This window comes from Gymnoscopelus braueri (genome assembly GCF_963280865.1).
Source record: "Gymnoscopelus braueri genome assembly, chromosome: 23".
Taxonomy (NCBI): Eukaryota; Metazoa; Chordata; class Actinopteri; order Myctophiformes; family Myctophidae; genus Gymnoscopelus; species Gymnoscopelus braueri.
Genome location: NC_137625.1, coordinates 23,031,994 through 23,146,993, shown reverse-complemented (window position 1 = coordinate 23,146,993; position 115,000 = coordinate 23,031,994). Strand labels below are relative to the sequence as shown.

The 115,000-nt window shown below is 41.8% G+C and overlaps 8 protein-coding genes across 9 annotated transcripts in view; 4 read left to right on the top strand and 4 right to left on the bottom strand.

The window, feature by feature from the left end:
• Window positions 1-4,000, bottom strand: part of ntn4 (netrin 4) — a 24,727-nt gene extending 20,727 nt beyond the window's left edge. The window contains exons 1-2 of the mRNA XM_080420931.1: window positions 3,237-4,000; window positions 565-1,121 (exon numbers count right to left, since the gene is read on the bottom strand). Coding sequence (XP_080277057.1) covers window positions 565-1,121; window positions 3,237-3,297 — 618 coding nt within the window. The 5' untranslated portion in view covers window positions 3,298-4,000. The remainder of the gene's footprint in view (window positions 1-564; window positions 1,122-3,236) is intronic.
• Window positions 4,001-7,880: 3,880 nt separating this feature from the next.
• snrpf (small nuclear ribonucleoprotein polypeptide F) lies at window positions 7,881-10,074 on the top strand. The gene is made up of 4 exons (XM_080420978.1): window positions 7,881-8,006; window positions 8,673-8,798; window positions 9,116-9,180; window positions 9,810-10,074. Exons 1-4 carry the CDS (start codon window positions 8,004-8,006, stop codon window positions 9,874-9,876), a joined length of 261 nt encoding a protein of 86 aa, XP_080277104.1. The 5' UTR covers window positions 7,881-8,003; the 3' UTR covers window positions 9,877-10,074.
• A 1,186-nt stretch (window positions 10,075-11,260) lies between these two features.
• amdhd1 (amidohydrolase domain containing 1) lies at window positions 11,261-15,619 on the top strand (the record flags this gene model as incomplete). The annotated part of the gene is made up of 9 exons (XM_080420957.1): window positions 11,261-11,397; window positions 11,551-11,657; window positions 11,795-11,859; window positions 11,965-12,242; window positions 12,781-13,006; window positions 13,465-13,589; window positions 13,734-13,827; window positions 14,321-14,481; window positions 15,514-15,619. 9 exons carry the CDS (start codon window positions 11,261-11,263, stop codon window positions 15,617-15,619), a joined length of 1,299 nt encoding a protein of 432 aa, XP_080277083.1.
• A 693-nt stretch (window positions 15,620-16,312) lies between these two features.
• LOC308079456 (tetraspanin-9) lies at window positions 16,313-21,918 on the bottom strand. The gene is made up of 9 exons (XM_080420960.1): window positions 21,692-21,918; window positions 21,306-21,354; window positions 20,824-20,903; window positions 20,080-20,271; window positions 19,759-19,833; window positions 19,575-19,676; window positions 18,539-18,670; window positions 17,037-17,120; window positions 16,313-16,948 (listed from the first exon to the last, which is right to left on the bottom strand). Exons 3-9 carry the CDS (start codon window positions 20,884-20,886, stop codon window positions 16,877-16,879), a joined length of 720 nt encoding a protein of 239 aa, XP_080277086.1. The 5' UTR covers window positions 20,887-20,903; window positions 21,306-21,354; window positions 21,692-21,918; the 3' UTR covers window positions 16,313-16,876.
• A 2,120-nt stretch (window positions 21,919-24,038) lies between these two features.
• On the bottom strand, window positions 24,039-45,723 carry elapor2b (endosome-lysosome associated apoptosis and autophagy regulator family member 2b; the record flags this gene model as incomplete). The annotated part of the gene is made up of 22 exons (XM_080421146.1): window positions 24,039-24,461; window positions 25,325-25,487; window positions 29,424-29,602; window positions 29,757-29,883; window positions 30,993-31,094; window positions 31,290-31,386; window positions 31,624-31,816; window positions 32,564-32,737; window positions 32,839-33,114; window positions 33,499-33,636; window positions 34,326-34,428; window positions 35,233-35,323; window positions 35,552-35,680; window positions 36,916-37,096; window positions 37,704-37,792; window positions 38,384-38,533; window positions 39,378-39,483; window positions 40,080-40,169; window positions 41,146-41,293; window positions 41,629-41,818; window positions 42,076-42,196; window positions 45,613-45,723. The coding sequence occupies 22 exons, from the start codon at window positions 45,721-45,723 to the stop codon at window positions 24,390-24,392; spliced, it is 3,030 nt and encodes a 1,009-aa protein (XP_080277272.1). The 3' UTR covers window positions 24,039-24,389.
• Window positions 45,724-48,011: 2,288 nt separating this feature from the next.
• On the top strand, window positions 48,012-52,302 carry klhl42 (kelch-like family, member 42). Of its 2 annotated transcripts, XM_080420952.1 has the most exons (4): window positions 48,012-48,378; window positions 48,426-49,436; window positions 49,567-49,760; window positions 50,300-52,302. In XM_080420952.1, the coding sequence occupies exons 2-4, from the start codon at window positions 48,673-48,675 to the stop codon at window positions 50,746-50,748; spliced, it is 1,407 nt and encodes a 468-aa protein (XP_080277078.1). In that variant the 5' UTR covers window positions 48,012-48,378; window positions 48,426-48,672; the 3' UTR covers window positions 50,749-52,302. The 2 variants fall into 2 exon arrangements, with proteins under 2 accessions (XP_080277078.1, XP_080277077.1); XM_080420951.1 differs by having other exon boundaries at window positions 48,012-49,436.
• A 1,895-nt stretch (window positions 52,303-54,197) lies between these two features.
• nrip2 (nuclear receptor interacting protein 2) lies at window positions 54,198-78,818 on the top strand. Its single transcript, XM_080420959.1, is given in 7 exon segments — window positions 54,198-54,835; window positions 68,080-68,112; window positions 68,114-68,413; window positions 73,983-74,065; window positions 74,839-74,945; window positions 76,217-76,269; window positions 78,245-78,818. Coding segments are annotated over 7 exon segments (885 nt in total). The 5' UTR covers window positions 54,198-54,676; the 3' UTR covers window positions 78,395-78,818.
• Window positions 78,819-102,475: 23,657 nt separating this feature from the next.
• On the bottom strand, window positions 102,476-114,258 carry itfg2 (integrin alpha FG-GAP repeat containing 2; the record flags this gene model as incomplete). The annotated part of the gene is made up of 12 exons (XM_080421145.1): window positions 102,476-102,564; window positions 107,754-107,927; window positions 108,904-109,021; window positions 109,134-109,225; window positions 110,059-110,112; window positions 110,262-110,356; window positions 110,500-110,648; window positions 110,972-111,111; window positions 111,626-111,791; window positions 113,006-113,047; window positions 113,966-114,061; window positions 114,163-114,258. 12 exons carry the CDS (start codon window positions 114,256-114,258, stop codon window positions 102,476-102,478), a joined length of 1,311 nt encoding a protein of 436 aa, XP_080277271.1.
• Between the last annotated feature and the right edge of the window lie 742 nt (window positions 114,259-115,000).

Here is a 115,000-nt window from a genome sequence, read left to right as displayed (position 1 = left end):
ACATGTCATTGTGTTCTCCATTCTTAGTGTAATGAACTTGATCGCAATTGCATGCACAGAATATGAGTATCTGTCAGGCAGTGGTGGACGACCCCAACCCCAGTACTTGAGTCAAAGTATACTCCTGGTCAAATATCACTCAACTAGTACTTGCTTTTTTTATTCAAGTATATTTTCTTTTTAATATTAATGCTGTGCTGTATTGACATTTCCCCCAAAATAGATTGTCCAGACATTAAAAAAAAATCAATAATAGTGAAAATAGCAGATTTACAAGTTCACAACGCGTCGCACCGCGATGGGTTGTCCATTTGTTTACATTTGTACACTCAAGATTTTAGAGTGTAGGTAGCCCTGGCATTATGCCCTGTATGTTATGAGATGGTTCTCAATACAACCCAGATGTAGCAATTAGAGAGGAACGCGGTCCATGAACATATTCTGGTTACAGGGACTGAAAATGTGCCATTCTATTTACCTATATTCTATATTGCCCTCTGGCCTGCATTTATTTCTGTGAACTCATGCAGTTCACACAGTAGCAACAGAAACAGCAATCCTCACCTCTCCGCGGGTGCACGGATAACCCCCAGAGTATTTGGAGGAGCAAGTGGCTCCATCCCGGCCTGCCCCTGCAGCTTTTCCCTCCTGCAGGCCAAAGGCGGCGCTGCAGTTGCTGGCGTAGTACTGCAGCGTCCTCCACGTCCGGCCGGAGTCCTGCGAGCGCTCCAGCGCCATGGCGGCCGGCCGTGGCGAGCGGAACACCAAGATGAGGTGGGTGAAGTAGAACTCCTCCTCCAGGTCCAGCTGTATCGTCTCAGACTCCACCCCTTCGGCCGACTGCCACCAGGTGTTGGGGTGACGGAATGACGAGTCGGCCATGGCGGCTGCCAGGTGGGCCAGGAGGGGCAGGCCGGCGTTGCATTTGGCACACTTGGCACTGCTGCAGGGCTGGTTGGCATTGGTATCGGAGTAGGAGCAGTAGAGCTCTGTGCCGTTGTTGCCACACACGGTCTGGCTGAGGACCCGGCGCCCCAGGGCCAGGTTGCCCATGCGGGGGTTACACGCCCGGCTCTCACAGCGGGGGGCCACGCCTGCACGCATCACTTCCATAGCCATGCCTGGACGGATGGACAGACAGACAGACAGACAGACAGACAACAGACAGAGTGTGAGTTATTACAGGGCGCCAAATATATGATTGATTGAATACTTTATTAACAGTTTGCAAAAAAGGTACAGTGGTACAGATTTATACCAGAGGATGCTAAAAGGATAACCCCCAAAAAGCCCAGGGCTTATTTCCATTGAGGTCCTGTGTAATTCATCAAGGATTGGTTAATGAAAGGTGAAAATGACATAAGACATATCGGAAAGTGAGCGTTAGTGCAAGAGTTATCATTATGTAGGTCTACTATGTAGCCTATTATAAATAACTGCATGCGACCGATTTGGTTACATGTGAGTTAAATATGGGGGTAATAGTGACTCAGTAGCCTATATAAGTCAAACAATGGGAAATAAATGTTATTATGTGAAAGCCTAACAGAGGCATTGTGCACCTGCTGCCTCTCCTACAGAACGTGGACTGTGGCTCAGATAAAGTCTGGCCCCAGCAGCTCTGTGATGATGAGCAACAGCATTCTGACGTGTTCCAGACGCTTAGCGCGTGGGATCACTGGAGAACAACCCCCGGGCGAGAATGACATCTCTTAACAGCCCTGGCTGGCTCTGCTGCCAACTAACACTATAATTGATTTATCGCCTAAACCACTGGTTCTCAACCTGTGGGTCGGGTCATTCCCCACATGATTTTGGGGGGGGGGGGTCCCCAGACGACAATAAAGTGACAATTTTAAGGACTTTTAAGACATTTTTAATACCTCCCAAAAAAAAAGAAAAAGAAAGACCATTGCTGCATCAAAAGTAATCAACAAACTATACTATAAAAACTGGTGAAACATTGGCCAAATTGTCAAATAATATAAGAAAGAGTATTTTGGGGGGAAACAGCAGAGCTTGTAGATCTGCTGTTTTCACAATATTTAACTGTGGGATGGAGTCAAACTAAATGTAATGCCTCAACTCCTACAATTCCACGTGTTTTTCAGGGTGGGGGGGTCCCCAGTTCAAATATGATTATTTTGGCAGGTCAGCAGTTCAAATATGATTATGATTACTTAAGGGGGGGGTCCCCAGTTCAAATATGATTATTTTTTTTGGGGGGGGGGGGGTCCCCAGTTCAAATATGATTATTATTTTTATTTTTTTTGGGGGGGGGGGGTCCCCAGTTCAAATATGATTATTTTGGGGGGTCGTAGCCTGAAAAGGTTGAGAACCACTGGCCTAAACCACAACTCTGATTTTAGAACAAATTGCCTATAGTTCCAATTAATCAGTATCAGTGAACAATGGGATTCACAAACATCATCGCCTATTGTTTCCATGCCTCCTTGAGGTTATTTTTTAAATGGTGACTGAGTGAACTGGTTTAATTAATGTCCAGCTATATTTTTTATAACGAGACTTTATAGTCTGTGTAAAACAAAAGCACAACACGATTAAAGATCCCATATCTAACCAAAACTATATATGATTTTTTTGTGCTAGACATCGACGGGAGTCGGGACCCTAGAAGACTAGACCCATTTGGAACCTCTTCCTCCGCTGTAGAGCTCCGAGATGAGGTCCCGCTGCGTAGTGTGCCGGTAGAGTGCGACACCGGCGAATATTGGCCAATATTCTTGATTCTTACCCTTTTCCGCACATCGTATCCAAAAGGTAAAGGTTGTCCCCACTGCTCTCAAATGTTTGACATTTTAGCGGTCAATAAAATGTAACCGACGGGTTGAAACAAGCGTTCAAATTGCTTTTTTAGTCAGCCTGTGCCATGTTTTCCCAATGCAACCTGAAGGGGAGCAGTACTGCGCATGCGGACGGGGGTTGACTGGCCACGGGCTGACTAAAAAAGCGATTAAAACGCTTGTTTCAACCCGTCACTTAGATTTTCTTGAGCGCTAAAATGTAAAACATCTGAGAGCAGGGGAAATACATTTACTTTTAGGATACGATGAGCGGAAAAGGGTAATTAACTATATTGGCCACCGTTCACCGGTGTCGCACTCTTCCAGCAGCCTACGCTGTGGGACCTCATCTCGGAGCTATTTAGCGGAGGGAGAGGTTCCGATTGGAGCTACTTGAAGCCTAGGAGTTTTACGATTTAAAAACCTACTAACCTGCATCGGATGGGGTGGCCAAAGTGAACACAAATAAGGCCATTATAGCTCCAAAATCCATTCCGTAGTTGAATTCAGGATGCGGTGGAAGTACGTGAGGAATCCAGTCGATGTGCAACGTGTTAACCTTTGCTAAAGTTAGTATTCAAGTGTGGTAAAGAGAAGTAGACGCAAGGTTTCATCAACGGGCAGCAAAAAGGCAAGCAAGTGCGCAGGTCAAATAAAAGTATCTTCCAGGCGCCTAGAATGAATCACAAGAGCGGAATCAGTCGTCAAAAGAAAAGGTCCACACCACACGAGAAGTCCTGAGAAAACGGATTCCACCTGTGATGTTGTGGGACCTGCTGCTGTCTGCTGTACTCTCTACAGTGATCTGCTGCTGTCTGCTATGTACTCCCTACTACAGTGATCTGCTGCTGTGATCTGAAGTGATCTGCTGCTGTCTGCTGCAGTGATCTACTACTGTCTGCTGTACCCCACTCCCTACAGTGATCTGCTGCTGTCTGCTGTACTCCCTACAGTGAACTGCTGCTGTCTGCTGTACTCCCTACAGTGAACTGCTGCTGTCTATTGCCACTGTGGTGGAAAAAGTACTTACATTCTTTACTTAAGTAAAAGTACCAATACTGCAATATGGAAATACTCTCTTACAAGTAAAAGTCCAGAATTCAAAATGTACAATTTGAAATTGGAAATACTCAAGTAAAGTACAGATGCCTCAACATTGTACTTAAGTATAGTACTTAAGTAAATGTACTTAGTTACTTTACACCACTGTCTATTGCTGCTATTCAACTGCACATAAATTTGTAAGGAGAAGAGTGACAGCACTCTGAAACTCCACCCCCTTTCTGCATTTTCTTTGGTTTAAAGGAACATTCCAGCGAGTCATCATGAGTCACAGTCAGACTACAGTGTAAAGGCACATTCCAGTCAAAAGAGTCACAGTTTGTTTAAAGCAGTGGTTCTCAAACCTTTTGATTTCAAGAACCCCCCAGTTTGGTATTCATTATTAAACCAAGGACCCCCATAACTTAGAGAGTATACAAAATAATGGAATGGATCGGTGCATAGTGTGGGTCCATTTGGTTCCCTTTGTACACTCTCTTGAGGTACAGTCCTGTTCAAAGATGATGTCCATTTGGCAATAATTTAGCTGGGGACCCTCTGGAACCCCCTCGGGGACTATATCGTGCTGTGCTTATCTGCACAGCACGATAAACGTTATTAATTGGCTTCAGATGGGGTGGACATAAGAGCTTTGGGACGACTTTGGTGACGCACTTCAAATTGCAGGGTTATTTGGTCACTTGGCTGAACCTGACAAGGGGCATTGTTGACAACATTTTTGGTATCCATTCAAAAACATCGGAATGCAAGACAATAAAGGCTTTTTAATTCCAGCTCTGCTTTCCACATGGCAGTCTCTGTTCAACAGTAGATGACTGTCTGGTGGCCTCATACAAGAACACATAATTAATAAATATCATATAAGCACTAAGCAGTGCTTAATAGGAGTCCAAGCTGAAGCAGCAATGCTGCTAGAACCCTGGGCCTGATTTTTAGACCTATTCTTCCTTCTGCCCTAAAAGTTTCTGGGTATTAAGTTCCTAATTAAATTTGATTGACTAATGAACTTTAAAAGGGTGAGGCTCATGCATTGACCAAAGTCAACGACCATTGGCCCAGTCATCATAAAACTTGCAAGGTGTAGTAGGTTCCTGAATCACTGAAATGTCAAATCGACCACTAGGGTGTGCTACAAATGCAAAATGTGTGTGCCATCAGTTCCAATTAAACATTATCAATCAAATCACTGGCAGTTTGTCCAAACTGGATAGTTTTTAATTAAGCTTTTGAAATACATCCCCAAAATGTTTTTTAAAAGTGACCAATAGGGAGTGTCGAAACTGCTCAAAAAGGACTCGGCTCGGAACAAATTTGTCCCTAGTATGATGAATGTCTGTCCAACACACTGCACAGGCAATCCAGTCTAAAGTGAGTATTGATCTGTAGGACAATTGACATGTGTTATGATAATAGGCCTGTGTCTTCAACACACAATACTGTGTACAGTGTGCCCCCCTGTGCCCAGAAATGGTATGTAAACAATGATTATGGCAGTGTAATCTGTCAAAAATGGAAAACTATTTGGTCTCCAGCTCTCCACACCTGATCTATTAATCTGCCTAAGACACACCCACCCACACAATTATGGGACACAGTACTACTTATGTTATAACAGCACTACTGTTATAACAGAGACTGAGACATTTACACTATGGAAGGCTGTGGAAAGAAGCATGGGGCCCTTTTCATTCATACTGTGTGTCCAAATGTGAGCACATTTACACATGGTCAGTGCCTGAGAGGAGTCTCGTGCTTTATGCTTCCTGCGGTTCAGCCTCTCCGCAGACGCAGTCAGCTTCAGCTTGCGTCTGTCAGTCAGCTCCACCAGACAGAACTTAGCTCTCCTCCACCAACATCAAAGGGCCCTTTGGACCGGAATGCTCCCATTTAAACTGACCTGAGAATATCAAAAGGTTTAGTTTAGCCTGTAACACTTTACAAGTAGACACACTTAGAGTAGCTTACTCAAACGGACACAAACACGTGGGCACGTTTATGTGATGCCTGACCATACGTGTTCTCTCTCTCTATCTCTCTCTCACTCTCTCACACACACACACACACACACACACACGCGCGCGCACACGCACGCGCGCACGCACGCGCGCGCACACGCACGCGCACACGCACGCGCGCACACACACACACACACACACACACACACACACACACACACACACACACACACACACACACACACACACACACACACACAGACACACACACACACACACACACACACACACACACACACACACACACACACACACACACACACACACACACCACAGGGTGTAACCCAACACGCACACGCATGACTGCATATTACACACACCATAACAGGCGTGATGATGACTGACTGATTGGTCGGTAATAACAAAAAGGTGGTTCAATCCAAAACATCCAAAAACGGTGGAGAAGAAACAGGCTAAATGATGTAAGGACATCAGTATTTCAAACATCAGTATTTCAAACATGCATAGAAAGGCCTAGAGTACTTTCAGAGGAATTTCTGTCAAAGCCCAGGCCTCACTGTAGGAAGTTAGATGTTAGTTTGATTCATAATGTCAGGTTTGAACTTGTCAGATGCTTTAATAACAGTCCCAATGCTTCACGATAGAAAAATGAGTGAGATCTGTAGTAGACCGTGCCCAGACAGAGACGACATGACCCAGATTTATGGCAATCAATTCACATTTTTTCCTCCTAAAGCAGGTCATAGTTATGATGAAATAAAGCTAACTATGTCTAAACATCTCTTAGACAAGGTCGGTGTTCGAGTGACATGTTTTCATTGGATCAAGATGCCACAGGCCTACACTTGGTTCCACTCACTGGTGTGAAGGGTTCAGCGGATAGGCAACATGCAGGGGTCATCAATATGTCCGTACAGGTACAAATGTGTCTGTCCGTGGCAAGACTTGGCCTGGGCCGTGGCAAATTTTGGATTTTGTTTTTACACACCATTGTAATGTTCTTATTTTGATCATAAGACCCAATGACTGAATGTCAGTCTCCAGGTTTTCTTCAGAATGTGTATGACACTGATTTACTATGACACTGTGTATGGCACATTAGGAGTCCACTAGTATAGTGGTTCTTAAACGTTTTATTTTTCTATTACATTACATTTGTACACTCTCAGAGGTACAGACCTGTAATGGTCATTTAGGCCTAGCTCTTTATATATTTGTCTACTCATTTTGTATGTCCATGGCAAAACCACCACTACAAGCCAGCATGGCAATGACCCCTGACAACATGCTAGACAAATTAGAACTCTGAAAGCCTTCTCTGAGACGGAAAGTGTTTTATAAGAAATTTACAGCAAAATCACTTTATCTTCTGAAAGAAATTATGGGAAAGTATACAGTCCATAATACTGTGTAATTCGTCTGTGCACTGCAAACCCCCAGGCCGCTAGATGGCAGTACATAACTTTAACATTACTCACTTCCAGTGTTGCCATGTCTGCTTATTATAAGCGACTTAAGGCTTATTTTTCTGTAAAGTTGCTTGTAAATATTGGTAGTTGCGATTTTTTTTGGCTTGTTTCTAAAGTGTGGTTGCTTATTTGGGCTTGCTTCACAATTTTTTGATTATTTTAACCAGTGGTTCTCAAATATTTTCATGTCAAGGACCCCCACATTTATGTATTTGTCCCCTAACACCCATCTGAATGTTTAAAAAATCTTCCAAATATTCCACATTTTATTTCAAGATTTGTTTTGAAAATAGCAGCAGAATATAGCAGAAGCAGATCTACAAGCTCATTGTAAAGTAGCAAAGTAGAGTATATTTCTCTGTCATTAAATGTTTCAATGAATTGAGTACAAAGGACCCCAATGGAAACAAGCCATAGTGCTTTCTTGGGTTTAAAATCCTCTTAACAGACCTTGTATTGAACTGTTACTTCCCTGTGCTTCTTTTTGGCTTGTTTTCATAGACCTTGTTGCTTGTTTCTCTCGCAAAACCTGGCAACGCTGCTCACTTCCGTTGAGGTTCACGCAGTGTAATACTTCCGGCTCGGCGGCAAAGCGTGCTGTGTGTTGACTGAGTGTTACGTTATTGTGTCGTTAAAATAATAACTATAATAATAACTACCCTGAGTGATTTAGAACACACAACTGAGTCGAAATGGTGAGAATACAATATTAGAGCTGTTTGTTGTCGGTTGTTTTGGAGGAAACATGTTTATCTTACAGCTCTTTTGCTGGTAGCCTTTGCTTTTAGTTGGTTAGCATGACTAGCTAACGCTAGCGGTCTCTCATTCAAACGAATGGATGTGAGCATTATAACATTTCTGCAGTGTTGGAAAAAACACTCACATTTTTTACTTAAGTTAAACTATCAATACTGCAACGTAGAAATACTCTGTTATAAGTAAAAGTCTGGTAATCAAAATTTACTTGCGTTAAAGTGCAAAAGTGTTGGTATCAAAACGTACTCAAAGTACCAAAAGTGAAAGTATTCATTATGCAGAATGTCCCATTTCCAAATGTATAAAAATGCCTCGAAAATAGCAGATTTACAAGCTTGTAGATCGTCTATTTTCAAGTATGTATAGGGCTGAAGTGGTTAATGCATGTTTTGTAATCATAATAATCAAAATCTACAAAGAAAATAGTAACTGGAGAAGATGCACGGAGATCTTTTATAATCTAACATCACTGTGGTCACGTTAGATGAAAATAGCTGATCTATAAACTCAAAGCGCCATTGTAGATTGGCCATTTTTTGCCTAAATCAGCCTCAACACGTTACCAGATCATGTGATTGTTTGTTGCATCTTGTGTTTCTCCATAGAGTTTACCTCTGAACCCGAAGCCCTTCCTGAACGGCCTGACAGGGAAACCAGTCATGGTGAAGCTGAAGTGGGGGATGGAATACAAGGGCTACCTGGTGTCTGTGGATGGATACATGAACATGCAGGTCAGTACTTACAGTGGTGGAAGAAGTACTTGCATGTTTTACTTAAGTGAAAGTATCAGTACCGCAATGTAGAAATACCCTGTTGCAAGTAAAAGTCCGGAATACCTAATTTACTTGAGTAAAAGTATTGGTTACTTTACACCACTGGTACTGTACATGTTAAACACAATAAAATAGGCTTCAATTTAAGCTGGAAGAACAGCTGTTGCTGAGTGTAAACCTCTATTGCCACTGTTAAATATCTGTTGCCATGTGAATAAATAAACCATCACAGTTTAAGATGTTTGACATTTATGTTATGCTCGTCTCCTTAACAGTTGGCGAACACAGAAGAGTATGTGGATGGTGCATTAGCGGGTCATCTTGGAGAAGTGCTGATCAGGTAATATAAATTCTGATAATGTGTACACTGTACTTTTTTAAATGTAGAAACACTGGGTTCCTTCAGTCAGTAGACCAGATGAAACATCTTTAAAAAAGAAATGTAGCAAAGAAAACAATTATTTCAAAGTTAAAGCTCTATATTATGATAGTAATCATTGCTATAGTGTGTTTGTTCAGTAACGGGGGGTCTCTCCAGCTCTCTAATAAATATAAAATACATTTTCAGGTGGGTCACCATTGCCAATGTCATCCAATCTAGAGAGAGAACCCACTTATCACCTTCAATTGTATAGTGCTCCTGTTCCAATTTTGTCTGCGAATGTTCTCATGTTTATCCTGTATGTGTTCTCTCCCTGGATGAAATTGGTATCCTGACCTGAAAATATATTTTCTGTTTAAATAGTTGGAGAGACCCCCATTACTCAAGAAACACTGTATATAGCAATGGTTACTATGGGAATATAGAGCTATTTTACACGTACAACACAATAAAATAAAAATCATTTGCACAACGATTAATTATTAGCCCTATAATCTTACTTTAATGGAAGCAAGGGGATTTGATGAATGATGGAGCTGTTCTGTTAGATATTGTTTTGTGTGCTGAGACATTCTTCATCTCCACAGGTGCAATAATGTATTGTACATCAGAGGTGTAGAAGAAGAGGAGGAAGATGGAGAAATGAGAGAGTGATGAAAAGGTGCCAGGAGAGAATGCTCCAAATGATTCCCTGTATGAGTGCGTTTGTGTTGTTTTAGTTGTATTACTTTGTACTTTTGTGTGTTCACCATGTCAAATGCCGCTTGGGGTTAATTAAGTTTCGAAAAATATTTTTGTTTTTTTACTGTATGAAAGTCCAGTTATACAGACAATAAAGAATATTGTACCCTTTCTTAAAATTGTCGTCTTGAGTTTTATTAGTATGATGTCTTAACCATTTGAACCCTAGTGTCCCTATTCTGGGCATGTAATGCGAAAATAGATGGTGTAGAGCAGTGGTGTGGTCTAGGTTTTTTTTCGGAGGTATACGATAATCATTCCCTGCACGAGATGCGCATGGTCGTGGCTATACGCTAGCGCGTTTTCAATGGATGAAATGGTTAGTAGACTGTATACGCTTTTTCCCCAAAAAATCTACACTGTATACGGCGTATACAGCGGGACACGGTAGAACACACCACTGGTGTAGAGGGAAACATAAAAAAGGTGGGGACCAAGTTACGTACCCTATAGATCCCTGTGGGACTCCTGTCAACTGAATTATATAGGGTTTAAATTGTTAACAGACCACTAAAGACTGAAATACACAAATGTTAATAACAGTCCATAAGACGGTAAAAGATGCATGAACTAGAAAAAGTGCTCCTCGGACCACAGGTCTCCGCCAGGTCAGGTAGGTTAGTGTGGACGGATCCGTCTTGATCACTTGACCAAAGAGATAATATGTACAGATTTGCGTGATGTTTGTAGGAGTAATATAAAAAAGGTGGCCTCCTGGTGGCACTATAATAGGTCAATGTTAAAAGAATGGCATGTGTTTATGATTTGAGGCATTTTGTTCAAAACGGAGCACTCCTGCAAACTTTGGAAGCCATTTTTCATCATTCAGGATGGAATATGAAAAATCTGAAAGACCTGTTTTGTTTAATGACTACTAGAGATACTGTGTACCGATTTGCATGATGTTTGGACAAAACCTGTAGGAGTACTGTAAAAATGTGTTTTGCAAACAGCGGTCTCCTGGTAATAACAGGCCCATGTGAAAAAGTTGGGGCAGAGGTTCTGAATTGGCATCCAGGGAGAGTGTGTGCACAGTTTCGCTGCGATCAAGCCAACAGTGCCAGAGATTAGCTGTCCACAGGCGGACACGCAGGCCTGGCGGAGACAATCAACTCATCCATGTCAAAGTAGTTATTTCTGTGTATGCAAATGATGGGAGTAGACCTAGACCATACCCGCTTTTTTACACTTTGAACTTTGTTCTCCTGGTCAAATATTTGCTTTTCTCCAAACTGCGGCAGTGAGTGAACGCTTCTAGCGGAGACACATCTTTTGGTCTGTTATTCAGAATAACAAAATGTCCAGCAATTACAGACTTTTGGTAAAGAATGCGAAACAGGTGGTCTTGATTTGCAACCAAGGAGAAAAGTACCTGACAAAGGATGGAATGCAGAACCTTTATGTAATTGAAAATAGCAGCATAGTAATTGGGAGGTAAGATACTTTGGTTTATTTCTATAGTCACTACATTTTGGCATATTTTATGTGTTGTGATAAGCCTATTGAAATCCTTACAATAATTGGTGCTCAGACCTCTAGTATCTAAAGTATCTAACGAATCTAGTAATGCGTTATCTATTTCTCCAGAGACGGGCTGATTAAAGCGGTGGGGCCTGCAAATACCATTAAGTCCCAATATTTAGAAGAATCGTTTGAAAAAGTGATTGATGCAACAGGAATGTGTGTCATACCGGGTGAGTATCCTTCCATAGCAGCAGAGCAGAACTGGGCTATTTCCAGGGTCCATAGATTTGTGATCTGTGAATTACATTGCATAACATTAAAATCAGTGGTGGTCATGGCAATTACTAGAGGAATGTTCTTGTTTCAGGTTTGGTTGACGCTCACACCCATCCAGTTTGGGCTGGTGACAGGGTGCATGAATTTGCCATGAAGGTATATCATTGTGATCTCAATGCTTCCAGTTAACCTGAGTTGCATGCACTGGTTAGTAAATTAATCTCAGTTGGAGAGGTAATGCAAGAAGTATTGTTCATGCAGCTTGCTGGCGCCACCTACATGGATGTGCATCGTGCTGGTGGAGGGATCCACTTTACTGTGGATCACACACGGGCAGCTCCGGCCTCCGTCTTACTGGCCTCACTGACCAGCCGGCTGGGTCGGATGCAGAGAGCTGGCACCACCCTGGTGGAATGTAAGAGTGGCTACGGTCTGGAGCTGCAGACGGAGCTCAAGATGCTGGAGGTTATAGAGACAGCCAGACGCACCCTGCCCATCAACATCTCTTCAACCTACTGTGGAGCCCATGCTGTGCCCAAGTACTGAACACTAACTATCTTGGTGACACAGTCACTTAACTATCCTCTCCCTGATCTTTTTAATGAAAATCCTTGAAGCTATATAACTGAACAGTGGGACTTAAGTCCGGAAATTCTTGTTGTCTTACGACCATGTCGCTTGCCTAAGATAATATATTTTTGACTTTTCAGTTGAAAATCAATCAGTCCTTGAGGTGTCCAGAGTCCATCCACTATCACTGTGGTTCTCAACCTCTGGGCCAGGGCCCTATGGTGGGTCGTGAGGATCAAGTGTAGCCCCCCAAATAATTGCCAAAACACAACGATTATAATGATATTACATTAATATAAACAAATATGTAAAAAAATGTTTTTCATTGTGATACCGATTTTAAATTATACTACGTTAGTTCCATTGATCCAAGCCGGAAACACAATCGATCGATCGATTCATTATAATAAACATGCTCTGATAATGCACACGCAAGCTTTTGAGATTTTTGGAGTGGGCCCTGATCCAGAAAAGGTTGAGGACCACTGCACTCACTCTCTTTCTCAGGGGTAAGACGGTTGCAGAGGCCACGGCAGACATACTGCAGGTTCAGTTGCCACAGATGAAGGAGCGTATGTCTGCAGGGGCTCTGAGGGTGGATAACATCGATGTGTTCTGTGAGGAGGGGGTGTTTGATCTCAGCTCCACGCGCTCCATCCTGCAGGCTGGTAAAGATATGGGCCTCAATATCAACTTCCATGGAGACGAACTCCACCCCATGAACTCTGCACAGGTATTATTATTCAGTACACATAGACATATTGCAGGAGCTGCATTTTTGCTTATTTCACTAATCTTATTTTATCTGGAGTGGATTTGATCAACCGTATCACCACACCAGTGGTTCTCAAAGTGGGAAAATCTTCAGCAAAATCAGTTTAACCACTTTAACCCTATATATCTACAAGCTCACGACACGTCGATGTGACGTGTTGTGAACTTGTAGATCTGCTATTTTCAAAGAATCTTGAATTTCTTTTATGAAATTGGAATATTTTTTGAAACATTTTAACAACACAAATCTTGTATGGGGGTCCCTGGCACCAAATATGTTCAGATGGGGGGGGGGGGGGGGGTCTGCAGCCAAATGCATATTAATTTGGGGGTCCATGACAAAGTTTGACATACACACTACATGGACAGTACATTTCCAGTAGTAGTAGCATTAATGTGCTTTTGTTTATGTTCAAGTTGGGGGCAGAGCTTGGAGCCTTAGCCATTAGTCACCTGGAAGAGGTTACAGATGAGGGCATCGCTGCCATGGCAACAGCGAAAACAGCAGCTGTCCTTCTGCCAACTACAGCCTACATTCTGCGGTAGTGTATCTCTCACACTCACACACACACACACACACACACACACACACACACACACACACACACACACACACACACACACACACACACACACACAAACATTTTACGGTCCTGGGTTATCTAACAGTCATTATGGGTGTACAGGCTCCCCCAGCCCCGGGCCAGGGACATGTTGGAGGCTGGAGTAATTGTTGCCCTGGGCAGTGATTTCAACCCCAATGCCTACTGCTGTTCCATGGTGAGTATATTGTATATACGACCACAGAACTGTCAAAGATGGTGGTCGGCAAGATGAGACAGAGGGAGGTGAAGGGGTGAGAAATAAAGGTGTCCTGTTAAAGACTCCAAATGTATCACTCACAAGTGGGTTACAGCCGGTAGTTTAGTTGGTGCTTAAAAATATCCATATCGACCTCTGTCGGGTGGAAACCTCATATGTCCAAAACAGTTACAAAGGATCCAAATTTCAAAAGTAGTAGATCGACAAGCTCAAAACGCGCCGCTTTGCACCGCGTTTCGAGCTTGCAGATCTGCTACTTTTGTGCGACGCTGTAGTATGAAAAAAATTAAGTAAATTAACACCCCAAGTGGGGTGTTAATTTACAAAAACAAAAACACAAAAAGTTAGAAAATGGAGATAGGAGGTTTCTTCCCGACGGCAACCATATGTTTCTTTGATCACTCTTGTCTTTTTCTCCACTTTTCCTTGCTTTCTGCCTATGTGTTTACAGCCACTGGTCATGCACCTGGCCTGTGTGAACATGAGGATGTCGATGCCAGAGGCTCTGGCCGCGGCCACCATCAATGCGGCCTACGCCCTGGGGAGATCCCACACAAACGGCTCCCTGGAAGTCAATAAACATGGAGACCTGCTGGTCCTCAACACCACACGGTAAATTAGCCGGGATGGCGGCGATCTGACGGCTCGGTTTAACCTCATTAACCCTGGTGTCACTTCTTTTGGCCAATTTACAAAAAAAGGACACCAGGGGCCAATCAGGAGAGAGTACCCATTTATCAGCTATCATTTTTGATAGTGTTCCAGTTCCAATTTTGTCTGCTCATTTCTTTGTGTCTTCACTTCCAAATTCACTTGTTAAATCTGTATCCTGAGTTCTCTATCCTGATTGGATAAAATTAGTATCCCGACCTGAAAATGTTTCTGTTTATTAAAAGAGCTGGAGAGACATGGAGACTCCTGTTAATGAACACACACTCTATAGTAATGAGTACTATCAGAATATAGAGCTATTTAACACTTATTCTAACCAAAGAAAATCACTTACCCTACCTTTAATGCATCCTGATGCATTGTGAGACTGTAGATTGGTAATTTGTGCTATTTGTCATACAAGTATAAAGGGTTTAAGTAGTTAATCTTGCACGAAAAGATTAACTACGTGGCTTAACTAGCTATCTGATATTGTGCACTCAAACATACTTTAGCGTGAGCTGTCAAACCAGCATCTGCTAACCTAGCAGAACCTCCTGTCTTGTTAGCCCACACCTCAGTCAGTTATCAAATATGTAAATGAGCTGTGGTATTCATTCCAAGTGAGAACTGGGAAGTTTCCAAATTCAGAGTAGGAAAACTCCACACGAATGACCCTCTGGGCTTTTCTCTGGGCTCCGACTTCTCAGAGGTGATACTTGAGACGTGACAAATACAAGAAGCAACATGGCAACATTCGTGTTGAAAGTTTAAGGTTCAAATGAGATATCACAGCGATTGACAGTTTTAAGCAGACCTTCAAGTTTCCACTCTGAGGTGGAAAGTAGCAAGACATAAAAATCCCACGTCCAACTTGGCCATTATCACATAAGTACATCTATGTCCAGAGGACTACATCTTATAAGTAGTACTACAGATGTGTCCAATGTTGACCGATATATTAGTTCATGTGTTTTGTCTGTTTTACTGCAGGTGGGAACATCTCATCTACCAACTGGGTGGACACCAGGAGCTCATCCGCTATGTTGTCATTGAAGGCAATGTTGTCTATGACAATGACAAAACTATGGACTTCTAGACACAGAAAGTATGTATACTGTATACTATTTTTTTTTCTTCGAATGCTTACCATTACCAATACCCTTACGTTTTCAGAATTTATAGAGTGAATATCACTTTTTGAAAATCTTTAATCATTTTGATGTTTTTCAGAATTTTACAGTACAGATGGGGGCCCCAGAGATAAAGGAAAAAACAAACATGTCAACTGGAGGTCTGTGGCCTAATGCATGTCAAACTGTGGATCCTTTAAATTAAAAAGGTTGATCACGGCTGTACAGTGTGTAGTTTACTGAGAATAAATAAACCAACATCCAGTCTCCCTCGTAAGAGAGGTGACCTGCTTGATTCTTAATAGGTGTTCCTAATAAAATGGCCACTTGTGTGTGTGTGTATATATAGTATATATATTAACTGTTATATCAGTGTATTTGATGGTAAAATTAACAATTGATTCTTTCAAGACGGTATTTCAACTATTCTCTTGGCAGAACCTGACCCCTGTATGCGCTTTCCTTCAGTTAGACCATACAGCATAGTATAGCTACAGCTATCGGTTACTCAATAACTACAGCAAGCAAAGGTATTTCAATTATTGCCCAACAAACAGCAACAATGTTTGTCCTCTCAGAGACCAAATGGTTTATTGATCCAACCTACAGTATCACACCTACATTTTTAAGGTTGCACTAAGACCGTGTTCAGTACTCAACCTAATGTCAGTGTAATCAAAGGGCTGGTGTGAAGCAGCATACCAAACAAGACCAAATAATCAATAGAAAGAGAGACAGCCAATCAATAACTACCAATCATAAGGCCCGAATACTATCAGCTGAGTCAAAACAATGTCTTTAACCCATTATCTGTTTTTATTGATTGTTTTAATGTCTTAATCATGTCATAGTGGTGGTTTTACATAGATCCATAAAAAAACTTTTTAAGCCAACAGCCCAATACAGCTCCCTTTATTCCACTTTCTACTCCATTTGGTTTGGTAGAGCCTTTAAGCTTTTCAAAAATCATTTAAATATAAACACTGGTTAGCAAGTCATGCGATATTCATAAAAAAATACTAATTCAAATACTATTCACAGCAATACCTGGATGTGTAGATGAGAAAGGCAAGAAAGGCTACAGTGGCATGCATTACAAGTATGTGTGGTTTATTTACTGTACTATAAATATAAAGGCACATGTAATGTCAAGGCAAGTAAGGAAATGTTGAGTTGTGGCACTTGAAGACACAATTAAGTGTGTGTAACAGAGAGGAAGACCCTCAAGCTTCATACTTCTTTCCTGCTCGGTGAATCTGCTGGTAAAGCGTCATCGAGAAAGCCATTCCGAGGAGCTGCAAAAAGTAAGGGACATTGAATCAGAATAGAGCACAGCGTGGAGTGATGTTCCATGTCTCAGTGTTTGACAGCTGCTTACTGTACCTGAATGACCAACACACACATGGCGATGGTTCCAAGCAGGTGTTTATTGTCATCCATCCACTCCTCTACCTTCTCATAGCAGCCCTGAGAGAACAACACACAGTCTTGAGGAAAGGAAGGGGATGCATTCTCACAAACATACATCAGAAGGTATTCAGGACAAAAGGTTTAACCACATGAACCCTAGCATGTGTGTGTGTGTGTGTGTGTGTGTGTGTGTGTGTGTGTGTGTGTGTGTGTGTGTGTGTGTGTGTGTGTGTGTGTGTGTGTGTGTGTGTGTGTGTGTTTTTGCCTTACCTTTAAATTTGGAACCCATATTGTATTAACCACAAATAAAAAAGCATTTAACTTTAACTCCATGACCCAACCTCAAGATAATCATTGTGTGGCTGCCGATCAATGTTTTACAATAACCTAAGTTCAGTGCGTGCACGCACACACACACACACACACACACACACACATGAGCCCAACTATTCTAAACAAGCCAAGCCTGTATGAATTTATTTTACCAAATTAACTCAAGCTGTTAATGCTTCTGTCTTTTATGTCTATTAATCATTTTGTAAGCTTGTTATTGATGATCAAGCACCTATGTCTATGTGCATACTAACCAGTTTTGACATTGCAGGAATTAATATATGCTTCATTTTCTATGCAGCACATAACAATCAAATATAATCAAAAATTAAATATTACATAATTTCTGATCTTAACTGACAGTCCAAGTCTTGCAAAATGCTTTTGAATCCAAAATGAAAGGTAAAAATTTTGAGGCAACTTCCTTAACACATTGCATACCAATCGCGTAGATCTACGCGAACCTAAATAATTGCGCAGCGTGCCAGTCGCGTAGATCTACGCGAAGTGGTCTTTTTTTTTTTTTTTTCGCAGGTTCACATTTCGTTGTAGGCCTCCCTCGCAGTGACACATTTCATTGTAGCACACCCGGATATGGAAATATCCGTATCCGGAGATTTTCGTTCCCACCCGCCGTCGCTCTAAATCTTCCCCTAATCCGCCATTATCTCGGTTGTTGTTTTTCTCCTCGCTGATCGCTGTTTAACATAGACCGCGACAACTGCAAAATGGAATGTCGCCGATTGAAACGGTCTTCTCTGGGCCACTCACACAGCTACCCTGTGTGTCTACAAACAGTTTAACACGCGATCTTAAGGTATTTAGCGAGGTCTGTGGCGACGTGAAAAACCAACAAAAAAACCAACAATAAATCACTGGCACTGGTGAGTACATTATGATATTAACACATTCTGGCGTGGAATGTGTTAATACTTAGTTATCCAGGGTCGCCCAGGGCTCTACACTTGTCGCGTTGCAATGCATTGTGAGCTTGTAGATCTGCCTTTTTGGTGAATGTTTGCCCCAGAATAGGGACGCCAGGATTCATGTGGTTAATGGTTAAATACAAAATAAATCCCCTTAATGCTTTCACTCACACGTGCACCCAACTCTGCTTTCACTCACACGTGCACCCAACTCACCCGTGTCCAGAAGGTATTGGTGGCATTGCGCCCACAGTCCTGGTAGATGTCCTGACAGCAGCGGTCAGGCACTACCTTCTCTTGCAGGGCAGCGTGCCAGTCGGTATAGCCCATGACCCCACAACACTTCCACTGAGCAAATTAAGGGAATGGATGAGAGGGTGAACTGGCAATACATTATCATTATACAGCCTTAACGTATAAACTGAATATGTATTTTTTGTTTGGAAGTGAGTATGTTATTCAAAACACATTACATATCCTATTACACAAAACATGTTTTGGTATGGATTGTCCCTGTAAGAGTCAAAGCTTAAATATCTAGACCCGGCCGAAGGAAAGGGAGGAGATTAGGTCTTTGTTGTTGTTTTTTCAGGCCAAGTACCGCCAAGTATTCTTTTTCCCATAAGTTTTATATTTTTGGAAATATTTAACTTTAAATACCATTTAGGCATTTGGCAGCATCATTTTATAATGTAAGTCAAAGGCTGTTGGATCGGGCTGAAACCGTGCACAAATATAGAGTCATACGGCATAGTTGCATCATAGATGACAGACGTCATAAAGTGGACACCTGGCCTGGTGGACATGGGGTATGCGCTCAACTGAACACATGAACCGCTCTAGTCTTATACTATATTATATACCAAAGTGTCAACATGAAAGAGAGGAAGGACATGCACATCCCAAACCCAAAGTTGGGCAGGTGCTGACTGCTGAGCGAAGACCAGTAAGAAATGAAAGAAAATAAACGCTCAAACACTGTAGGGCTCCAATTTAAAAACTGCTTTATTGCACCTACGTGCTGCTGTGACATTTCAAACGTGTCTGATGAAGTGTGTTTAGCTCCAAATGTCACAGCAGCATGCATGTGCAATAAAGAAGTTTTGGAGCCCTCCAGTGTGCAAGCAAATATTTTCTTTTAAAGTGACAACATGGGCCTTTTTTTTCCAGTTGAAAATACGCCATTTGTGTCAAGGGACATGATCGCAAGAGGAAGTATAAAGCAGCCTTCAGTGCCGTGCTTGTGTCGTACCTCTGTCTGTATCGTGTTCCATGCATCCTTCAGACCAGCGTTGTTCTCCGTGGTGTACAGTACCAGGCCTTCTTTCAGGTCCTGTCTGGCATTTTCACTCACCTGTGCAGACATACAGTAGGATGGTATATTGGTATAAGCACGACAACTAATATGGATATGCTGAATCATTTTAAGTATTTACCTTGTCTGTGTAGATGAAGAAGAGGATGAGGAGAATCAGTTCAGCCAACAGGATGATCAACAGAACAATGAAAAACTGTCAACAAAAAGGAGAAAGACAAAGAGTTGGATGTAACCTATTGATTTACCAGAAAAATGTAAGTTACATGAATAATACATACTACGGTAATAAAATAATACATTTACAAAACCAAATATTACCTAATTTTCCTTACTAAAGCACTGTGTAACCTTTTCTTTTAAAAGTGCTACACAAATAAAGTTTATTATCATTAAATATCAACACTCCAGTGATGCATTATGGGTTGTGTAGTTTACATACACTCAACAGCAGGCACTTGTTCTCCTTGATGGCACCCAGACAGCCCAGAAAGCCTGTCACCATGACAACGGTGCCCAGGGTGATGATGAGGTTGGCAGCAGAGAGCGAGGGGAAGGAGGGCGACAGGGTGGCAAAGCTGCCCTGGGACACGGACAGCCATACCCCCACACCCAGCAACCCACACCCACCCAGCTGAAAGACAGAGAGCACATGAAGTAGGCCGGCTTAGTCCGGTCACAATTATGTCATAATCGCAATAATTATCTTTCGTCATAATCATTTCCATGTCATATATTTTCCAAAATAGGGGAAATAGTAGATCTACAACTAAGCTCAAAGCGTGTCACACGTTTTTAGCTTGCAGATCGTCTATTTCCACTATTCATGTTTTGTTCTTTTTACTATAAAGTTATAAGGCTAAATTAAGTAAGTTATTTGTCGTATCTGCCCTGTGCACCTTTAGTTAAAAGGTAGGGTAAGGGCACGGTCCCACCGCACTTTTATTTTACCTCTGGGGCGGAATCTGCCAATGCTTTGTCAATGCAAATGCGTGGATTCTTGAAAAAAATGTGCAAGACCATGAATCCACGCATTTTCATTGACAAAGCATTGGCAGATTCTTGGTTGATATTATCACCCTAATGTTAATTTATTGACAACTAAGTACCTTCTCAGTTTGCAAGTTCTCTCTGAAGTTTTCTTTTCAGAATGATTGTAAGAGAATGTATTAAAGCGATCACATACCCAAAAGAGCAGGTTGAAGAGGAAGAGCATGTATTTAACACAGCAGATGCAGCCACGAGCCATGACTGAATTGAGAGACACTGCAACACAGAATCAACAACTTCTTATTATTAGTAGACTACTCATTATGGATATATACAGTGCCCACAGGTTTGTGAAAATCAGCCATTCTATTATGCATTTCTGATGGGAATGGACATATATAAATCTCTATATTATTATTATTATTTAGATGATGGTTATAATAATAGATTATTCTGATGATTACTATTATTAGTATTATTATTAGTATAATAATAAATAACTGAAACAGCATAAGTTGTAGCAATATAAAATGCAATCTGACAAAATGTTTACAGTGAATCTGAATCATTTATTTGGCTATTTCAAACTATTAATTTATTCATAAGCGATTTTCCCCTCGGATCAGTTTATGGCGCATCCAAAACCACAAGGCAGAAAATGACTTTAGGGCAACTTACCACTTCAGATGGGAGACAAGACAAACTGGCACCGATAGAGGAAATATACCTGCAACATAAAATGTAAAAAAAGTTATTTAGTTATTTTTAAACACATGATGATCACTAAAGTTTGCTACATGATCCTCACCACATTGGACCAAATGGGGTCTCGACGTGACGTCACTGCATGAAGTCAACTTCACAAGTTTTGTGGTTTTGTAGAAAACTTCCCAAAACAAAGATCAAACGCGCCTTTCTTTACACTTTAAACTACCTAACACAAAGTCACTCATTTCCCCAGGGGGTGAAAGTAAAACGAATCGACTTCAACTCCATTATCCTTGTGCTTTGTGATTGTTTAGATTTCTTTTTCATGTGGAACGAACGACGGGATAGTTTCCTACCGTTAGGTTATGAACTGGAGTTCATCATCCTTCTCTCTCTGGAAACCTGCGCATCGTTCATTTGTTGTTGTTGTTGTGTTTTCACAGCGGTCTGTGCGCACAGAAAGTACACGTTTGATGATGTTCATATAATGATGATCGCGAGTCGGGGGTGACTTCTAAACTTTGATGATGTTCCGCCGCGGTGCGCCGATCGTCGTTGGGAGCAGGAGGCTGTTTTCTTTGGAAAGGAAAGGGCGGAAACGGGGGGAGTCTCTGGAGCAGAGCCGTAGAGACGGAAAGAGTTGCGTCCAGTGGCGTCCCCAGGAATTACATTTAGGCAGGCGAGATTTTTTTGTGCTATTTAAAAAAACGATTTGCCTCCGAGGTGTAGTGGAGCAAAAGTACTGAACATTTGAAATACTTGAAATATGGCATAGACTATTCTATGAATATTCTTAATGAACCGCCATTGCTTTATTTACAGTTCGCCCTGTGCTGTGGTGTGTGAATGGAGTTGACGTAGCCCTGAAACATGACTGTCATACCCTCCCGTTTGTATGAGAGCGGGCGAAAACTTCTGGGAACTCAGATTATACCATGACAGTCATGGTGCCGAGTCCCCCATGTCTAAAGTTGTGTTCGATTTTTTCACATTGCCATCTCTCACATAAACATAAACGTTCAGATTTCAAATATAAAGTGCTTACCACCGAGCGACGGAAGTTACAAGGCGATGCGGACCGCGATGAGTACCCATATCTCCCGTATTGTTCAATAAAAAGCATTTTAATCCCATCGCCGACCATTTTTTTTTTGGTAATGTATCAGAGTGCAATACACCTCCCAACCATTAGTGTCGCATGGTTGAAAGTATCGGAGACAATTTGGAGAAAATGGCCGGCGATGGGATTAAAATGCTTTTTATTGAACAATACGGGAGATACGGGTACTCATCGCGGTCCGCATCGCCTGGTAACTTCCGTCGCTCGGTGGTAAGCACTTTATATTTGAAATCTGAACGTTTATGTTTATGTGAGAGATGGCAATGTGAAAAAATCTAACACAACTTTAGACCAGGGGGACTCGGCACCATGACGCTTGTATACAAGCGTCATGTGAACCATGGCTAGAGTTGACGCAACTTCACTTCTGTACGGCTCTGGTTTGGAGGCGTGACGAAGCCTGATTTATATACTCCGCCATATGACGGTGTCGCGCGCCAAAAATAGCCGATCTACATGCCCACAACGCGTCACATCGGCGAGCACGCACAGCTTGTAGGTCTGTTATTTTGGCACGCGACACCGTCGGCGTCGTACGGCCATAGCGTACGGCTGAATGTAGCTACATTAAGGCTTAAGCATGGTGATGATGGTGAGTGGGGGGTGCTGCTATGACGTAATGTGCAGTCAGTGGTGGAAAAAGTACTCACATTTTTTACTTAAGGAAAAGTATCAATACTTATACTGGCACTGTAATGGCACTGCAAATGAGTGAAAGTCCGGAATTAGAAATTTACTTGAGTAAAAGCACAAAAGTCTTGGTATCAAAATGTACTTAACTTAAAGAACCAAAAGTACAAAGTACTCATTATGCAGAATGTCCCATTTGACAAGTTTCCAAAATGTATAAAAACCCTTTGAAAATAGCAGATCTACAAGCTCACAATGCGTCTACAAAGTAACTAGTAACTAAAGTTTTCAAATCATTGTAGTGGAGTAAAAAGCACAATATATGCCTTTGAGATGTAGTGGAGTAGAAGTAAAAGCACTGACAATTGAAAATTCTCCAGTAAAGTAAAAATTCCTCACAATTGTACTTAAGTACAGTACTTGAGTAAATGTACATAGTTACTTTACACCACTGGTTATATGCTGCATATAACACAAACTCCGGCCTTGTATACAATAAGAAAGTGTGTGTGTGTGGGGGGGGGGAATACATTCACGCTGTAATTCTATAACCCAGGGGCTGAATGATAACAATAATTCCATGGTGCTGAAACACTAGCTAAAATACAAATGACACACACACCCATTTAAAGTTAAAACAATAGAAATAGGAATGACTCATAATCATAAAACAACAGCAGGCCATTCAGATATGGATTATGCAAACAAGAACATAATAATCAGTCAGTTTCATCAAAGATGAATTGATTAGGGTGGTGGTGTGTTTTCTCAGTTTGTAATTAAAATTTTAAGTAGTTGAATGTTTCTTAACACGGTGGAAATAGACATTTAAGGAATGGAAATTGAAGTTGGTTTGATATGATACATCTTGGTACAGGTGTCCACTGTCCACCCACTCAAACATGCACAAGCAGATCCCCAAAGCCAAGTAAGGTTTTTAATAAAGGCTCATCATGACAACATTAATATATAAATACATGACTGTGAACAGAAATGTTCAAATAAAAATACAAAATATACAAAAAACAGTAAAAGCTCATTATCTCTTTCTGGAGTGGCCCTATAGAATCTGCATGGCATTAAAGCAGTCCCTGTGTATTCTAGGGTCAAAGGGATCGAAGTCGCTGTCCAGTTTCTGCTACGGTCATACCGGCAGACATTCTCCAGTGGAAACTGGAGCCGCAATGGAGCCCAGCGCAGCAAGCGGAAACAAAGGACACAAGGAGGTGTGCAGTGCCAACACCATTGACTATTCCTCCTTCGTCATCTTCTTTCCTTTCTCCTCTCTCTGGGTCCACTCCTCCTTATCCCCAGACCCATCTCTCAGACTGGGAGGACTTCAGTTGCACTGACTCGCTGCTCTGGCCGCCATCCTGCTGAAGGACACAATGGCCAGATGAATAATGTTAAATTACACATGTACAACTGCAGGTACTATAAGCAGTACTGTGGTCGTAGATCTGCACACCAGTGCAGTGTTGATTTCGTCGACTAAAACTATGGCGAAAAATGTTCGTCGACTACCTTTTTTCACTGACGAAAACTAAATAAAAACTAAATATAAACTAAGCTATGATGACTAAAACTAAGACTAAATATATTGACAATTTCGTCAACAAATAAAAACTAGACTAAAATGTTGGGGAGGGACGAGTGGAGAAGAGATCCAGTAAAACTAAAAGACAAGTCATTTTATGTTTGGTTGCGCTCGGTGTTGCGCTCTGAAAATAGCAGATCTACAGTGAGCTTGTGTAAAAAAGTATAAAATCAGCCATTACGACGCCATCAAGGTCCGCCAAAATACATTATAGTCGACTAAATCAACTGTAGATTTAGTCCACTATAATCTTATGATATTTAGTCGACTAAAACTAGACTAACATTTCAGATGACTAAAATATGACTACAACTAAATGGAATTTGATTCAAATGACTAAAACTGAATCAAAATTTGCTGTCAAAATCAACACTGCACCAGTGTCAATATCTCATGCTATATATAGGGCAGCCTGTCTCCCTTTGTATTTGTAAAAACATTTTTTTGATCGATTGTTGTAAAGTTGAAAGGGAAATGGCATAGCGTAGGATAGGAGAGGCACAGGCAGGATTTGATTCTAGGGCCACCAGAGGTTTGTGTGGTTCTGGAGGCAAGCAGTTCTAAGCACCATGCGATTGACGGGCACTTAATTACATATCATTACCGAGCCACACACATACCCACATACACACACATACACACCTTGTTGGCAATGGCCCTGAGCTTGCCTAGCAGGGAGGGTTTCTGTGCATACACCACATCGTCCTCTGGTTCTTCCCCCTCAGCTAGGGCACAGCTGTCGGCCACTGGAAGCTCACAGTCCTTATTGGCTGACATCACCAGACGAGAGTACTTGTACTCCAACCTGGCATGACATGTGGGACAGCAGACAACAGTCATCATGACTCAGGACAATCTCAAAGGATGACAGTAGTACTTGTCTCAGGCTCGGCAAGCTGATTTGGGTTATTTCTCTTAAGAAACGGCTTACTAAGCCACAGAAACAGTCTTTAGAGCTGACTGTTCTGACAGTCAGCTGACAGAGGAGACTGCTGACCTTCTACTTTAAGGAAGGCATACATAAATGTTATTACCATAAACTAATAGTTTCTGACACTTTCAGTTTACTAGCCTCTATCAATAGATAGACCTTTATTGATCCCTGTGGGGAAACAGCAGCAATATGAACACAGAATAGGTACATGCAAGAGTAGAGATAAGAATTGAATAAATAGGCTTAGAATCTGTCCCTAGCCATCTGCACCTGACTGAGTTAACTTAATGTATATTCTATCAATAAATATAAGTATAATCTGGTGATAATCAATCTATTACCAGTGCATATTTAACATATATGTACAGACTATCAACAGTGGATATGAGGCATATCCAGTACTGTATATTTACAGTAATAAAACAACAACATAATACATCTGTTGGAGTACTGTCATATCATAATAATAAAAATATACAATCTATGAACAATGAAACATTACTGTAGTTATCCTTGAAATATATCTATTATGGTTCTGTAGGCAGAGGCTCTGAGCCACTACTACTACATGTACATTCCAGTAGTCTAGAGTAAAGCAGCAGTCACCCTTTCACGCATGAATTATGATAACCTGAGAAAAAAAAATGTTACTAAGTGTTTTTATGTGTCTTTAGACATAAATATAACAACTGCACTTAATTTTTTTTAAACAAAAATGTTTTAAGGAGTTATTGACCTGTCCACTCAGGTGGACAGCATGCATTTGTGTTTTTAACTGAAAAGAATAAGGATAAAATACAACCAATGAATACAATTATAAAAATCTAATAATATCAAATCAAATATATTTGTAATGCTGTAAAACTACATTTTTCACATTTCTAACATATTCTAATACTATTTATTAACTTTCTCTTGACTCCTCGGCTCAACAAACACAAAACACATAAATAATAGTGTTTCTACTGTCAAGTGAAAACCAAAATAACTCTAAATTGAACACCAACATGAGTGCTTACTGTCTAGTGAAAACCAAACTGTGTGATGGGTGATGGCTGATTGAAGTTAGCCTGGCATGGCCAGACTAGTGCAGGCTAGATTGAAGTAGTCGCACCTGGCCTGAGTCAAACTAAATTGACTAAGCACCTAGGGCACAAAGCCTGCAAGCATTTTATGCAGATGTACTTGGATGTTCCTGTGCATGCAACATCATGGCATCTGTTTGCATTGTTTTGTGTCTGTATGCTGGGGCCAGTGGTTTCCAGGGGCAAACCTGGTCTCAGGGGTGCCTTGGACACGGCAATGTGTTTCACAATGTTCATACAAGATGGACTTGGTGAAGCGATATAGTACAGGATATAGGTCAGTAAAACTGAAGAGACTGTATTACTGAAATACATCTGAAAGAGAGTGTTGGGAGAGTTACTCACAATGTCCTCTGTTATTTTTGTAGAAAATGTTCATCAAAATAATGGTGGCGGTTGGTGGTGATTTTGGGTGGGGGGCTAAGAAATCTATTATACTATAAGATACCTATATAGTTCACCCTGCAGCAACAGCATCACATTCCAGATACCAGGTTACAGTAATGACACTACTATATGCCTATACTTTGTTATAGCAAGAGCTCCACTCCACAACAACACAAGTAGGCTACCCACAATAATAGCCTGATGATGCAAAACACACACACACACACACACACACACACACACACACACACACACACACACACACACACACACACACACACACACACACACACACACACACACACACACACACACACACACACCTATTTCTTTCTCTGTGCATTTTAGCAAAAAGGATTATATGCCAAAATGATTGGATAGGCAACATGTTATGTGTTCCAACAGTAATGACTGCTGATAACCTACTGCAACAGTTTTTATTACAACTGTAATCAATTCAAATAGCTCCATGGGGATTGTTTTTGTTTGTGTGGGATGGGGGATGGCTGACCTGGCCTGAGTCAAACTAATTGGACTAATTGGACTCAGAGTTGGGCACTGTGAGTCCAATTAGTTTGACTCAGGCCAGGTGAGACTACTTCAATCAACCATCACCCATCACACAGTTAGGTTTTTGCTGAAGTCTGACCACTTGGGTCAAAACTGAATTTCCCTTGTAGGTTCAAATAGGTTATTATTATTATTATTATTATTATTACCCGTATTATTATTATTATATTATTATCATCATCATCATACAGCTTCACTGTCACTGCTAATCATATTTGCTTATCCTTCTTTTTCTGGCAGCCACTGATCACCACTGGCCACTATCATCATCTAGCCTGGTAAACCCTCCCTCCGGAAATCTCTATTCTATTTGATTCCAGGAGTGAGTCTGGGCTGATCGCCCATTCTGCAATATTGGCTGCAGGCTGAGTTGGGCGGAAGTAATACCGTTGACTGACAACCCCTTCAGCCAATGATATTTTTTCCCCTTCAGCCAATCAGCAGTTCACCAGTCTAATGTGACGTCAACGGGACTTTTGAGACAGCCAAGCCCAAAATGGGTTGCCTTATTCGGGTACATGGGTGTCACTGCCCACCCCTACCGGTTCTCTAAATTTTTATTTTTAAATAGGCTTTGTCATGATTAATTGACCACATATATGAAGTTAAACAACTAAATTCTATCCAAACGATATCTTATAAGTAAATTCCGTGCCTCAAAATAGAAGTTAGAGAGCTTTTTGAAGTCAAAAAATCGCGGAGATTATAGCGGACAGAAAAAGATGGCTGCCGTTCGTGTTTTGGGCTCACTCGAACTCGCCACCTGATTGGCCAACTGTCGCTGTCAATCACAGAACGATGTGCGACGACGCTGATAGGCTCGGTTAGCTGGTAATTCCACTAGAAACCCCCACAATGGGCTATCAGGCCAGACTCACTCCTGGAATCAAATAGAATAGAGATTTCCGGAGGGAGGGTTTACCAGGCTAATCATCATCCTCACTTTAGTCATATAAAAGTTACTCCACTATCCTGTAGGCCTAGGTCTATAATAAGCTGCACATGACCTCTACAAAATATAAATAGACACAAATGTACTCCCATAATGTAAAAAAATATGCATAAAATATTATTTTTGATACAAACAATGCAGGTTACTTTCTAATAACATGAATACATTGATTTATATCCAGAAAGGTAACTGCAGATGAAGCATTTTCAAGAGCAAACTGTGGCAGCAAAAGTATGAATTGTAGTTGAAATAGAGCCAGTGATGCATGCAGTCCAATTTAGTGGACAGATGATCGATCATAATTTCCTCCCAATATAAAATCAATACTTGGAATTTTTCACAACTATAGTGCTTATTAGATGTTACTTGATGTAATAATATTTTTTTTTACCTGCAGGGGTCTCCTACTTTAGAAGGAATGGATAGATATTCCTGAGCTGTTGGGCTTGTTTACATTTCTGTCAGCCATCTTGGATGTTGAAAAAATTATGTTGCAGTTACAACACCTGGCCACTGGATGGCAGTATTGAGGTGATGCTCTAGCGTCCCCTGTATAGGCTAGTATGCAACTCTGACATCAAAACCTATTCAATAGAAAATGACATTTTAATAGCTGTCCACTGTAGTGACCGTTATGCGTGAAAGGGTTAATCCAAGAACAGAACAACAGAACGTATGGGGGCGTGTTTGTGGAACTTGATGGATACTGTCTGGCACAAAGTACCGGCCGAGTGACTTGGTCTCCTGGTAATCTCAACGGGGCAGATCATGACCACAGACCATGATTGTGATGGGTGGTGCGGTGCCACTAACCTTTTGTTTTTCTTCCAGAAATAGCAGGTGAGAGAGATGAGCAGCACGGCCATGAAGGCTCCACCCCCAACCCCCACCTTCAGCCACAGGGCGATGGCCTCGCAGGGGGAGGAGCTTCTCGGTGGTAGCGAAACACCATTGGTGCACAGCTTTGGTTCGTTCCACACATACAGCGTTTCCTGGCAATTGAGAGAGAGGAAGAGACTTGGGTGAGTTGTCATGTATTGTAATATAATGTAATGTAATAAAATGTATGGTGTATGAAAATCACAGTGGAAGAAATGCAGTGTATGCAGTTTGTGAGCGCATGATTGTACAAGTAAATGGTTTTACCTGGACTCCACCCTTGCATGCTCCCTCTATCTGGTGGAAGTCATTTTCTGCACAGAGGGGGCACGCACTCGCACTCTCCCACAGGAAGTGAAAAGTACATCCATCACAGGTGCCTGCAGGACAAGAGCTGCACAAACACACAGAGAGATACAGGCTATGAAGAGGAACATACTGTAAATAGCATACACATAGTCCATGAGCCAGACAAGATTTCATTATCGAAAGAGTGGGCAAAACCAAACCTATATTAAATTGTTCATAGGGTCAATACGAGTAAATAAATATATGATAACCTCTCCACAGGAGCAGCTTTTTCATGGTTATCACACATTTTGTTATTTTCCCCATACATACACGACAGGTGAAAAAATTACAAATTTTTAAAAAGAGTTATCATAATGAAACTTCCTGAGTTGATTACTTACATGAAGACAATGATTTATCGTATTACAAGTTTTCTGAAATTGTATATTTAAATATGCAAATTAGGCATTTAGTCCATGAGCCAGAGCCCCAAAATTGAGCCAGATATTGAATATTCCCTTGTTAAAAACCTTTGACTCCAACATCTTAACAAAATGAAATAAGTATGTTGACTCTGGCTTTGTCCAATGTTCCAATGTTGATTCTGGAAAGTTATGCAAATGTGGGCATATTTTCCTAATGCCTAATTTGCATATTTAAATATACAATTTCAGAAAACTTGTAATACAATAAATCATTGTCTTCATGTAAGTAATCAACTCAGGAAGTTTCATTATGATAACTCTTTTTTTAATTTTGTCATTTTTTCACCTGTCATGTACGTATGGGGAAAATAACAAAATGTGTGATAACCATGAAAAAGCTGCTCCTGTGGAGAGGTTATCATATATTTATTTACTCGTATTGACCCTATGAACAATTTAATATAGGTTTGGTTTTGCCCACTCTTTCGATAATCATTGCTCAATTTTGGGGCTCTGGCTCATGGACTAACAGGGAAAAAGTAACATCTTATCAGACGTAGGGCGATGGTTTGTTTAACCCATTAAAAACGGGAAAGCATCTGTGTCATTTTAGATTTTAGCGTTGGCTATTCAAAAAAAGCAGATCTACAAGCTCTGATATTTTTGAAAAATCTTGAAAATGTTTGAAAAATGTTAATTTTTTAATTTAGAACGTTTTTTTACACGGACACACACACACACACACACACACACACACACACACACACACACACACACACAGACCTACCTGGACACGGACACTTCGCCACGCTCAGGCTTTTCTGGGTTACAGCGAACTGTGGTGATAGAACTCCGACCCTGATCACATGACGCTGTGGCCTGAGATGACCTGAAATAAAACAGAGAGCACATCATTAACATCACACAATCTCTCTCTTGACTCACACAGAGTGGCTCTACTGCAGTAGTTCTCAAACCTTTTCATGTCAAGGACCCCCATATTAACTACTTTCGCTGGGGACCCCCCCCTAAGGACCCCTGGGGGTCCCCGGACCCCACTTTGAAAATCATTGCTCTACTGTACCTATAGAAGAAGTTGATGTCTGGAACACCCTTCGTGTTCTCAGGGAACAGCTCTGGTTTGGCGTTCACTCCATTCAGGACGGTGTCCACTGTTGCGCCTTTAAGAGAACAGAGATAGAGCTTATTTATTTGGAAATCACTCATTTGCAGATTAGAAACTGCAGATAAATGAACGGAGAAACAACTAACCCTAAGGTATCACTCATCTCTGTCTTTCTCTGTTGGCTTTAGGAATCCATATCATAATCTTTCGCTGTGTCTGATAATGGTTAATATTGTGATCTGTACAGTTTATCTGCAATGCAGCATGTGGCCAATAAACACCCGAGTCCTACCAAGAAAAGTGTCGGCCAGGCTGATGGACTGGGAGGAGAGGGCTGTCCTGAAGCCCCGCCCATCAGCCGGGATGATCGTTGATTGACAGATGAAGCTGTCCACTGAGTTGCCAAGCCGGGCTGAGTCGCTCTGGGTATCCTTGTTGTTGGACAGATCGGTGACGTTATCTGTGCAGAGAGCAACCCTCTTGCCCTGTAGTAGACATGTACGTACAAATGAAGCACATGTCATGTACACACACACACACACACACACACACACACACACACACACACACACACACACACACACACACACATACACATACACATACACATACACATACACATACACATACACACACACACACACACACACACGCACACGCACACGCACACGCACACGCACACACACACTCACACACTCTCTCTCTCCCTCTCACTCATTCACACATCTTTCCCTCTCTTCCAACCACCCCTTCTCATCCCATTGCAAACCTCCACAGCAAATGTGATACTAGTAGTATTAATGAGTAGCAGGGCTGGATATATGTAGGCTGTAGCATATGTAAGCGATAATGCACAATGAGGTGTCCCGAGGATGGAAAATAATGGACAAGGCGGATTAGAAGAACTCTTATGTCATAAAGCTGACTTGGTAACCATCTACATTAGTCCAACAAACAGCTTTGTTTATTACTGTTGTAATAGTCACATGCAGAATAATATATGACAAGCACTGATTTAGAACGGTGATTAAACTATGGACTTGGACTATGTTTGAGGTGTCCCAATCCCAATATCCAAATAAATCCATCCATCCTAATAAAGCCTAATAAAAAAGAGTACCACACTTTGGTCTCTGATCGATCAAAAACCAAAGGAGAAGAGAAAAAATAGCAATAGTATAGAATAGTTCTGTGTTCCATGAAGATCTGTATGCTCTGTGTGTGTGATGCACCTCATGTCCACACAGACTGATGTGAAAGAGGTGAAGGTACTTGGTGCCCTTGGAGGTGAAGCTGGGCCCGTTGGTCAGCGAGGCCACACCGCTCAGAGCGCTCAGGTCAAAGGTCAGCGTACGGTTGCCCTCTGTGTGAGAGAAGGAGCAGTCGCTATAGCAACTGGAATGGTCCTGAAACGAGAGGGAACCGCGTCAACGTCGATGCTCCGTCCCTGTGATGCTAAAAGATGGAAAGTGACACAGTGAGATACAGAAAGAGGATCATCCTTCACCTTGTTGCCCCTGCTGCCTGGCCCGCATGGCACACATGCGTCCTGTCCGTAGGTGTGGCGTCCTGCCAGGTGGGTATTGGGTGGGCACTCTTTGCAGTGGTTGGTGTCTCTGTCAATGTAGTAGCCGGCAGGACACGGAACACAGGAAGATGAAGATGCCCGCTGTGAACTCTGGGGCAGCAGCGCACAGGCCCGGCATGCAGACGCAACCCCGTCCAAGACGTTGGTCACACTGACTGAGTAGAGCTTAACCATGTCACCCACGTAACGCCGTACCTACAGACACACAGACAGACACACACACACACACACACACACACACACACACACACACACACACACACACACACACACACACACACACACACACACACACACACACACACACACACACACACACACACACACACACAGACAAATTTACATTATATATCATTGCATTCATATAAAATATATGGTAGCACTTGTTAATGTGCATTAAATTAATAAGCATGTGTGTGCATGCATATGCATGCCCACATTGTGTGTGTGTGTGTGTGAGTGTGCGTGTGTGTGTGTGTGTGTGTGTGTGTGTGTGTGTGTGTGTGTGTGTGTGTGTGTGTGTGTGTGTGTGCGTGTGTGCGTGTGTGTGTGTGTGTGCGTGTGCGTGTGTTCCCTCACATCCAGAGCCTGGTTAGTTCTCTGGAAGGCCCATGTATATGAGACAGATGCATTCCAGGTCATGATGTGTGTATAAGATTGTTTGTCCTTTGTGCCCTCCCAGGACTCCACCACCGTGGTGCTCTTCCTGTTCACATCCTGTGGAGACAGCACAGTAAATATCCTCACTGTCAGGTGGAAACCTCATATGTCCAAAACCTAGTTTATAGTTATTATTTAGTCACAATCTCTTCTTGATACTTTTCATTGGTTCAATATTGCATCTCGTTGTGAGCTTGTAGATTGGCTATTTTTGCTACTTTTGCGTGACACTCTTGACTTTAATTTATGAAGAAACAACAGCAAAGACATGATCACAGAGCAAAATATGAATTGGACAACTTCAGTACAAATAAACAAATCAATCGGGTGGAAATGCTGATGGGATTTATGAAATACACGCATTCAACACCACTTGAGCAGCAATCAGCTCGGTGAAGCTGAAAACTGAATTTCCCCCGCCCGCGCGATGAAATAGGTATAATTTTATTTCATTTTAAACACATGATTGTCTGTGCTCTCCCTAGGATTAACTGTAGCAGTTTGCAGTGACAAGGGACTAGAATATGCAGGGGATTGGGAGGAAGAAGAAGAAAAGTCAAAAGGAAACAGATTTTTTTTCTGGTAATCTGGTAACAAAAGCAAATTCCTGAAATCAAGACAAAAATTCTAGACTAAAGTTAGGACAAATTAATTTCTTCCTTCTGGCTCCAAATATGTACACAGACACAGACACACAGACACACGCACACGCACGCACACGCACACACACACACACAAGCACACACCATCATGAAGTAGAGCTCACAGTCGGCAGAGCAGATGGTCTCAAACACAAAGGTAATCCTGCCAACCTCGCCACCGGTCATCCCTGAAAGTGAGGACGGCACCCTGGCACAACACACACAGGCCCAGATTTAGTTTACACAACACAACTATAAGAAATCTACTCAGATATTCCAATACATATCATCGTCGCTGTCGGGTGAAAACCTTGTTATGTACAGAACCGTTTCATTTTCATTATTATTTTAAAAACATAACATAAAAAAATAGCCGATCTACGCGTTGTGAGTTTGTAGATCGGCTATTTTCACTACTTTTGTGCGACACTTTTGCATGATGAAGTAGGGCATACATTTAAAAAAAAACTAAGTTGGAATATGGAGATACAAGGTTTCTGCCCGACAGCAACGATATATTTTTACACCAGGTTTAAATAGGCACAAAATAAACAAACCCGTTTTAAACTCTTTGTGGCACAAATGAGCTGTTTCATAGCTGCTAAAACACATTGTGACTCTCCTCTGTTTAACCACATGAACATTAGCGTCCATATTCTGGGGCAAATATTTGGTGAAAATATCAGAACACATCGCAATGCTACATGTTGTGAGCTTGTGGCTATTTCAACCAATATATTTAGTACAGACTACAGAGGAAAAACAGGAGAGAACATTCGTAACCCTGGGGGACACTGGTCAACTAAGTATATATGGTTTTAGCGGTTAAACTGCTAAGAGAATATATTGTACTGAACTACAATGGATAACAAGAATCATATCAAATCATATATCATATCGTGTGTCATCAAAATACGCACGCACGCACGCACGTACACACACACACACACACACACACACACACACACACACACACACACACACACACACACAAACACACACACACACTTACTTGAAGCCAGGTACGTGCAAGTTGAGGATGAGATAATCATTGTCGGAGCCACCTGCTCCACTGCGGATATGGTCCCCTGCCACCTCCCACCCTGATGAACACTGCTCATTAATCTCATTGTTTTTAATGTTGTTTTAATTAAGCTGTCTTATTGTTTTTATACTCTGTTCTTTGCTTTCTTTTACAGACAGTACACAACCTTGAATTTGTTCTTAGTTCAATATTATGACTCTGTTGTGCTATGCCTTTTGTAGTCTCGGCATCATTGAAAACGTGGGTCTTGCCCTCAATGTATTTTCAAAGTTGAATGAATTCTCACCATTCATGTCATCACATTTGGAGTTGCCCACGTTGAAACAGGAAGTCTTCATGTTGGGCGGGAGCACGTTCCACCATTTATACACGTAGCCCAGCGCTGGCTCTGTACCTGCAGGACACTCTTTGCAGGCTGGTCGAACACAGAAGGGCACACAGTCACACAAACTCTTCATTTACAGTAGACACTACAATACCAGAAACATTATGTTTTACAGTGTATGCGTCTCCATAGAAGAATGATGCTTATAATGCTTAATTTATACTCTGTAGTACTATGGTGCCACGCGCAGATCCACAAACTCGTGACACGTTTTGAGCTTGTAGATCTGCAGCGTGCGACACCAGAGTGCAACGAAAGATCCATCAGGCTAAAGCCCCTTACACCACGGGAGCGTGACGAATAAACGATCCAAAAATACGTTGCAAATGTTTCACATCAGTTTCTTAGAAAGGAATACCAGCACTCACTTTCATCCATTTTTAGGATATCTTGTTTATTATAGTCTTTCACCCCCAGCAGCAGCTCATATGATGGACGTTTCGACCCACAGGCCTTCTTCAGCGTGATGTTTCACATCAAACTATTAATTCGGTGATGCCTCATTCATGCTGGTTGCTGGTTGCTTTTATTCATGATAAAAAAATAATGTGACCTCGTCTCATCACTTTATCGCCTTGTTATATTCGTGTTCTGTGTGGATGTATTCATGACACAACAGCGGTTTAAATCAATGCAAATTAATTGCACTAAATAAGAGTGTTTGTTCAGTAACAGGAGTCTCCATGTCTCTCCAGCTCTTTATTAAACATTATAAACAAAAAAAGTATTCTCAGGTCGGGATACACATTTTATCCAATCAGGATAGAGAGCGCAGTCAGGATACAGATTAAACAAGTGAAATTGGAAGTGATGACACAGAGAAATGAGTAGACAAAATTGGAACTGTTACACTAAAAATGAAGCTGATAAATGGGTACTCTCTTCTGATTGGCTGAGATTTTGTCAACTAACTGAAAATTTATTTTCTGTTTATTATAGAGCTGGAGAGACAGGGAGAACCCTGTGACTGAACATACACTCAATAGCAATGATTACTATCAGAATATAGTGCTTTAACCTTTTAAACAAAAAAACGTTTTATATCACTTACTCTACCTTTAATAATATTAATAATCATTGGATGTCAAGATACATCCAGGTCCGCATTTGTAAGTGGGATAAACCACTGATTGGACCCTTGACTTCTTTTAGTACTTTCAAGTGCATACTGATCACCACTTCTTGATTTATTGTCACCAAAGATTTTTGAAACTAGCCAATAGCCAACAGATTTGTTGTTATAATGAACATTTTTCGATCAGTACCTATCATGCCGTCGGAGTGTGTTCCAGGAGGGCAGGGGAAGCAGGTGGAGTCGTTGGCGTTATAGTAGCCGGGGTTGCACGGAGGGCAAGGCTCTCTCTTCCCGGTAGGGGGCAGCGTCACTGCTCCAGTTACATTCTCCACACAGATCTTTGGCTCTATCCACCTGTGTAATACCTGCGTCTGTAACGATGACAACAACAGTGGTCGTGTCACACTGCTTCACCGCACTGTTTTGCATTAAGGTTTAGGTTAAGACTTTGAGAGAGGCCAGTTTGGAATTGCCTCCTGAAGGTGCCTCTTTAGGGCAGTTTTGAAAGTGAGTTTTACACTCCTTTACTCCTTTTGGTAGGGCATTCCACATTTTTGTTGTATAGCATGAGAACGAGTTCATCCCCTTTGTTGTGCCAAATCTGGGTTGAACATGATCCGTGGAGCTGCCTCTGGTGTTGTGATCGTGGACATTTACATTTTTGAAGTATTTTGACAGGTACTAACTGGGGTATCCGAATGTTGTGTCGTATCTTGTAGACCAGGCCCAATGCAAGTTGCTGTCCTCAACCCTGAGCCATCCAACCCTAGCAAAATGAGCAGGGGTTAGATGGGTTGTGCGGTCGAGGCCAAGAAGTAGCCTTACTAGTTTGTTTTGGGATGTTTGGAGCCTTGTTTTTAAGGCCTTGGTGGTGTTGTGATACCATGAGGAACATGCATAATCGAAATGACCTTGTATGAGGGCCCCTGCAAGAAGTGTGTGTGTGTGTGTGTGTGTGTGTGTGTGTGATTGACTGACCTTTCCTTCGCTGTCACAGGCTGTGTGGATCTGAAAGTAGTCCTTGTCGGAGCACGGGGGTTTAACCTTGCATTCAGCCCAGCCGTCATCTAACAGGACACAGCCAGAGGAAGGGAAAGAAAGAATACAGTCCAAGAGGCATTGGTGATACAACACACCATGTAATGTGGTAGAAATTGTAAATAATAATAAGAAAAAAGATAGATGACAACTTTGTAGTCATGCAACCTTAAAGGACGACTTGAAACTGCAGGCTTTCTATTCCTGGAAAGTTAGCACGCTATAATAGAAGTCATTGTTCTCGCTTCTCGCGTTAATAAAAATCAAAATAAACTATTTGAAAACCTGCCTGTACAAAGGCAGAGATTAGATAATCTCATCCACAAAGCCATCCTGCATCATCGTTGCTTTCAATCATCCTTAGCAATGCTTCATTATTAAAAGCAAACTTTGATAAAGCTGCATCCAAAGCAGAATTCTATATTCATTTATTTCATATGTGGCCTACAGATCTTGCACGTGAAACAGTTGCACTTAATGAAAAATAAATAGGATTGTCAATTTGTCACGACATCGTTATGAATTGTCATCAGGCTGCATTGTTAGTGTTGTAAATTAAAACGATGGGTGAACATTATTAATGAATCAACAGCCATAGACAATCAGGCGGGTTATCTCACTTGAGTACTGGTTTTCAGGACAGGGGGAACAGGAGGTGGCTCCCTTTCCAGAGGAGGTGTTCCTTGGACAGGGCTGACAGGACGAGGAGCCGGGGGAGGAACTGAACCAGCCTGGTCGGCACGGAAAACACTCTGATGTGTAGGCTACGCCTGGTAAAAATAGAGTCCGCACACTGGATCATGCCCCACATTTTTACCATTTATTTACCACCATACAGACGTGACGTTTCGAGCCTAAGCGGCTCTTCCTCAGACCAACACCTGGACACACACACACACACACACACACACACACACACACACACACACACACACACACACACACACACACACACACACACACACACACACACACACACACACACACACACACACACACACACACACACACCACACATCTATATGAATGTTTTGTGCACAAACCCCACCCCGACCCTTCCTTTCTCTGTAAATATACCTTATGATTCTACTTATGAGTTTTATTCCAATAGGTTTAGTATTGTATTGTATTGTATTGTATTGTATTGTATTGTATTGTATTGTATTGTATTGTATTGTATTGTATTGTATTGTATTGTATTGTATTGTATTGTATTGTATTGTATTGTATTGTACTAGAAATTCGCCCCGAACCTCTAGAGTTCGACGCCGCGGGTTGAAGGGCTCGCTTATTTTGGGGTTGTTTTGATTAACATGGTTGCTTGTTTCTCTCGCTAAACCTGGCAACTGTATGTAAACGACACAGAGCGCATGGGGCCACATGCAGAAGTGTTGTTATTAACGTGGTTGAACGTGCTTTTTGTGTTATTGTTTTAGCATAACCTTTGACTGAACTACCTGTACTGTTAGCAATCCTGTTAATAAAGTATTCAATCAAACAAAAATCACACCACAGATTGTGTGCCTTGGACGGGAATGTAGTTACTTTACTTTGGTGTGTGTGCATGCAAGTGTGCGTGCGGGTGTGTGGGTGTGTGTGTGTTTCATGTCTTACCCTCTATCAGGATGTTCTTGAGCAGTACAGGTTTGACCTTCTTGCCTCCGATCAGTATGCCAGTGGTTCTCCAGTACAGGATGTTGGTACCTGACTTCAGGCTCACCTGCAACGCAGAGCAATGCCATACAGTCCAAAGCCCAAATAACACGCATGGACACAGACTTGACAAACACGCAGGCACGCACGCACACACACACACACGCACGCACACACGTGTATCGCCCGGGATTCGAACCCGAATCCCACATGGAAAGCCAACATCTTAACCACTAGCCTAAAGGAGAATTCCCCCTTGGCTGGGGGATATATTAAGATTTTGGAGGATCAGCCAAAGGCTCTGAGCCACTACTGCTACACCCCCCTTTTGACCCCCCCCCCACGGGAAACCCGATACGGGTCACGGCACCATTGCCACGCCCGGGATTCGAACCCGGGTCTCCCGCATGGAAAGCCAACATCTTAAATACTAGCCTAAAGGGGAATTGCCCCTTGGTAAATATTACGCTTTTGGTCATCAGTATACTGCCACACACATGCACGCACACACACACACACACACACACACACACACACACACACACACACACACACACACACACACACACACACACACACACACACACACACACACACACACACACACACACACACACACACACACACACACACACACGCACACAGTTACATATTCTCCCTCACCGTGTGTGTCCCCCATTCTCCATTGCTGGTGACTTTAATCCACTTCTGCTCATCGTTCTGGGCCATTTCTTGACACTGCTCGTTCTGGACCTGAAATTGTGTTTACCGTGGTAACATTAACCAAGCGAAAATGTCTTCCTTTCATGCAATAGCATCGCAATCTTTCCACTGATGCCATTCTGTATAAAGTAACGCAACTTGTCACAACTTTGTGCGTGGTATATGCTTAATTAAAGTAAAAACAAAAAAAAGTTCATGTGTTTGTATAAATCACTGTTTCTCAATGTGCTGTCCAGGGACCCCCAGGGGACCTTGAGGGGGTTCCAGTGCGTGCCCAGCTAAATGATTGATCGCCAGGAAATGATTGATCGCTAGGAACCAAATGGACCCTTATTGATCACTAGGAAATTATTGATCGCTAGGAACCAAATGGACCCTTATTGATCGCTAGGAACCAAATGGACCCTTATTGATCGCTAGGAAATTATTGATTGCTAGGAACCAAATGGACCCCTATGGCTCTGTAACTCTGAGGATGTAAAACATTTTACACCCTCAGAAAAACTAAAATGGAGAATTTTACACTGAACATTGGGGTCCCAGAGATAAAGATTGTATCAAATGGGGGTCCATGGCCTAATTACTGGGGGTCCTTGAAATTAAAAAGGTTGAGAATCACTGGTATAATCAGAACGTATACATAGTATCTGGTATGAGGAGAGCCAGATCCCAATACTCTAACTTCCAATTTCGCGGCCTCCACTTCCTCCACGGAGGAATGGGAAGGCTCCTTGCTCGGGCAGCGTCATTTTGAAACGACGGCAATTACTTATGACGAGTGTCACAGCTAGATCACTGGACCACTCCAGAGCCCGGAGAGTTGTCATGTGGAGAATTTATATATACGTCACGCATTCCGACAAAAAAAGGAAACATGAAGGATACAGTACACTTGATATAATGTATGTCCTCCTTGCTGATCCTCACTGCAGGTGGCTTCGGGAGCTTCCTCTCTAAAAGGAGGCTGAAATTTGAGTATTGGGATTTAGCTATTGGCAGCACTTACATAGAACTCAAAGAAGATGTTGCTGTCAGGGTACTGGTAGGTGAAGGAGACAGAGCCCTGCTTCTCCAAACGCACCCCGTACACCAGAGCCACGGTGCACTCGTCACGGCTCGACTCCAGGTAGACGCCCTGCGCCGTCCACGATGAACTGTGACGCAGATGGAAAAAAGACATGCAAAATATAGCACCAACAAACAGAGAAGAAAATAAAACACACATTAGTGAAATAGCTGCCTCAGTCAGGTCAAACGGTTACTTTCTGAACATTTTGACGAAATTGAGAACAAGCTTCTGACATGAGACTTTCATCGGTGAACTTATGAGGGCAGAAAAACTAAAACAAAAGAAAGAAGATTCTCATGACCTTCTCACTAAGGGCAAAATGTGACTCAAATAGATTTTATTTGCGTGTGTGTGTGTGTGTGTAAGTGTGTCCGTGTGTCCGTGCGTGTGTGCGTGCGTGTGTCACTGCCTAGTGCCTACCTATTACAGGCCTGGCTGTCTTCACCGTAAGGTCCTGGGTCCATGTAGCTGGTCAGGCTGGTGAAACCCGCCGGGATGGTGTCCCACTGGTCAAAACGAACACCGCTCCCCAGCGAATAGGAGCCGGCCGCACAAGAAGTGCATTGCTGTGTGGACATCTCTAGGAACTCGCCCGCTGCACATGAGAACGCTAACAAGCATGCAGGTGGAGAAAAGAGGATTGCGTAAACACGGTTTCACACACAAATGCACAAGCAATTGTATATGGGCTCAATCATTCATTCATTCATGCAATCACGCACACACACACACACACACACACACACACACACACACACACACACACACACACACACACACACACACACACACACACACACACACACACACACACACACACACACACACACACACACACACACACACACACACACACACACTACTTACAGCAGTCTGTTCCTCTGATAGGTGGGGGTAGGCCGGAACAGGAGCCCTTACTGTGAGGGATGGCCACTCTCCAACGAGACCCTGTGCTGTCACACTCTGTGTATTCATAGTAGTAGTCTGTCTACACACACACACACACACACACACACACACACACACACACACACACACACACACACACACACACACACACACACACACACACACACACACACACACACACACACACACACACACACACACACACACACACACACACACACACACACACACACACACGCACACACCCCAAAGCAAAGTTATATCAATAACTATATCCCCGTCCAAGGCACACAATTATCTGTGGCGCGATGATGACAAAATGGAATGCCATGTGTAATGCTAGCCAATGAAGAAATTGACTGGCACAAAGATAGATTACACTGCTTTAGTTCATGCCACCCTTCATGTCACCCTTCCATGTCTTCCACAAAGACACCCATGTACCTGTCAAACTACTTCCTAAAGGTCAATGAAGTCCACAATCACAACACCTGAGGGAGCGCCACTAATCACGTTCAATCCAGATTTGGCTCAAACAAGAGGTTAAATTCGTTCTCCTGTTATGCCACAAAAACGTGGAACGCCCTACCAACAGTCGTAAAGGAGTGTAAATCCCTACTCTCCTTCAAAACCACTCTAAAGGAGCACTTAACGGTGGCTACAATTTGAACATTTACTGTACATATTTTTCTATTTGATTTCTAACTGTTTATATGATGTTTTGCATAGTTTTGTATATTTGTCTGTCATTAAATGTTTCAGTGAATTGAGTACAAAGGACCCCAATGGAAACAAGCCATAGGCTTTCTTGGGTTTAAAATCCTCTTAGCAGACCTTGTATTGAACTGCACTTTCCTGTGCTTTTTTTTTGCAAACTGCTAATAAAGTATTCAATCAATAAATCAATATGCCGTGGGGGGAGGTTCTTACCCAAACCGACAACCATTTGTACCGGCTCCAAAAAAACAAATTCCTCATTAAAACAGTCATGGTCCATTAAGACCACTATAACCTGCTGTCTCAACCGCTTCTTCTTGAGGGCTGCCTTCCTGCTCAATCATTCTAAGAACCACCTATCCAGAACCACCATTGTTAATTGACCAATGTTAATTGACCAATTAACAATGCCACTGCAAGGATTGAACATTCTGTAATAATGCACTTCAATATTTTAGCATACTCATTATTTGAAACTGACTTTGCGTAAACCTGCTTGCATCAGTCCTTACAAATGACTGGGAAACATATTTACTATTGGTATAATGGTAATAGGACACTGATAACTGTAAAAGCATAGTCTTCTATTGAAATATAATGTCCTATTGTCCAATTGTACATAGCTGGAGAGAGTTGGTTAGCAATGCAAAAGAAAGAATATCTAGTCATATTGGTGGTTTGTGTATTTGGAGGATCAAGATATAAGAGATTCTCACTTCTGTCCACTATGTATACTTAATGCTTGACTTGTGTCCAAAGCCATGCTCCACTGATCCTGTGTGTGTGTGTGTGTGTGTGTGTGTGTGTGTGTGTGTGTGTGTGTGTGTGTGTGTGTGTGTGTGTGTGTGTGTGTGCGCGTGCGTGCGTGCGTGCGTGCGTGCGTGCGTGCGTGCGTGCGTGCGTGCGTGCGTGCGTGTGTGTGCGTGTGTGTGTGTGTGTGTGTGTGTGTGTGTGTGTCTAGTTTCTTTTGTGTTGTTAATCACCTATTCTACTAACTATACTAAGCAACTATACTAAGCATTGTTCATTACCCTAATGGGTACCACAGCTAATTCAAGTGTGCAAGGCACTTGCACTTGCACCTGCTCTCTCTCTCCCTCTCCCTCTCTTTCTCCCTCTCTCTCTCCCTTTCTCTCTGCCTCTGTGACACCTGATATCTAGGGCTGCGCAATTAACCAAAAATGTATCGAAACCCACATTTAGAACCAATAACCGACTTCATTATGTTCATGTACGTTAATCGAATAACCGAGAATACCGAGAATAAAAACAAAATGTGTTCATTAATCATAATCGATATATTGATTTGTCATGTCATGTCGCCCAGCCCTAACATCTGTGCTAATATCTTGACAGTGGATAAACGGTGAATGCGATGCAGGGGAATTGGAGTTAGATAAGAGCACAAAGGTTAATGTGTTGTGTACCCTTCTATCAGGCGAATCACATCAGTCACCATGGATACTGATGAGAGAAGGGGACAAGAGGAGAGGTTCAGTGCCACAGCCACTCACACACACAGGCTGTCTGGCTGAATATCACACATTCAGACCATTTCAGTCCATACACTCCCAGGGTTGACACTCAGGTTTTAACAGTGTGGTGAACTAATTTCAGGGTGATTCAAGGCTTGTAATAGGGATATGCACAATCATTTCCCACGGTTACACTAAACAGTGAGCTTGTTTTCTTTCCTCGTTGAGTATCTGGTGGAACAATAGCCAGTCCTGTGGACGGTAAAGAGAGGAACAGGCTGTCTCTATTTGTGTGTTTTCTCTTTACTCAGCGGTAATAGTATCCCTTGCTGGTCGGCAGGAGGCTGCACATCTAGTAGCCCTGGTCCAGAGCGTTAGTGAGTTCTCTCTGTTCGCAGCGGGTGCTATTCCCATGGACTGAAATTTCCACTACTGTGCGAGGTCTCCAACTTTAGTAAAAAATAAAGAAAATATTTCGTTACTCACTGCAACAAAGGCTGTTTTGTGTTGTTGAAAGTCTATTCTCCAGGGTGGGAAGCCTCTCAGGACCCCACCTTCTCTGTATAATACACTTTTTGGGCAGAAAATAAAATATGTCCGCCAGATGGAAATTATTTGCATTACTCACCTGCGCCCTCTACAGATCTGGTCAATGGTAATTTATATAGACCAAATCTGTAGAAGGCGCAGGTGAGTAATGCAAATAATGTCCGTATGCCGGACATAATACATTTTCTGCCCAAAAAGTGTATTATACAGAGAAGGTGGGTTGCTGAGAGGCTTTCCACCCTGGAGAATAGACTTTCATCAACACAAAATGTTCTTTGTTTCAGTGAGTAGCGAAATCGTTTCCTTTATTTATTTATTTTACTAAAGTTGGAGAGACCTCGCACAGTATAGTGGAATTGTCAGTCCATGGAATAGCACCTGCCGCTCCTAACTCACTAACGCTCTGGACCAGAGCTACACATCTAGCAGCAGCAGAAGAGCTGCTCAGTGTACACAGCTACAGCGTCATCATATATTATTATCATGGAGCCAATGAAATGTTTTGTCAAAATGTTTCGTTTTTAAGCTAGACAGAAGAAAAGACAAGTGAATCATCCATTCACAGACGGTACAGCCTGATCGCTACTGACATGGCATTTACACTTGTGGCGTTCCCAGAATTTGGCCATCGTCTTGTGTAGACAACCATATTCAACGGTGATTTGGAATTATTATCACTTTTGACAACGGAAATACAATTGCGTTTTTTAATAATAAACAGTGTAGGCTATTATGTCGCGTGTCGCGCACTCACCTCTGTGCACGGCCGCAGGTCTCTTTCTGCTGACAGAGAACAGTGAACGGAGAGGATGAAGAGGAAACCATGATGGACAGAGCAGAACCCGAGCAGCTGGTCCAGCATCATCCTCACCCTGTTGTAACGGATAACCTCTCAATGTTCAGAAGCATCAAAAGGCTTGCAGTGCATTTTGGTTATATCTATAGGCTGCTGTGTCCCTGTCATGGATCCTCTCTCCACCCCCACACACACACACACACACACACACACACACACACACACACACACCACAAGCGCTCAGATGATGCACGCAACTGACGTCATCAAACTACACAGTAAAATCCTTAGTATTATTAAATACTGTTAATTTAACTCAGAGGGTGTGCAAATGGAAGCAACGGGGCTCGTAAGGGCAGTGGTGTAAAGTAACTAAGTACATTTACTCAAGTACTGTACTTAAGTGCAATTTAGGTATTCTTTACTTTATTATTGGAGTAGGCCTATTTCCAATTTTCAGTAGGCTACTTTTACCTCAACTCCACTACATCTCGGAGGCAAATATTGTGCTTGTACTCCATTATAATTATTTGAAAACTTTAGTTTATACTAGTTACTTTGTAGATGTGTATTATTATTACAAAACATACAATAAACACTTCAGCCCTATATACATTTTGGCTATTTGAAAATAGCCCATCTACAAGCTCACAATGCCTTAGGATGCCATGCATTGTGAGCTATTTTCAAAATTTCAAAAGATTTTTATACATTTATACATTTGAAAACTTGTGAATGGGACATTCTGCATAAATTATGAGTAGGCCTACTTTCTACTTTTGGTACTTTAAGTACATTTTGATACCAATACTTTTGTACTTTTACTCAAGTAGGCTACATTTTTAATTATGGACTTTTACTGGGGAACAGAGTATTTCTACCTTGTAGTATTGATACTTTTACTTAAGTAAAACATTTGAGTAGGCTACTTTTCCCACTGGTTCCATTTGTAGCCAACACTCTCGGAGTTATAGACCCGCGTAAGGGTCGATTTTGTTCTAATCAATCATTTTGCTCAAGGACCCCCTGGGGATCTCTGGACCCCCTGGGGACCCCCGGACCCCACGTTGAGAATAAATTGATTGATTGATTGATAGAATACTTTATTAGACAGAAATGTAAACAGCATGATGCGGTAGTCAAACATTTGAGCTAAGGATAACACAAAAAAAGTCCTGGGGACTCGTTTCCATTGTGGTCCTATGTATTCAATTCATCAACATAGCATAAAAATAAACACCAAAATACAACAATATCACTAACAAATAGAAAACACCATAGGCTATATGTACAAAGTAGAAAAATAAAATGCTTCAAAAAATATTTCATTAGAAAACCCCACGGATTGATTATTATAGGGTGCAAGTCAGTCCACATTTAGAGATTACACTTTTTAGATAAGAGAAAACGGCATGTAACAGTAGCCAGGCAATTAAAGCTACGGCGTAGGCCTATAGAAATAAAAATGGTATAGCCTATTAGCCCTATGGTGGTCTAATAATAATACCCAATACTTTTGTTTGAACAGCCTATCAACTCCCCCCATACAAACCCTGCTGCACCATCAGTGAAAATGTACAGTAGGCCTAAAATGTCTATGTCTTCTGTGCATTGGTTGGTTCACTTATTTAACCTGCTGACACACACTAAAGACACATGGTAGCTGTAGCCTATGTCACCTTAAAGAGGCGGCCAAACTGGTTCTTGCAGCGGAGACAGAATTAATGCATAGATACCAGGCTGTCATACGGTATATCCATGAAGCATGGATTATCTTCAAAATAGTGTTTGCACTTTCTTTCTTTTTGGCTTGTACATCTACATAAACGTTTTGATTTAAAATATAAAGTGCTTATCCCATGGCCATGGATGTTACAATTATCTACGGGCTCTCAAAAATACCCGTGTCTTCCGTATAGTTAAATAAAAAGCATTTTAATCCGATTGGTGGCAATTTTCTCCGTATTTCTTTCAGAATGCTTTCAACTACGTAACCCTATCGGTTGGGAGGTGTATTGCACTCTGATACCTTATAATTCTATGAGAAAATAGCCACCAATCGGATTAAAATGCTTTTTATTGAACTATACGAGAGATACAAGTATTTTTTAGGACCCGTACATAATTTTAACATCCTTGGCCATGAAGCGAGTACTTTATATTTGAAATGTAAACATTTATGTAGATGCACAGGCCAAAAAGAAAACAAATGCAAACACTATTTTGAAGATCATCCAAGATGGTCATGATGATGGATGAAGTTAAATGAGCTGTCGTCTTTGTACCGCGAGATGGCGCCAACAGGACAACACTCCACGAGTATAAAGACCGGAAGTGACGTGTGTGACAGAATCAAAACAGTTAACATCTGACAGCTCCGTACAGAATGTACTCACTAAATTACTTTAAAAACAACTCACACAATGACACGGAACCGCAGCGACCAGTGTCGGCAATAACCAACACTACTCACCCGACATTCTTAGCTCATGTAATGACCTTGTGTTGAACGACTGAGGGATGTTAATCAGAGATAAGTGGTTTATTTGGACAGCTTAGCTATTAGCTTCGGTAGCTAGCTTGTCCCTTTCAGACCCATATGGGCTGAACATCATCACCATATATAGGCCTGTCCGGGTGCCTCTTGGACCAACCTCCGTTAAAATGTAAACTGATGATTCCAGACAAGTGCTTGCGAAGAAGGGTTGGAAGCAAGCAAGCAAGGTGAAATCGTGTAAAGCTATAAGTTTGGAAGCAAGCAAGCAAGCAAGGTGAAATCATGCAAAGCTATACGTTTGGAAGCAAGCCAGGTGACATTGTGTAAAGCTATTCGTTTGGAAGCAAGCAAAGTGAAATTGTGTAAAGCTATACGTTTGGAAACGAGCAAAGTTATTGTGTAAGCTATATTTGGAAGCAAGCAAAGTGAAGTCGTGTAAAGCTATAAGTTTGGAAGCAAGCAAAGTGAAATCGTGGTAAGCTATAAGTTCACAGCCTGAAAGCAATCATTAGCTCGTAAACATGTCATCCGACCAGACCATTGCAATCGTAATGGATGACAAAACCTACGAGGTGAACAAGAGGAAGCTGATCGAGAAGAGCGACTACTTCCGTGCACTGTACAGCTCTGGGATGAGAGAGTCCACGGAGGACTCCGTGCAGCTGCAGGGACTCAGCGTCCCGGGACTGGAGCTAGTTCTGGAGTTTATAAACACGTCCAAGGTGCAGGTTGTCAATGAGACGCTCGAGGACCTGATTGAGACCGCCTCGTTTTTACAAGTCACCTCCATCCTCAAGCTCCTCAACTCTGAGATCCGACAGGAGAACTGTGTGGAACTCTACAGCCTCTCTGAAGTGTACGGAACGCACGACCTGCGGAATTCTTGTCTCAAATACATGAGCTGCTACTACCACCCGATGCTGAGGCGGCCAGAGTTCCACAGCTTACCCTTCGTCCTGCGGGACCAAGTGCGGGAGATGCGCATGAAAGGCACAGCTACTCTGGTGGCTATTGGAGACTTCACATGTCTGTCGCTGGAGGTGCCTGATCAGGATGAGCCCTGGTCCATGCTGAGGTATGGAGAGATGGAGCAGCGCTGGAAGCCGCTCGCCAACAACCTGCCACAGGATATGATCAATGTTCGAGGATATGGCTCGGCTGTCCTGGACAACTACTTGTTCATTGTTGGCGGGTACCGGATGACAAGCCAGGAGATCTCTGCAGCACACTGCTATAATCCCTGTAGAAACGAATGGAACCACATTGCCCCCCTCAACCAGAAGAGGTCAGACATGACCTGTACATATCCCTGCACAAGACAATACACCCAGACTATAATAGTGTGTAAGGGTGTCAGTGGTTCATCACTGTCATATTATGTCAGCCTAATTTGCTTGCGGTATTTACTCCATTAGGTCCAACTTCAAACTGCTTGCAGTACGAGGGAAGCTGTATGCTGTGGGAGGGCAGTGTCTGGGCACAGTGGAGTGCTACAGCCCAGAACAAGACTGGTGGACCTGTGTCTCTTCCATGCCGGACCCCCTGGCAGAGTTTTCTGCCTGCGAGTGCCAGGGCATGATTTATGTCATGGGTGGATACACTGCAAGAGGTATGTATATGTAAACGTTCCGTTTGGCAAGATAATTTCAGTCTCTTGTCACAGTAACCATTATATTGTATTAAAAACATAATTACTATTCTCTTTTGGGACGCAGTGTGGTAATCGTATGACACTAGGATTTTCAGGATTGCTTTTATCCTTTTCTGTATCATTTCATTTCACAAACCCCCACATTTACTTTCTTTAGGCCATGGACCCGCATTTCAAATGATGGTCTCCTAGGTACTCTGTTTTGGTTTAAAGTATACATTTTATACATCATGCGTTGCGCATTGGAAATAGTTTCATAGTGAAATGTGTTGTTGCTGTAGTAATATATGTAAATGTAATAATTTCAAGTGATTTCAATTGTAGTGTAGTTGTAACTTTCTCAAGGACCCCCAATGGTCCCCAGGCCGCACTTTGAAAAATCAAAAGCTATTCATAACGGCTCAAAATAATAATTTACACAGATGAATGCAGAAATTCCTGTCAGTCCTTGCAGGTCACTGTATTTACTCTTACGTGCCATTCTGTGCCTCTGACAGACAGGAACACAAGCGTCCTGCGCTACTGCCCCACCTCGGACGCCTGGACGGTTTTCCGCTCCTGCTCGGCACACGTGCGCAAGCAGCAGATGCTCTCGGTGGAGGACACCATCTACCTGGTGGGGGGCTACACCCACGAACTGGAGCCGGGCCGGCGGCGGCCCAGCCAGACCGAGGACATGCTGACGGTGCAGTCGTACAACGTCGCCACGGGGGAGTGGCTCCAGCTGAAGGAGAACACGTCCAAGTCGGGCCTGAACCTGACGTGCACGCTGCACAACGACGGCATTTACATCATGAGCCGCGACGTCAGCCTGCCCACCAGCCTGGAGCACAGGGTCTTCCTCAAGTACAACATCTTCTCTGACGCCTGGGAGGCCTTCAGACGTTTCCCGGCGCTGGGCCATAATATGCTCCTCTGCTCCCTTTACCTCCCAAACATCCTATGACTGGAGGGGGAGAGGGATAAGAAACGGGATTTGATTGGACAATAAAAGGCGTGATTATGCTTGCCGGATCCGTGTAGCTGCGATGGTCTGCAGACAGCGGATGCAATGTGGATGTGATTATACTACAATTTGATGTCTGCAGACGTGCACACGTGCCAGAGCAACATGGGCTGCACTGAATACAAGGCACACTATAATAACCTTCCAGACAGCTGTCCTATTGGACAGTAGATAGTTTTACCGCAATCTATCTGGAATCATTTCTGTGCATTCCTGTTATCCTCTGAAGACCTTCAAGTTCAAGTCCTTTATGTTCATAATATAGCCGCTGAGATGTAAGAGATATAATATAGCAGATCTCCTCACTCAACCTCAAACACTGGAACGCAGTCAGCGTACTTGTTTGACCGTGCATAAAGTATGTGCGGTCATAAAATCTGGGATGCACGCAAACGACATGAGCTGGTGACGAAATTTACGTCATATGACACTAGCGGACCCTCGTGGCTATGCAGATGTGGCAAGTACTGTATGATTTGCCCTTGAGGGAGTTGGCACAGCAAACGGAGCATGAATGAACAGCCAATGTGTGGTTTATTCTTGCAGAGGCTGGGCTTTGTGGCAGTAAATAGGAGCAGCGAAAACAATATCTGGTTGCCAGGCTGAAGGACTTGCGACCTCTGTGCCTAGAGAAACACAATATGCGGTGAAAATAGTTACCATATACTGCTATACACGCAATCGAAACCAAGAAAAGAAAACATCAAATCACCAAAGTCATAGTGTCCTATCAGCATGCTCTCAAAATCTATACAGTAGGACACATTACATTCCTGATGTTTACACTGCAAACATGGGATCTACACTGTTTAACCGTTAATTCACTACAAACCTTAAAGGCTACTGCAAATGTCTGAGAAAATCAACAGATTTCATGTCAACTGTATATATAATTGACCATATTCCCACAGCGGCCATTAATGTCATACATAAGTATGACGTGAGAGCAAAATGGCCACCGTGTGAATGTGGACAATGGCAGATCTAGATGAAAACATGGCTTTGGTTGTACACTGCCAGTTTTATGAGAGTTGAGATGTGAAATAACTAGGATGAATATGGTTTACACTTAGAAAGTCTTATTTTAAAAATGTACTCTAAGCAAAGCTAAAGCACAGTTCCATGAAATGGATAATGTACATGTGCCTTCTCCAGCCCAGAGTTAGGGATTTTATACAAAATTCAAGACAAAAAAAAAAAGGCAAGACTGTACTAAATAGCCAGCACCTGACCAAAACTGCTGTGTCCTTCCTGTGGGTTTTCACTGCTGAATTAGGATTTTCATTAAGGTACTACTTCACTAAAGGTGTGCAAACAAGTTGGGTTTGAGATAACTTACAAGCCCTTAAAGACAGCATTTACTAATGCAATTCCCTGTACAGATGAGATGCATACCGTTATATTTTTTTGTTAATAAGATTTCAGTTTGTCTCTGCGTTATTTGCTTGTTCTGAAACGCCTTGGAAATGACAATAAAATATATATTTCAGGGAGCCTCTCTTTGCAGTCTGGTTTTTCTTGGCAATAATTGGCAAAATAATAGAAAATATTGAGGTGATCCATTTCCTCACGGATGGGGTTGTGAAATTACATTTCACGGTCACATGAATTGTGCAAAAATACACCGATTTAATGAGATGCTGTGGTAATTGCTGATAGCTTAAACCTAAGCAAAACAGTTCATGCTGTGTGTCTGTATGTGATGTGCTGTATGCTCCTAGCATTCTGGTATTGATACTTTTACTTAAGTAAAACAAATTGAGTACTTTTTCCACCACTGTCTACATCACTGCGCCCCATTCCTTCCCAGCAAAGCTAGGCACTGGTCTGTCACACACCAACCATTCTGGCTCTCTGTAGAATCCCCTGGGAGCGCTTGCTGCTTCTCATGTTAACTGCTGTGGGGATGTTCTGAAGTGAAGGTCCTGGTCTTGTTCTCTGTCCAGAGCTGGGATCAAGTGTGTATTCCCAGTGTTCAGGGTCTATGTACAGGATGTTCATGTAGAACAGGTCATGGTCGCAGGAGATTAGTTTAATATGGCACTGAAGCAGAGGGTTGCGTAAATTCAGAGACCTATTTTTTTATGTTGGTAACCCAAAACAATGAGTTTCAGGACCTAATTTAACCTGCTGAACAGCTATATAGAATGTCCCCATGAAAACATTGTGCTTTTATTCATATTCGAACCAAAGCATGTAGGAATGTGACTTCAGTGAAAAGTAAACTCACCTACTAACTCACACAGATTTGCACATTTGTTGTGGGAAAATGTAATGAAGATGTAACCAGAAGGGGGCAGTACATGCTTATAAAAGTGATTTCCACTTCACCTTCACAGGCTCCCTCCTTAATGGGAAGGTGATATATACAAAACATCAGCATATAGTTTCAAATATTGTTTTCTGTAAATGTTGTTTAATTCATGGGGGTCCCAGAGGATAGGCAGTGGATCACTGCATGCCATCATTAGCTCAGATTGATATGTGTCAATGTGTGCAGTGCAACCTTCACACACCTTCCTCTGAAATGCCCAAGGGACCAACAGAGTAAATAGTATTGACTGAAGGATCAGGATAGAGTGACAGCTCCTGCTGCTGAGCCCCATTTAATGACAAGTCTGCTGGACCAGATTTAGGTGCCAATTTGCGACATGTCTGTAACAACTTAAGCCCTATTCTATACGTTGTTGTATGAAGGTGTCGCATAGCGAAACTAGCCGTTCTACAATCTCACAACTTGTTAACTTGCAGATATAATTTTTTTGACATTATTTCTTAGCCTGTAATGACATGCCCAAAATAGGGACGCCAGGAGTGTGTGGTATGGGGCCAGATGCAAGGGCAGTGCGTGCATAAGGTAACTAGGCAAGTTATGTCACTCACTATACAGATTTGGAGGCAGTTTCAGTGTTGCTATAAATAAACTATGAATCCACCTCAATAACCGAAACAAAACTGTTTAAGCAGTGGTGGGTTTCTACGTGTCATCCTTGATGCACAGAAACAATGACAGAGTATATGCTAGAGAATGTCAGGTTTGGGGTACGAATGGTTAATATAGGCTGGCAGCCTGGCACTAATTCCTATGCTTTTGTGTTTCCTCTCTGTGGAGCATTCACCAGACAAATGTGGGCGATATCTGCTGCATTGTGAGGTGTGTGTGTGTGTGTGTGTGTGTGTGTGTGTGTGTGTGTGTGTGTGTGTGTGTGTGTGTGTGTGTGTGTGTGTGTGTGTTTGTGCGTTGATTGTGATGGAAAGAGGGCTCAAGGGAAGGGGAGGGTATACTCCTCCTGAGACCAATGATGTGAGAGAGAGAGAGAGAGAGAGAGAGAGAGAGAGAGAGATCCAAGGGCAGGCTACACTAAGGGGAGGGGAGAAACACATGCACAGTGCACACACACCATCACAAGCCCCAGTCAGTTGCTCAGAGCAGAGCCCTGGCTGAACCTCACATTCTGTCTACATAAGAGGAACATCACTGAACAAAATGAGGACTGGACGATAGGCTCCTGCAATCTAGCTTATGAAATTACATGCCAAGGACTAGCAGAGCAGAACAACCTTCAAGGACAGGACACAACAAGGTGTAAGAGGACCAATCAGTTGATTATTGACCTACGAGAGGACCTGTAGTACTTCTACTGGTGCTCTCTGCCTCCAAGGTTCATCACTTCTGCTTTTGGACTTCTTGGCTGCACAGCAACCCAGTCTGGCTCTGTCTTCTTCCTAAAATCAAGATCACACGCAAGTTATCGGCTCTGCTTCAGCTGTATAGCTGTACCGTTTAGTCTGCCACAGGCTGACGGTGCTGCTCTAGGCTCCTCCGTGTTTGCTTCTGTGTGAAGCAGTGTAAAACAGACTCAAGACCATGAGTGAATCTAAGAAAGGTGAGCTAGTCATCCGTGACAAAGCCCTCCAGCATCAGCAGCGGCGTCTGAAGCAGGCCACCCAGTTCACACACAAGGACTCGGCTGACCTTCTGCCCCTGGATGGGCTCAAGAGACTGGGCACCTGCTCCAAAGACCTGGTGAGTGAGAGAATGGCCCTCAAAATGTTATTGCATTGCTTGCTACAGTGTTTTGGCAGGCTGGTGTTTACTTTGAATTATTTTCCCATGAGCTCCCTGGCAGATAAGATCATGATATGAGCTTATTTGGACATTTGACTCATGAGATCGTTATCTGTACATTGCCAGCTGGTTGGCTGTGTCTGTGGGTTTTGTTTTGTGTGCTGGTGTTGAGTTAAAACGAAAATAATGCATGAAGGCCTGGTGGTATCAGTTCTCTAAAGCAGTGGTTCTCAAAGTGGGGTTGGGGGACCCCCAGGGGTCCTTGAGGGAGTTCCATGGGGCCCCCAGAAAAATTAGGAACAGCTTAATTTCACTATTATTTATTTGGCTATAAGATAGCCCAATCAGATAATGCATGACTATTCAGATCATAAATTATCTCCTCGCCTAGATAGACAGTTGTAGAATTCTGTAATAAATCGAATCTAATCTAAGAGATCGTCTCGTATGGGGGTCCCTGGCACAACATATTTTCAAACGGCCTAATATGTATCAGTTTGGGGGTCCTTGACATGAAAATGTAATTCTGTGTAAAAGCCACGTGCATTCAAAGTAGTACAAAGATAGAAATGGTAAGTGATGAAGAGGATAGTCTTTAATTACATCATGGCCACATAATCTCTGACAGACATCCTTGTAGTCACCAACACAGGAAGGTTTTGTCATTGTCAGTTGATACATAAGAAGCTATTGGAATCAGTGGTAACAAGAGAATAATTGTAGGGTTTTTTGTTACCCCCAATGCAATATCTCTGGAGCTGGGGAGCAGCCTTGAAATGGAGATAACGTCATTGTGAAGAACATGAAAGATTCAGGGTTTGTCTGTTCCGCTCACACAGGAAGGAATGTCTCTTGAAACTCATAGTGAGAGAGCTGAGTGTTCAAGTATCCATTGTGCAAATGTTACCCAACGGACCCTTACGTGCCGCTTTAGTTACATTTGCATGCTCAGAGTTAAATTAACACTCAGGATGTTATTGTGTACATCCATACACTCAGGAACATGCTGCCACAGAGACTGACACTCCATAAAAAGCTGACATATAACTATCAATCCAACACTTTTCCACTTACTCAAGCCATCAGAAAGCCCATTAACAGCTCTTAAACAGAAGCTCCCTAGGCGCTGAAGACAGCATCTGTTGCCCCTCTCTAATGATGCTTTCACTGCCCCACTGTCAACTCCAGACACAGCTCTTGCATATTCCCCACAACTCCCCAAGAAGCAATAGCAGCCTGGAACCTGTTATTAACATAATCAGTTCAATGCGCAGCTCCTTCTGGCATTGTGGCAGTGTCCTTGAGCAAGGCACTGCTCCAAGTGAGCAGATTAGTGCCTTTCGTTACCTCTGCTGTCGTTGTGTGAATGTAGTGCTTTGGATAAAGGCGCTGTAGAAATATAGACTATTTAGTACAATATGTTGAGAGAACTTATTGGTAAAAATATAAAAAATAATTAGGACCTAGCTTAAAGTGTTTTTTAAGTGTGATGGTGCAGGAAAGAGCCATAGATTAGGGAACAGTCATGACCAGGATAATTACTGATTGACATTCAAGGGTGCATGAATTACCACGGCAGTGACTCAGGGCGGCAGTGGCTCAGGGATAGAGTGGCCGGATGGGAACCGGAAGGTTCCCAGTACGATCCCGGGCTCCCCCAGAGTTAGTGTCGAAGTGTCCTTGAGCAAGACGCTGAACCCCTAATTGCTCCCGATGAGCAGGTTGGTGCCTTGCATGGTTTCCTCCGCCATGTGTGTGTGAATGGGTGAATGTAATGCACAATCTATGTACAGCGCCTTGGATAAAAGCGCTATATAAATGCGCCATTTACCATTTACCACCTTAGTCAAGAGGAATTCGTGAAAGAAAGAACAAAAGGGGATCTCTGATAATCAAACCAAAGAAAGAGGTCCCGCACACTGTCTGAAACTTGCAAAAATGTTGCTCTTTATTTAGGTCGACGTTTCGGTCGACCTTCATGATGAAGGACCTCTTTCTTTGGTTTGATGATCAGAGATCCCCTTTTGAACATTGGCACCTTTGTCCTACGCACCTGTCACCAACCTGGTGTGCATCGGCCTTCTTCTAAAAGTGAAAGAAATAACAAAAGTATTTCAATGAATGCATCTAAATCTAAACTTCATCTTTGGCAGCCTGTAATTTTGACATCTATTACAGGGGGATGACACGATCGTGATAAGACAATTATATTCTCCTTGGAAGAAGAATGAAATTAATTTCAGTAGCCCTTGAAACTCAATTTGCGATGCATTGTGGCCTCAGGGGTCAGGGTGACATTCATATTAAGTGAATTTCACATTGAAACCTGCAGAAGCAGCCAGCAGCCTACAGCAGTCATTGTTTACAATCCTGTGCCAGTCTAGCACTTTTTCTATAGACAACTGTAATAATAATTTCAGGATTTTTACAGAAGCTCAGTGGCCTTGAGTTTAGAGTGTCTGCCCTGAGACTGGGAGGTCAGGGTTAAATTCTTGGCTGAATCATATCAAAGACTATAAAAATACATGGCTGTTTGGCACTCAGTATCAAGGGTTGGGTTGGGGGTGTGTCCCTGCGACATACTAGTTTCATGTCCAGCTGGTGTACTTCAAGATGCCTCACTCTATGGGAACAGGAGATGGGCTCCTGACCTATGGGCCACATGGCTCGGGAACGGCTTTCTCCTGTATAAAACAGGAGAAAAGGTCTGGGTACTAAAGTATAAGACCAGAAAAGCTTCTCTAAAACCCAATTTCCTAGTAGTCTGTCTGTTAAAACTATACCTGCACATAAGCATATTCATCTGCCTGAGCTTGTCTTTCCATGGGCATGAGACAGTTCTGAAATGGCATTTCAGTTATCCATGTATTATTCAAATTAGCCTCTTACCTACCACTTTTAAAATCTAAAATGGAAAAAATAAAATGGAGCACTGTATGTATTATATTGCTACTGTTGGACAGAAACCTTGTATCTCTATATTTCATATTTTATTTCATTTTTCTTCAATTAATACCCTATTTTGCGACGTGTTGTGAGCTTGTAGATTGGCTAATTCTGCTATTTTAATTACTTTTTTTTAACAAAAGGTATAATGTCATACCCAAAATAGGGATGCCAGGTCGAGGTCTGTCTGTGGGTTTTATTAATATTTAACCTTGTGACAAAATAATATCTATCTTGGATCAATTGGACCACAGGTTCTTTTTTCCCTTTTCGGACATACAAAGTTTCTGCCTGGCAGCAAAAATATATAGCAGAAAATATATGGGACACAGGCCTTTTAGCCAGAACCTGCTTTTTCTCTCCACTTGGGCTATGGCAGGCCTGTCCAGTCCATTCCTAAATTCAACACTGGAGCTGGTTATGTAAGAGTGGATTTATTTTTTGCTGCTCTCTTTAGCCCAGGGCCCTCTCACTCACAGCATCATCACTCCAGAGTAAGACATGTTGTACCGCTGTCAGAGACCAGTGGGCATAAAAAGACCAAACACAAGCCATCATTCAAGCACAGAGTGAAGTGAGAGGAGGCAAGGGGCAAGCTGAACTGGGTTGATGGAGGATGAATGATTTAATAAGGCCATTGTGGCATTCCAGCATCCTCTTATAAATCTTATCTTACACATGCACGAAACCGCTGCGTGCGTGCGTGTGAGTGTGTCTGTAGTTCACGTATCTCGAGAACCGTCTTGAGCAATCAACTTCAAACTCGCCGAGTAGATAAGACCCGCAAGGGAATGCAGCGCCTGGCATCGAGTCGGTCGGATAGGTGGTTGTCCAGAACCGCCGATCCGACCGATATTATGCCCATATATAGGCTTATATGGAGATCTGGTTATCCAGAACCGCCGATCCATCCAATATGCCCATACTGTATATGGGCATATAAGTATATGCCCTATGGAGGCATATACTGATGACATCAGTAACTAACAGACAGATACAGAGATCTCCATATAAGGGCAGAAAAGGGACACAGACAGTCAGATGGGTACATGGGGTACTCTGACAATGGGTACAACAGGTATCACATAACTGGGTGGGACACGCATTCCCAACTTGTGTCGTTCCCGACTTTGCATGGTTCCTGAGTAGCCCAATTAAATGGTCGCCAGTCTAGTTAGAATAAATGCTGGAACCCTCTGTCAACTGACAAATATAACTGCATGTTGTTGAGCCGGAAGGTTCCCAGTTCGATCCCCGACTCCTTCTGGCTGTGTGTCCTTCAGCAAGACAACTCCTCGGGATACGCGGGTTGGTGCTTTGCCGTCGCACATTACATGCATTATAGCACATAATGTGTCTGCTATTGCGGTGTGTATGAATGGGTGAATGTGAACTACTTTGTAAAGCTCATTTGAGTGGTAGGGAAAGCTACTCCAAAGTGAATCGATACACTGTACCTTCCACTGCCTGTCTGCCCTTCATGCACTCCTTCCCCTAGCCACGCTTTTCTCTCACAAGTCTCCAGTGGTGTAAAGTAACTAAAGTCAAGTAAAGTACATTTAGTCAAGTGCTGTACAATTTTCAGTACTTTTACGTCCAGTGCACCGCAGGGCAAATATTATACTTTTACTCCACTGCAATTATTTGAAAAATGTATTTACTAGTTACTTTGTAGATTTTGATTATTATTATTATTGTGTGTGTGTGTGTGTGTGTGTGTGTGTGTGTGTGTGTGTGTGTGTGTGTGTGTGTGTGTGTGTGTGTGTGTGTGTGTGTGTGTGTGCGGTGTTTCTGAGCATAGGCAGAGCTGAGATAAAGATACTTGTGTGGGTTTAAATGTAGAATAAATATCCTCCATTCGTCAGATGAGGGGGTTTCGGGGCGAGATAGTGTGAATGTCCAGCAATTATGAAATATTATGATAGGTCAGGTAGCCTACCGTATAAGTAATTATTAAATGCTTTATAATGTGTTACATATATTTATATATGATGATTATTGTTACAAAGCATTACTAAATGGGTAATACATAATGCCAATACATTTATTAATCTTCACAAAAGATAAAGAGTGAACAGCTAATTTTCTAAATCGTATTGATTCAAAGCACTGTAAGATTCTGTGGTGGTGTCATTTCAAAACAAACAAGAACAAGTGCAAGGATTTGTTCATTCATTCTGAGTGATCACTTGCGTTTCGAAAGGATTGTCTTTCACATGCATAGTTGCATACAGCTCTAACGATTTAGAGTTTTCTAATGAGACTAATGAGAAAACTCGCTCTTCAAAGGGTTGAGTGAAAACAACAGACTCAATCAGTGTGACTGGTGGGCTCTTGGGGGATATTGCTTATTTTTTGGTAGAGTTTTCTCTCAGCTCCTGTTGTCTCCAAAACAAGCTGTGCTGAATTGATTCAGATACAGGCCTATTATTAGCATTAGGCCAATTAGGCACGCTGCTCAGGCAGCCTGAAGACAGACCCCCTGTCTGTCTGTCTGTCTGTCTGTCTGTCTGTCTGTCTGTCTGTCTGTCTGTCTGTCTGTCTGTCTGTCTGTCTGTCTGTCTGTCTGTCTGTCTCTCTCATCTGGAGCAGTGATGAGGCAGCAACAACACTCACCCTCAGCTGCACTGAACACGCCTCGCAGGAAGACAGGGGGCTAAAAATACCTGACGGAAGCAAGGGGGAGGCAGAGAGAGAGAGAGAGAGAGAGAGAGAGAGAGAGAGAGAGAGAGAGAGAGAGAGAGAGAGAGAGAGAGAGAGAGAGAGAGAGAGAGAGAGAGAGAGAGAGAGAGAGGTGTTTTAGCTAGGGAGCAAGATAGAAGGGAGGGAGATGATAGCAGCTGTGTGGCTGCTACAAGGCGCCTATGTGACAAGACAGTCTATGTGACAAGACAGTCACTGGGGACCTGCATCAGCACAGGACATTAGATGTGCTCACGTGATTGGAGATGATGAGAGAGAGAGGAGTGGAGCCTGTTGCTGCCAGATAATTAGTTCACACAGCAATTAGCCTCTAATCTCACCCAGAGAGCGAAAGAGGGAACACGCACACACATACACACACACACACTCACGACGCACGCACGCACGCACGCACGCACGCACGCACGCACGCACGCACGCACGCACGCACGCACGCACGCACGCACGCACGCACGCACGCACGCACACACACACACACACTCACACTCACACACACACACACACATACACATACACATACACACACACATACACACACACACACACACACTCATCACACACTCATCACACACCATACAGAGTGACAACCAGAGGGAGAGAGAGTGATTAGGGAAAAGGAGGAGGGCATGCTGTGACAATGTGAGTGCTAGTGTGACATGGGTGACACTTATCATCTTGTGTCACTGATCAGGGGCGGTTTGGACTGGAACACACCACCAGTATGCAGGTCGCAACAGCTGCCTTATTCTTTCTTAAAAGGACATCAGTGAACAAAGAGCGACTGTGTTTCAGTTTGTCAGTTTTCCCCCATATATGTTCAGTGTCAGTTCAGTTTGTGAAACCACAGCGGCCCAACAAAAACTAAACTAAACATAGCTTAGCTTTTGAGCTGTTGTCAAAGAGCAAGCAGGGTACCGTTTTCTTTAAGTTTCAGTTTGTTTAACACCGCAAATAAACTGAAATACCCCGGTTAATGTTTCAATTCCTCTAAAAATGGGGACAAAGGTAGGATTAGGTTGAAGAATATAACAAATGATAAATGTTCGGGTACCAACATTATGAACAAAATGATCAGATAAAAAAAAAGCATCTTACAATTTCACGAGACAGTGTATCACAGTGGAACATGTCACGGAGGATTGATGTGTTTAACAGAAAATGACTCTTGAGCATGATGAATAGCTAGGGAAATGTGTTGCTAGGGAACAGCTTGGGTCCAAGTTTATGTCTTCCTGTCAGCTACTGATATTCACAAACACTGCCATAGGAAATAAACTTGTCTTGGACTCATATAGCCTAAACTACGGCTTTGGGTATTAATACTGATCTCTGACGAAGCTGTGAGATATTAATGACACGGTGTGAGCTGCTAAATGTCAGGAGGTATACGAGCCATGTGATGTCATTTGATCGCCACCCCAGTGTGTATGACTTATCAAGTAATCAGGGGCAATGTATGTTATGCATTCACCAAATTCAATATAGCTACACAGCGGTGGATAAGGAAACAGATTAGACCGGAACGTCATTGGCGGGGGGATACAAATTAGTGCTCAACTGCCTCACCAGTCGGAAACGGAAGTTCAAGTCCACTTTGCATACTGTTGTACAATCAGTTTATCCATGGGGATTGGCGGCTACTGGGTCGTTATAGGCTTCTGCTGTATATCTCCTAAACAGTATAGTGTAGGTTACATGTTATGATAATATTGCTGTGAGGAGCCTATGACCAACTTGGATTCACATGCCTTACTCTTATTATCAGCTCGGCTGCCTTGTATCCGCCTGAGATTCAAATCCCACCTTTTCAGACTTACTTTACCACAGCTAACCCCCCTGCTTTTACTGTTTTTTACATAGACACAATTTATTTGTATCCTTTTCCCCCCCTTACCTAATAAAGTCTATTTCTCTTTTATTACCCATGTAAAGCAACTTTGAGTACTTAGAAGAATGCTATAAAAATCTGAGGCATTATTATTGTGATTATTAATTTAGTCTTTATAATACCAACACAAAAAACGCAAGATTAAGTGACAAATTGTACAGCTGCTCTCTCCACACAGTTTATCTTTATGCACTTCTCTTGTTAAACTGCCGACAGGGACTGAATGTGTCCTGTTCAGTGCTAGACTGGAGAGCCCTGCTTGAATAAGACCACGGGGCACAGCATGTGCATGGGTGCATTTGATGCTGGTGGTCACATCATGCTCAGCTTGTCGCTGTGGACCTGTATGCAGCATGACACAATTTCCTCTCAAGCTGACCCTGGTGTAGAGAGGCAGGGCACCCTGGCCTGCCCAACATCATAGATGATGACAGACAGGCAGCGAGAGAGAGAGAGAGAGACTGGAATTACATTTGGCCCACCGGTTGTCATCTCCGAGAGAGAGAGAGAGAGAGAGAGAGAGAGAGAGAGAGAGAGAGAGAGAGAGAGAGAGAGGGAGAGGGAGAGGGAGAGGGAGAGGAGAGAGAGAGAGAGAGAGAGAGAGAGAGAGAGAGAGAGAGAGAGAGAGAGAGAGAGAGAGAGAGAGAGAGAGAGAGAGAGAGAGAGAGAGAGAGGGAGAGGGAGGGAGGGAGGGAGGGAGGGAGGGAGGGAGAGGGAGAGAGAGAAGGTTGGAACATTTCGTACACTGGCTGTCATCTTTAAGCTACTGGGGACACTCTCAAGTGTGTGTGTGTGTGTGTGTGTGTGTGTGTGTGTGTGTGTTGGGGGGGGGGCTGGAATTACATTTGGTCCACTGACTGTCATCTTTGAACTACTTTGGTTGCTTCCTTCCTGGCAGGGAAGCAGTCGCTCACTGAGAAAACCTTTACTGCAGTGGTTCTTAAAGTTATTCATGTCAAGGACCTACAATTAATATGTATTTTGCCGCGGACCCCCATCTGAAAAGATGTTGTGCCAGGGACCCGATTACAAGATTTGTGTTCTTAAAATGTTACACAAATATTCAGAATTTGTCCAAATATTTCATGATTTTTTTGATATTATAGCAGATCTATAAGCTCACAACACATTGCATTGCAACGCGTTGAGAGCTTGTAGATCGTCTATTTTCAAATATGTATGTACAGTACATAGCGGGTTAAAGTGGTTAAACTTATTTTGATGCTATATTTACTAATTCAGCTTAGGACAGCCTGGAAACCCCTCTCTTCTCTCTCCCATACTGTATCTCTGATTTACCCTTTCCGTCTCTCTCGCCTTCCAAGTAACATGTCTGTGGATTAGCCTAATTTGAAATAGCTGACTGCTGCTACACTGCTTTAAACTAAATTCGGAACCACTTTCTATCTTTATAAAGCATTATAATCTGCTTATAACGCTGTACAATTATAGTTACGAACATAAATATTCATATTGCTTTATAACAATACGCAATAACAATAATGCAGACACGTGCTTCATAGAAAGTGTTAAAGTGTTTTTCTTTATTATTATAATCCTCTGCACAGGGAATAAACAGTCTAAACTAGTACAGGGAGAGAGAGAGAGAGCGTAAGAGCACGCTTATATAAAATGTATTCTTCACACCCTGCTGGTTCTGCTTTGTTGACTGATACGCAGTAGGAGCACACCTTTCACCTAGCCAATTAGCTCACTGTGTGTGCTTCCGTTCATACGGCGCGTATTAAAGCACTCAAACGAGAGGCACTCTTAATCACTGTATGATTTTAGGTAAGGAGTGGAGATAGATATCTTTACTACGTCCATGGACTCTTTGTGGCCTTAGCTGCATCAATAGACAGTCATACAGTCTGTTCTACCGGTGGTTCTACACAGTAAAATCCTCAGTGTTAATCTATCCATTTGTAACTCTGAGAATGATATATATGTTACGCCAAATTATCTTACATGTCTGTAACTCTGAGAGTGTAAACTTTAAAAGGGTCCATTTGGTTACATTTGTAAACGCTCAGAGTTAAATGAACACAGAGGATTTTATTGTGTAGCCTATACAATTTTTATGCTGTCTGTGGATACACAGGCTGTTGTTAGAACGGGTAATTGAGAGTGCCCGTGTGAAGGTTAAGCTCAATTTGAATTTAAAGTATTAGGCTTCACAGCGATGGACACTACAACTCGGTCAGGTGTAACGGTCAAGCAGTGAGAGGCGAGGGCGTGGTAAATACAGTCACACATCGTTAGCCTCATAGCATAATTGCCTAAGTAATTGGTCACATTGACATTTCTGCCTAACTCTACTCACCTAACACAGCTGCTTCTGTTTTTTGGAACAAGCATTCTTAGAACATAGGCAATATGGCAGGGTGTTGAGGACAGTTATGGAAAAAGAAAAGGAATGTTTTCAGCACTTCAGGACAATAGGACAGTGACCATTGTCATCCCTTATTAGGCAGACAGAGACACCTGCATTCAGATTTTGATTTGAACATTGACATGCCAACATATTGTTCCACCTCCCTTTTCCCTTAATTTTAGTATTGTCAAACGTGTAGGCATACTAGGCAATAAATACATTTTAAGTGCAAAGTAAAGAAGTCTATGGTATTCGCACCACAACACAGGGTGAATCAGCAGTGTTAGGAGAGAGTTCAGCAGAAATAAATAAAGGCAGATAAACATGACTTAGGCAAAAAAAAATGTTATTTTCTCATGATTGCCTAAGTCAACTAGAATCTAGTTACTAGATGATTTAAGCAGATAGTGATTTTTCATTTCTTCTTGTTTGAAAACCTTAAAATTTGTCTTGGAGCTTGAGTAGAGGACCCCAAAAAATGTATCCTGACACCATTGTGTTGGAATAATAGTTGGTATGGGAGGTACACAAAGATAAAGAAGAGCAAGGCATGGAGCCATCCGTGACTCTTTGTTGACCTGTGGATAGCTTTCACAATAACATTTAGAAATTGCCTGCTCTAAAGTGAAGAGACAACAATTTCTTCAACAGTGCTGGCAAAGTGGCCTGTTGATTGCATCAGGAAAGCGGGTAGCAATAGATTAAAGTAGCAGGGAAGGTAATAGCTAGGTGCAGACTTCCCACACCGTCTAATGTACAGGACCGATTAGTGATGAGCGGGTCGACCCGTAACCCGCGGGACCCGCGGGTCAACCCGCGGCGCGGGTAGGTCGAGTCAGGATTTCAGAGGAAATTATGCCCCTACGGGTGAGCGGGTCAGCCGCTCTCACACGCAAAAAAAAAAAAAAAAAAACTATTTTGAACAACATGCTTGTTTATTCAGCCCATGACAATGTTGTGCTACTGTAGACATTTAAAGGGACTTTGGGTACTTAAAAGAGCGCTATATAATATATATATATATTCACACCGCGGGTCGCGGGGCGGGTTGAGCCATAGATTTATATATGGGTTCGCGGGGCGGGTTGAGGCGGGTTGGGTTCCGTGGCGGGTTGGGGCGGGGCGGGTCATGAAAAAACCTGACCCGCACATCACTAGGACCGATGGTCCAAGTCCTGTCAGTATATCGTTGGTTAGAAACCTTGTATCTCCGTAATTCAACTTTTTTGTTTTCTAAATTAATGCTCTACTTTGTGCAACAGTGTCGCACAAAAATGTGCAAAAATTGCACAGATCTACAAGCTCACAATGCATCCCACTATGATGCGTTGTGAGCTTGTATATCTGCTATTTTTTTATAAACTGAAACAATGAAAAGTATTAACAAAGGCTTGTGACTAAATAATAACTACTTTGGATCCATTGGAAAACAGGTTACTTTTTCATTTCTTGAAAAGTACCGTTAACTTTCAGGCACACATGGAAGGTCTCAGAATGCAGACACAGAAGGCACTGAAAACAGGTTTTATTCACCAAAACTTCCAAACCAGGCAAGGGGCAGGCAAAGACTAAACAGTGGGAAGCAGGGGGTCGATATCCAGGGGGGGGGGGTCAACGAGGGTAGAGGTACCGGCAGAGGCTGGGCAAAAACGAAGTCTAGGGGACAAAACAGAGATCAGTAACAGCAAAACTTGCCTTAGAAACTTGGCCTTAGTACAATGCTTGAGAGCTTGCAAACAAGACAATCTGGCAAGGGTCTGCAGAGAGGCTGGGCCTTAAATACTGTGGGCATGATTGGAGGTGATTGAATGCAGGTGGTCACACTGGCAGGCACCAGATCCAGACACACCCACACCCACTCCTAGGTCACCCACTCCTAGGTCAGGAGTGGGTGACAGTAACAGTAACAGTGTGACAGTAACAGTTTCGGACATACAAGGTTTCCATTCGCCAGTGACTGTTATGTAAGTGTTTGTGCAGCCAGGCACCTCTGGGCCCAGCAGCTCAACAATCGACGGCAAAATCTAAACAGGTTTCATGTTTAATCTCAAAATGAGAAGCGAATATGAACACCAGCCTGTGATTATCTGTGCTGCAGGGAGACAGCAAACTGATAGCTGAGCTGAACGTTTATCTGTGTTTTTTTTGCTTGCTAATTTAACCACTAAAACCCTCTCTATAGTAAAAAAAAAATAAAAAATCTTAGTTGACCTGGGTCAACTAAGTATGTACTTGGTCCGCTCTTTTTCTCCTCTACACCAAATCTCTTCACCGATAATAGCCGGCCTACAAGCTCACAATGTGTAATGTTGCAATGCAATGTGAAATTGCAGATCTGTTATTTTGGGCAAATGTCCCCCTGAATAGGGATGCTACTTCAAGTGGTTAAAGCATTTTTGCGCATTGAAAGGTAAATGTAATCAATCCCTTCAGGTCTCCAGTAACTCTCCAAAAATGGTGTTATTCATGTCAAGAGCTGGAAAGCCTCTGAGGTGAAAGAGAAACATGCATTTGGTGATGTATGACACCGTAAAAACAAAGGGTCCATTTGGTTCCATTTTGTACACTCTCAGAGTTACACACCCATAGGATCCATTTGGTTTCTAATTATCAATATTAATCATTTAGCTGGGGACTCCCTGGACCCCCCCTCAAGGAGCCCTGGGGGTCCCCAGACCTCACGTTGAGAACCAGTGGATACTAGACTTCATCCCGGTGATGGACAGAGTGTGTGACTGTGTCCAGTGTTGATTTCGTTGACTAAAACTATGACGAAAAATGTTCGTCGACTACCTTTTTTCACTGACAAAAAGAAATAAAGACGAAATAAAACGTAGCTACGATGACTAAGACTAAATATATTGACAATTTCGTCAACAAATAAAAACTAGACTAAAATGACTAGTGGAGAAGAGATCATTTTATGTTTGGTTGCGCTCGGGTGCTGCGCTCTGAAAATAGCAGATCTACAAGCTCACAATGCGTTGCACTGCGACGCGTTGTGAGCTTGTAGATCGGTTATTTTCAGCATGCAACCAACTGTAAAATCAGCCATTACGACGCCATCGATGCACCGCCAACATACATTTTAGTCGACTAAATCAACTGTAGATTTAGTCGACTAAAATCTTATGATATTTAGTCAACTAAACTAGACAAAAACTAAAACTTTTCAGATGACTAAAATATGACTAAAACTAAATGAAATTTTATTCAAAAGACTATGACTAAAACTAAATCAAAATTTGCTGTCAAAATCAACACCACTGCTCCTCTCTCTGTCTGTCCCAGCAACCTCACAGCATCGTGCAGCGGCGTCTCCTCGGGGGGGAACATCACCAGACTACGCGGGGAGGCCCACGACCTCACCGCCCGCATCCAGTCCCCGCTGGCTGACAACAAGGACGCCGCCGGCGACTCCGAGGAGAGGAGCGAGAGCACGGCGGACGACTCCACGACGGAGGAGGGGGGGTCCCCGGAGGAGAGCGAGAGGAGCCTGCGGTCGGACGAGGAGGAGGATGACGGCGGCGGCAGCAGCGAGGCGGGGACCAGACAGACGTCTGGGAAGACAGAGGTCACGGATGGCCTGCTGCGTCCCCTCACCGCCCTGCTCATTCAGTGCAAAGTAAAGAACTCTCTCTCTTTCTGTCTCTGTCCATTGTTACAGTGGTTCTCAAACATCGTCATGTCAAGCACCCCCAAATTGATACGAATCTGGCCGCGGACCCCCATTTGAAAAGGTTTTTGTGCCAAGGACCCCCATAATAGATTTCAAAAATAGCCCAAATATAAAATAGGGCTTACGTTTTTTTCGTCTTTCGTTTTGCTGGGGACCCCTTGAAACCCCCTCAAGGACCCCTGAGTGGATCCCACTTTGAGAACCATAGCATTACAATGCTATGGCCACTTTTTTTTTTGCCAACCGATAATGTGGGGGGGAAAAAAAACACTGGCACGTGAGAGGAATAGAAGATGGCACCCTTCTGCTCCCAATGACTTCATTATTTATACCCTTCATTTATTCCGTCCGCTGCACAGATGAGCACGATCTCATCGGCCCGTAATGGTCGCCTGCTAGTGAAAGGTTTCATTAGAAGATGATCTCCCTATGGGCTCCCTTCCCTATACTTTACACTCCATCGGCTAATAGCATAGCACTCACTCAGCGCTTCGGCAACAGTGACTCAGTACATCCACAAATTATACTCAGTGGAGGACAGTAACAAAGTACATTTACATGTGTACTGTACTTAAAGGACCACTTCACCCATTTTCAACATTATCTTCAGAACTGGTCCTCATCAGACCAGGTTTGGTCAATTTAAACAAGATTTCAGGCTTTTACAGTATTTCATTCATGTTAACTTTCCAGGAGGATAAAGGCAAAGAAAACATATCTTTAATTGGGTTTTTCTTTGGATTTATTTTCCGAAAAATCAAAAAATATAATGTTTGCTTTTTTTAACATAAATCTTCTCTTCTGGGGGTTCCTGGCACAACACCTTTTCAGATGGAAGTCTGTGGCCAAATACATATCATATCTGAGGGTCCTTGACATGAAAAAGTTTGAGAAACACTAGTTTATACAAGCAGACTATGTGTGTGCTAGGCTATAGGGTACAACTGCGTCTGTATACTGACTGAGTAGGCTCAGATCCTTCGGGACCAGCCAAGATGTTCTGTACTCCGACTGTTCTACCTGTCCATCATGCAGAGTACTGCGTGGTACAACAGTACGACCACAAAGGCCTCCTGAGGACAGGCTGAACAGCTCCTATTAGTCTTCTAGAGCAGTGGCTCCCAAACGTTTTAGCTCGAGACCCAAAAGAGAAATATTGATGTCTCTCCGAGTGAAAATAGCAGATCTGCTATTTTCACTATTTATTATTATTATTTTTTTGTTATGGAATTTCATTTTTTTTGTTGGAAAATTATACATTTCTTTTGAGAAATGTTAGCCCTTTTCCCAGATTGAAATAATAATTAAAAAAAGAATACAATAAATGAAGGGATTTTTACATCGCGTAAGAATAGAGTCACACTGGTGAAGTTGCAAAAAAAATGAAGGTTCTGAACAGGTCGAAACGTTGACGAGCAATAAAATACCAAGCAGAGCTTTTTGCAACTTCACCAGTGTGCAGACTTTTTTTATGATACTTTGTTTGTCTTGCACCTGGGCCACGGATGTGCGTGCACTACCTTTTTTCATTTTTACATTGCGACCCATAAAAACCCACAAATGGGTGTTTGGGAAACAATGCTCTAGAGTCAGCCTGGTCAGCCCTGAACAAAAAGGATTTGTCATTTTGTATTTTAAAACAAAATGCCAGACGCCAGAGGCAGGGTTCCGACCACACACACATCATCATGTCATGGGTCATGTCTATCGTCGTCAGTATGCAAATAGTTTCATTCCGACAGCAGTGCGTTGAAGTTCAACAAATGTGCCTGATCTTTGATCTGTGACTAGAACACAGTGAACAGACACTTATTAATAGGTGAATGGGCTAATCCTGTCAAGGGGCTGATGGCTTATCCCGTTCAGTCCGGGAACGCATCTGAGTCATTTTAAGATTTATTTGGCTATTCAAAAATAGCAGATATACAAGCTCATAGCGTGGCACCGAGTGCCGGTCCCCTATGAGCTTGTCCTTGTTCAGATGTCCAAATAATACATATCTAAAAATGTTTTCTAAATCCTAACAGTATGTTGCTTTATCAGTGGTGCTCCAACTTTTCCATGTCAAGGACCGGATGTCAAAAATATATGTATTTGGCCGCGGACCCCCATCTCAGAATATGTTGTTCCAGGGACCCCCCCAAAATCACAGATCAGAGTTCAAATTGATCGCTTTAAAACATACATTCAAAGATTTGCACAAAGTTTCCACGATTTTACAAAAAATAGCAGATCTACAAGCTCATAGAGTGCCACGCTATGAGCTACTTTTGAATAGCCCAAAAAATCTTAAAATGACACAGATGTGTTCCCGGTCTTAATGGATTAATATTTTTGCGACGTTCCTCATTCGGGAGGGATGTAGTCATGCATGATTTGTTTCCCAGAGGCTGTCAGAGCCCTTTGAATAGTCCCTTAGTACATTTGGGCAACAATAAAGTATTATGTGTATACCTTACTGCACATTCTATTAATCCAGATATTATTATTATTGTTATATTATTGTATTATTGTTAGTAGATTTAGCACAGTCTTGCGGAATATGCCACAAATACAGTTCTCTCCTCCTGACAAATAAAACAACTGAATATTGAATTACGAGTGCCAGGACATGTAGTTACAGTATCTGTCATACTGCAGGAGAGAAATCAATACAAATCCTGCTCTCTACAGACTAGTGTTTGAACTACTGTTGTGTGGCAATGTAGCGTGCGTGCGTGTGCGTGCATGCATGGTTAAATTGGTTATAACTTTAAGGTTCATTTAGGACATTTCCACTGAATTCAGCATTTTACTTCATTACTCATTGTGCTTCGTGCAGGTTTTGCATCAACTTATTAAATGCAAAGGGCTCGTTAGTTACTCATTCTGGAGCTATTTTTAAACATCACAGTAAGAGCGGATTTTTTGCACTGCTGACAGCGAAACAAAGGCAGAGGGTTGTGGCCCTGCTGATAAGCCTTTCTGCCTATGAGGACCGAGGGGGCTCTTCTAGCCCCATAATGGATTCAGTGTGTGCAGTGTGTGCTGTGTGCTGTGTGTGTGTGTGTGTGTGTGTGTGTGTGTGTGTGTGCCGCCTGGATGACTCATGGTGAATAATTAAATAATTTAATCCAAGAGGGAAAATACCCACGAGTCAAGTGGATGCAGTGTGATCTAGGGAGATGTGCGTGGTTGCAGGAGACAGGTGTTAACAAGCCATCACCACGTTCTCATCAACAAAAAAGAAAAGAAAACGTTCTGCAGAGTCACAGGAGAGCTTTATGTAAGGCAACGACTAAAGCCCTGAAATGACGAGGCAGAGGATGGGAGGCACAAGTGGATTTCAAGTAACATCGCTGGGCTGGTGTTTTACACTCGCAAATGGAAACATGTCATGTTTCCATACGCAGTGTGACTGACACACACTTGATAACACGAGGGAGGCGCCATATTGCTCATTTTCACAGGCACACAGCGCTACCATATGCTGTGATTACATTTCTCATCCTACTGTACCAACGGGCTGCGTTTCCTCTCACGTATTGCCTACATGCAGAGGGAAGGCATCTTAGGCATGACATCGTGTCAAGGACCCCCACAATGATATATATTTGGCCACGGGCCCCAACCTGAAAATGTTTTGTGCCAGGGACCCTCCAGAAGCATAGATTTGAGTTAAAAGTGTTCGCTTTAAAAATATTTATATTCAAAGATTTGCACAAATCTTCACGATTTGTCAAAAATAGAAGATCTACAAGCTCATAGCGAGGCACGAATTGACGCATTGTGAGCATGTATGTCTGCTATTTTTGAATAGCCAAAGTATAAAATATGGTTAAAGTTAACCAAAGTTAAAGTGGTTAAAAGCTAATTTAGCTGGGGACCCCCTGGTACCACCCCAAGGACCCCACTTTGAGAACCAATGTGCTAGAGAAACCCTAGAGTGGGTTTTAAAAGTGGAACTTCATAAGAAGACCATTACAGACAAACAGCCTCCATAACTATTACAGTCGGCCTTCAATGGCTGCTTCCCCTTTCTCATGAATCACAGCATTGTGACATGAACTAGTCTGCAGGTAGCGGTGCAGGGCATGCGGTGCAGGGGAATAGAAACGTAGTTAGAATCAGGACAAACTGCTCTTCAGCACAGCTACCATGATAATAAAGAGTGACTGACAGGTTAATATACACAATGTGCTGTATCAGGGGCAGGGACGTGCAGAAGGATTTGGAGAGGCAGGGGCTGGAATTTGAAAAGGGCACCTATTGGAATTTGAAAAGGGCACCTATTGGAATTTTTTTAACAAACAATTACCATACTTTTAGGCCCGAAAACCCGACAAATCCGAAGAGGTATCATTGCGTGCTTATTGTCCTCAAAGTCACACACCCAAAAAGCTTTGAGTGTGTGACCTTGGACCAGATTGGACCTTCTGTTCCAGATATAATGGCCAAAACATCTTGAAAACGGACACTTTCGCCGGTTTTCGATCGCCGATTTCCGATTGAGTTTTGGCCATTGTCGCCCGTTTTTCTTTAATAACACAGGCTAGGAAGGTCGGACGGCGGCAAACTAGATACCTGAGTAAAGTTCACTTTGAGTTGCATCAAACACATCCACTGCCATTTCCGTCGGCCTTACCGTTAGGCCACTATAGGGGCAGTTAAAATATTTACCGTTTATTATTATTTATTTTGGAGAGGGCCCTTTTTTAGCGACAGGTAAAAGGGCAGGGGCTCAAGCCCCCTTTCATGTCTATGTGTGCACGTGCATGATCAGGGGGTCAAAGTTAGAAGACTCACTCCTGACCTCAGCAGTACTGAACAAATTGAATCATAGGTCTTGCCATCATTACCGCCCTCAAATACGGTCTGAAGTTTCATGTGGATTTGGTTGACTGACTAGTTATATCCTCACCCATTGATGTCTGGGGTAATATTTAATGCATTAGTAATACATTCAACAGGAAGCAGGCTTAAAGAGACTCTCAAGAATCAAAGTGCAAATCGCATGTTTTGGAATCAGCATCTTAAATACTAAGCCATCAGCAGTATAGGGCTCAAAAAGCTGAGCAAGAAATACAATACAAATACAAAGACAGGCCATTAGCATGCCACCCAAAGCTTTCATAAGTGATTGGTTGGCTGTTTCAAGTCTTGTTGACTAAAAGCTTGTATTGTTAACAGAATAGTTATTATTTAACTGTCCATCACCCTGATAGAAGATGAATACAGACAAGACGCTATTAAAAAAAAACCCTGGACGCCAAAATATTAACTGAATATCCATGGAAACGGGAGGTTGTCAGTTTGGCTGTTTCACATTCACACCTCGCTGCCAAATACTAGTCAAAGGGTTGCATCTTATTTACTCAAAGCCAAACAGTAATTTCCTTTTCAAGGTTCTTCGGGCGCTGTATGAGTGCACTGCTTTGTGACAGGCTGTTTCCTTCCATGTGGCTGCTCTGCTGTGAGCGGAACATCATATTGTCTGCTGTCACTAAAATCCTGCATGTCCCCCCCCCCCCTACAGTGCTTTGAGACTGAGGTTAAGGCATCCATCAACACCGGCAGCCAGCACAACCACATCTCCAGCTCCTGCTGTCGGAGGCTGGGGTAAGAAAGACATTATTCTACAAGACATGTTGTCAACCTCAAAAATGTCCACACAAGCATGTGAAAGGAACATTGTGTGTGTGTGTGTGTGTGTGTGTGTGTGTGTGTGTGTGTGTGTGTGTGTGTGTGTGTGTGTGTGTGTGTGTGTGTGTGTGTGTGTGTGTGTGTGTGTGTGTGTGTGTGTGTGTGTGTGTGTGTGTGTGTGTGTGTGTGTGTGTGTGTGTGTGCGCGCGCGTGCGTGCGTGCGTGCGTGCGTGCGCAAGCGAGGCCTGCACCTTTGACTCTAGCTTAGAGGAAGCTTTTATGACCTAAGTCATTAAATATCAGCCGCTCCTCCAGACCATCACAGAGCTATAGTTATAGGTGCAATCTACTTGTGTTCATCTTTGGCAGCCTAGGACTTCCAACAACTTGCAATCTCTTCTATTATTGGTTGCCGCCAAATATGGCGAAAACGCTGTTACTTGTACCCCTGAAAGGGTGTGTGGATATTTGTCTAAGATTTGCTGACAATACATTTTTTACAGCACCTTGTAAACAACACTACATGTTTAGGGCAATGGTGCTGACTGTTGACAGATTCAAACTGTTTTGAGATATTTACTTAATTGCTAGCAACCATCATACATTGAAGGAAGGTTGAGGATAAAAAAACGCAATAAATTAAGTCAAAGACTTAATTGTGGTACTCGTGTGTGTGTACAACAATGAATGAGGATCTTAACTGAATATGTACACGTATATATATTGTGCGTGTGTGTGTGTGTTGTCAGACTAGTCCCCGTCCAGGACAGTGCACCTTGTGGCCTAGTCAACACAGTGAGAGGTCTGCAGCTGCAAATGGGCAGACAGAGTGTCCAATGCTCAGCCGTTGTCACAGGTAAGAATTGTCTGCACTTATGTTGATTTAACTAAAGGCAACAAAAAAATATTTATGAAATACTTTTGAAACATGTTGGAATTGTTTTTAATTGATAAAAAGTTGTGCCTCTTTTGTGTTTAAACTTTTTTTTAAATCTTTTGAAATAATAATTTTAAAACATTATGTAGGAAACGAAAAAAAAGGGGATATTTACTCACAACCCATAAAAATTGGTCCGCGACCCAAACATGGGTCCCGACCCACAGTTTGGGAAACAGTGCTGTAAGGTGTTGGCATGGGTCATGTGCTTTCTGGTGCAGTCAGCATTCTCACCTATTGAGGACATCCTATTAAGGCAGCCAGGCAGAAATCACACAGCCAAAGAACAGCTAGGATGCACACCTGAATGGACGGCGATGTGTGCTGTCGACACACACAAACACACTCGGTCTTATGTTACCGGTAGAATCCCCCTGAGGACTGACCAATCACCTACAGCCAATAACAAAGGATGACGTAACCTTAAACCACAGCCTTCTCCCTTACATGGAACCTTCGTAGAGCAACCATCCTCAGTAAAGTAATACCCCCTACACACACACACAAGGCGCACGCACACACGTGCACACCACGCTGTGGTGGGAAAAGTACTCAAATGTTTTACTTAAGTAAAAGTATCAATACTGCAATGGAGAAGTACTCTGTTACAAGTAAAAGTCCGGAATTCTAAATTTACTTGAGTAAAAGAACAAAAGTGTTGGTATCAAAATGTACTTAAAGTACCAAAAGTAAAAGTACTAAAATGTTAGCAGATCTACAAGCTCACAACGCGTCGCAATGCGACGCGTTGTGAGCTTGTAGATCGGCTATTTTCAAATAGTGTATAAAATAGGGCTAAAGTGGTTAATGTATGTTTTGTAGCTAGTAACTAAAGTTTTCAAATAATAGTTGTGGAGTAAAAGTACAATATTTGCCTCTGAGATGTAGTGGAGTAAAAGTAAAAGTATAGACAATTGGGTAATACTCCAGTAAAGTAAAAGTACCTCAAAATTGTACTTAAGTACAGTACTTGAGTAAATGTACTTAGTTACTTTACACCACTGACACCGCACTGTACTAATGATATAACTTCTAGACCCATCATGCATGCTCATGTACTACAGAACTATATAAAGAGTGCGAATGAACCCATAACTGCATCGTTTTCACGGTGCAGTTGGAGATTCTGTTTGATCTGTTCCCTTCCCTCATCTCTCTTTGTTCTGTTCTTCCTTCTTGTTGTCTTGCAGAGGACGAGGTGTTTGAGCTGTGCCTTGGTCTACACACTCTCTTGGAGCTCAAAGTAAGATCCTAATTTTGCAATTAAGGCCTTCCTCTACACTCACTGTATTGTGTGTGTTTGAATGAGTGTGCAAACCCACGTGTTTAGTATAAAAGCTGAGAACCCAGCCAGAAAATAGTCATACCCCAAAACACCTTCACATGAGCTACACAGATGGGGCACCGATAGCCGAGGTGCGTACCACATGGACTCTGACTTTTAATGAGGTTGCCTCACTGATATTTAGCTTTGTGGGGAAAATTGTGTGACAGCAAGTCCTCGGTTCGATTCCCGGACCCGGGTGGACTTTTGCTGCACATATCACACCCTGTGTACTTGAGGGTGTTAGGAGAGAAATTGGTTAGTTAACCGAGGCTCTGCATAATAAGTTCTGCTTTTTCCTATCAGAAGTATCCAGAGATATGGTAGCCACATTTGGAAAGTTACATTAGTCAACATTTGGAACAGAGACTGTGTCAGCGTCTTGGTCAAGGAATTGGCCTCAAAATAATGTTTTGTCTCAGTGAAACAGGGTGTTTATAGCCATTTAAAAAAACAGCAATAGGCAACCAAGGAATCCAGTGAACCTTGCAGAAATTGTGTCTACATACAGTATGCATTTGCTCTCAGGCAAGAATAATGTTGCGTCAACAATGGCTCATTAGATCTTGAGAAGAAAAAACCCCAGCTAATAGAGCTGATAGCTTATGCAATAGCAGCAGCAGGAAGGCTTTAAGGCCAGTTGCAGCAGCCATTAAATAGATGTGATGGCATATACAAGGATTGTCCACATACAGTTCTTATCGCAAAGCCAGGCTATAGGCACCTTCTGCCAAAGGTGCTCATGAGCCCGGTCAAACAAAGAATCCACTTCAAAATACTACTAAACACCTACAAGGCACTTAACAAACCGGCTCCCCACTACCTCTTCGATCTCCTCAAACCTCATGTCCCCTCCCGCTCCCTCAGGTCTGGTGACGCAAACCTCCTTGAGGTCCCCAAGACCAAGTACCGTACCTGGGGCGACAGAGCTTTTGCTGCCCCAACCCTGTGGAATGCACTCCCCAAAACTCTCAGAGATGCCCCTACCCTCCAAACCCTCAAAACCCACCTCTTCAATATCTCTTTCCCCAGCTAACTCCATCCCTTTTTTTTTTCATTCCACTGTTTTTATTTATTTTATTCCTTAGTCTTAGACTTTTCTTAGTCCCCCCCCCCCCCGCCATAAAGTCGTTTTTATTTGTTGTTTTCTCATGCCCCCCATGTAAAGCGTCTTTGGGTACTCAGAAAAGTGCTATATTGGTTGGAATAACGTGTTCCTTCCACGCGCTACGTCTAACCAGGGAACCTCCCCCCTGTCAGGTGATAAGAAGCGGCTTGCTAGCTCTCATGCATTGAAGGAGGCATGAGCTCGGCTCTCCCTAGGCTGGCAGAGGGAGTGTAGCGCCCAGGATTACATAGGCAATTGGCACTGGGTGAAAAAATGGGTTACAAAATTGTGGGATAAAAATTTAGAGGAAAAAAGAAAAGAAAAGTGCTATATAAATTTGAGACATTATCTTATCTTACTTCTTACTACTATATAATTGACAAAAGCTCTGAAAGTTCGTCCGGGATTCGCAAGCACAGGATCACTCCACAAGCCTCCAAGACCTGCCACAGACTGTTGATCAGAGCTCTGGCTATGTTTTAGGCATCTTACCCCACCTCGATCAGTGATCAGACGCTCGGCTTGATTGATTCTCTGATTTGCCTATCAGACCCTCAGCCTGATCTGGCAGGTTGCTGTAGCAACCAGATACAGGAAGTTTGACCTATTTATCACAATTACGGCAAACTCAAAGAGTGACGGTGTAGATCGGATCAGGCGAAGCGGTCCTCACATCTAGTTAGTATTATTATTATACAGTGTATCACACTGAAACACATCTATGGCCCCAAACGACGGAAGTGTGTTATTATCATAATTCCATCGTTGTTTTTTTTACCAACACAGTGCTGCGTGGACCTGAGCAGTAGGATGCTGAAGCTCCAGGGCTCTGGAGAGGAGCTGCCCTTCCTGGAGTCTCTGTCGGACAGCCAGTGCCATCACGACACCAACGAGAACCTGGGCTGCGCGCCACTTCCTTCACCGCCTGATCTCTGATTGGCTGGAGCCGCTATGTGACGTCATGCGGTTTGTGTCTGGACTGTCCGACCAGTGTCTCTGCACTGCCAAGAACGCGAACACACATCGTTCCCCATCGTTTTTCTTTTTTCTGGGTTTACATTGTTGTATTTGTAGAATGAAGACGTTCAACTCGATTATCTCCTACGTTCAATTAGCAGGTGGAGGCCAATTATAGGACTAATTTATCATTCTTCGTGATGACCTCAAAACCAATTGTAATGCTCAAGTGCACTGTCACTCATTGAAGTATGGGCAGTCCTAATTATTTATAATCACAAAGTCATTGACAAATCGTTTCATTAATTCATGCTCATTTTAGCACTTCAGGTTAAGCATTGAAATAATGCATCATACACAAAGCCAGTATTCAGGTTGCTCTTTCAGCTGTGTTCAAAATAAATTGCACATGATAACGGGGGGGGGGGGGGGGGGGGGTCAGCCTACCACATTTAACTCTGACTAGTCAAACTACAAAACATTCCATCTGCATGACTTTGTAGAGTTCTGCTTTTGAACAAGTTGGCATGTTTGTATCGTTGTTTGTCACGTGGAAAGTGGCCATGTCTGATGAGTGAGTGTGTGTTGGAGCCCAACAGTATGTTTCAGTATGGCTATAGTGTTTCATTATGGGAAAAGTGGGAATCACTGCGACCTACATTGGTCCGAAAAAGCTGCCAAAAGTCGACTCTAGCTGCCTTCCCTCGCCTCTTTCAGGACTTCTTATCACTGGGCTGAGGCAGCATTCTGTTCCAATGCCCTCTTCACTGTTTCTCTGAGCACACTTCTAGCTTCTAATCACCTCAAAAGGTTAGCCTTCACTGTATAATTTCCACCTTATACCACCATGTTGCCGAAGTAATTACTTCGATAAGTCACATTTGCCGATACAGTTTGCCGATAAGACGTGTGCCACTTGCCTTTCTTGTTTCAACGTGTTTTTGCAGAGTGTGGAGAATTAAGCCTAATTTATACTTACGTTGTACAAAGTAAGTAAACAATCTACAATTGTTAGCTTGTAGATTTGTTCTTTGTGGCAATCGACACCCTCGCTCAATGGAGCATAAATTAAGCTTTAACCACTTCAACCCTATAGCTTCTTTGGGGTGAACATTAGATGAAAATTGCAGATCTAGACGCTCACATCGCGTCGCAACGTGCTGCGTTGAGAGCTTGTAGATCAGCTACTTTCATCTAACAGGATGGGGACCCTTGGGAATCTGGTCAACTGAGTGTAGGGTTTAAGTACAGAACAAGTTGCAAGTTAAAGGAGTAGTTCACCCAAAAATTTACTTATTTTCTATCAATTACACAAAAAAATCTCTATGAATTCAAGGCTTCATGGGGTGTGTAATTGATAGAAAAGTCATTTTTTGGGAGAACTAGCTCACCATGCCTTGCTTTTATAGCACCTGCACTGTGCTGTAGTGGTGCAACAGTTAATCAAACTAATCGATTTAATCGATTATAAACCATAATCAATAATCAATTTTAATTTAAAAAAAGAATCGACTTTGGGGGGAAATTTAGATTTTTTTTAGTTTTTCTTCTTTTGAATGCAAAAAAAGGAAAAATCTACAAAATAAACTTCTATTTTTGTGTGACACTGTTGTACGACGAAGTATTAAATAGGGCTTAAGTGGTTGATCAGACTAATCAATTTAGTTGATTATAAAAAATCAACTCAATTGGGGGGGGATTCCCCCCCCCACATCAATTCATTGATATATACAAATAAAACAAAATGTGTTTCTCGATTATTCGATTAATCGAAAAAGTAATTGATAGAATAATCTCTAAGAAGATAATGGATAGTTGCAGCCGTACTGTGCTGAGCTTTCCACTGTGCTGCAGTATCCATCTGACCTCTCCAAAACAAAGGTCGCACATAGATTAGCAATGTTTTCTTCGACTTTGATGTACAATACTAGTAAACTTCCCACGCAGTGTGAGGGGAATTGATGTATGAAAGACATTTATTTTTTGGTGTTTTTCTTGTTCTGAACAGTATTTTCTCGGCATATATTAAAAACGTATTCTGGCTATTTCTGTCTACATCTTGTCATTTATTCATGACTTACTGTACATTCACTATGTAGATGACATTTAAAACACAGAGGCTGGATGGATCAAGTTAAAGGATTCATTTCTAAAAACACTGGTCCAGGGACACCCTGGGGTACTTGGGGGGGTTCCAGGGGGTCCCCAGATAAATGATTAATAGTTAGGAAACAAATGATGGACCCTTATGGGTCTCTAACTCTGAGAGTTTACAAATAGAACTGGCCTGTAACGCTGGAAGTGTACAGATGGAACCTTAATGGGTCCATTTGGTTCCATTTGTACACTCTCAGACTTAAATGAACACAGAGGATTTAAGAGTGGGGTCCAAGAGATAAGAAAGCATAATCAAGCAGGGTTCCATGACCTAATGAATATCAAACTGGGGGTTCCTTGAAATCACAAAGGTTGAAAATCAAACTAAACCACCTAAGGGAAAAGGGGAAGCCTCTCTGCCTCTACATCAGCACTGTCAGAGTATCATTCAATCTCCTTGTTTTGTTAACCTACACTCGAAGCCTCCTATCCATTCCCATGGTCTGTAGCTGCACAGACAGCCCTGTGCGTGCATGCCCCAGCAGCCACGCTGGTACACTGCTATTTAAGAACACTGCTGTCAGTGCAGAGGAGGCAGATGTTCCCACAGTGCCGGTGGGGGGTTTTCAGAGGGTGGACCCCTCTGACCTCTGGAGGTCCCCATCTCCCTGTGATTCTCATCACAATCATATAAAGTGTGCTCACACGACAGGCACATGCATTATACACGCGCGTGCGGCCAAGCGCTGGAAACGAAGCCTTTAGTATGGGGTGTTGCAGAGACATCAACAGCTACTGCATACAGTACATCTCGGCTGATATGGTTGTGTACCATGGCGTTACACGGCCAACAAAATGTCTCACGATTGATGTAATAGTGAACGAAATGTTCTTTAAAGCCACATTTATGCGCGTCGCATGCTGAAAATAGCCGACCTACAAGCTTGCAGGTCAGTTAAGAGATTAATTGCCCGTTTCTGTCTGGGTGTGCACGGCTGAACTCAGAGAGCGCTGGACAGATCAGCACCAAACCTTTCATGCATGCAGCCAGCAGGCCAAGGAAGTACCTCCACCCAGACTTTTTCAAATTAGCCTCATGGTGGCGCTATACCAGCCCGATTTAGATTTTGAACCATAGGTAACACAAACATTTCCCCGGCTTCCTTGGATCATGACGCAACTCCCCACTCCATTTCTGCCATTTAGCATTTCCTTCAAAACACAAGTTTTTGCTGCTGCTCCTACAGCTTTTGTCCAAAACTCACACAAGTCACTACACATCTGTGGAATCATGTGATGATGCAAAAAAATCACACCCTGTGTGAAGTGGGCGGTGTCTTGCTAGCTAATCACAATACTGAATGGAGTCAACCAATCATGTACAAAAAATAAATACATTTATTGAAACACTCTTTATGATGGAAGAAACCATAACTTAAAAAAAACAAATTATGTTTTTTTTAAAGTTATGGTTTCTTATATAGGGCTATGCACATGTGTCATGTGACACTGGCCAATCACAGTCCTGAATAGACTGTGATTGGCCAATCACGGTGCAGGGTTAGGCGGGGTACATTTTTGGCCAATCACAGCGCAGGATTTGTTGTACAAATATCCAAACCTCACTTATAGGGGCGGTTTCACCGCCCAAAAAAGCAGTACAGTCCTGACATATGCAACCCACACCTCTAGGCCCGCAGGCCTAGTGGAGATATGTGGTCTGCAGAGCGCACCTGTCTAGTTGCAAAGTGTTTTCTTCTGTTTACAGAGCAAAGTTGAGACCCTCCACCCCCCATCCCCCCTCCACACACACACACACACACACACACACACACACACACACACACACACACACACACACACACACACACACACACACACACACACACACACACACACATACTACATTTAACATGTTATTACTGTATATCACAATGAGTGTGGGAGGTACCAATGTTAAAATGACAAGATAACAGATACTGTGTGACAAGTTGGATTGATATCACATTGACAGCAATGTGAGCACCATGTTTAAAATGTTAGACTATACCTCATTGCAGACACACGCCCCGGTGCTCTTTGGACCCCAAGTAGAGAAGTGCTGCCCTATAGTCCCCCCACTCCTCCTTCGTTTTGACTCAGAGTGCACACCACATCCTGTGTGTTTTTTCCTTCTTCTTGTAGATGAATACCGTCTATCACATATTGTCACAGGAAACAGTGTAGTGGTACTTTCCACTTAGTGGTGCATTGCATTCCTTTGAATACTTGTTTAATATAACATTTTCCACACACAACCTTATATAGTCACTGTCGGGTGGAAACCTCTCCATACTTCTTTGTTGTCGTTTCTATAGATCAACACCACTGAGCACACATGTGTCTCTCTGTGGTTTTTAGACATATTTAACTATTTATTTAAGCCCTATCTTATATAGTACTTCAAAACAATGTTCATAAATCACTAGAAATGCTGTACAGATATATAATTAGTTTTTTTCACCCACTTTACACCTGTAAACCTGTGATGTGACAGTAAAGTTGATTCTGATTACAGTACTATGTGCTATTATGGCCATTTTTGAACAATGTCACCTATATTGATTCTTGGAGCGCTGCAGTTGACAGTGGTGGAAAAAGTCAAATTTTTTACTTAAAGGGATATTTCACTTTCAAATAAAATAAACATATAAAAAATATATTAAAAATAAATGAAAAAAGTAATGGAAAAATCACGGCCCCCTCACACATTAGAGTGTCCTACTAATGTGTGAGGGGGCCTTAATTTTGCCATAACTTTTTTCATTTTTTTAAAATATTTATTTTTAATGTTTATTTTATTTGAAAGTGAAATAAATCCCTTTAAGTAAAAGTATCAATACTGCAATGAATTATGTAGAAATACTCTGTTGCAAGTAAAAGTCTGGAATTAAAAATGTACTTGAGTAAAAGTAGTGGTATCAAAATGTACTTAAAGTACCAAAAGTAGAAAGTACTCATTATGCAGAATGTCCCATTTCACAAGTTTTCAAATGTATAAAATGTATGAAAATAGCAGATCTACAAGCTCACAATGCGTCGCATTGCGACGCATTGTGAGCTTGTAGATCGGCTATTTTCAAATGGCCAAAATGTATATAGGGTTAATGTATGTTTTGTAATAATAAACAGAATCTACAAAGTAACTAGTAACTAAAGTTTTAGTTACTTTACACCACTGGCAGTTTGACAGATGCTAAGCTTACTGATCCTGGCAACTTTGTCTTTTTCAAGAACACTCCACAACTCTGAGAGTGTGTAGGCTACAAATGGAACCATTTGTACACTACAGACCTGTCAATTTAGAGCCCTGAGGGTCTCTGTACCTCACTTTATGAACCACTGACTGACCTACTGTCTTCTCATACCAGTGGTTCTCAAAGGTCTGGGCCCCAGGGGTCCAATGAAATATCTTATATTTAACACTAATGTTGACAACAACAACAACAACAACAACAATAATTATTATTATTATTATAAAAACATAACAAGGCTTCACTTAAAGCACCTTTAATAGTAGGGGGTACTAAGTGAAAAATCGTTACGCGGCGGATAAAAGCATGAAATTTGATACAGATGTCCCTTGGGTCATCCTAAAACATCCTAGAAGGGGTGCCCAAAAAAATCTTAAACAGGAAGTGAGTTATGGACAAAATCCAAAATGGCCACCTAAACTGTTGACCGTTGACTCAAAAGACACCAAAATAATCTCCAAAAAGCATAAAATGTGGCACACATGTCCTTTGGGTCATCCTAAGACATCCTAGAAGGGGAGCCCAAAAAAATCTGAAACAGGAAGTGAGTTATTGACCAAATTGAAAATGGCCGCCTAGTGTTGTCGATTGACTCAAAAGACAACTAAAGAATCTCCAAAAAGTATCAAATGTGTCACACATGTCCCTTGGGTCATCCTAAAACATCCTAGAAGGGGTGCCCAAAAAAGTCTTAAACAGGAAGTGAGTTATGGACAAAATCCAAAATGGCCACCTAAACTGTTGACCGTTGACTCAAAAGACACCAAAAGAATCTCCAAAAAGCATAAAATTTGGCACACATGTCCCTTGGGTCATCCTAAGACATCCTAGAAGGGGTGCCCAAAAAAATCTGAAACAGGAAGTGACAGTCACTTAATGGTAGCAGGGACAACATCTTAACTGTTGTGTGACATACAGGTAGCAGGGACAACATGTTAACTGTTGTGTGACATGCAGGTAGCAGGGACAACATCTTAACTGTTGTGTGACATACAGGTAACAGGGACAACATCTTAACTGTTGTGTGACATGCAGGTAGCAGGGACAACATCTTAACTGTTGTGTGACATACAGGTAGCAGGGACAACATCTTAACTGTTGTGTGACATACAGGTAGCAGGGACAACATCTTAACTGTTGTGTGACATGCAGGTAGCAGGGACAACATCTTAACTGTTGTGTGACATGCAGGTAGCAGGGACAACATCTTAACTGTTGTGTGACATGCAGGTAGCAGGGACAACATCTTAACTGTTGTGTGACATGCAGGTAGCAGGGACAACATGTTAACTGTTGTGTGACATACAGGTAACAGGGACAACATCTTAACTGTTGTGTGACATACAGGTAGCAGGGACAACATCTTAACTGTTGTGTGACATACAGGTAGCAGGGACAACATCTTAACTGTTGTGTGACATACAGGTAGCAGGGACAACATCTTAACTGTTGTGTGACATACAGGTAGCAGGGACAACATGTTAACTGTTGTGTGACATGCAGGTAGCAGGGACAACATCTTAACTGTTGTGTGACATACAGGTAGCAGGGACAACATCTTAACTGTTGTGTGACATGCAGGTAACAGGGACAACATCTTAACTGTTGTGTGACATGCAGGTAGCAGGGACAACATCTTAACTGTTGTGTGACATACAGGTAGCAGGGACAACATCTTAACTGTTGTGTGACATGCAGGTAGCAGGGACAACATCTTAACTGTTGTGTGACATGCAGGTAGCAGGGACAACATCTTAACTGTTGTGTGACATGCAGGTAGCAGGGACAACATCTTAACTGTTGTGTGACATACAGGTAGCAGGGACAACATCTTAACTGTTGTGTGACATACAGGTAGCAGGGACAACATCTTAACTGTTGTGTGACATGCAGGTAGCAGGGACAACATCTTAACTGTTGTGTGACATGCAGGTAGCAGGGACAACATGTTAACTGTTGTGTGACATACAGGTAACAGGGACAACATCTTAACTGTTGTGTGACATGCAGGTAGCAGGGACAACATGTGAACTGTTGTGTGACATGCAGGTAACAGGGACAACATCTTAACTGCTGTGTGACATGCAGGTAGCAGGGACAACATCTTAACTGTTGTGTGACATGCAGGTAGCAGGGACAACATGTTAACTGTTGTGTGACATGAAGGTAGCAGGGACAACATGTTAACTGTTTTGTGACATGCAGGTAACAGGGACAACATCTTAACTGCTGTGTGACATGCAGGTAGCAGGGACAACATCTTAACTGTTGTGTGACATGCAGGTAGCAGGGACAACATGTTAACTGTGTGACATGCAGGTAGCAGGGACAACATGTTAAAGGGATATTTCACTTTCAAAAAAACTTTGGGTCATTTTATCGTCTACTCAGGCTTTTGTGAGCCCCCCAGACCGTTTTTAAGGGGGGGGGGGGGGTGCTGGTGTGTGTGTCTTTGATCTTCTGCTTTCCCGCACAAGGTTGCAACTTTGTTTAATTTCAAGCACGAGAACCTGTCTGCTCTCACACTCCAAGCACGAGAACCTGTCTGCTCCCACACTCTCCTACATTTTTGGGGCATTAAAACGCTATGGAGTTGTGCCCCAATAGAGGGCTTGATCTCTGGTCATATGAAGATTTGTACAATATATTATGTATTGGTAATCATTCATAGGGTCTTTTAAAAGTTTTAGAAAACAATTAAGTATATTTGGCATTGACAATATATCACTTAGAAAAGGATTAATGTGGAAGGTCATCTTATTCAGAGTGGTTTTTAAGACAATTTTGGGCATTTAGAGTTGTTTAAAAAATATTTAAGACATTTTTCATGGGTTATTTTTGCCAAATCCTTTAATATCAGTCTATTTACTATAAATGTAAAAGTTATATTTAGCACAATCAGCCAAAATGTCAGAATTATATCAACTTTTAGGAATCATGGGTCATTTCTGGCGGCCATTTTTGATTTTTCCTTTAAAAAACCCTTTATGGTTCCACATTTTTGGGCACCCCTTCTGAGATGATGAGATACATCCTAAAGAGTGCGTGTACCAAATTTGGTGCTTTTATCCGCCGCGTAACGATTTGGCCATTTTTTGTGCTTAGTACCCCCTACTATAAGTCCTATGTAGCGTCACCTTGCTAAACTAATGGCCTATGTCATTTTTCAAAAAGTTTTTCAGGAAAAATAAAAAACCGATCCAAAACAAAACTATATGATATTTCTTAATCATTTCACCCAAAATGTTTATAGCAAATTATGACTATTAAAATAAAAAATAACACTGTCTGTCAGTTATTTAACATAAGAGATTTAAATAGGTTTAAATAGGATTAAATCTGACTAAAAAATCTGACAAAAAATGACTTAGGCCATTAGTTTAGCAAGGTGACGATAGGCTGCTTTGTCAGAGCAGATCGGCTATTTTCACTATTTGTGAAAAGTTTGGGGGATTTTTTGTATGTATTTATTAATTATTATTATTATTGTTGTTGTTGTTGTTATTATTATTATTAGCCTATTGTTGTTATTGTTGTTGTTGCTGCTGTATACAGTGCAGTTAGTTACCGCGGTATGTCTGTAACGTCTTAAATTGACACAGGTAATGTTGTCAGCTACTGATGACTGCAGCAACGTTACATTTTGCCGTTAGGTTTTTGTAGCAGGGCAGATTTCGGTGGACATGTTTAGTAGGAGGCCTAATGCCAGTGAAATGGACGTTCTGTCGGATTGGCGCGATGACGAACGCATGAACTACTTGTTTTCGGACTTCAAAGAAAACCGACATGTTAACACAACAGACTGGGACACCAAGATGGATTTCTGGACGTTCCACATCATCCAGACCTGCACGAACCGAGGGACCGCCTGCTTCAGCCTGCAGCAGTTAAACACGAGTTTTCGGAGGAAAGGCTCTCTGCCCATGGGCTTGGCCAAAATCATCCAGGCCATGGCCAGGTGAGAATAAATACAGAAAATAACAGCAATACAATAAATATTTGTCGGAGCAAAGTACAGTAAAATAGCAATTAAAAGGGCATCATCATCACAGTTCAAGACAGTTGGAAAGTTGGCTGTAAGATCTTTTACAGAGTTTCACAGTTTGGCTTCACTTTCTCTATTTTTATGAACGTTCCCCTATATTATGGGGTTTGTTTCATGTGGTAAAAGAAAACCAGCAAACTGTCAAGACACAGTATACACTACACACTACTATACACAAGAACGACATAACATGGTTCCACTAATGCATAATTAACACTAACAGTCATTACATGTATTCCAAGTCTCTGCAGTGGGGAAAAGTAAGTAACTAAGTACATTAACTCAAGTACTGTACTTAAGTGCAATACTGAGATACTTTTACTTCTACTCCACTTCATCTCAAGGGGAAATATCGTACTTTTTACTCCACTACTTTACTATTACAGTCTGTGACAGCTTTAGTAACTAAAGCTACTCTAATCTAAATCTGCAACTTGTAACTAAAGCCTTTAGTTACAAGTTGCAGATTTAGATTAGTCTACTTTTTTACACATCAACCAATTAAGCCCTATATGTTATATGAAAATAGCCGATCTACAAGTTCACACGCGACGCGTTGTGACCTACGTATCTGTTAGTTTCGAAAGATTTTGACAACATTTTGAAAACGTTTGAAAAAACTTGTGTAATGGGACATTCTGCATAATGAGTACTTTTGGTACTGTAAGTGGAATTTTTATGTCAATCCTTTTCCTCAAGTAAAATTTTGAATGCAGGACCTTCATTTGGAACAGAGTATTTCTACATTATGGTATTGCTACTTTTACTTAAGTAAAACATCAGAGTACTTCTTCCACCACTGTGTCTCTCTCTCTCTCTGTTTCACTTTTTTACAGGGATGGGAAGGTGCAACGACAGTCAGAGTTTGCTGCAAATGTGGACTCTGGCTGGCTATCATGGGGTGTTGGCCTGTTACTGAAACCCTTGAAATGGACCTTCTCCACCCTTCTGGGAAGCAGTCATGTGCCTTTGGAAGAGTCCTTTGTGATCATAGAACTAGTAATGGTATGTAGACCAAAGGATTTTAGTAGATGAGTAAAGTATAGTGGTTCTCAAACATGTTAATGTCGAGGAAAAAAGGTCTGCACCAGGGACCCCCAATGATATGAGAAGATTTGTGTTCTTAAAACTGTTCAGAATTTATTACAAATGTTTCACAATTTTCAAAAGAAATTCAGCAGATCTACAAGCTCACGATGTATCACACGCGACACGCTGTGAGCTTTAGATCATTTATCTTGGAATACCCCACGTATAAAATAGCTAAAATGGTTAAACAGATTATACTGCTACGTACAGTATATTAACACGTTTTGCGGGGGACCCTCCTCAAGGTACCCTGGGATCCTCGGACCCCACTTTGGAGTAAAGTTTTTTTGGCCAATACAGGTATAAAATGCACATTCTTCCCTTGTGTCTTACAGGAGAAAGCAGGGGAAGTGCTGGCTGCGTACCACAGCAGCGGTGCATTTAGCCGTTCTCTCCTGTCCTTCCAGGAGCTTTGTGCACTATCCTCCCGTGTCTGTTCTGATGAAAGGACCCTCTGTGTGGTCCTGCTACAGCTGCAGAGGGACCAGCAAGTGGCGGTGTCATTGCATGAAGGCACAAAGGTGAAGTGTACAGTTGTAAAGTAACCAAGTACATTTACACAAGTACTGTACAATTTTGAGGTACTTTTACTTTACTGGAGTATTTACAATTTTCAGTAGTTTTTTTACTTCTACTCCACTACATCTCAGAGGCAAATATTGTACTTTTACTCCACTACAATTATTTTAGAAAAACTTTAGTTACTAGTTACTATAAAACATACATTAACGACTTTAGCCCTATTTTATACCTAGGCTATTTGAAAATAGCCGATCTACAAGCTCACAACAAAGCTCTCATCGCTTGTAGATCTGCTATTTTCAAACAGATGGTTAGATGGCTCACCCCGCAAGAAGCCAAGCCATATAAAAGGTTAATTTGATTTTTAAATGTGATTTTGATACGAATGCTTTTGTACTTTTACTCAAGTAAATTTTTTATTCCGGACTTTTACTTGTAAAAGAGTACTTCTGAAGTGCAGTATTGATACTTTTACTTAAGTAAAACATTTCAGTACTTTTTCCACCAGGGCTAGGTCTGCAACTATCAATTATTTTCTTACACGATTATTCTATCAATGACTTTTTCTAAATAATCGTATAATCAAGAAGCATGTCTTATCTTTTATATATCAATGAATCGAAGTGAGAAAATAAAATATCGAATCGATTTTTTTGAATAGCCTAAAATTGATTAGTCTGATGAACCACTTAAGCCCTATTTTATACTTTGTCGTACAACACAGTATCGCACACAGTAGCTGATCTACAAGCACACAATGAATCGTGAGCTTGTAGACCAGCTATTTTAGCTATTTTTAGTGTTGGGGCGAACATGCTTCGCCTCAATGATATTTGATTGTGTGGATTAGTTATTAGTTATCATTACAGAGTTGTGAGATTCACAAATCTTAAGCTAAAGGGTGATGATGGGAGAGTTGAGTTGACTCAATGACCGAGTCATCCAGTCATCCATTTTGTCTTGGGATCTCATTTCCATCAATTGTGTTTTTGCGCGTTCTACAACAGATGGTGAAGTTTTGTCGCCGTGGTGGACAACTGGTCTCTCCAGTCAGCGACACAGACATCTTCGTCCACCAGCTGCAGTGCACGGAGAGAGTGCTGGGACAGCGACTGGAAGAGATGGCTTCTGAGGCTGACAAGTATGACCTCAAGAGCTAAACTTACGCACACACATTTTGTTGCATGATGACTTGTGGTTCTGAAACGTTTATTTATTTATTTCAAGGACCCACAGTTTGGTATGCATTGAACCACAGTCCCCCATAACTCTGACAGTTTACGCATGGAACCAAATGGACCCTTATGGCATTTGGTTCCATTTGTACACTGTCAGAGCTGTAAGGGGCCTAAGTATCTTCTTAACTTTCATTTTGCTGGGGACCCCTGCCCTTGGAACCCACTTGGCAATCCATTTGGATTGCAGGTTAAAGGGAATATTGAGGCATAATATAGAAGGTCAATAGGTCATATAAGTTTCAAATAATTAACTTTAGGCGTGATTCAATCACTGACACTATGGCAGCACCAATTAGTTGAAGCTATCTAAATTATAATGTACACATTTGATAACAGATTGAACGGACAGTACGCAACTCCATCATAACTGTAGGATTTAATGTTTGGTAGCATCACCAATGAAACGCTGCCTTGACTGATGTTGGAGCCACTCCGTTATAAGAGTTTGAGAATGATCCATTGTCAGGCCCTGAGCATACAGTAACTGTAGACCCGTTTCCTGTTCTGAGCCAATCAAACGAAGCTATCTGAAAGCAAACAGGAAACAGGTTCGCCACCTTTTGAGCACCTGGGACTACAGTTCAAGGTTCAAGGTTGTACTTTATTGTTACATCTTGTGTACAGGAACATAAGAGTAAAACGTATTAGCGCTAGATTTTTCTGCATTATTACATGCAGAAAACTCAAATGTCATAGATTTGTCGATTACATTAACGTATCCAGTGCTTCTCAAAATGGGGTCCGGGGACCCCCAGGAGTTCCAAGCTAAAATAGCTAATACAGCATCAAAATCAGTTTAACCACTTTAACCCTACTGCAGGGGTCTTCAATGTTTTTTTTCAGGCCAATTGGACCCCTTAGCTGAGAGAGAGAGAGATGAAGCAGGGACCACCCCACTACATATTGTATACAATTGTGTTACTTATGTATTAAACTTTTTCATAGATTTCATAGATTGTTTGACAGCACTATCATCAGTGTTGTGTCTCACGCGACACTGATGAGTCAACGAGTCCTATGAGTCATCCAAGAGATTCTTTTGTTGTGGACTGTCCTAGTTCTTGTTGAGCGTTAACCAGTGGTGGAAAAAGTACTCAAATTCTGTACTTAAAGGCATACTAGGTAACGTTTTCAACAAAACTAAAGTTAAATTGTATATCTTTTGTGAGTGGCAAAAGTTTCACAACACCCACTCCATGAATTTCACTCAGCTCTAATCCTGGCTAAATTAAGCCAGGATAGGTGGTAAAGCCAGGCTTTAGCTCTAATTCACCTTTTGAGGAACAGGCCCCAGGTGTCCGATGCCTATCCTGAATTTGAAGAGTCCGAGACCTAGACCACTATTACAGTACCATTGTTTTGACTGGTATTTTGTAAAAAGAAAAAGTGCAAAATCTTGACATCAATTTGAAATACGTATATTGGATTAAAGGTACTGTCTGAGAACATTTAACTTAGAAGCAAAGAGATGATAAAAATTTAAACAAAACACTTTTTGATAAGATAGATTTTTTTTAAAGTACATTAAACAATATATGAAAAGAACATTTAACTTAATTATACAAGTAAATAATAAAAAATATATATAAAGAATGTTCTAAAATAGCCGATCTACAAGCTCACAATGAGTTGCTTTGTGAGCTTTTTTTGGTTATTTTTGACAATTTCTGAACACAATGATTTTTTTACACATCTGAAAATGTCCGCCTTATTGACAAGCCCAAAATAGGGACAACAGGTTGAAAGTGATTACGAATCAGGACACATGGCTGACCTGACCATATCAATGTCATCAAAAAAAGTCAAATAACAACGGGCCGGTTCAGAGTCTAATTGAGTTACAATTTAATTCAGCAAAATCAATCATAATTTCATCACTTGTCTGATATATTTGTGTGGATGCAGACACAGAGGATTTGGAGGAAGATCTGAAGTCCCAACTAACCCTCTCTCACCTGCCAGGTGAGATATTATTACACATTATTTTAGCTACAGTGACGTTAGTGCTTGTGAATAGGGGAAGGGGAATCAATGTCACGTTTTGGGAGGTGCAAACCAAGGTACTTTACACGTCCCATCTTAACTACTGCACTATGATACTTTAAACACTGTTTGTGCCAAAATAGAAAAAGATATGACTCTATACAATCCCTCACAAACTCAATTCATGATACCTGTGTTGTTTGCACTACCAAGATAATGGCGGACTCGGCCATGCTCCCCATTACCCGTATGTGTATCTTATGTGTGTCTCAAAGAATGAGGAACTGGAGAAGGAATTGAATCACACATAACCCTTACAGATGTATGTTATAGTTTGCTACTCTGTTCTCTTTGATAATGTACCACTGTAACACCAAGCTGTGAATTGAATGGTCTTTTCTATCTTTTCCTTCCTCTCTTGCTCTCTTTCTCTCCGTTTCACTCTCCCATGTTTAGTTTACAACAGAAGGAAATGACTTCAGCGAAGAGCATGGCGCCTGCACAATGATGGCGAAAACAAAAACATTCTATATCAATTTATGACACCACATGGATTTTCTTTAAATTTCATTTGAATGTTTTTTCACATATTCAAATCTGTTTTTATTTTCACTGAAGTTAATGTGGAGGTCAACATGTTTTAAAATCTGTTTGTTTGTGTGCCTTCGCATTTAATGCTGTTAGATTTGTAATCGTTTCAAATGATTTTGAACAGCTACATGTGTCTTTTATAGTGTGTTTATGATGTATAGTGTGACGTTTGTAAATAAGGGCCATCAACGTTTTTAAATGTTTGTTGGTGTGCCATCACAGTTAATGCTTCTAATTTAATGATTAATGATTAATTTTAATATAAATGTTTTCAAACATTCATTCATTTTGAACAGCTACTGTATGTGTGCCTTTTATATGGTCTGTTTATAATATACGGTTTGGTGGGATGTTTGTAAATAAATGTCCAGCATAATTTAACTGTTTTAAGTGGCTTTTTGAATACAATACAAATAATAAATAGTAATGCGAGAATTACATTATTACACATGAACAGTGGTGGAAAGTAACTAAGTACATTTACTCAAGTAATGTACTTAAGTACCATTTTGATGTATTTTTACTTTACTGGAGTATTTCCAATTTTCAATACTTTTACTTCTACTCCACTACATCTCAGAGGCAACTATTGTACTTTTACTCCACTACAATTATTTGACAACTTTAGTTACTAGTTACTTTGTAGATTTGGATTATTACAAAACATACATTACCCACTGTTTTTACATAAAGCCCACACACACGTGAGAAAAAAAGAGAGGGTTTATTCGATTATTCTGTTTCCACTCAGCCTGTTAAGGCTGCTGTACGATTTACAGTGGCTTTTCTGAGAAAGGATGTTTACAGTGGCAGAAGGAAAAGAGACCAATAAATAAAGGAGGTGAGTCATTTCAGTCCTATTTCTTCTAAATCAATAACGGTTATGGACGGTAAAGCAGACAGAAAGACTGGACAGACACACACACACACACACACACACACACACACACACACACACACACACACACACACACACACACACACACACACACACACACACACACACACACACACACACTCACACACACGCACATGTAGATTCCAATGTACCAAAAACTACCATAATTATGTACCATAAAGACATTTTACAATTTGAATAACTTACTGTAAAATCAAATCAAATCGTCTATCTATTTTGTATGCAGGTTTGTAATTTTTTGTCACTTTGTACTTGTAATTAGTACTTTTCCGGCATCAGTTCATGCACTTAATGTACTTAAGAGTAAATGTACTTGTATAGATACACAGCTTCCATCAGTCTGACATCCATGCTCAACCACAGGCCTACATTAAGCAAGTGCTATCAGCCCCCCTGAGTGTCGTGGAATTCTGTATCAATGAGTAATTGTTGAGGCAAATGGAGCCGGAGACCCTTCACATTATAAGATAGAAGTTTAATAAATGAGCTCATGGAATTAAACATATATAGTAGGTATATTAGTTCTCGGGAGAAAGCAGGCAGAGCCTAGTTACAGTATACACAGGACCAAGCTGGACCCAAAACAATACATACCAGGCCTGTGGCATGTCATCTTGACTCTATGATATTCTGATGCTCAGAGCATATATCATAAGGCAAAAGGTGAACATAAAAACAATATATTAAGGTGTAATTCTACCGTAATTCCTCCTCATGAGCCAATGTGCATTAAATTCACTCATTCATACCATATTGACTGTAAAAGATTCATGTATTCACACAGGCAGACAGACACTCTTCTAGATGGCTCACCCCGCAGGAAGCCAAGCCATATAAAAGGTTAATTAGATTTTTAAATGTGAAAATGTCTTTATGGCCCAGTTAGCTTCAGTGGTGGAAAAAGTACTCAATTTACTTGAGTAAAAGTATCAATACTGCAATGTAGAAACACTCTGTTACAAGTAAAGGTTCTGCATTCAAAATGTACTTGAGTAAAAGTACAAAAGTATTGGTATCAGAATGTACTTAAAGTACAAAAGTAAAAGTTTTCAAAAGTATAAATTGTATTATCTTTTGGAAATAGCAGATCTACAAACTCACAATGCATCACATCGCCGAAATGTATATAGGGCTGAAGTGGTTACTGTATGTTTTGTGATAATAATCTAAATCTGTGGCATAAAAGTGTAATATATTTGCCTCTGAGATGTAGTGGAGTAGAAGTAAAAGTACTGAAATACTCCAGTAAAGTAAAAGCACCTCAAAATTGTACTTAAGTACAGTACTTTACACCACTGGTTAGCTTTGATGTCAGGACTTCGGTATTATTGTATAACCAGGCAATGGGGAATCGGATTGAAATCCTCACATGTTCTCCTGTGATACAACTGGTGGAGTGGGGGGCGGGGGGGGGGGGTCTTCTGTCATTTAACCCACGTCTATCCCCAAATGCGATGATAAAACGGTGAAGTATTAAGCCTGACACAGGCAGGATTGGATGCCATCAATCAGCGCATGTCAGTTGACAGAGAGTGGCTTGGAGCTGTTTAAAAGGACACTGACTGAGCTCGCACGCACGCGCACGCACGCGCACGCACGCACACACACACACACACACACACACACACACACACACACACACACACACACACACACACACACACACAATGGGGGATCCTAATCATCTGGAAGTCAGCTAGTAGGCTATAACCAGCAAGAGGTGGACGAAAGCTTTTCTGAATCATAACTAAACTAACAATAACGGCTCATGCGGCATCTTAAAGTGTGAGAATCTGTGTTATTTCAAAGCCTGCGGATGATTGGAGTCGACTCAGAAACGCAGCTCTCTCCTTTCTCGTTTAATTGAAACTGTATTGGCGCATGAACGGCTGGGGCCACTGTGTGCATGAATAAACATCTAGATCCTTCGACAAGGATGTAATAAAATAACTAGAGTTCCATAAGGTATGTGAGACATATTCAGATAGACTAGAGAATATGCATAATACAGATAGGTGCCATATTAAAGGAAAAATTTATAAATGAGAGGAGAAACATAACAAACGCAGATGCTACCATACAATGTACTGCATGATACAATTAAGCAATTAACATTGGATCACGCTCTGTAGCATGTAAACAAATGCTGAACAGACAGACTGGGGCATCATGGATGGCAGGAGCTTCAGTCACAAAGACCGCTCAAGTGGCTAGTGTTTCATTAGGAACAGGGATTAAAGTGACGTCTGCATTTCAATCTATGAAAGACATTAGTGTATAGGGTTGGAAATTGTGGTCAAAAGCGTACATTCGGTGACAGTGATGCTCATGCATTAGAGCGACATGTAAGGAAAATAAAACGGAAGAGCAGCTCCTTCTCTGGTGACTGAGAATGTCAAAGAAGGATGTGATCAGAACAGTCCACTGACAACTACAAAGAGACATTATAAATTAGTAGGGTTTCAGTGCATATAAACACCTCATTACAAAGATGAATGAGAGTTCAGTGGTGCAAACACCATATAGGCACTGGGCTACAGAGATGTGGAAAAAAGTGATATGGTCAGATGAGTCATCCTTCAGCGTACACCAAGAGAACAGTACAGGCCTGAATGCTTGACCCCTACTGCGAGGGGGTCCAGTGGCTGTTGTGATGAGGGCGGCATTTTCCTGGCATGGTTTGGTTCCACTTTGTCCCCTTAGACCAGGGGTCGGCAACCTTTATGACACGAAGTGCCATGTTTTCATTTTCTTGATAGTCAGTGTATCAACATTAAGTTTAATTATGACACCACATCAAAATGTTATATTTTTTCTTCTTCCTTTTCAGGTTGTAATGATCATTAGACTCGGAGCAATAACTTTTTTGTTATTTTTTTTTTAGTTTAGAGTTACAAGTTTGAATGAATGTAGAATTATGTGCAGGATGTAATTTGTATAGATGTGAGGGGACCTAATTTAACTGACTAAACCCCTTTTTGAACATTTTATTTTGAAAGAAAAAAAACTCTCATACACTTATGCCAGTGATGACCCTCCCCTGTGCCAATGTTGGCACCCATTTCTAAGGTTGCCTACCCCTGCCTTAGACTCTAAGCAAGGCAATTATTATTACAACATGGACGAGGAGAAGATGATTTTCAGAGTAGAAAAGCAAGCATCGGCGAGTGAAGGAAATTGGATGTTCAAACTGTATAGTGGGTGGATATCACAGCAGTAGCTTCTCTAGCCCTCACTTTGCTCCTGACATGCTTCACATTTATAGTATATATTTAGTGTGTGTGTGTGTGTGTGTGTGTGTGTGTGTGTGTGTGTGTGTGTGTGTGTGTGTGTGTGTGTGTGTGTGTGTGTGTGTGTGTGTGTGTGTGACTGTAGCAGTGGAGATATATCACTCTCCTCTCCTCACCCGAGGAGTTGCTTATGCCCCTAGTAAATGTGATTGGTTCGGGATAGTCTTGTTATGACAGGTGGCGCTACATATCAGGACAGTTTCGCATGCAATTCTGTCGCCAGTTCGCTTGCTTGCAGGCTGTCACGAACCAGTTCCATCATCAGAGTCCCGCTGATGATGGCTGAAATGTGTTTACCGGAGTCACACAAAATGGGTGGTTAACTACGTATCTCAATATATGACAAGAAGAGACATTATACATATACATGTCCCCCTCCATCACAAGGCACAGCACCAGGTTAGCCTATAGTAAAAAAAAAAAGAAGAAAAAAAACCTGATGCAAGGCAACAGCCTTCTGTGCATGCTTATTTTTATATCCTCAAAGTTGTCTAGGAAGTGGGAGGGCTAAGTTCTTCAGCTGTACCGTGTAATTAACACTGTACAGGGACTAAAAACCTTTCTTTTTAACAAGGCATTTGCCTAGACAGACTTTTTGATGCCATGTGTGTTTTTATTTGACTTTTCCTTAGCTGTGTATTAGTTGACCACTGATCTGAATTTTATTCATTTCATTGTTTTATTATTATTGTTTATTTGGTATTTTCTTGCAATGTAGCACTTTTGTCAAATATAAAGTGCGTTACAAACAAGATTTATTGTTATTATCATTTTCAGCCTATCATTTCAGCCTCCAGATGGAGAGACCTTGAGGGGGCAATGACAGTCGAGTCAAACCATGAATCAGTGCCTGTTGTTCTGAAAGGGAGGAGGAGGTACCCTTTCCCCCACTATCATCCCATCAAGAAAGATTGGCCTACCTCCAGGAGCTATATGTATTTTAAGATTGGAGGGGAGTGTCATGACAATCCTTGCTGAATTGGTAGTGACCGAGGTTAGCAAACGTGGGGTGGGCCGAAACTGCTGTCAGGAAAATGAGGCAGGAAAATGAGTCAGGAAAATTACGAGGGTGGTTGTCAGTTCATATTCATGTATTCATATTCATGTGCACGAAGGAGTGTATAAGTATCCAATGTGTAATGTGTGTCAATGTGTTTTATAAAGACATTTTCAAACCCTTTCAAGTTGGAGTAAATAATTATATTTCTTTGTCTGATAATGTATCCCTGCAAGACATGCAACGAGCTCATAATTGCATAAATTATTTACATTCGTAATTAAATGATCTCCTGCACAGCACTGAATACTGGAGTGGAAAACAATATTATATAATACATCCTCATGTATTAGATGGGCTGCGAAGCAGGCATGCACCATCTTACTCCTGAGAGAACATGCCTTGAGGCAGTGAGGTGACATCCTGTCATGTTCTATAGGCTGTGGTCCTTGTGATGCATTTATTACAGTGGAACATGTCTCGGCTATGGTCTTTAAAAGGCATTAAATATAGGCAAGTACGCGCAAACAGAACACTGCAACAGTGCTATGTGGAACCACACTGTGCTGTATAACAACAGTCTCTGTTGAGGTAACATCCCTACTGACCTAGTTTCCAAGTGGCATTTTTATATTTTATAGATATTATCAATATAGGCAAGAAAATATAGAAAAAATGTGCATGGATGAGCACACACATTTATAGAGAGAATTGTGCTCCCAGTAGGATGCTGGCAAGGCCATTATCGCTGTGTGGTCATTTCCCAGGGTCGGACGTCTGCTGCATCTAAATCTGAGTGTGTTTTATGGCCAAATGGCATTAGGAAAATACCAGGGCAAATGTCGCAGTCACACAGGATTCATTAATCACTCTCAACCAGCAGATGGTAGGGCTGACATTCTCTATTAGAAACAGTACACAACAGAAATGAGAAACGGTCCAAACAACTACGTACAAAAGATAGCATGCATACGAACACGCCTCACCATTTATGGTCAGAGACATGCGCCGGTCTGTGCTCAGTGTACGGGAATGCAGACCACTAGTGAGGACAAACAACGTTGTCTGCCAATGAATCTGTTGTTTTTGGCAATGCCAAAGGAATTGCCATGACAACATCCAAATGTCATCATGAAGAAGTTAAGATTACCACTTGTCATACCAAGTCATAAAGGTAGACCATGGTGCATGATTAAGTGCCATTCACACCAAGCACTACAACGATAACTATATTGTTCACCATTGTCTTTTACAAGCGACATGAGACAAGGGCGTGGCTACATGACACTGAATTGGACATTTGAGGATAATGCACGAAAGAAGAACTCATTATAGTTGTGGTGTGGACTTTGCCATCCATCCACTTGTGTTAGAACGATTTTTAAAACTAGTGCCTGGTGTGAACAACCCTTAAGTCTGCAAAAGATAAGATGAACGCACTCGCACACCTGTCTCGGTGAGGTGCTGACCACAGCATTGTGGTCCCATAAACTGAAGGAAAAATTAAATAGTCACTTTTTTCTTTTGGGCATTTTATGTTTTTTTAAGGTGACAGACAGGAAACCTATATGGCAGAGAGAGGGGAGACACAAGACATGACGGATTTGAACCCGGGTCCTTACGACTCACAAGGAGCACGTGGTCAGCAGCACACTAACTGGCTGAGCCACTAAGCACCCCAGGCCAGGGCAAATCATTTTGACAATTATTTTCCCTCATGAACACCTAACACAAAACGTTGGCAATAACCCTAATCCATTACGACCGGGAAAGCAACAGTGTCATTTTAGATTTCTTTGGCTATTCAAAAAATTGCAGATATTCAAGCTCATAGCGCGCTATGAGGTGGTAGAGCTGCTATTTTTGAAAAATCTTGAAAGTTTGTGCAAATCTTTGAATATATATATATATATTTTAACTCATATTGAACCACTGATATAGAAACATAAGTAAAAAAATAAATAATAACTGTTAAGATTTAGAAGATATTTGTAGAATCCCCAGAAGCAAAGATTTGAGTTACAGATGTTCGCTTTAAAAATATATACATATTGAGATATTAAGACGGGGTGCCGTGATTTTCAGTGATCCCCCCCCCCCCTAAAACATAATCATCAGGTATTATGGTTATACTAGGAGGAAGATTTTTTTCAAAAAAGTGTACAGAAATTGTTAAAATTATGTTTTTATGTGGACACGCCTCCAGTTCATTAAGTATACCTGGTTCTCACCTTAGCACCTCCTCCACCACCTTAGCACCACCCACCTGTCCTAGTCCCTCCTCCTCCTCATGCCCACACCTGTTGTGTTAACTTATGATAATGAGGGGGAGGGTACAATTTTACTATGTCACTAAAGGGCTGTTTTTCTATTGGCACGTTTGACCCTCAAGGTTTCAGCCTCCAGGTAGAAACTCAAAATAGTCAGAGAAGACATAAAACACCATAAAAACACCACCAGGGGGCTTAATGAAGTTCTATCAACCTCATAGACACATGAAAAACAGAAAAAGTGCAAAACCATGGCACCACCTCTTTAAGATTTGCACACATTTTCAAGATTTTTCAAAAATGGCAGATCTACAAGCTCGATCTGCTATTTTTGAATAGCCAAAGTATAAAATAATGGTTAAAGTGGTTAAAATCTAAAATGACAGATGCTGTCTTAAAGTAATACTAGGTAACGTTTTCAACAAAACTAAAGTTAAATTGTATATCTTTTGCGAGTGGCAAAAGTTTCACAACACCCACTCCGTGAATTTCACCCCCGGAAGCCTTTTATTTATATATTTTCTATTGAAAGTGGACTGGGGGGACTTTCCCGGGGAAATGACGTTCCTGGCCAACGTCATGACGTCGTGGCCGACGTCCCCAGGAACTACCGCAACGGTTTCCTGTTTGGCCAGGAACTACCGCGGTAATAGCAAAAAGGAACCTCACGCTGATGTTAAGAGAATGTAGGATTTGAAGATCGAAAAAGAACAGAAAAAGAAAGCACAGCTCATGGTAACTAATGCTCCACTGGCTAAGAGAAACGATCCGTAGATAGTATAAAACAATTAAAAGATCGCTTTTTGAAACGCTTCCGGCTTCCGGTGAAAACGAATGGAATTCTGGGTAATCGAGGATTACGGAAATTGTATGCAGTGACGGTAGTGACCAGCAGAGGTTGCTAAAAATCGTTATTTGGGATTCTGCATTGTACAACTTTAATGGGTCAGTAAATAAAATATTCACATCAGGGCTGGCCTGACGCCATTTTTTATTTCCCTCCAGTTCAGTAAGCAGCAAGTTCAGACACAAGCAAGTGGGATGCAAACAAAGGATGAACAAGCTCATCTGTCAGGCTGCGTGCGTAGGGACACATCGTCCCTTCCTTGGCACGTCTCCACAGGGGCAGAGAGAGAGAGACGTGAAACTGTGGGGCTACAAAGACACCTGAGCCTGAGTGTGTCTCTTAGGACACACACAAACGCTGATACACACTTAAACACACAGAGCTCATTTATAATCTATGAGAAACAGAGAGGCAGGTGGCTGGCTATACCTCCTGATGACTGATGCCATCGGCTGCTCGCCGTGGCCACTTGCTTGCCTGACGGCTCACTCTGCGGGCGGTTCACAAGCCTCAAGCCCACGCTGACGGCGCACCTGCCTTGTTGGGGTAAAAAGAGAACAAGCGCTGCTCTCCACCAACAATCCTAGGGGAAATAATATAGCGAACCAGACACACATCTTTCTACAGGTAACACTATCAACAAGAAAAACTGCAGAGTTAGTTTGGTTATATAGTCTTTATTGAACACAAGAGAATTTACAAAACTGTTCCAAGTGGCATTTTTACAGCACAAAAGCAAACGTACACTGTGGCTAGACATTATCAATATAGCCAAGAAAATATCGAAAAAACTTGCATGGATGAGCACACACATTTATACAGAGAAATGTGCTCCCAGTAGGATGCTGGCAATCTGGTACTGTAGGAGCAGAGGTAATTTCAAGGCTGTGTGTTGCTGCATTTGGTCAGCGAATCTCCGTAAAGAACATCTTCTACCAACTCTTTCACCGAAGCCGTGTCATCTGGATCTGTGAGGAAAAACAGGAAAACGTTACACCGATGTGGAAAGGACGAACCATTTGCCATGGGACAGCTAGTGTGGAGGCTTCTGAGCAAGAGGTTGACATTTGTAATGTTTCTGAGTAGGTCCTTAAGTGATTGGAACCTATACTAAATTGTATAAAAACAAAATAAATTACAATGACAATAGAAACTACATTTATGATGAATTATAAGAGCTCGGCCTCACCTGTATTTATTTGGAGTTAGTTTCAGCATTAGTACAAAAATATATTTAACAATGTCCACTTTTGTTGACTAGCTGAATCATGTAAATAGGCAGTAATATGCATAATAGGCATAAGCAATTTATATCGTCTTTCCTAACTGCACTTTGCAAAATAAATGTTGGATGTTGAATGGATGACCATGCTGTCATCTTCCTAGCCAATGCATCACTATAATGCGCTCAATAGCAGCGGACAGATGACAGCAAACTCTTTATCTCCAGTACATCAAGATAAAAAACTCAACCGCTTGCCATGCCTTATCTATAATGTCAAAGTAGTTGTCACCACACAGAAACAATAAGTTTGTTCCACTTGCTGTATATTGTCATTACAGAGGCTCTTTCCCCCTCAGTTAAGTGTGTGTAGGGATGGCTGATTTATCCTGTGTGCCTAAAGGCACTAAAGGTTAGAGGAGCACACATTTTGCCTCGAAGGTTCCCGGTTCGATTCCCCGGACCGGAGGGAAAGATCTGGGTGGGGAAGTGAATGGCCGCCACTCAACCCTCCCCCAACACCACTGAAGTGCCCTTGAGCAAGGCAACAAACCCCCAACTGCTCCAGTGGAGCTGCTCAGTGTTGTCTGTGTGTGTCTATGTGTGCAGGGCGTTGCTGGAAATAAGCACTTGTGCTCAGCTACTACCTTGGGTAAATAAATACAATTATCTGTTTTCAGACATTTACCCGTCAAAACTTAGTAAACCTGACCTTTCACTCTGTACTTGGTCTGCACTTTTTCCCCCCTCTACGCCAAACCTCTTTGCTGAAAATAGCCGATCTACAAGCTAACAACGACTCTGAGGACCATCTAGAGGTCCCGGACCTCCTGTTGAAGACCCCTGCGCTTCAGTAACATTTTAAAAACCTGAAACATTTTGCCGCACACACATAATCATTACCATTTTGTGGTAAAAATCAGTGCTGTGCAGTGTCTAGGTGCACTTTTTAGAGGTGCAAGCAGCTGTAAAAGATCACTGCAAGAAACATGCACACTTTAGGAAAATGCTGATACTACCAAATTATTCCCCGTGTTTCCTGTCCCACATTCTAATCAATGTATTTACAATACATAGGCTACTTCAATTTTAAGTGGGACTACATATGCAATTAAACATTTATCTTGCCTACTGTACTGTACATGCAATGAGAGCTGACTCAGGGTGTTCCACACATGCTGGCTGAATAGCCATACATTAAAACATTTCCAGACATATTTTTTTTGTTCTCTCTACTGGAGTCTTTCATTCAGTGATTGCATGTATTTGAAGCATTAATGTTGCATGTGTCAGGTCAGTCATATTTGGTAACAGTACAGTTCAAAGACACATGCATTTGGCAGGTCTAATTGTTTTGTGCTTATTTCTGGTTACCTTATTTAGTGTTTACTACACAGAAATCTGAAACAAAATGGAGCGTGACATCAGTTGCTTATTGCTATTGGCCTAGTAGTAGTAAGAGGCTTTATAAGCAAATTGAATGTGTCATAGGTGCTTGGATGGCACGTGTTGAAGTTATTTCCCACCACGTGGAGATTATGGGTTAGGATCATCCGCGGTGCCTCCAGCTTGGCTCCAACAAACACAATTACTAATTAGCAATTTTTCATGGTGGGAAACCGGGCAGGGAGGGCAATCTCTGTCACTGCACTAGCGACCCCTACAGGTTGGTCAGGGTGGCTGTTCATCGGGGAGAGGAACTAGGTCAGATAGTGTGTTCTTCTGCACATGTTACATCCTCCCAGTCAGTGAGACTCCTCATTGTCAGGCAGTGTTCATTTCGTTGACTAAAACTATGACGAAAAATATTCGCCGACTACCTTTTTTTTCAGACGAAAACGAAATAAAAACGAAATAAAAACAAAGCTATGATGACTGGAACTAAGACTAAATATATTGTCAATTTCGTCAACAAATGAAAAATGTTAGTGAGTGGGAATGTTAAACGTAGAAGAGATCCAGTAGTTTGGTTATGCTCGGGTGTTGCGCTCTGAAAATAGCAGACAAGCGCGACGCCTTGTGATATTGTTGATCGGCTATTTTCGGCATGCAACCAGGTGTAAAATCAGGCATTACGACGCCATCAAGGCCCGCAAAATTTTTATTTTGACGACTAAATCAGCCGTAGATTTAGTCGACTAAAATCTTATGATATTTAGTCAACAAAAAATTCAGATGACTAAAATATTACTAAAACGAAATGAAATGTTATTCAAAAGACTATGACTAAAACTAAATCAAAATGTGCTGTCAAACTTAACACTGTTGTCACTGGAGACTTCCTGTGTATGGGAGGAGACATGTGCTTGTCTACACAACTGTAAGGGGTTAGCAGGGATGGACTACCGTAGTTTGTGTGGAAATTGGGATTTGGTATAACGACAAGGGGAAAATGTAACAAGAAAAGTATGTAATTGGCTACAAATGTTATTGCAGACCTCCAGTCAGTCCACCAATACTTTATACTGCCCATGCTGATTCGCCCCTGGACAATGTATAGCCTACACTTACTGGACTATTGTTATGTTGGATGGGCTCGCATTAAGCTGAAACATGGGTAACTGGGCAATAACTGTCATACCCCACCCTCTATCCATCTTTCCAGATCAGGCACATTTTTCACATCTCTTTAAACCACTTAAGGCCTATAGCATAGGACGCATAGCATAAATAGCAGATATACATCTTACAAATCACCAAAAATTGGGATGCCAGGTTGAATTTGGTCGTTTTATGCTATATCCCTCTCCCCTAGTCCTAGCCTCCCATGGCAGTAATATTCCACAGGCCTGTAAAATCATGGCCACGAGAAACACAACAGGCCCAGAGGATGAATTATTTATATCAGCAGCAGGACGCCATGCTACACTGCCATTAGCAGGTTCAAAAGCCAGTTGGAGCCTGCCTTACACTCTGCAATCAGATAAGGTTATTCTCTTTGCTGTAATACAGCAAAAGGTGCAACTAATGTGTGCCAGTGGGGGTAATTCCTCACGAGGCCGATTATGCAAAAATAGTTGTGATTATATAGAATAATTGCGATTAGACGATTTTATTTAATTATTGTGACAGGCCTAACTGGCTGGTGTGCTACGCTGGCAGCATGGCAGTGTTTATATTCTGGTTGGATTCAGGCATCATCTTGTCACTTGTAACATTCAGCATACCGTACGATGGACCTCACAAGAGCACCTCAGGTATTGAGAGGAAGAAGATGTTGGATATAACGCACAAGCCGAAATCACAAATGCACTATAGTGCAAACAGGAGTAAAGTGCACCATGGAAAATAAATGATTGGTCCAGATTTGCATGCTAAGCATACACATTATATTATCCGTCTTTGGGTTAGTGAGAAATGACTACATGCACAGAATCTTAACCACTTAAGCCTTGTATATTTGGTTGTAAGACAAATAGCAAAAATAGACGTGCGACACGTGAGCTTGAAAATCTGCAATGTCGGAAAATCTGCGTCCAAAATGGGGACGCCAGGTTGAAAGTGGTTAAGTGATACTTCTTGGCAGTCTGAATACCCAAATTCTAATCAAATGACTTCATACATGACATTTTAAACTTACTGGCGTGTGTGTCTTGGTAAGAGAGAATGTTTTAGTGGCTGACCAGCAGTGACACAGTTCCCCAGAGATGGAATAAATGTACAATGTAAGCCTTTTACAGAGAGATGGTGAATGACATGCTGGGCTTTAGGGAACCGTGTGCTTGTGGATCAAAGCCCCTCTTAAAATAGTCCCGGCCAGCCTGTATAAGCCAAAGCAGACAGTAGGGTGCAGATTTGCATACATTTGGACAAAGAGCAGACAGGGGATTTATAAGACGCTTCTTGAATCACTCTGACTCTTAACTCCCACCGACTAACAGGGTCTTCCACTCCACAGCACTGAATATGTGTGTGCATCTGATTTTGTTATCTAGGATACGAAAACAAATTAGATTTATCTAACAGCGAGGTCAAGTAAAAATGGATCATTTGTCATTTTTATTCTCCCTTTCATTTTATTTGAATCATTTTCCCCCCGAATATTATTCTGCTTTATGTCTGACCTTCATGACTAGATGGCTACCGGGAATTGCAATAGACTGAGCTAATCCTCCTATAATTCTAGAAAGCTCTGTGCGGGTGGTGTGTGGTGAGCCCAACATCTCGTCTGCCCGGTTCTCCTCAGTGGCTGGAGCAATTGATCTGAATTTGCACACAACCATTGACCATTACCATGTGCACGGAACAGCGAAGCCCGTTTTTCGCTTTCCCCAAATGTCAGCTGTTTATTAGCGTTTTTGTGTTCGCTGGCTCCCGGGTTGCCAAATCATGCGCGCATATCCCCCCACGGGTATGGTCTAGTCTCCAATAATCAACCTTCTCATTATGTCAGTTATTGCGTTCACCGACTCTTTGCTAAAAGGTTAAATCAATTATACCCTATATACTATAATTTGTTGACCGGGCTACCCCAGGGGCCTGTATTTGTCTACAGCAAACACGTTCTGGGCTTGTAGTTTGACTACTTTCGCCGAATATTCACCCATATCCTCCTATAATTCTACAAAGCTCTGTGCGGTGAGCCCAGAAAAATCTTCTGACCGGTTCTCCTCAGTGGCTGGAGAAATTGCTCTGCACAGACATTGACCATTACCATGTGCACGGAACAGCGAAGCCCGTTTTTCGCTTTCCCCAAATGTCAGCTGTTTATTAGCGTTTTTGTGTTCGCTGGCTCCCGGGTTGCCAGATCATGTGCGCATATCCCCCCACGGGTATGGTCTAGTTTGGCATAATTTTTTTTTACATGATTTTCAGAATAGGGATGCTAGCGTTCATGTGGTGAAGTTAGGACCCGGTTAGAATGCACGTACGTTGCATATGACAGCATATGGCTACTGTAACTTGCTGCTTCCTGGAGGTGGTGGATGAACTCACCCACTCCCAGCTTCTGCAGGAGGCTCTTGAATTCGGGCCTCTCCTCCAGGACTCTGAGCAGGTTGGTGGGCTCCATGCGCTCCAGCTCCACCCTCCAGTAGACGTAGATCTTGTGGTTGGAGCTGACGTACACCAGGCACGGGCTGTTCTTGCCTTCCTTACAGGTGTATTGTCCTGAATCACAAATGGACGGAGTTCAGACGAAACTGTCGTCTGAATATGTATTGATCTGTTCATATTAACCCATTAAAACCGGGAAAGCATCTGTGTCGTTTTAGATTTTAGCATTGGCTATTAAAAAATAGCAGATCTACAAGCTCGCAACGCGTCACTTCGTGCCGCGTTGCGAGCTTGTACATCTGCTATTTCTGAACATTTTTGAAAAATCTTGAAAGTGTTAAAAACAATTATGAATAATTTTGAATAATTTTAACACCAATCTTCTCTTATGGGGGTCCCTGGCACAATATATTTTCAGATGGGGGCCGCGGCCAAATATATATCAATTTGGGGGTCCTTGGCACGAAAAAGAGAACTACTGATTGAGAAAGTATTTGTAGAATCGGCCTCAGATATTAATGGGTCAAGAAGGCCAGAATATTTACATTTCTACCACAATGACGCGATTTTGACTCACTTGGTGTGGCATGCAGTGCAATAATGGAGTGACACGCTGCATCCCAATGAACTCATCAGCAAAACACTGTGTTGCCTGGATTCTAAAGTGATTCTAATGGACTGAAGACAACAGTAGAGACAACAGATGCTAACGTTCCCTGTTGATCATCTGGGATCAGACAGAGAAAGCATTGCAGCAGTTCCCTGCAGTCTACCTCTTTAATCAATTTATTTCTGCATAATATCTCTCCTGAAAAGGCTATGGTTTGAGCAAATAACCACAACACATCACATTTGAGAGGAGAAAGGGAGACAGTCAGAGAGGAGAAGGGGGGAGGAACTGGAGTCACTGTGTGAGGCTTAGAAGCTCAACATTGCCACCTAGGGGGCAACATGAGCCTGAACAGGTTTGAGAATTCCTAACACGCACCAAGCATGAACATGCATCGCTGATCAGTGTGCATTGGGATCGATGGGGAGCGCCAAGTCCCCCGAAATGCTGATCTGAGGTCGGGGTGCAAGGTAACCTCACCTGCACAGAAGGCATTGACGTTCTCGTCAAACTGGAAGCGGACCACCATCCGATTGTGGTCGATGATGTACGTCTGGCCGTCCCAGGCACAGGCCACCACCTCTTCTCTGCCATCCCCCTAGAGGAAACATGCATGTAAATGGTAAATGGTCAATTTAAACATAAACTTGCCATAGGGTTCAAACTTGGGTTACTTTTGCACTTCTATGAGCAGGTAAAAACAAACTTACAGTGATATCGAGCTTCTGTAGGGCGAAGAGCTGGTGGTCCACCTGCACTGACCACAGCAACTGTTCTGAACTGTCCATCAGCTTTAGGGTTCCTATGACAACATGCAAAACAAACAAACAGGTTTGTCACGATTATGACATTTTACTTGATGAATAGTCACTCAAATAATTGCGATCAACGATTTCATTGTGTTGCTGTCGTTGAACATTGGAACGAATAGAAATTACATTTCTGTTTGGCTTTTAGGCTTTGTAAACAAAAGTTGCACAGGGTAGTTATGACAAATAACATGCATGTTTAATTACTTTATACTTAAAAAAAGTTCAGCTCTGAGCCAAGTGTCCTGAAGCCTGTCCTGGATGGGACTCTCCAGACTATTATCTCAAATAATTGCGATTAGGCACTTATGTAGTAATTGTGACAGGCCTACAAACAAATAAAAACAAATGATTGGAAACATAAAATGACGGTGCTGAGTATTCCACACAACAGTGTCCAAATGCAGGTGAACATGGACCTGTGAAACTGAGTTGAACTCAACAACAATAAATGAGTGAGAGACACTAATTCTCAGACTCTCTAATAAAAGCTCTTCAAAGATGTTTCTTGGACACAGGAAGTCTGACACATACTGTACACTCATGTTAACCACACGAATCCTAGCATCCCTATTCTGGGAATGCAATAATAGGCCAATATTTGGCAAAGATAGGTAAACATTCGGTAAAAATAGGCAAACGTAAGGTGAAAATATTAGATCTACATGGTCAAAACACACCATCACAACATGCTGTGTAGATCAGCCATTTTCACTATTTGACCTACAACCAAGTATATAAGGTTAATATGTAGTGAACTCAATATATAACATGACATTTCCAAATGATATTTCATACTCCATCTGCTATTGATGTTGAGATTTACCATCGAGAGTGCAGAGGGCGAACAGGCCACATTTAGAAGAATCATCTTTTGAACCTGAAAGACAGAAAACTGCATCAACCACAGTATTGAATGTAGTGTGATTAGACACTGCTTATGCATGTGTGCACCATTATGCTTACAGTATTCAGATAATGTTAAGTCCTCATGACAGACACAACAAGGTTCTTTAATCTGTTTTGTACCTCTGCTGATGCTGCCAATGAGGTGAGTGGAGACATTTTTGTTGTGGATCCGCCCAGTGGTCAGGTGGAGAATCACATCTTGGGAAGGCCCCTCACTGTAGGACAAAAAAGATACATAAAAGATCTAACCAAATCACACGATTAAGATGATACACGTTTGTTTTTATATGTTTTCTGTTGAGACCAGATGTGTTGGATGTCTCCATAGTAAATAATGAGGTATTATAGCAATATCTACCCCCCAGGAGTGGCGGGGCACTCCTCTCCAGCACCACTGGAGTCCTGTTGGGTCCAGTTACACAGCAGGATGGCGTAGCCACAGCCTGGCTGAGACACCATCAGCTCTGGCAAGCCCTCTGGTCCTGGGTTCACGGACAAGCTGTCCACCTGCCACATACAGCGTGCCATCAATCACTGGGCTTTTATCATGTGTAATGAGCTGGCAGGCCTGTCAAACGACAGACTGAACAGTCCTCATTTGTCACGGTGCCGTGCAAGCAGTAAGTACGGTAAGTAATGGAGACTAGTTTAAAAGAAAATAGGGACAGAAAATAGGCCCAAAGCACTTCAATCAGACATAGAAAGATTTGATTTGTGCCCTAAACCTTTTTTTATAGGATGGCTTTTTTTCTTATTTTTACTGTTAATCTTTCATTTGCTTTTCTACAGCTCTCTGCTAACACTAATGATGGTATAATCGCTAAGAGTACCTGTCCCTCCAGAAGCCACTTCTTGAGCAGGACCAGTTGTCCAGAGCCTGGGTCTGAAGATTCAGAAGACTCCTCCCAGCGGAAAGCTCTCACCACACGGTCTGTGTAACCCACTACCAGCTCACTGCGACCATCGCCATCTGGAAAACATGTAAAGTCAGAGTTCAATTTATCAGAACAATCAACTGGATGGGGGGGTGGATCTGCTAATTTGCAAATCTTTGAATATGTATTATATTTTTAAAGCAAACATTTGCCACTCAAATATTTGCTTCTGGGGATTCTATAAATGTCTTCTAACTCCTAACAGTTTTCTGAAAAAACTTATGTTGCTATAATATCAGTGGTTCTCAAACTTTTTCATGTCAAGGACCCCCAAGGATGATATGTATTTGGCCACCGACCCGCATCTCAAAATATTTTGTTCCAGGGACCCCCCAGAAGCAAAGATTTTAGTTAAAAATGTTCGCTTTAAATTTTTCAAAAATGGCAGATATACAAGCTCATAGCGCGGCACTTGGTGCCGCGCTATGAGCTTGTATATCTGCTATTTTTGAATAGCCAAAGTATAAAATGTGGATAAAATGGTTACACAGATGCGTTCCCGGCCTTAATGGGTTAAAGTAAAAACAAACATATGTGCATAAATCTTACCAATATCACTTATGAGAATGACTTTGGTGTTGGCAGGGATGTGCTGAGTGAAACACTTCTGGTCATCTGAGAACAGGGCTTCGTGTTGGCTGGACGAATCTCCCTGGCCTGCAGTCAGGTCAAACAGGTGAAACCAACCCTCTGCACCCACAGCTACCACAAAGTTCTGGCAGGACAGGAAAAGGTGATGACAGATTGGATAACAACAACATGGGTGGGTGTAAGCCGCAAGCAACTCTTAGAAGCTATTTTTGCTATCTGGCATCTAGAGTAGCAATACCAACCCTTGACAGCCCATTTCATCCAAACGGAAAAGTCTGATCTCATTGTATTAAACGACGTTAGACTCGCCAGTGTTGATTTTGTCGACTAAAACTATGACGAAAAATGTTTGTCGACTAGCTTTTTTCACTGACAAAAACTAAATCAAAATGTAATAAAAACTAAGCTACGATGGCTAAAACTGAGACTAAATATATTGATAATTTCGTCAACAAATAAAAACTAGACTAAAATGTTAGTGAGGGACTAGTGGAGAAGAGATAAAGACAAGTCATTTTATGCTTGGTTGCACTCAGGTGTTGCGCTCTGTAAAATCGAGCCATATCGACACCATCAAGGCACCACCAAAATACATTTTAGTCGACTAAATCAACTGTAGATTTAGTCGACTATAATCTTATGATATTTAGTCGACTAAAACTAGACAAAAACTAAAACATTTCAGGTGACTAAAATATGACTAAAACTAAATGGAATTTGATTCAAAAGACTATGACTAAAACTAAATCAAAATTTGCTGTCAAAATCAACACTGCTGTATGGAAAAGCTTGGATTATCTTCTTTGTATCTGCCAAGTTTTTGTTTCATAAAAATCCACCGTAGAGACATGTTATGAGCTACTTTCTATCAATACATTCTGTGCAGGTGATTATTTTTCTAAGTGTTCGAGTTTGGAAGCGCTCGTTGGAAATCACAAAATGGTCCTGTTGCGTACCACCACCTGTTTCAAAATTACACATAATGCAGGAGGCAGCAGGAGTCGTTGCGTTATTGAAAACGAGTGCTTCCAAACTCTGACACTTTCCAAAAATATTGACACAAAATAGCTCATAACATGTCTCTAACATGATTTTTATGAAACAAAAACTTGGCAGATACACAGAGGATAATCCAATCTTTCTGTACAGCTGCAATGTTAGTGAGTTTAAAGTTTTAATACAATCAGATCTGACTTTTCTGTTTGGATGAATGGGGCTGGTATTGCAACTCTAGATGAGATAGCAAGAATAGCATATAAGAGTTGCTTTCAGCAAGGTGGGATACTTTACACACGTCCTGTGCTGGGGCATGCATCTGACAGGTTTCTATCAGCTAACCTTTCCCTTGTTGCAGACATCTCCAACCGCAACACAGGTCAGCTGGGGACATAAAAAAGGACTACGTGTAAGCTTGGGAAACACAATTGTGTTAACCCAACACATTCCCCGCCAGAGTTTTTTTTTTTTTTTACTTCCCCCACTGCCAGCATTGTTTTAACCTTTTTTAACAATTTTTTAAGTAGTCACAAAATATTTTACGTGATCACTGTCCTCACAGTGATCCCCTCTTTACACACACACAGGAGTCTCGTAGAATCGTGGAAAAAAATTATCAGATTGCGGTAATCCGTTCCATAATTGCAGCCAGTTGAAAATAGCATGTTTCACCCAAAATAACATGGTAAAAAAAAAGTACACAGGAGCCGAGATACAGGATTTTAAAGTAATAAGTTAACCAAGGAGTGAATGGAGCTAGAAATCTTTGGATCGCGATATCTCTGGTTCTGTGTGGATAAATTGCATTTATTTTTTATTTTTTTACGGTTATACTCGTTGTTGGCGGTAAACGGGTGTATTTTTCAACAACGGTTATACTTGTGTTTGGCAGGTAATGTGTTAAGACCTGGAACGCATCTGTGTCACTTTTTGATTTGAGCTAAAAAGCATCATTTTACACTTTGGCTATTCAAAAATAGCAGATCTGCAAGCTCGTAGCGCGGCACCGAGTGCCGCGCTACGAGCTTGTAGATCTGCTATTTTTGAAAAATCGTGAAAATGTGTGAAAATCTTTGAATGTATGTTGTTTTAAAGCAAATATTTTTAACTCAAATCTTTGCTCCTGGGGGGTCCCTGGAACAAATGATTTTGAGGGGTCCTTGACATGAAGAAGTTTGAGCACCACTGACCACTTTTTCTGAATACTGTTGGGACTTAGAAGACATTTGTAGAATCGGCTTCAGGTCTTAATGGGTAAAGTCAGTACATTTTGTCTCATTGTGCTGGTTGCTGTATACTGACCATGCCCGGACAGTTTCTTGTGATCCAGGGTTTGGGGTCATCGTTCTTATAAACAAGCAGCTTCCCGCTGGTGTCACCCACAACAAGCTCGTTCAACTGCATTGGTGGAGGGAGGAGGGAGACATGACTCATTTGCTCTGCACAGGACAAGAGGGCGACGACATTAGTTTATTCAAAAAGCTTCCAGTCATATTTACCGAGTCATTGTCCACATCTCCGAGACAAATAGCGTGAGGAAGGACAGTTCCTGTGAAATCCAAGCTAACACGCTGAACATAGCTAAGGGACCTCATAGCCACTCTCTAAAAGAACATGAACACAGCTGCAGATAATGCTAATGTTCTAAACATCATATATATATATATATATATATATATATATATATATATATATATATATATATATATATACACCAGCTATCACATACGTTACGTATCCACAAGTTTCCTAGGGCGTTGTGGGCATCACTTCCTGTCGATTTGATCCCTGATACCAATCGACAGGAAGTGATGCCCACAACACCCAAGGAAACTTGTGGATATCTTTGTTTTATTTAAGCTGTTGTATCTCTTTCCCTTATGCTATCACTCTACTTATCCTCTATTTATACTGTAATTTATATATAATCATTAGTGCCAACTTTGTTGGATAATTGTTTTTAAATCATGTTCCAATGTTCTTTTAAATTATTATTGTGTTATAAATAGGTGAAGGCCTCGTATAAGCCCTGTGGGCTTCTTGCCTCCTCCTGGCACTTTTCTCCTCCTATATATATATCTACTATTTTGTATTGTTTTTAAACATTTAGTGCCAAATCAAATCAAATCTTCAGTTTAATTAATGGTACTGCAGCAGCCAAATGGATATTAATAGTCACAAAAAAAGCCAAAGTGTGGTTCTCCATGATGGAAAACACCTGTAAACCTGTTATTCTGACACTGCTATTTTAAATTAGGCTAATCATCTACAATTGCCTTTAGTAATATTAAACTTTAAAACTGTTACAGCCTATAGTTTTTGTTTTTTTCATTCAAC

Excerpts from the sequence above, each read along its gene's own strand:
- snrpf (XM_080420978.1), top strand. Across the intron at positions 8,799-9,115 it reads ATGGATACATGAACATGCAG|TTGGCGAACACAGAAGAGTA; the intron begins GTCAGTACTTAC and ends TCTCCTTAACAG. Across the intron at positions 9,181-9,809 it reads CTTGGAGAAGTGCTGATCAG|GTGCAATAATGTATTGTACA; the intron begins GTAATATAAATT and ends TCATCTCCACAG.
- LOC308079456 (XM_080420960.1), bottom strand. The coding sequence starts at position 20,886 with ATGGCTCGTGGCTGCATCTGCTGTGTTAAATACATGCTCTTCCTCTTC. Across the intron at positions 18,671-19,574 it reads GGAACACGATACAGACAGAG|TGGAAGTGTTGTGGGGTCAT; the intron begins GTACGACACAAG and ends TAATTTGCTCAG. Across the intron at positions 17,121-18,538 it reads CCAATACCTTCTGGACACGG|GGCTGCTATGAGAAGGTAGA; the intron begins GTGAGTTGGGTG and ends TTGTTCTCTCAG.
- klhl42 (XM_080420952.1), top strand. The coding sequence starts at position 48,673 with ATGTCATCCGACCAGACCATTGCAATCGTAATGGATGACAAAACCTAC. Across the intron at positions 49,437-49,566 it reads GCCCCCCTCAACCAGAAGAG|GTCCAACTTCAAACTGCTTG; the intron begins GTCAGACATGAC and ends TTACTCCATTAG. Across the intron at positions 49,761-50,299 it reads GGGTGGATACACTGCAAGAG|ACAGGAACACAAGCGTCCTG; the intron begins GTATGTATATGT and ends TGCCTCTGACAG.